Below are 144,179 nucleotides of genomic sequence, written 5' to 3'. Positions count from 1 at the left end.
GTCCCCGCGCCAGCCGCCCGCGCCCGCCATGCGCCCCGCAGCGGCCCGCGCGCCCGGGCCCCGCGTCGTAGCGCGGCGGGCGGAGACCGCAGACTCCCAGCCCGGGCCCGCCGTGTCCTCGAGCCCGATTGGCGCCGCTGCCCGGCGCCAGCGCCCGGTGCCGCCGCCGGCGAGGGGGGTGCGGGCCGCGACCCGCGCGCCCGGGGCCCTGCGGGATGGAGCAGGCCGAGGGCCGGGGACCCTCCGGGCGGTGCAAACTGGGGCCCGGGTGCCCCCGGGGTGGCGCGGCCTGAGGACTGGGGAGCCCTGCAGGGAGGTGCAGGCCAGGACCCCGGGACTCTTCTGGGGTGGTGCTGAGGGGCCCCAGCATGCTTGCTTGGCCTAACGCCATTTTGAGCAGGGCCTGAGGAGTACGGGGAGGGTTCAGTTGGAGGACATGGGCGCAGGAACGAGCGGGGTGTCTGCGGTCGGCCACCTGGCCCCAGAACAGGGAACTGGAGGGTCGGAGGGACAGTTTGTACCCTGGATGGGAGCCAGGTCAGCAGGCGTGTCGAGCTCCGGGAAAAACCACGAGCTGTCCTGAGTTTGAACCTGGCCTCATATGAGTCGTTCAATCAGAACCCTGTAAGCCATGGCCTCATATGAGTCGTCCAATCAGAACCCTGTAAGCCATGGCCTCATATGAGTCGTCCAATCAGAACCCTGTAAGCCATGGCCTCATATGAGTCGTCCAATCAGAACCCTGTAGAACATGCTTCTTGCTTCTGTACCCGCCCTTCCGCTGCCCGACCCTATAAAAACCCTCCACTCCAGCCCGTCGGCGTGCCAGTCTCTTCAGCCTCTGGAGGGACTGTGTCGCCCCGGGTACCCGTGTTCCTGAATAAAGCCTCTTGCTGTTTGCATCTGACTTGTGGTCTCGGTGTGATCTCTGGGCGAGGGTCTCTCCAGAGGGAAGACTACCTTCGGGAGTCTTTCACCCCCCCAAAAAAAACCAGAATTTGTGTTTATTTCAGAACGGAGGACGAAATTTTTGAAATTTTTATTTTTTTTATTTTTTATTTTTTAGGTTTTTCGAGACAGGGTTTCTCTGTGTAGCTTTGCGCCTTTCCTGGAACTCACTTGGTAGCCCAGGCTGGCCTCGAACTCACAGAGATCCGCCTGCCTCTGCCTCCCCAGTGCTGGGATTAAAGGCAAGCGCCACCACCGCCTGGCGAAATTTTTATTTTAACAGCTATGAAAGCGATGAACCCTACGGGGTTTGCAGGGAGAAAATCATTTTTATTTTCACAGAAGTGAAACAGGAATTTTCCAGAGAAACCAAACTCGGGATGTTTTCTGGAAGAGAAAAAATTTGAATTTTTATTTTAATTTTGGCGGAAAAGGAAACTGGGAAAATTTCCTGCAATTGAGATGGAAATTTTTTTCATTTTTATTTTAATTATGATGAAAAGGGTAAAAAAGGAAAAGGGATGGTGACCCAGTGTGCCACAGGGCATGCAGAGGAGACATTTTGAATTTTCATTTTCATTCTGACACACCGACAGAAAAAGAATCATATTGGGTGATTTCCACGCAACAGGGGGCAGAGACGCGGGACCCAGAGCAGTGCTCCATGGGAACTTTTTTCATGCCCTGCTTTGGGGACGGGAACAGGACCGGAGACTTTTATTATTGAAAGAAAAAAAAAAAATTGACGATGCAGAAAAACTGAAAAAAATAAAAATAAAAATCGGGGAAAAAAAAAAAGGAAATCGCAGCACACGTGTGTTTCTGGCCCGGATTCTATTTAAAGAAAACTTTGTACAAAAAAAAAGGAAAATTAATAATTAAACGATATGCTGTATATAATCCCTGGGGTCCAAACGTGGGGAAAAATTTGCATAGAGCATGGGGGAGGGGCAGGGACTGAAAAAAAACACGAAAAAAATTTTTGAAAAAAGAAAAAGATATTCCAAGCAAAGGTACCTAAGAAGCAAGCAAAAACATAAGAAATAATGAAAGAGAAACAATACAAAGAATCAATGAAACAAAGATTTGGTTCTTTGAGAAAACACTATAGAAAATTCCCTAGCCAAACAAACTAAAAGACTGACAGAGAATATCCTAATTAACAAAATCAGAAATGAAATTGGGGACATAACAATAGACACTGAGGAAATTCAAAGAATCATAAGGACACACTTTAAAAACCTGTATTTCACAAAATTGGAAAAATCTAAAAGAAATGGATAATTCTCAATAGGTACCTCTTACCAAAGTCAAATCAAGATCAGATAAACAATTTAAATAGGTCTATAACCCCTAAGGAAGTAGAAGCAGTCCTTAAAATTCTCCCAACCAAAAAGAGCCCAGGTCCAGATGGGGTTTTAGTGCAGTACTCTACCAGACATTCCAAGAAGAGCTGCTGCCAATACTCCTCAAATTATTCCACAAAATAGAAACAGAAAGAACATTTCCCAACTCATTTTATGAGGCCACAGTTACCCTGATACCCAAAACACATAAAGACCCGACAAAGAAAGAGAATTATAAACCAATTTCTGTTTTGACATAGATGCAAAAATACTCAATGAAATACTTGCAAACCAAATCCAAGAACACATCAAAGAGATCATCCATCATGATCAAGTAGGATTCATCCTAAGATTAGGGATGGTTCAACCTATGAAAATCAGTAAATGTAACCCACCATATAAACAAATGAAATAAAAAAAATAATAAAACATGAGATCATTTCATTAGATTTTAAAAAAAAGGCTTTGACAAAATCAAATACCACTTCATGATCAAAGTCTTGGAGAGATAAGGGACATATCAAAAGATAAAATCAATTTACAGAAATCCCATAGCCAACATGAAATAACATGTAGAGAAACTCAAAGCAATTCCACTAAAATCAAGAACAATACAATGTTGTTTACTATTTCCATATCTGTTCAATATTATATTTGAAGTTCTAGCTAGAGCAATAAGACAACTGAAAGATATCAAGGGAGTACAAATTGGAATGGAAGAAGTAAGTCTCTTTATTTGCAGGTGATATGACACTATACATAAGTAACCACAACAATTCCACTGGGAAACTCCTACAGCTGATAAACATTTTCAGCAAAGTACCTGAATACAAAATTAACTCACAAAAGTCAGTAGCCCTCCTATATACAAATGACAAACTGACAGAGGAAGAAATCAGGAAATAACACCTTTTGCATTACCCTCAAATAATGTAAAATATCTTAAGGTAACTAACTAACTAATTGTCATACATCAAATCCTGTGTGACAAAATTTTCAAATCTTTGAGGGAAGAAATTAAGAAAGATATCAGAAAATGGAAAGATCTCCCATGCTCATGGATCAGTAGGATTAACATAGTAAAAATGGCCATCCTACCAAAAGAAATCTACAAATTCAACTCAATCCCCATCAAAGTACCAACACAATTTTTTACAGACCTTGAAAGGAGAATTCTCAACTTCATATGGAAAAACAAAAAACCCTGGATAGCTAAAGCAATTCTGTACAATAAAAGAACTTCTGGAAGTATCACTATCCCTGATTTCAAGTTGTACTCCAGAGCTACAGTAATAAACACCACCTGGTACTGGCATAAAAACAGGCACATTGGTCAATGAAATCAAATTGAAGACCTAGACATTAATCTGCCCACTTATGGACATCTATTTTTTTATAGATCAGACAGAAATACTAAAGGGAAAAAGAAAGCATCTTCAATAAATGGTACTGGTCTAACTGGATATTTGTATGTAGAAGAATGCAAATATATCCATGTTTACCACTCAGCCCAAAACTCAAGTCCAAATGGATCAAAGACCTCTACATATATCCAGGCACACTGAACCTGATATAAGAGAAAGTGGGGAATAGCCGTGAATGCAGAGGCACAGGAGACAACCTTCTGAACAGAACATGAACAGTGCAGGCACTAAGAACAACCATTAATTCATTGTACTTCATGAAACTGGGAAGCTTCTGTGAGTCAAAGGATACTGTTAATCAGACAAAGCGCCAGCCTACAGAATTGGAAAAGATTCTCACCAGCTCCACATCTGATAGAGAACTGATATCAAAATATGTAAATAACTCAAGAAACAAAATATCGCCAGGCGGTGGTGGCGCACGCCTTTAATCCCAGCACTTGGGAGGCAGAGGCAGGCGGATCTCTGTGAGTTCGAGGCCAGCCTGGTCTACAGAGCGAGTTCCAGGAAAGACACAAAGCTACACAGAGAAACCCTGTCTCGAAAAAAACAAAAAAAAAAGAAACTAAATATCAAAAAATAACCAATATTCCAATCAAAAAATGGGGATACAAATCCAAAGAGACAATTCTCTTTAGAGGTATCTCAAATGACTGAAAAACAAATTGAAAAGACCACGTAGACACTGTAACAGGCTATTCAATCTTCTCTCAGAGATCAGGCCTCAATTTCAGTTTCCTGAGACTTGAACAAGCAGTTTCTGGGAGGGCCATGAACAAAAGACATAGTCCTTGCAGTAGCTCCCTTTCTGCACATACTCTGACTGCTCAAGGTTCAGCCAATTGTTTACTGTCTAGGACCCTTCATCAACTTAGAGTTACATGCATGTGTAGATGAACGGTCTTGTTAAATAAGAAACACAGAGCCAATGCAGAGATGAAAGCCCAAGAGGTCAGAGCTAAAAACCTTACCCTTCACTGCCACTGCTGTCTTCCTCAGCAAGAGAGCTACTTCCTGTCTGTTTGGTTTTTTTATAGACTTTCTATTCTGCCTTCTCATTGGTTGTAAACCCAACCACATGACCTCCACATCACTGCCCGTCTGTACAGACCTCCAGGTCTTCTATGGTTGGTACTGAGATTAAAGGCATGTGTCTCCATGCTGGCTGTATCCTTGAACACACAGAGATCCGCCTAGCTCTGCCTCCCAAGAGCTGGGATTAAAGGCGTGCACTACCACTGCCCAGCTTCTGCTGTGGCTTGCTATTAGCTCTGACCCCCAGGCAACTTTATTTATTAACATACAAATAAAATCACATTTCAGTACAAATAAAATATCACCTTATTTCCCCTTTTCTATTTTAATAAAAAGAAAAAAGGAAAAAAGTTATAACTAATATAAGAAAAATTATATACAAAAGTACAATAACTATATACCATATATACAAGTAATAAATACCTAAACAATGTCTAGTCCATTTGTATTTGACAAATTCAGAGAAAATAATTTCATTATCTATCCTATTTTGGTAAGTCCAAAATGTACCTAATTCACTTTCTATCCTAACTAATCTTCAACTATAACTAACTAATCTTCAACTATAACTAACTAATCTTCAATTCCCTCAGAGACCCAAGAAGGAAATAATATTACCTAATAAAAAATAAAAACAGGAAGTGCATGCAAGCAGCTTCCAAAAAAAATGTGAGTTGACAGAAACAGCCAGCTGCCTGGACAGTACCCAAGGTTTCTTCACAGCGTTGAGGCATCATCTTCAGCCTATAGGCTTAGCATATCTGACAGACTCATTTGTGAAGTAGGATGTACACAAGGTCAACAGTTCGACCTCACATTGGGTGAGAGCAGTCCATGTACCAGAAACACCTGAATTCCACTAGTGTCATGTCATGATTCAGGATTTTAAATTGTGGAAATTGTTGACGTTTTTAGAATTCAGCTGTCCATTCTTCTTGGCTGTGTGTGTGTGTGGCTTCATCTCAGCATTCCATTCTTCTCCACATCCCTCTATTAAATGCCAGTCTACTATTGAGAGGTGTGAGCTTAGTTACTCTTCAAGAATAACTGTTTCAGCTGCTGTTCCACTGCACAACAGAAGTCATCAGTCCACTGTGTTCAGCTGCCTTTGAAGAAAAGGGCACTGTTTCTTTTCTGGATTGTGAAGGCCACTTCAGGGATGATGCCATATTGTCCTGGCCTCAGAAGATGCCTTTTGATAAAGCCATAACCACACTTGTTTTGGCAAGAATCAGTAGTTCTTTGCTTCATGTCCTGTCTGTCCTTTGTGTCCTGTTGTCAGAAGTTGATTTGAGGATACTTTGTTGTCCAGTGGCTAACTTTTGCCACAATAAAAGTTAATTCCATATGCAGTTTCTTCAATGTCCATATTTTCTCTGAAGTAGATTGGTACTGCCAGGAGCTGACATGTCTCATAGTCAAAAAAGAAAAATTTTCTGAGTTATTAAAACATTTTAAATGCCATATTCTGTAGATCTCTGAAGGGTTTGAAGATGACCTGTCTATCTAAAATATATCTGCTCAATCTTGAAAACATACCTAATATGACTACACGTTCTATTGTAATGTCTAACTACTAACTTTCATTTCTTTATATCCTAATAGTTGGTAATAATAACATTCAAGAATCAACAATTTGCATTACATTGTTAAATGAACGGTCAATGACAGAACCTGGGCCACTGAGTCAGCCCCCACAGTCAATACATGCTAGGCTAGCCAGTCTTCATGGCAGCTCAAGAACAAAGCCTGGGACTTGTCCAGGCCTGCCCAAAAATGATAACTGTAATCTTCAACCTGTAAATTCAAAGGTTACATAACCTCACCCAACATATGACACAAAGGCATGCACCATCCTGCTTGTGTTTTTGCCCTTTAAAAACTCCTCATTCTGAGAGCTCAGGGTGGTTCTCCTCCACTCCTGGGTCAGAGTGTTGGACACGGACCAAGCCTGGGCTTGTAATCAATAAACCTCTGTGTGTTTTACACTCAGACAGCAGCTCTGTGGTGGTCTTGCCCAAGGACCTCTCGATGCAGGTACAACATTTGGGGGCTCATCCTGGATCCCCCACAACCCCCAGACCCTGACCCAAGGCATTCCTAACTGGCCAGTAAGTTTCTATGTCTTTGTTTGTCCTTGTCTCTGTGTGACTCTGAACTTTCATTTTCTAAGGTGTGCTAGACCTGTGATGTGGTCCAGTAATGGTCAGTGCCTGTGACAGCCAGTGGACGCACTGGGGGGGCTGGGATCATGGGGTTCTGGAAGATGTTCTGGACCCTGGAGACAGGGATGGGGAAGCCCCCAAAGGTCTGTTTAATCGAGGATAGAGAGCCTCAAGTCTGGATGGTTTTCCGCGTGCTTGAGCCTGGAAGGTCACTCCCCCCAAAGCACATCAGGCCATTATTATTCTTGGAGTTTTGTTGGTTGTCTCATTGGGGCAATGGTTTTTTTTGTTTGTTTGTTTTTGTTTGGTTTTGTTTTGTTTTGTTTTCACGTGCCCTTGATCTTGTGTGTAGCATGTTAACTGTTCTCACTGTAGACTTGACTATGACAGACATTATGAGATAGTCCCCTTTTTCTCCCTTAGACCTTTGCCTAGCCCACTGGAAGGATGTGTGAGCCACTGCCCACAATAGAAGGGACTGGGTCCCCCTGACTGAACTGAGATAATCAGGTAGCTCCTGCCAGGTATGGCTTGTGGGCCCTCAAACCCATCAAAGATCTGATAAATATGGCATTTAAATTATTTGATAAAAATCTTACTATAACAAAGAGAGACTCTCAGCTCCTAGGAATGACTTCGAAGTTCTCCAAAGAAGATATGGAACAACAACATGATGACACCACCTGAACTGTTGATAACACTGACCACTGGGCAAGATGCGCCTACTCAACATCTGCTTCCAGGGATGTGGCCCAGAATAGGCAAATTAGACACTGACAAGATAAGATCAGTTTTCTCCAAGATGCTCCTCCACAGGGAAAATTTTCATGTTATGGAGCCTGCAGCCAAGACTGATGCTGTCCTGACACCTGTCCTGCCAATGCTATGAAGACTACAGAAGTCTGGGATGATGGCGGTTTGGGTAATGGATAGTCTCTATCATTTTTAATAGATTTGGAAGTCTGCACTCAGATAAAATTTATCCTTCTCAGATCTTTGAGGGCATTGAAGACTGGACTAACTAAAGCTTTGTCAGCTTAGCAACATCACACAACCAGAGTCTTCCACAAGGTTGCAGCCACCTTATTAATTAATTGATCAGTGCATTAATTAGTTAAAGCTACTAAATCTCTTAGAGAGAGAGAGAGAGAGAGAGAGAGAGAGAGAGAGAGAGAGAGAGAGAGAGAGAGGAACAGGTTCTGAATATAGATTTACAGATGCTCTTCAATAGGCCAAAGACATTTCAGTCCAATCTATACCCAAATCTCTAGATAGCAAAGAATGCACATGATTTTTAACCCAAATTTGTAGCTTTTGCTAGGACTCAAGAATATGAGTCTACTTCTGCTGTTTTATAGATATCCTGTTACCTGCTTTTTCTACAGTATGGATTTCAAGGCAAATTGATAATACTACAATTACTGAGACTATGGGTCTGAAAGTTCCAAATAAATTCATAAATTTTAACTCCTGTTCTTAGATAAGATCTGTCTCAACAGGTTTCCACTTGGCTGACAGACACATCCAAGCATCATTTGCTGATAAGCCCTGAACTTGCTAAAATATGATATGGACTAAACCATTAGATATAAATGCCATTTCTTCAGCTGGTCAATAAGCCAGATGCTTCTATGTTTCCTCCTTGCCTTTGACTAACATTCTGGCTTTCCAGGGCCCTGAAAACAGTGTCTCAATGTCAGCAGGAAGTAAATACATAAGCAAAAACTTCACCCTTGTTTCCCTCTCTGGAATGTTTGATCAAAAGGGAATTTCTTGTCATAGGGAACCTTAACTAAAATACGATAATGCCTGTATGGTACCACTAAACTGATGATGCTAGAATCCCACTATCAGCCCCTGAACAAAACCCATGATACACTTGCAGATGGCAACAAGTGAATAAGGAGAAGCTCACTTTGCCATTGATCATGGGAAAAAATCTTACATCCTGGTCTATAGTACGAATTGCTAGAAGGTCTTATTAATAAAAACAAACCTGGACCTAGGTATTGGGGTGAATACTGGAAGATTAGAGAAACAGAACAAGCCACAGCCAACCTCACCTCACCAGTTCCTCAGCTGATCTTGTTTCCTCAAACTGGAAGCCTCTGTGTCTTCATCTGAATGGATCTCTGCTGAACTGCTGCTCAAGAACCTAACAGGTTAACAGACCTTAGTTTCTGGTCCTCATGCCTTATATACCTTTCTGCTTCTTTCCATCACTTCCTGGGATTAAAGGCTTGTGTCACCATGCCTGGCTGTTTCCAGTGTGGTTTTGAACTCACAGAGATGCAGACAGATTCCTGCCTCTGGAATGCCAGGATTTAAGGTGAGTGTGCCACCATTTTCTGGCCTCTATGTCTAGTGGCTATTCTGTTCTTTGACCCCGGATAAGTTTATTAGGATGCACAATATATTGGGGAACACAATATCACCACACTGGCCCTATTAGTCTCCAAAATAATCTACTACCCTGATGATAAAGTCTTTTACCAAAAAGAAACATCTCCAAGATTGGAGATGATACTCAAGTGGGGAATGACAGGAAAAAGCAGATTTTGTAACAGATATCGGCTCTGTGGTGATCTTGTTTGAGGGTCTTGTGATGCAGGCACAACAAAGTAAGTATTCAAAGTCCTTAACCATCAGGGAAATGCAAATCAAAATGACTTTGTAATTGCATGTTACACCTGTAAGAATGGCTAAGGTCAATAATACAAGTGACAGCTCATGTTGTTGAGGATATGGAGCAAGGGGACCACTCCTTCATTACCAGTGGGAACAAACACCTGTAAGCCTCATTGCACAGGGAATCAATATAGCAGTTTCTTAGAAAATTGGAAATTGACCTACCTCAAGATCCAGATATACTATTCTTGAGCATATACCTAAAGGCTGCTCTTTCCTACCACAAGGACACTTGGTCAACTACATGAATTGCAGCTTTTTTCATAATAGGGAATCACTGAAAAAAAAAACGATGTCCCTCAACAGAAGAATTGATAATGAAACTGTGGAATATTTCCACAATGGAGTATTACTCAACTGTTTAAAAAAAATAACACCATAAAACTTCCATGCAAATGGATGGAACTAGAAAAAAAAAATCACACTGAGTGAGGTAACCCAGACCCAAAAAGATAAATATGGTATGTATCACTTATAAGTGGATATTAGCTGTAAAGGAAAGGATAATTGTACAACAATGCACAGACCCCAGAAAACGTCAGAGAAGGGCTCTAAGCAGGAAACATTGATCTCCCTTAGAAGAGGAAGTAGAATTTTGCAGGTGGACTGGGGGCAGGTGAGGATGTGAGCAGAAGGGATCAGGTATCAGCGAAGGGATGGAAAAAGAGAGTGTACGGAAAGAAGGTTGGAATGGGGGGGCATTTTGGGGACAATGTGAAAACATAGTGCAGAAGAAACTTCCTTGAATCTATGAGAATGATTCTTGTGAGGGCTTTTAGTAATGGAGGATCCAGAGTCTGAACTTAGTAACCAGAGAAGGATTCCAGTAGTGGGACTGGGATACTAACCCAACCACAAAACTTTCCACATAAAATCTGTCCTGCTTACAAGATGTGCTGGGGCAATGGTGGTACAAAACTTATGGGAATGGCCAACCAATGTCTGGTTTAACTTGAGCCCCATACCATAAGAGTGAGCCCATGCCTGACACAGCCTGGATTGCTAGGAACCATAGACTTGATATCCCAGAGGCCTAGGGTAGAACCAAACAGGACTGGCCTAAAATTAAAAAAAAAAATGATTGCTAAGGATTATGCTGTACATGTAGAGTGGTGCCTTTTCCAACAGTCATCAGAGAGGCTTCTATCCATGGAAGATAGGAGTGTGTATGGTGATCTGCTGCCTGATATTATGCAGAGAGAGAGTCCAAACTGGAAGTCTCTGCTGGGTTCCTCCCCTTGGAGCTCAGAGCTCAGAAAACCTTATGGAAAGGTTAGAGGAGTCAAAGAGGATGGAGGACACCAGGAGAACAAGGCCCACTGGATCACTAAGCTTGGTTCATATGGGCTCACAGAGATTGAAGTGGCAAGAAAGGAGCTTGCCTGGGTCTGTACCAGGTCCTTTGTGTCTACATTATGGCTGTTAACTTGGAGTTTTTGTGGGACTCCTAACAGTGGGTATGGTGATTGTTTGTGTTCTAACAGATAAAGCTCGCCTGAAGATCAGAGGGTGGAGCTAGTAATTAGTTAACCATAGAGGTCTGGAAATCTTTATAGACAGGAGACAGGAAATGATATGGCTGGGTGGAGAGAAGAATACAAGGTGAGCAGAGACAGGAACTCAGCCCCTTTTTGATCTGAGGAGTCATGGAGATATGAAATGACTTTGGCTGCTCCTTTACTTCTCTGATCTTTCAGCATTTACCCTGATATCTGACTCCTGGTTTTTATTTTTAAGAGCAATTAGAATTCACACTACAGTGGGAGTAGGTATGGCCCTGAATCTTTTTCCTGTTCTTGAGACTCTTTTTCTTCTATTGAGTTGCCTTGTCCAGCCTTAATATGAGGGCTTTTGCCTTGTCTTACTGCATCTTGTTTTGTCATGTTTGGGTTGTCTCTTGAAGGCCTGCTCTTTTCTGAAGAAAAATGGGGGGGGGGGTGTCTAGGGGAAAGAGCAATTGGAAGGGTGCCTGGAGCTTTCAAGGGAGGGAAAATTGTGGTTAGGATATATTGTATGAGAAAAAAAACAATTTTAATAATAAAAAATGATTAGACAACAAAGCATCAAGGAGTGTAATGACATTGCATATATTTACATGATAGAGCATTTAAAATTTGTTAATATTTTTCACATTAAAATAAAACTAGATATGATAAAATAATGAACATGAATAGCTCAGTTAGTTGAAGACAAAGAGAAAAATCATAGATAATATTTTACAGTCTCCAGAATTATATGTTATTATAAGTTTATAAGAATTTAGATTATAATACATATGAAGCATTAACATATTTGGAAGTGTCAATATTTTTAACAAGCTTTTCTAGAGAATATCAAAAGAGAAAAACTTCACATATTGTACTCAAACTGTGTACTGTTGACCTATGTCCACTCTGTACTTTCTTCATTTTCTTTTTCTTTCTTTTTTTTATTTAAGAAAATTTTTCACTCATTCTGCATATCAATTCCAGATCCCCCTCTCATCCCTCCTCCTGCTCCCCTTCCCCAGACTCCCCCCTCAGCCCACCCTCAGTCCCCTCCTCCAAAAGTGTAAGGGCTCCCATGAGGAGTCAGCAAAGCCTGGTACATTCAGTTGAGGCACAACCAAACCCCTCCCCCCTATATCAAGGCTGAGCAAGGCATTCAACCATAGGTAATGGGCTCCAGAAAGCCAGTTCATACACCAGGGATAGATCCTGATCCCACTGCCAGGGGCCCTCAAACAGACCAAGCTACACAACTATCTCCTGTATGCAGAGGATTTAGTCTGCTCTTTACTTTCTTAATTGGATTATGGCATATTACAGAGACAATTTAATAACAAAATATTAACCCCCTCATTGCAAATAAAAGTAAAATTAATTAAAGTATGTATATAATGAGAATATAAAAAATAAGTTATTTACTAGAAATTGAAGAATGTGTTAGCATTTAACAATTGCCAGAAAAGAAATTATAACAGTAATATATTGATTTAATTAAACAATAAATAATTTATTTGATTTTTTATTGTTTGTTTTTATTTATTTTTTATTTAATTTTTTTTCATTTTACATACCAATCCCAGTTCCCCCTTCCTCTCTTTCTCCTGTTCTGTCCCCTACCTCCCCTCATCCCACTCCCGCATTCATGCCTCAGAGATGGTAATGGCCTCCCTTGGGCAGTCAACAGTCTGGCATACCAAGTTTAGGCAGGGCCTAGCTTTTCTATCTTGCATCAAGACTGAGCAAGGTATCCCACCATAGGGAATGGGCTCCAAAAAGCCAATTCATGGACTTGGAATAAGTCCTGGTCCCACTGCCAGTGGTCCCACAAACAGATCAAGCCACATAACTGTCACTTGCATTCAGAGGGCTTAGTTCAGCCCCACACAGGCTCCCCAGCTGTCAATCCAGAGTCTGTGAGCTCCTACCACCTCAGGTCAGCTGTCTCTGTCATTTTCCCCATCATGATCTTGACCCCCCTCACTTGTTAGCATGATCCTTCCTCCCTCTCTTCAACTGCTCTCTCAGCCCAGTTCTTGTCTGTGAGTCACTGCATCTCCTTCCATCAGTTAGTGGATGTAGACTCTATAATGACAACTAGGGTAGTCACTAATCTGATTACAGTGAAAAACCAGTCCAGGCACCCTCTTCACTGTTGCTAGGAATCTTAGCTTGGGTCATCCTGTGGATTTCTGGGAATTTCCCTAACACCAGGCTTTTCCCTTACTGCATTATGGTTCCCTTTATCAAGATATCTATTTCATTGCTCTCCCTCTCCCTCGTTCCCCCAACTCAGCCATCTCAATCCCTCATGTTATTTTTTCTCATCTCCTCCCTTCTCCCCACCTTCCCAGTTTGCCCAGGAGATCTTAACTATTTTCCCTTCCTGGGGTCCTCTATGTGTGTCCCTCTTAGGGTCCTCCTTTTTATGAAGCTTCTCCTGGGTTGTGGATTGTATCCTGGTTATCCTTTGTTTTGCATCTAATATCCACTTGTGAGTGAGTACATACTGTGTTTGTCTTTCTGGCTCTAGGTTACCTCACTCAGGATGATTTTTTCTAATTCCATCCATTTGCCTACAAATTTTATGATGTCATTGTTGTTTACTGCCGAGTAATACTCCATTGTGTAAATGGACCATATTTTCTTAATCCATTCTTCAGTTGAGGGGCATCTAGATTGCTGCAATGTTCTGGTTATTATGAACAATGCTGCTATGAACATAGTTGAGCAAGTGTGCTTATGGTATATTTGAGCATCCTTTGGGTATTTGCCCAAAAGTGGTGTTGCTGGGTCTTGAGTGGTTGTTTCCCGATTTTCTGAGAGACCATCATACTGATTTCCAGATGGTTGTTCAAGCTTGTACTCCCACCAGCAGTGGAGGAGTGTTCCCCTTGCTCTACATCCTCTCCAACATAAGATGTCATCAATGTTTTTGATGTTAGCCATTCTGACAAGTATAAGATGGTATCTGTGTCATTTTGATTTGTGTTTCCTTGATGGGTAAGGATGTTAAGCAATTTCTTAAATGTCTTTTGGCCATTTGACATTCTTCTGTTGAGAATTCTCTGTTTAGATATGTACCCCATTTTTAATTGGATTATTTGATATTTTGATGTCTAGTTTCTTGAGTTTTTTATTTTGGAGATCAGTCCTTTGTCAGATGTGGGGTTGGTGAAGGTCTTTTCCTTTCTGTAGGCTGCCTTTTTTTTTTGTCTTATTGACCATGTCCTTTGCCTTACAGAAGTTTCTCAATTACAGGAGGTCCCATTTATTAATTGTTGCTCTCAGTTTCTGTGCTATTGGTGTTATATTTAAGAGATGGTCTCCTAATGCATTCGAAGCTACTTCCTACTTTTTTTCTATCAGGTTCAGTGTAACTGGATTTATCTTGAGGTCTTTGATCCATTTGGACTTGAGTTTTGTGCATGACAATAGATATTGCTCTATTTGAATTCTTCTACATGTTGACATCCAGTTATGCCAGCACCATTTAATGAAGAAGCTTTCTTTTTTCTATTGTACAATTTTGGCTTCTTTGTAAAAAATCAGGTATTCATAGGTATGTAGACTAATGTCAGGCTCTTCGATTTGATTCCATGGGTCCATGCATCTGCTTTTATGCCAATATCAAGCTGTTTTTTATTACTGTAGCTCTATATTAGAGCTTGAAGTCAGTGATGGTGATGCCTTTGGAAGTTCTTTTATTGTACAGGATTGTATTGGCTAACCTGGGTTTTTTGTTTTTCCATATGAAGATGAGTATTGTTCTTTCAAGATCTACAAAGAATTCTGTTAGGATTTTGATGGGAATTGCATTGAATCTGTAGATTGCTTTTGGTAGGATTGTCATTTTCACTACGTTGACCCTACTTACCCAAGAGCATGAAAGATCTTTCCATTTTCTGATATCTTCTTCAATTTCTTTCTTTAAAGACTTAAAGTTCTTGTCATATAGGTCTTTCACGTGTTTGGTTAGAGTAACCCCAAGATATTTTATGTTATCTGTTGCTATTGTAAAGAGTGATGTTTCTCTAACTTCTTTCTTAGCCCATTTATCATTTGCATATAGGAGAGTTACTGATGTTTTTGAGTTAATCTTGTATGCTGCCAGATTACTGAAGGTGTTTATCAGCTATAGGAGTTCCCTGGTAGAATTTTGGGTATGCCGTTATGTATACTATCATATCACCTGCAAATAGTGAAAGTTTGACTTCTTCCTTTCCAATTTGTATCCCCTCCTCCCAGGCTGAGCCAAGTGTCCCTGTATAGGCCCCAGGTTACAAACAGCCAACTCATGCAACGAGCACAGGACCCGGTTCCACTGCCTGGATGCCTCCCAAACAGATCAAGCCAATCAACTGTCTCACTTATCCAGAGGGCCTGATCCATGGGGGCTCCTAAGCTATTAGTTCATAGTTCATGTGTTTCCATTCGTTTGGCTATTTATCCCTGTGCTTTTTCCAACCTTGGTCTCAACAATTCTTGCTCATACAAACCTCCCTCTTTCTCACCAACTGGACTCCTGGAGCTCCACCTGAGGCCTGGCCGTGGATCTCTGCATCCAGTTCCATCAGTCATTGGATGAGGTTTCTAGCATGACAATTAGGGTGTTTGGCAATCTATCACCAGAGTAGGTCATTTTGGGCTGTCTCTCGACCATTGCCAGTAGTCTATTGTGGAGGTATCTTTGTGGATTTCTGTGGACCTCTCTAGCACTTTGCTTCTTCCTATTCTCATGTGGTCTTCATTTATCATGGTCTCTTATTCCTTGTTCTCCCTCTCTGAGGTTGATCCAGCTGGGATCTCCCACTCCCCTAAGCTCTTTCCCTCAACTCTTGCCCTTCATTAACCCCACTCATGTCCAAGTTGTTCATGTAGATCTCATCCATTTCTCTGTCATTGAGCAATCCCTGTGTCTTTCTTGGGATCCTGTTTTCTAGGTAGCCTCCCTGGAGTTGTGAGTAGCAGTCTAGTCATCTTTGTTTTACATCTAGTATCCTCCTATGAGTGAATACATACCATGTTTGTCTTTCTGAATCTGGGTTACCTCACTCAGGATGATTTTTCTAGAACCATCCATTTGCCTGCAAACCTCATGATGTCATTGTTTTTCTCTGCTGAGTAGTATTCCATTGTGTATATGTACCACATTTTGTTTATCCATTCTTCTGTTGAAGGGCATCTAGGTTGTTTCCATGTTCTGGCTATTACAAACAATACTGATATGAACTGAGTAAGTGCCCTTGTGGTATGATTGAGCATTCCTTGGGTATATGCCCAAGAGTGGTATAGCTGGATCTTGGGGGAGACTGATTCCCAATTTTCTAAGAAAGCGCCATATTGATTTCCAAAGTGGTTGTACAAGCTTGCATTCCCACCAGCAGTGGAGGAGAGTTGCCCTAGCTCCACATCCTCTCCAGCATAAGGTGTCTTCAGTGCTTTTTATCTTAGCCATTCTGATAAGTGTAAGGTGGTATCTCAGAGTCATTTTGATTTGCATTTCCCTGATAATTAGGGATGTTGAGCAATTCCTTAAATGCTTTTCAGTCATTTGAGTTTCCTCTGTTGAGAATTCTCTGTTTAGTTCTATAGCCCATTTCTTAATTGGACAGTTGGGCATTTTGATGTCTAATTTCTTGAGTTCTTTATATATTCTGGATATCAGTCCTCTGTCAGATGTGGGGTTGGTGAAGACCTTTTCCCATTCTGTAGGCTGTCGCTTTGCCTTGTTGACCGTATCCTTTGCTCTACAAAAGCTTCTCAGTTTCAAGAGGTCCCATTGATTGATTGTTTCTCTCAGTGTCTGTGCTACTGGTGTTATATTTAGGAAGTGATCTCATATGCCAATGCATTCAAGACTACTTCCTACTTTCTCTTCTAGCAGGTTCAGAGTAGCTGGATTTATGTTGAGGTCTTTGATCCACTTGGACTTAAGTTTTGTGCACGGTGACAGATATGGATCTATTTGCAGCCTTCTACACATTGATATCCAATTATGCCAGCACCACTTGTTGAAGATGCTTTCTTTTTTCCATTGTATAGTTTTGGCTTCTTTGTCAAAAATTATATGTTCATAGGTGTGCAAATTAATGCCAGGGTCTTTAATTCGATTCCATTGGTCCACATGTCGTTTTTTATGCCAGTACCAAGCTGTTTTTATTACTGTAGCTCTATAGTAGAGCTTGAGGTCAGGGATTGTGATGCCTCCAGAGGTTGTTTTATTGTAGAGGATTCTTTTGGCTATCCTGGGTTTTTTGCTTTTCCATATGAAGTTGAGCATTATTCTTTCCAGGTCTGTGAAGAATTGTGTTGGTATTTTGATGGGGATTACATTGAATCTGTAGATTGCTTTTGGTAAGATTGCCATTTTTACTATGTTAATCCTGCCTATCCACGAGCATGGGAGATCTTTCCATTTTCTGACATCTTCTTCAATTTCTTTTTCAGGGACTTAAAGTTCTTGTCATATAGGTCCTGCACTTGTTTGGTCAGTGTTAACCCAAGGTATTTTATATCATTTGTGGCTATTATAAAGGGTGATATATCTCTGATTTCCTTTTTAGCCTGATTGTCAATTGTATATAGGAGGACTACTGATTTTTTTGAGTTGATCTTGTATCCTGCTATGTTGCTCAAGGTGTTTACAAGCTGTATCAGTTCCTTGGTTGATTCTTTGGGGTCACTCAAGTATACTATCATGTCATCTGCAAATAGGGAAAGCTTGACTTCTTCCTTTCCAATTAGCATTCCCTTAATCTTCTTATGTTGTCTTATTGCTCTGGCTAGAGCTTCAAGTACTATATTGGGTAAGTATGGGGAGAGCGGACAGCCTTGCCTCATTCCTAATTTTAGTGGAATCGCTTTGAGTTTCTCTCCATTTAATTTGATGTTGGCTGTTGGCTTGCTGTAAATTCCCTTTATTATGTTTAGGTATGTTCCCTGTATTCCTGATCACTCCAAGACCTTTATCATGAAGGGGTGTTGGATTTTGTCAAATGCCTTTTCTGCATCTAGTGAGATGATCATGTGGTTTTTTTCTTTGAGTTTGTTTATATGGTGCATTACATTGACGGACTTTCATATGTTGAACCACCCTTGCATCCCTGGGATGAAGCCTACTTGATCACAGTGGATAACTGTTTTGATGTATTCTTGGAATCTGTTTGCCAGTATTTTATTGAGTATTTTTGCATCAATGTTCATGAGGGAGATCAGTCTTTCTTTGTTGTATTCTTGTTTGGTTTAGGAATCAGGGTAATTGTAGCCTCATAGAAGGAGTTTGGTAATGTTCCTTCTGTTTCTATTGTGTGGAACAATTTAAAGAGTATTGGTATTAACTCTTCTTTGAAGATCTGGTAGAATTCTGCCCGGAAACCATCTGGTCCTGGGCTTTTTTTGGTTGGGAGACTTTTAATGACTGATTCTATTTCCTTAGATGTTATTGGACTATTTAAATAGTTTATCTGGTCTTGATTTAACTTAGGTATGTGATACCTATCCAGAAAAATATCCGTTTCTTTTAGATTTTCCAGTTTTGTGAACTAGAGGTTTTTGAAGTATGACCTGATGATTCTCTGGATTTCCTCATTGTCTGTTGTTATGTCCCCCTTTTCATTTCTGATTTTGTTAATTTGGATGTGCTCTCTCTCTGTCTTTTGGTTAGTTTGGATAAGGGCTTGTCTATCTTGTTGATTTTCTCAAAGAACCAACTCTTTGTTTCATTAATTTTTTGTATTGTAATCTTTGTTTCTATTTTATTGATTTCAGCTCTCAATTTCATAATTTCCTGGCATCTATTCTTCCTGGGAGACTTTGCTTCTTCTTGTTCTAGAGCTTTCAGGTGTGCTGTTAAGTCACTAGTGTTAGATTTCTCCAACTTCTTTATGTGGGCATTTAGTGCTATGAATTTCCCTCTTAGCACTGCTTTCATAGTAAATGAAACACTTTTAAAGGGCATTAGAACACTTGGGGGTTTTACAAAACTTGTGGGTTCTTTAAATTTTGGTATTTTATTACATGATTGTATTTGTCAAAACTTACAAAGCTATAAACTAAGAACAGATTGATTTTACTGTATTTAGCTTGTGCCTTATTTAAAAATAAAAGGAAACAATAACTTTAATGAATAATTATGATGCTTTATGCTTGACTTCTGTAATGAATTCTCATTCCATGTAATCATTTTTGTGGTTTTATACTTTTAAAAATATAAATGTGGAACTAAAGGGATTGCTCAGAGTAAGATGACTTTCTGGTTTTCTGAAGGACCTGAGTTCTGTTTCCAGTCACCATCAAGGGCAGCTCACAAGCCACCTGTAACTCCAGCTTCAAGGACTTTGAAGGTAGCTGCATTCACATGAACATATCCCCAAATAGACATAGATTTATACACATAATTAAAAACAATAAGTCTTTAAAATTAAAAATATCCCCCCATCAAGACATCTCTTTCTTTACTCTCAACCTCTGTCCCATCCCCAACCCACCTCCTGCACTCAATGCTCCCAACCTACTCCCTCAAGTTTCCATCTCTCCAACACCCATTCCCCACTCCCAATTTACCCAGCAGATCTCTTCTTTTTCCCCTTCTCAGGGAAATTTATTCATCCCTCTTTGGGCCTTCCTTGTTATCTAGCCTCAATAGGGCTGTAGATTGTAGATTGGATATCCTATACTTTACTCCTAATATCTACTTATGAGTGAATACATACCATGTTTCTCTTTCTGGACCTGGGTTACCTCACTCAGAATGTTCTTTGTCTAGTTCCATCCATTTGGCCTGCAAATTTTATTTTCCTTATCCATTCTTCAGTTATATAACCATTATATTGATATATAACCATTATATAACCAGTTATATAACCATTATATTGATTTGCAAAATGACTGTACAAGTTTGCATTCCCACCAGTAGTGAAGGAGTGTTCCCCTTACTTCACATCCTCTCCAACATAGGCTGTCATCAGTGTTGTTGATCTTAGCCATTCTGACCAAAGTAAAATGATATTTCAAAGTCATTTTGGTTTGCATTTCCTGATGATTAAGGGTGTTGAGCAATTTCTTAAATGCCTTTCAGCCATTTGAGAGTCTTCTTTTCAGAACTCTGTTTAGACATGTAACCCATTTTTTAATTGGATTATTTGGTATTTTTACATCTTGATCAGGGGGCATTTCAGGGTTAGGAAGGAACCTGGTGCCAGTATAACCCCCATGAATCCACAAAGATGACTCCAGCTAAGACTCCTAGCAATAGTGTAGAGGGTGCCTGAACTTGCCATTTAGTGTAATCTGATTGGTAACTACCCTAATTGTCATCAGAGATACTCAATCCAGTAATTTATGGAAGCAGATTCAGAGATCCCCAGCCAAGCACTGGGCTGAGCTCCAGGAGTCTTGCTGAAGAAAGGGAGGAGGGATTGAATGAGCCACGGGGTCATGACGGGAAAACCACAGAGATAGCTGACCTGAGCTCTTGGGAGATCATGGATTCTGGACCAACAGTTAGGGGTCCTCCATGGGACCAATCTAGACACTCTGCATGTGTGTGACAGTTGTGTAGCTTGGTATGTTTGTAAGGCTCCTAGCAGTGAGATCAGGACCTGTCCCTGGTACTTGGCTAGCTTTTGGTAACCTGTTCCTCATTCTGAATTACCTTGCCCAGCCTTCACATAAGGGGAGGAGCTTGGTCCTGCCTCCACTTAATGTGCCATGCTTTGTTCAAGCCTATGGGCAGCCTGCTCCTCTCTGAAGGGAGACAGGGGAGAAGTGGAAGGGGAGGTGGGGAAATGGGAAGCATGAGGGGGCAGGGAGGAGAGGAGTGATAGGAAACTGTGGTCAGTATGTAAAATAAATGAAAAAAAGTTATTTAAATAAAATAAAAGAATTAAAAACATAAATATTTTTTGGATTTCAGGAGTTAAACTTGACAATTTTAAATCTGTTTTTGAGCTCAGCAAAGTTCCTTGTATATCATATATTCCTTAGGCATCAATTTTCTTCTAACTAAAATTATTTCATTGGAAGATTTTGGAAGGAATTTTATTTCCTTTTCATTCACTAATGACAGTTCAGCTGTGCCCAGAGAGACTAGGTGTGCAGTTTAATTTCCTCGTCATTTATTTTAAACCACAATAGACCATTGTCGTCTAAGTATATTTACATAATAAACAGTCTAGTTTTAATCTCTGGGAACAGTTGAATGGTTTTAATTAATATTGATCCTTTACAACTCTAGTATTATGTAGATTACTGTTTATTTTCCCAACTAATACCTGGAGAATCAAGCTCTCTTTTTTTAACCACCACCAATGACAGCAAAACATAACAGACATAGAAGCTGTCCTAAGTTGCCAGATGCCAATGAAGACTCCCACTTCTACAGATGCCCTAGGAATAACCATAGGGAGTTATAAACTATCCAAAGAAGACCATAATAAGGGAAGTGGCATTCCACAAAAGCTGAGAAACTTGCCTACTCTTTCAGCAGGACAGCTGGCCACAAGGGAATCCATACAGATCTATTCAATTAGAAATGGAAACCTTGATTGTCAGTATTTCCTTTAGGGTTAGAAATAAACCTAAAAAGGATAGTTATTATGTTCCTATAATCTCAACACTTGGAAGGTTAAGAAAGTTAAATCCTGTATTCAAGGAGGGAGAAGGGCCTCAGAGCTAATTTTGTGACAGAAAAACTTCTGAAAGAAAAGCCAAGGAATGCCCTCAAGAGAATTCATTAACTTCTCTTTCACTAGACCATGATTTCAAGGAGAGAGCATTTCTTCTGGGAGATAAGCCCCTCTGAGAATATTCACAGGAGAAAGAAAAGAAAAGGTCATGCGTTCAAAAGACAAAGCAGCGTCTTCCTGACAAGCCACTAGTTTACTCTGGCCCCAGGTGCATTTAGGTGAGCCTCAACTGAAACTTTTGGACATCTCTTCAGATTTCTACTTTCTTCATGCAGCTTGGATCTGTGTTCACAGGCAGCATCATGAATAAAGAAGCCTGAGCATCTGAACCCAGACAGCCTAAAACTTCACAGGAAGTTAGAGACACCACTAAAATCAACCTGTTATGAGGAAGTGGTTTCTTTAAATTCTAAGGAAAAAATCTTCTTGCTGCTTATGATGTCACAAAAAGCTACCTGGTTGTACCTACTGCCACATCTAGAGCATATCTGTAGATGAGATGAAAAACTGTAACAGCCCTGTCACCCAATATTGGATGGACTTGGACATACTTTACTAACAGCAACACAAATGAATTAAGTACTGCTGAAGAAAAGTGCATCCTGTCTCTTCAAGCTGCATCCAAGTGTAGCTGGGGTTGTCAAGCACCTGGGCTTCTCACCAGCTGAGGTAAAGATTTTTTTCTCTTTTATTAAAATGTGTAGCCTTTAGGCAAGGCAAATCAAAAAACAGAGTCAAAGAACCTGAGCTAGTTTGTCAGATTCCCTAGATCTTTGAGCTCTATTGCCCTTCCATGCCTTTTTAAGTGTTAAGGTACTAATTGCCCTAAGAAACCAATGGAGACTAATAAAATATAAATGTATGTATGCCAAGACATGGCTGAATGATCTGTGAAGGATGCTTCACTTTCGCGTCTTTAACTTCATGCTCTGAGTTGGCTATATTAGTGCTGTTCCATGGAGATCACAGGCTCCTGTTGATTTAGACAACTGACTCTGTTGGCTTCACTGTAAGACTGGGTACCATGCACTACTAGGGTGTTTCCAAACAAAGATAGAGCCCTCTTCATCTCTGTCTCTACCTGGTAAAATTACTATGGAATTCCAGGAGAGAAATTGGAACATCAGGGTCAAAGGCTATATTGGGACAGGATTATTGGATTAGAGCACAATATAAAATAGTATTCTTTCGTTGCTTTTAATAATTTCTTACAAGAAAAAAAGTAAGTTTTCTGTTTTAGGATCTTATATGTTATATTTTTTGTGTCTTTATAGCTACACAATAATTTGATTAAAAAAAGATGTTCAAGTAATTTCCAAAGTTTTAACTCTAATGGAAACATGTTCTTAAACACAATACTGCATTATTTTAGAGTTGGCACTCATTTCAGAGAATCATGGGAATGTGGGGACTGAGCAAGAGAGATAACTAATATGGGAAAAAAATGTAATTTCCAATGTCATTACCCACAAACAATATGGACTAAGGAAATGTAGAAACTGAGCTTTAAAAACATGTATATATGAGCAACACTAAATAGACTGAGTATATATCATGCTCTAACATGGACACGAATACATACACAGACCAACACCTATGTAACAAGTTAAAGAATAAGAGGACATGAGTTTGAGAGGGAGTGGGGGGCATGGGAGGAGTTTGAAGGGGAGATGTAGTAGAAGTAAATACAAGACATATATGGAATTCTCAAAAGATATAAATTAAAATAAAATGAGAAATTTGAAAATCAAGAAACAAAGCTGTTCACTAGTATAAAAGATATTATATTATGAAATCATATTTGCCATCCTGAGGGGCTTCTTATGTGACAAAATTAGGGCTTATATTAGCAAAAGTTCACTGAGCCATCTGTTTCTAAGCAGCTAAGGAAACCGCACAAAATGGAAGTCTGGAACTCCACATTGGGAAGTGGCTTCATCTTGGTGGGTATTCTGGATGGTAGTAGCTTTCCTGAACTTCTCTGTGCTGCAATCACAGTCCTGTACTTTTTGGCCCTGACCAGCAATGGACTGCTGCTCCTAGTCATCACCATGGATGTCCGTCTTCATGTGCCCATGTATCTCCTACTTGGACAACTGTCTCTCATGGACCTTCTCCTCACATCAGTTATCACTCCCAAGGCTGTTGTTGATTTTCTACTCAAAGACAATACCATCTCCTTTGGTGGATGTGCCCTTCAGATGTTCCTAGAACTGGTACTGGGCAGTGCAGAGGACCTCCTTCTGGCCTTCATGGCCTATGACAGGTATGTGGCCATTTGTCAACCTCTGAACTACACAATCTTAATGAGTCATAAAGTCTGCTGGCTCATGATAGCCACATCATGGATCCTGGCATCCCTCAGTGCACTAGGATATAGCACCTACACCATGCAGTATTCCTTTTGCAAATCTCGGCAGATCAACCACCTGTTCTGTGAGATCCCTCCCCTGCTAAAGCTGGCTTGTGCAGATACCTCCAGATATGAACTCATGGTTTATGTGATGGGTGTAGCAGTGCTAATTCTTCCTCTTGCTGCCATCCTGGCCTCCTACTCACTAATTCTGTTCACTGTGCTCAATATGCCCTCAAATGAGGGCAGGAAAAAAGCCCTTGTCACCTGCTCTTCCCACCTGACTGTGGTTGGGATGTGGTATGGGGGTGCCTCCTTCATGTATGTCCTGCCCAGTCCCTTCCACAGCCCCAAACAAGATAATATCAGCTCAGTTTTCTACACAATTGTCACTCCAGCTCTGAATCCCCTCATCTACAGTCTGAGGAATAAGGAGGTCACTGGGGCTTTGAAGAGAGTCCTGGGAAAACGACTGTCAACACAAGCCAACCTCTAGGTAGTTCTAAATAGTAACCTTCTAAACAATTTTTCCACAAAGTCAGAATTCTGGTGTGAATTGAATATCCATGGTAAATCCTAGAGTAAACGGTATGTCTCTTGATAGAGAAGTATGGGAGGGGAAGAAAGTATGGAATCCTTTGGAAATGCTCTATGGATCTTCTTTTCAGGAGATATTAGAGAACCTGGTGCTTTGTCAAATATGGACACAAAGATAAGGTTTTTATCAAGGTGAGCCATTTAGATGCTCTAAACTAATTTTACATTGGAAAATTGGAATTGACTTTTAAAGACACTGAATAGCAATTATAATAAGTATCAGAATATGTTTTCAAGTGTGATTCAAACATCAATGGGAGAATATTTTTGAATTTTATACAATTTTGTAGTAAAAAAAAAAATCAGAGTTTGTTGAATGTTCAAATAGCATCAGCCTTCTGGATGATTTGACAGATGCCATCTATGGCTTATAGTATGTGTGTATGTGTGTGTTATATACTTTTTCATTTCTTAATTTATTTTCAGTGATAAGAACTGAACTCAACATTTACACTTCTATCTTATGAGTAAAACAGTCTCACAAGATGAATAAACCAGTGTTTTTCCAGTTTTTCCTAAGATACCTTTAATTATCTCAAAAACTGTCCATGGTCCAGAGTCTTGGTGTGTGTTTGTGATTTAAACCTACACAATGTTTACATGTGTAAAAGCATCACCTGTTTACTATAAATAAGCATGATTTGTGATATTTTGTATCAGTTAAATCCATAATTAGGGTTACCATCTTTCAGAAATAAATGACAACAAACACTGCCATGGATGTAGGGTGAGGGACACTTACACAGTGAGATGGAAATTGTTAATGAATGTAGCCTTTATGGAAATCAATCTAGGTATTTCTCCAAAAGCTAGAAATAGAACTAACATGTGACCCAGTTGTGACACCTGTAGGGAAATAACTAATGGACTCTATATCTTACCATAAAAACTCTTGAAACTTTGTACTCATTGCTATTTTATTAACAATAATTAGAAAATGGAATCACTGTAGATATCCATTAATGGATTAATAAATAATGGAAGTTTGGTAAATATTTACCACAGAATTGTCTTCAACCATGAAGAAAAATTAAATAATTTCATTTAAATGGATGGAATGGTAAAAAGAAATTAAAGCAAGTGACACAGGAGATATTAGACACAGGAAGACAAAGACTATATGTTCTCTCTTATATGTGAATCCTAGCTGTAAATCCTTAGCTCATGTGTTTAAGCTAGAGTATTTGTAGATCTAGGAAACTAGAAAGGGGACAGATGGAGACATACATTAAAGATGGAGGTTGGCAAAACACAGTGATATGAAAGTAGAGAGGTAGAATATTGGAGGGAGGAAGGTTTAAGCAGAGAGGGTGGGAAAATGGGGGCAGGCAGGGTAGATGAAAGGTATATGAAAAAAGCCACATAGAAACCTAATATCTTGTAATTCAATTAAAAACATAATTTATAAAACATTTTGAATGAAAAAATTAGTTGAAATTGGAAGAACGACAGGAAAAAACTGTAACTTATTTTCTTGCTAATTTAATATTCTCTTCTATGGCAGATCGTGCTGCATTTATGAAAACTGGATAATCGATTCATGTTCATTTTTAACTCAAAGGTAGTCTCATAGCTACTTTATAACACTAAATGAAGTTATTTTTGAGTTACTATCATAAAAATTGAAAATATGTCAATGTTTACCAGATGCTGGGGAAAGCTGATGGTGAGCAACAGGAACAGGGAAGTACTAATCATTGATAGGTACAGAGTTATAGTTAGGTAGGAACAATGTGATATTCCGCTGTAAACCGATGATACATAAGAACAATGCAAAGTATTTTTTAAAACACAAAAGACAGGATTTTGAAAGTTTTCAACATAAATCCCTAATACATAATTGAGAGGATAGGTATTTAATCTTATTTTAATCAAATGGATACCTATATGAAACATAACAGAACAACATTAACTCATATAATATTATGCATTTTATGTAGTAGATAAAATAAATAAAATTTTCTTTCTAAAATCAGTAGAAGTCAATGTACTAGAAATAATCAAGTTCCTGTAAAATCTCAGTGATAACTCTGTACATTTAGTGGTTATTCTTTCATTTTTGTAACTGGCACTCATTTTATTGAGTTAATGTGTTCATTGTAGAAGCTTACTTCACTTGTTGACATACAGTGATATGTTTCTCCTTATTGTATATATGGTGGCCTTACAGGGCAATGGTGGAAAGACTCAGGTATGATGACAGAACGTGAGGGTTGGAATTCAGTGCATCTCATCATCTTCTTTAACTTTGGTTGTGAATGTAGCCCTTCTGAACCTGGATCTGAAAGCTATAAATTCCCAGTAAATAAACACCTACTTCAAAGCACTGTTATGAGGACTAAGACAATACACATAAACAATTTCAGTGAGACTACTGGAATATAATGATTCATCATCAATTTTAACAGTTCTAAGACAAAATTGCCCTGGAAATCATAGGTTCCAATCCATATCATGATTGAGATATCACTCAAATATTTTGTAACTGATTATATTATTGCTACTAAATATGTAATGATGTTTTATGTATGTTTGTTTATGTGTTCATATTAATAAAATGTGTCAATAACTTAATTATGTTACTAATATTTGCCTTGGGAAATTTCTCATGCACAGAGCTATATAAATTAATGTTAAAATCAACTGCATATTCTTTTTTTCACTCACTTTATCATCCTCATAGCCTTTGTGACTATCTGAAATAAGATCATTATTTATTTTATATTGGGTAAACTCCAGGACAGTAGGACTCTTGTTTGTTTTACTTACCACTATACTCCTGGTGTCTATCTTATATCAGATACATATAAACATTTATCGATGGAAAAATACACAAGTGCTTCCCCATCAATAGAATGTGCACAGTCAAGAGTCTTTGAATAGGTAGTCTTTCAAATGTAGTCACATAATTAGCTGTAGGAACATTATTTGCCTTTCTTAGTTTGAGTTCTGAGACTGGAAGGATGTTTTCTCCATGTCAATTCCAGCTAAAGATGAACAAGCACCAAAATGATGCCCAGTAAGATCAATAAAAGGTAGCACCAGGCACCAAGTGCTTTTAGAACTTCTTGGGGTTGAAATGTAAGTATAAAGTCCATATTAATTTGTCTCTACTTCATTATCTCTGTAAAGGCAACTGTAAAGATTTAATTCCTGAGCCTAGACTCCTGAGAGAACTCCAACAACACACCTGCCCCGTGCCCTTTGGCTGGGGCAGTGAAACTACAGGGATTGTGGCCAGGGTTTTTTAGCTCAGGCTCATGAGAAGACTCCAGCAACACCTCCACACTAATCAGGAGCCTGCCACTGGGTGGTTGGGGATTATTGTGATCTATTTGTGATGTGGAAGCATGGTCCTGCCTAGTGCCATGACAGGACAAGGAGACCCACATGCAGGCCTGAGGCAGTCTGTCCTAGACTCCAAGGAGAAAGCACTGGCCCAACTATTTGTTACTTGCAGTGTCAAGCAAATAGGCACTACTATGGTGAGCAAATATATGGTATGGTATGGGATATATATAGAGAGACAGAATGTCTCATGTCTTATGGACAGAGGCATATCTGAAGAGGCAAAAGAGATGAGGAATGGCCCAAGATGGGTAACTTCATTACCACCCAGAGACATGGTGATGTCTGGGCCTGGGCTTCTGCTTGCACCCATGTCTGGGTTCATGGTTCTGATGCAGCTTCAGTCTTTGCTGATGTCCATGACTCCTGTTACCAACAAAGGCAGAGAGGATAGGGCTGTAAAGAGTTGACCCCACCCCACCCCACCCCCCGACTGCGAGAGAGGATCCTGCTCTTCACCTAGACAGTACAATAGAGTTGACCCTGTTCATGGGGTGGAGATGGGGGGGTGAACTGGCCCTGAGGGCCTGAAAATTGGAGAGTAGGTCACTCCCCTCTCATATGCCATGTGGTGGCAAGGTCACTCTCCTCTCATATGCCATGTGGCAGCAAGGGGTGAGGGGGACCTGATCCAACCCCTGACCAGCTGCAGCACTCAAGAGAATGAACCCTGTACCTCACCAGGGCAGCTAAGTTGAGTTGACGCTGTAGACAGGGCATGTGTGAGCCAGCTCTGAGGGTGTGAGAGAGACATAGCTGGTACCACCTCCCTCATCTGCAGTGTGGTGGTGGGAGTGAGGGAAAGATGTCCTCCCCCTCGCCCCTACCACCTCCAGCTGATGAGGGAACTAACATCTTTACCAGCTGCAACACTTGGAAAAGCAGGCCATGCACCTCATCTGGGCAACACAGTGGAGCTGATCCTGTTGACAAGGGCACAGGTGAGCCAACCCCAAGAATGTGAACATGGGAGACCTAGCCCCACCCCTCATCTACCTTATAGTGACATGAGACAGAGAGAGATGTTTTCCTCCCTCATCAACACCTAAAGTAGGTGGGAGAGCTGGTCCTGAGGTCAAAAGAGTGTGAGAGCTGCCACTGCCCCCCACCAGACGCAACACTTGGGAAAGCAGGCCCAGCACCTCACTTGGGGAACACAATAGAGCCAACTGTATTGGCAGAGGTATGGACAAACAATCCCTGAAATTGTGAGTGTAAGAAAACTGTACCCACTACTTATATGTCATGCAGCAGTATGGATGAGGGAGAAATGCCCCCCTTATCCCTTTCCCTTTACTGCATGTAACAGATGAGGGAGCTGACCCTCCCCCTTACCAACTGCAACACTCAGGAAAGTGGACCCTGCTCCTCATCTAGGCAACACAGTAGAGCTGGCCATGTTGGCAAAGGTGCAAGTGAGATAGCCCTAAGGGAGTGAGAGTGGGATAGCTGGCCACCCCCACCTTGTTCTGCCATGTGGTGGTGAGTGTAAGGGAAAGATGCCCTCCCCCACTTGACCCTGCTACCTATTATGGACAAAGCATCATGGCATGGTGGTACATACCTATAATCCTAGCACTTGGAAGGGACAGACAGGTGGACCTCTGTGGGTTCCAGGTCAGCCTGGTCTTCATAATGAGTTCCAGACCAGGCAGGAATACAGGCTGGGCAGGGCTACATAATGGAGACTATGGGGTTCCTGCCCCTTGATAGTCCCCTACCAAGGTCCAGGAAGAATCTACAACCAGCTGATATTTAATCTTTGATGATAGGAAATGAATCTACATACACGAAACTCCTTAGTTCATACACTTTATTCTTCTGAGTCAGTTCTCTCTCTACACAGCTTCTATTCTGATCTTATACCTAGCTTCTTTCTTGCCTGATTTCTCTCTACCTTTATCTGCTGTCCCCTCTATGTTCTATCTTCATTCTCTCATCTTAGTTCTACCTCATCTAGGTCCTTCTCATCTCTTTCTTATGCATCTAGTCCTTCCCCATTTGGCTCTTCCTCATCTTCCATCTCATCCTCAAGTTCTCTAGTCTAAATCCTCCTCTCTTCTTATACCTCTCAGTCCTCTCCAAGTCTCTGAGGTATTCAGTTATAAAACCAAGCAATAGCAATCTTCTAGCAGAGCAAGACCACCAGATAAATTCTTACAGAGTCATAAAGGCAGATAAGAGTTTTCCTCAGGCAGTGACCATCAGGCTTTCTTTTACAACCCAAAAGGGGAGTGGTAAAAAAGAAGGTCAACAGAGAAGTAATGATCTGCTAGCATATCAAAAAGGGAAATCTATGTGTTAAATCTACATTCCTAGAAGTGGTTAGGTAAAATCATTAGAAGTCTATAATGTTAGTAAGGCTGTATAAGAAAGGAGGGTCTCAGGTAAAATTGCACAAGAAATAAAGCTACATGTCTGACCTAGGAGACAAGCGTTGTTTCCATAAGGATGTTACCTTAGTTCAGGAGATCATTTGACCTTAAATGCTTGATAGGTATTTTAGATAAATACACTGTTAAGAATTCTTGGAAACACACATAGCAACAAGAAATTCACTGTAGGAACAAGCTAGTATATATACAAAAGCTAAAATATCACCAAGACTTCTTAAGACATGTCTTGACCTTCAGAAATGTCCTTGGCCTTTCCAAGTAGTATCTTTTGTCATAGTAGCTGCATTCCATACATTTTCCTGCAGCTTGCAGCAGCTACACAGTGAGACTCTGTCTCAAAAGCAAAAACCTATAAAACATAAAGCAAAAGTAAAACTTATCCACAACACCACCATCCAGAGTATACACTCTTAATGTCCACATGTACATACCCATTATAAACACAAAATGTCCCACTGATACTTTCTTTGAGAATATCAATAAAACCAGTGGCTACATTAATTCAGTGCTTTCTTGTGTGCATTGTAAGAACTTTACTGTATTATTTTAATGAAGCTTCACTACAATCCCATTGTCTTACATTGTTGTAAGAACTTTACTGCATTATTTTAATGAAGCTTCACTACAATCCTATTATGATCTTATATCAGCATTGTCTCCATATTGCAGATGAGGAAACTGAGGTTGGAAGTAATTAAATAACTAAATTCACACATATTAGACATGCACTATTCTACAAAAAATAGAATCATACTTTAAATGCAATTTCATAACTGAAACTTTTTCTAATGTGAATCATATAGTAAGAAGTCATGTCAATGACTGCATGGTTGTCTGATGTATGGGTGTTAATTTGTCCAGCCCCTCACTTTTTTAAAGGATTTATTTTTATTAATTTCCAAGTGTGTGTGTGTGTGTGCATGTACACATGCATGTGCACACATGAGTATGAATTTGGAGGCCAGAGGCATTGGCTCTCCCAGGAGCTAGAGCTTCAGGTGGTTTTGAGCTTCCCTGCATGGGTCCTTTGCAAGTGTAATATACACTATTTACCTTGGAGCCATCTCTTGAGTCCCTACCACTTACTTTTGAACACTTAAAAGTTTATTTCCTATGCTCTTGTGGAAAAACTCTGCCAAGTCCCAAAGACAGTATTATTCTTTCCCTTTTACAAATGGCTACAAGGAAGCCCACAAAGTTAAATGGCCTACCCAAGATAATACAAACTATTAGTGCTGCATCCTCTGGCATACTGACTACTATACACATACGTACACACACACACACACACACACACACACACACACACACACATACATATAAAATTCCTTACTTGAACAATGAAGAATAGCTGTTCTACTCATGGTTAGGTTTTATTATACTGAAAATATCTAATTTACAATTAGCAAAGACAAAGAAAGCATAGAGCCGAGTCCAGGAACGGTGAGATGACACACTTCTTGTTCTTTTACCACTGAGTCAAATAGATGGCACTTCATCCTCTATGATTGCTGTGGAATAATCCTTCTGTACGCTGTGAAACTGTGTTACTCTCATTGTTAGTAAGAAGCTGATTGACCTACAGCTAGGAAGAATTTTCTGTGCAGAAAGAGTGCTGGGAAGAAGGGTGGAGTCAGAGGAATTGGCAAAAAGAAATGGAGAGGAAACAGGAGGTACAAAATGAAAAAGAGGCAATACCATGTGGCAGAATATAGATTAATATAAATGGGTTAATTTAGGTTGTAAGAGCTAGTTATTAATAGGCCTGAGCTATCAGCTGAGCATTTATAATTAATATTGAGCCTACATATCAGTTATTTGCGAACTAATGGGCAGGATAGAGAAGTCTGCCTACACATGGCATTCCAACATGAGGCTGGAATTTCCACATAAGTCTAACAAAGCAAAAAGGAAAGATTCTAGGCACATAAAAATGGAGCCAGATTCTGCTTCCTAGTCTCGTGTCTTTCATGATGGCTGCAGTATGGAGCCACATCTCCCAACAGCTGTTTGTAGGAAGAGCCAGCCATCAGCTGCTATGCACCAAGATAAGCTATACTAGAGGTGGCTGACACAGCAATTTAAGATTCATCTAATGTGATAAAAAAACAATTCAGATTCTCAAAACAGATAGATCCAGATTGAAAAAAAAATCTAAACAGGTTACAGTGTGTTTAAAATATACATAGTGTTGGGAGAGAAAAGAGAAAGGATAGTGATAGTCAGATTAAAAATTAATTTAAAAATAATGAAGTCCTTAAAAAAGAATAGAGCAATAAAAATATAATAAGACATGTAAAGATGGAAAATATACATAGTCTGTATTCTGTATGTTATTGTGTTGTCTTTAGATTTTCTGATTGCTAATGAAGTTACATCAGCTACTAAGACACATTGGATTATAAAAACTTCTGGACTAAACCAACCTATATATTTTTAAAATGTCTTGACTTCAAAATGGAAGCCAAAATAAATGTTACTTTGGAGAAGTTATGCTTTTATTTCCACAGGAAATGAGAGGCTGTGGATTCATTCCAAGTTGATGTGGAACAGGTTTAATTGATGAAGAACCCTTGAAATCCTGGCTACAGACTAAAAAAAACAGTAGAAGAATTACAAGAAACATAACATATATTTTACCTGTTCAAACATAAGACAAAAATCATCTTTAACTGCTTGTACACTCCACATATTCCATACTTGTAATGTATGTTACCTTTAAAAATTTTTGTATAAGGGCACAAACACCAATGAAAATTGATTGGCCAGATGATCTAGCATTTCAAAATGCCTCTGTTATAGTCTCCTTAAAATTCTGCATCTAAAACAGCTTCAAAGCTGCTGACTGAGATGGTCCAAACTCATAGACTACTCCAGCTGAAACTTCACTATTATCCCAATTTTTCTAAGGTTTCCCAAAAGATAACAACGCTCCCAGACAATAGGAAGTACTCCAGAGAACAATACCCACATTCCCCAAATATTGGTTCTGGATGTTTGTTATCATTTAAGGGGGGTTGGTTACAAGTTGTTACTGGTAATGGTCAGGTAAAAAGCAGAACAAAGGAGATTAGATTCAGGGATTTTGTTCTGAAAAGGAAAAGGGTCAATAGAAATGATAGGATAAAAGGGTAGATTATTAAATCTACTTTTAAACTAAAAGAGCAAATACAAGTCTTAAATATTTCACATTGGTATGGATTTTGGTTATTGATAAAATTTAAAGTTAGTTTTGCTATATTATGTGTATGTTTCTACTCTTCTTTGGGGTGCTGTGCCTATGCAGGTCATTGAACAATGTAATATAAGTTTCTAGTCTTTGAAAGTTATTATTACAAACTATTTAGGATAATAAAGAAATTCAGGTTAGTAGTTAGTCACCAATTACAATCAAATTTGTAGTCATGTTTTCAATGTCAGAGATATATTTTAGATAGACAAGTGGTCTTCAAACACTTCAGAGATCTACAGAATATGGCATTTAAGATGTTTCAATAATATAAGCCTTTTATGACAATAAGACATGTCTGCTTCTGCCAGTACTAATCTACTTCAGAGAAGATGATGGGCATCAAAGAAACTTCATATGGAGTTTGCTTTCTTTTCTTTTCTTTTTTTTGGTTTTTCGATACAGGGTTTCTCTGTGTAGCTTTGTGCCTTTCCTGGATCTCACTCTGTAAACCAGGCTGGCTTTGAACTCACAGAGATCGTCCTGCCTCTGCCTCCTGAGATTAAAGGTGTGTGCCACCACCGCCCAGCCTGGAGTTTGCTTTCTTTGTGGCAAAAGTTAGCCATGGGCAAGAAACTGTCCTTGCCTCAAATGCTGGCAGTATACTGTCCAAACTGGACAGCAGGACACAAAAAAGTGACTGCCAAACTTTGCCAAGACAAGGCAGGATAATCCTTCAAAATTTCCTACTTCTCAGAAATGTCTGTCAAATATACCAGAACTGAAGGCCAAAGTTTGATACTCCAATGTTACAGAAGAACCTAGGGTAACTGTCCAGGTCAGACTTCCCTGTCATCAGGTAATATTTTACCCTTCTGGGATTTTTGATGGAGTAAAAGATTAAATTAAATTAGACTTAAAGTTTTCCTTACTTGTGATAAAAGGTAAATTAAGTATAAAACTTTAGAATCACAAAGATAAGATAGATAATAGAGATAATAGAGTATTTTCTCTAATTGTGCTAAGTACAAATGGATAGGATATTGTAACTATAATTCTTACTTGATAACTGTTTTTGTTGTATATAATTTTACTATGTTAAAGTTAAAATCTTCCTTCTTATTTAGACAAAAATAGGGAAATGCTGTGGAATAATCCATCTGTACACTGTGAAAATGTTTTGCTTTCATTGTTAATAAAAAGCTGATTGGCTGATAGGTTGACAGAATTTTCAGGGCAGAGAAAATGCCGGGAAGAAGAAGGTTTGAGTCAGAGAGGTCAGCATAGAAACATGGAGAGGAAACAGGAGGTGCAAGATGAAAGAGAGGTAATGCCACATGCCAGAATGTAGATTAATATAAATGGGTTAATTTAAGTTGTAAGAGCTAGTTAGTAATAAACTTGAGATATCAGTCAAGCATTTATAATTAATATTGAGTCTCTGTGTCAGTTATTTGGGAGCTGGTGGGTGAAGGGAGAAAAATCTACCTACATTTGATTGATCAGACATCATCTATCTATACTTGAACAGCTTAGGCTAATTTCTGTCAACCCAACAATGTGGTGGGAATCTAGTAGAGTCACTGTCTCAAGAGTAAACAAAATGTAACAGTTTTTTCTCACTGTATCTAGAATAGTAGTTTCATATATTAGTGTTTGTTGAAGTTACTTGGACCTTGAAGAAATCATATAAAGAATAGTGATTGTTTTCTATTATTTATAGAGTTGTTTTTTCTGAAGGGGTTATCCATCCATTGCATAACTTTGGTCAAAAGACTATCCAGGCACACTTTTATTATTGAATACTGCAAGTAGTACACAATAAGGACTAAAGGTTGCAAGAGGGTGATGATTTTCTTCAGATAATATATAGTATAAATAAAAGGGGATTTGACATGAGAAACTTGTTATATCCCAAACACAACCTTTGTGTACAGCCAATGAGTTTGCTTCAGGGTTCCAGTCTCAGAAACTGTTTCTCTCTGTTGACAGAGAGCCTAAAATTAAATTCTGAGGTGACTCTTCTTTGAATGGTTCACACAACACAAAACACCAAACACAACTGCCTGCCAACTGTAAGTATTCCTAACCTCCACTAACTGTAGCTGGAAGTTTTCCTGTGCCCTGCCCAGTTCCTGCAGCCACTCTGAGGCTTATATTAATTATGAACTGTATGGCCATGGTCTATGGCTCAAGCTTCTTGCTAGCTAGCTTTACAACTAAACTCAGCCCATTTCCATTAATCTATATGTTGCCATGTGTTCTGTGGCTTTACCTGTGTGCCATTACATACTGCTCCCTGGTTGGCAGGATGACATCTCCCTCATCTCCTTTCTCCTCCCATATCTCTCTTGTATTTTCCCATCTGGCTCCATCCTGCCCTGCCATAGGCCAATGCAGCTTTATTTATCAACCAATCAGAGCAACACATATTTATAGCATACAGAAAGCCATTTCACAGCAACTAGCATTCTGGCTCCCCATTTCACTGACCTTCCTCAAATTTTGTTCCTTAACAATAACTACCTCCTGAGATGGTTTCTTCAATTGTTCTGTATTATAATACTGATTGCTTCATCACAGGAAGCCCTGCCCCACACTCCATCTCTTTCAGTTATTGATGCCTTTCTTCAGCTCTTCTACATAAGAAAACAACCACAAAGGGGATTTCTATATCTACTTTCTTTCTGCTTGGTGTACTCAATCCCCAAAAACGTCCTGTTCTCGTTCCATAGGCCTGATATTGTCAAAGTTACTGAAGTACTATATAGATTAGCCCTTTCCTTATAGTCTTCCTTTAACCTTTCCGTAACACTGACACTGTTGACCACTCTCTCTTATTTTGAACCAGCCCCTTTCCTTCTCAGTAACAGTTTTTCTCCTCTTTCCCTTCACTCCATTAACTTTTATGAGTCCCTGTATCTTTCTAGATGTAGAAGTTCCCAGGCCACTGATGTTTTACTCCTTTCTTCTCACTCAAGAATCTCTCACTGGATCATTTCCAGCTTAAATGGTTAACATAATGTCTATACATTCTTGACAAGAAAGCCTGAATGTGTGGATAAGTCAAGTTTATCTCATCACATCTCTTGTTTAATGAGAATTTCAAACACATAAATGTACTTTAACTAATCAGCTGCTAATCTTGCTCACTACACATACCAGATCATGGCAATACTCTAAAAGGATGCATAAGATACATCCTTTTAGAGTATTGCCATGATCTGGTATGTGTAGTGAGCAGTGGGACCAGATCTTGTGCTCATTGCATGAGTTGGCTGTTTGAAACCTGGGGCCCATGCAGGATTGTTTGGCTCGGCCTGGGAGGAGGGGACTAGACCTACCTGGACTGAGTCTACCAGGTTGACCTCAGTCTGTGGGGAAGGCGTTGCCCTGGAGGAGATGGGAATGGGGGGGGGGTTGGGGGAAAGGTGAGGGGGACGGGAGGGGGGAGAACAAGGGAATCCGTGGCTGATATGTAGAACTGAATTGTATTGCAAAATAAATTTAAAAAAAAAGATATTGTTTCTGACTTTCACCTCATCTCTGAAACTCAGTCCTTGTGTGCTCCTCTAAACTCACTTCTTTGACCTTGTTGTTACTCATTGCTTGGCCTATATTTTTTTACTGCTTTAGGGGCAATTAGCTGTTCTCTTAGTTTGTGATATTCCTTTGTTTTCTGAGCCCTGAAATATGATATGGACATAGGAGAACTAATGTTCAACATCCCTAGCTATCAGTAAAATGCATATCAAGCTATATTGGTTTCATTTCACCCCAGCAAAAAAGGCTAGCAAGAAAATAAACTTTTCTTACTTATCTTTTATCTTTTAAATTCTTAGAGCATTATGTTTCTAGATGTTCCCTGAGCCTTGGAGATGTTCTGTTTTATGATGAGTACCCACAGTCAGTCTTTAGGAGTTCTTTGATCAGTTAAATATCTCTGCATTGATTGCTTCCTGATGAAAAAAGATTGTTTTATAAGTTATGATCAGCTTAGACCTATGGGTGCAGATATAAGTATGTAGAAGACAACTAGATCACATGACTATTTAGGAAAATATCAATATTAGATCTTACTCTAGGGCATCTGATCCCAACCATCATGATATTTTCACCAGGTTTATGGTACTAGACCTGAATCTCACCCTGTGGTGCAGATCTGAAATCCAGTTGCTTCAGTTGGTTGCTACCATAATAATCATACCATTATTGTACCAATTGGCATATCTTCCCTCATAAGTCAGGTTTGGGGTTTTGCTATTTAATACATTTTTAACATAAAATTGATTTATAGATCAATTTATAGAAGATCAAAAAACAGAAGATAAATATTTATTAAAATTTTAATTATAAGTAACTAAAATGAAAAAAAAGAGTTTTCTGTCCTGCATTTGCTCCAATGTCTTTGTCTTCTGTTCCTTGCTTTTGGAGAAAACATTATATTGTAAATCTTTGGGATGATGACAAAGACTGAGATCTTCTTCAATGTAACCCCTTTCCAGACATATATGAAAAACAGGGGAATCCAACTTCCCAGAAATTCTCTGTTGTGTTGGGTGGAATGTAGTAAAATCAGAATCTTAAACAGGGAATCAATTTCTTTCCTCTTTCTACTGTTGGACATATCTACATAATAAATTTGACATTCCTTACACATGTGCCCAATTTCCTTCTCTTCTCTCCCTTTTCTAAAACCACCTCAATATGAGGGTGTGAAATGTATGCTAGTCTCTTTCTGTCTTTAAAATCTGGCTCCACACATACTGTCTGCTCAATTCTATCTTGTTTATCACCATATATGTTTGATTTCTTTGTGAAAACAGACACTCTTTCATTGCATATCAGGGTGAAACTATCTGCCAAACAGGATTCATATTCTTCATGCATTGTCTGATCAAAATTATTTTTCAAGATAGCATTTATTTTCATTTCTTTATTGGGTTGTTTTTCTTTTTGCTCTTGTTTCTTCATTTTTAAAAGCTTGGTTTCATTGACCAACGTATAGTCCATGTCCACTGTTTCTCCTTCTAATGATGACGAACTGATATTTTCTGTATCTATTGACAAGTTTTATAGTAAGTGGGCTCCAGCACTGGGGAAGACCATCAATGCCTTTTCTCCCTCTGCAGTCTGCATAGCACCTATGTCACTATGAAAGCCAGATAACATGGAAAAAGTTTCTTAGTTGGTTTGAGATTGATTTCTATATGTACTACATCCCAAGTGTGTGGTGTCTTCAGCTCTGGAATATTTCTGTGTCATTATAATAACCAGGATAAAGGCAATAGCCTTTATTGTTTAGGGTTTCCCCAGGGTCTCCTTCACAGTAACTTTGTACATAATATTACTGTTGCATTTAAACATCAACAACAGCTGTGGTTACCTGCACAATAGGTCAAAAGATGAACCCTGCCAGAACTCCAACCTGGATGAAGAGGAGCTCATAAGTCTCTATACCTAAATGTGGTACTATTGGAAGTTCATAGCTGCTGGTGGAAAAAGAATAATTCTTCTGTGGGAGTGTGGCCACTGGCAGGTTGTCCACATTCCTGTAGATGATTCCAGACCTATATACATATTGGTAGCACTAACTGGATTTAGCACACATTTAAACAATCACTTAAGAGAGCACATGAAGTCTAGGATGTTTACTTGGGGTAAGTACGTGGAGAGTTGAAGGGGAAATAGAGGCAGACATGATCACATTTCATTGTATACATATATGAAATTATTAGTAAATTTTAAAAAGGAAAAATAGAAGCCTAAAAATAAAAAGGAAAATAAAACGTGAGATCTGAATTTTCTAGTTCATATATTCAAAATGATATATCTCCTCTCCTTCATTGGTTCCTGATATATCATAAGCATAGTAAGACTTTCAGGAAATGGGGAAGCTCAAGGAATATATACCCCTGCCTAGCCTCATGATCTGTGGGACAGCAGTGAATAGCTACCTTGTCCTCAGGGAGGTTTAACAGTGTCATCCTTCTAGCTGACAGGGCCTCCTCTGACAATTCTACTTCTGGTGACTAAATCTTAATGAATCCTCCTAGGCATGTGCCTGACCTGGCAGTTTTGAACACTTCTCCCATTAAAATGTCTGTGTGGCATTAGTTCCTGTCTGTCCCACAGGCCTTTGCCAAAGGTGGTTAACTGCCTGGTCCTACACTGCCATCTCTAGAACACATCTATAGGTAAAAGGAAAGAGAACATCTCTGACACCTGACATTTGATGGCCTCCTGTTGTATATCACCAACTTATAAAACAAAGCAACTAATCACTGCTGTGGAAAAACATACCTGCCTATCCCACCTGTGTTGGAATATCCTCTAATTTCAAGCAGCCTAAGGGAAACTGGAGTGGTCAGGCAGTTGGGGCCCTCAACACTAGAGGTAAGGAATTTGTCTCTCATTTAAATAAATGTGAAGCCTCCAAGTATGTTGTGACTTAAGTAGGCTGCAAATCAGACCCCAATGTGGTGATATTTTGTATGTGCTGTAACAAATAAAGCTTGCCTGAAGATCAGAGGGCAAAACCAGCCACTATTAGCCATAGAGGCCAAGCAGTGGTGACACATACCTTTAATCCCAGCGTTTGGGAGGAGGAAGCAAGAAAATCAGGAATTCAAGGCCACCCTGGGCTACACAAGATTGATCCAGTCTAAAAGAGAAACAGAGCCAGGCAGTGGTGGCACACACTTTTGATCGCAACACTTGGGATCTCAAGACTTTAATCCCAGTAGTTTAGTCCCAGGTTGATATAGGAAGTGATATGGCTGGGCAGAGAAAAGGAAATATAAGGCAAGAGGAGAAAAGAGCTCATCCCCCTTTCAGGCTGAAGATATGGTAGAGGTAAGAACTAGTGGCTGGCTGCTCGGCTTCTCTGATCTTTCAGCTTTCACTCTGATATTTGACTCTGGACTTTTATTAAGACCAATTGCGATTCATGATATACCCCCAAAGACTTAAACTAGAGTATTAGCATCCCATTGCTTTGGGTTCTATTGCCTTTTCAGTCTCACTATTTTAGTTTTTTTTTAATACCAATAGATATTTAAATACAAATAGACTGATAAAATATCTGTGTTATGGTTTAGAGCTTAGTACCACTTTCCAGTCAGTAATATCAACACCTGTCTTTAGAACTTTTATCAAGTGTAATTTAAAGCCAGAAATTTGGAAATAAAGAATGAAAGCTGTAATCTTTTTGGAGTTATGTTGGTATCATAAGGGGTTTCTTATACTACAACCTGGAGTCCATATTAACAAAATTTCACCAAGCCATCTTTTTCTAGGCAATCAAAGAAACCTAGCAGAATGGAATTCTGGAATGCTACCTTGGGAAGTGGCTTCATCTTGGTGGGGATTCTGGATGGCAGTGGCTCTCCTGAACTGCTCTGTGCTACAATCACAGCCCTGTACACATTGGCTCTGATTAGCAATGGACTGCTGCTCCTGGTAATCACCATGGATGCCCGGCTTCATGTGCCCATGTATTTCCTGCTTGGACAGCTCTCTCTCATGGACCTCCTCTTAACATCAGTCATCACTCCCAAAGCTATAATGGATTATCTGCTCAAAGACAACACTATCTCCTTTGAAGGTTGTGCCCTTCAGATGTTCCTGGAATTGGCAATTGGTGGTGCAGAAGACCTCCTTTTGGCCTTCATGGCCTATGACAGGTATGTAGCTATTTGTCATCCCTTGAACTACACAATCTTAATGAGGCCAATAGTCTGCTGGCTAATGGTTGCCACATCATGGATTCTGGCAGTCAAGATAGCCCTGGTACTTACCATCACCACCATGAATTATTCTTTCTGCAAATCTAGGGAGATCAGACATCTGTTCTGTGAGATCCCTCCTTTGCTGGAGCTGGCCTGTTCAGACACTTCTAGTTATGAGCTTGTGGTTTATTTGGTGGGTGTGCTCATGTTGGTTCTCCCTCTTACTGCCATCTTTTTCTCTTATGCATGGATTTTGTTCACTGTACTCCACATGCCCTCAAATGAGGGCAGGAAGAAAGCCCTTGTTACCTGCTCTTCACACATGACTGTCGTGGGCATGTACTATGGAGCTCTCATAGTTATATATATTCTACCCAGTTCCTACCACAATCCTAAGCAAGATAATATCCTTTCTGTTTTCTACACAATTGTCAGCCCAGCTCTCAACCCCCTCATCTATAGCCTGAGAAATAAGGAAGTGACTGAGGCTTTAAGGAGAGTCCTGGGAAATATTTGTTGTCATCACAACATCAAGAGAGTTCCAATATTACACTTCCAAACTTAAATTCTCCTCATCCTTAGAAGATTTCTACTATGAATGTAATACTCCTAGAAAAAAAACTGGACAGTTAAAACATGTATCTTTTGATTAAGAAGCATGGCAATGCAACAATCTTTTAAATAACCCTTTGGATAGTCTCTTCACAAGGTGAATAGTATAATATTTACACTGTTTAGAGTTTCTCTTCTGTGTCTCTATTATCTAACATAGCTGTTTACATAAAAATTCTAAAGGGAAGTACTCACTGGACCTGAACCCTGAGACATTACATCATATTAGACAAAGAACTACAGAAAGTAATTTCAAGTGGTGGCTCACAGATTATTAGGAGGGGATGATTGAGATTTACAAAAAAAAATTAAATAAAAAAATCAGTGAATCATAATACTGTCAGCAACAGCCTTGTCTAATGTCCACTAGATGTAGGACCATGGCCACTCTCCTTGTTTGTAAACATCAGCTTTATGGGTGCTCTGACATATGTCATTGCTGGGCAGGGAGGAATCTTTGCCTGTCCTTCCTTCCTTCCTTCCTTCCTTCCTTCCTTCCTCCCTCCCTCCCTCCCTCCCTCCCTCCCTCCCTTCCTCCCTCCCTCTTTCTTTCTTTTTTCCTTTCTATCTTTCCTTCCTTTCTTCTTTCTTTTTGTTCTTGTAATGGTGGAAATTAAATAAAAATATATGGCCAGGCGGTGTTGGCGCACGCCTTTAATCCCAGCACTCGGGAGGCAGAGCCAGGCGGATCTCTGTGAGTTCAAGGCCAGCCTGAGCTACAGAGTGAGTTCCAGGAAAGGCGCAAAGCTACACAGAGAAACCCTGTCTCGAAAAACCAAAAAAAAAAAAATAAATAAAAAATAAAAATATATGCTTTATTTTATGTTTAATAAAAACAAAAAGAATAAACTCACACTCTTCCATTTTTTCTAAGCATATCTTTAAATATCTCAGTAACTACTTAAGGTCCATTATGCTTGGAGTGTTTATCTGGTTTAAACATTAAACAATGTGTTCACATCTCATAATATAGTACCTGATATATATGCATAATTTTCATGGGTTTTGTATCAGTTAAAGATAAATTGGTACACACATTGTAGTGCCTTTCTTTAATCCCAGTACTCAGTATGCAAGTTGATTTCTGTGAGTATGAGGACAGACTAAGCAGGGATTCATAATGAGACCTTGTGTCAAAAACATTTAAAACCTGGAAAATAGAATAAATGTCAAAGAACCTTATTTTTTTGTTAATTTAAAAAGGTTGTATGCTCTATAGCCCATTTCTTAATTGGACTGTTGGGCATTTTGATGTCTAATTTCTTGAGTTCCTTATATATTCTGGATATTAGTCCTCTGTCAGATGTGGGGTTGGTGAAGACCTTTTCCCATTCTGTAGGCTGTTGCTTTGCCTTGTTGACCATATCCTTTGCTCTACAAAAGCTTCTCAGTTTCAAGAAGTCCCATTGATTGATTGTTTCTCTCAGTGTCTGAGCTACTGATGTTATATTTAAGAAGTGATCTCATATGCCAATGCATTCAAGACTACTTCCTACTTTCTCTTCTAGCAGGTTCAGAGTAGCTGGATTTATGTTGAGCTCTTTGATCCACTTGGACTTAAGTTTTGTGCACGGTGATAGATATGGATCTATTTGCAGCCTTCTACACGTTGATATCTAATTACGCCAGCACCATTTGTTGAAGATGCTTTCTTTTTTCCATTGTATAGTTTTGGCTTCTTTGTCAAAAATTATATGTTCATAGGTGTGCAAATTAATGTCAGGGTCTTCAATTTGATTCCATTGGTCCACATGTCAGTTTTTATGCCAGTACCAAGCTGTTTTTATTACTGTAGCTCTATAGTAGAGCTTGAAGTCAGGGATCGTGATGCCTCCACAGGTTGTTTTATTATACAGGATTCTTTTGGCTATCCTGGGTTTTTCGTTTTTCCATATGAAGTTGAGTACTATTCTTTCCAGGTCTGTGAAGAATTGTGTTGGTATTTTGATGGGGATTACATTGAATTTGTAGATTGCCTTTGGTAAAATTGCCATTTTTAGAATGAAACAGAGAATTCTCAACAGAGGGAACTCAATTGGCTGAAAGACATTTAAGGAATTGCTCAACATCCCTAATCATCAGGGAAATGCAAATCAAAACAACTCTGAGATATCACCTTATGCCTGTCAGAATGGCTATGATCAAAAACACTGAAGACACCTTATGCTGGAGAGGATGTGGAGCTAGGGGAACTCTCCTCCACTGCTGGTGGGAATGCAAGCTTGTACAACCACTTTGGAAATCAATATGGCGCTTTCTTAAAAAATTGGGAATTAATCTCCTCCAAGATCCAGCTATACCACTCTTGGGCATATACCCAAGGAATGCTCAATCATACCACAAGGGCACTTGCTCAGCTATGTTCATATCAGCATTGTTTGTAATAGCCAGAACCTGGAAACAACCTAGATGCCCTTCAACTGAAGAATGGATAAATAAAATGTGGTACATATACACAATGGAATACTACTCAGCAGAGAAAAACAATGACATCCTGAGGTTTGCAGGCAAATGGATGGATCTAGAAAAAATCATCCTGAGTGAGGTAACCCAGACTCAGAAAGACAAACATGGTATGTACTCACTCACAGGAGGATACTAGATGTGGAACAAGGATGACTGGACTGCTACTCACATCACCAGGGAGGCTACCTAGAAAACAGGACCCCAAGAAAGACAAGGGGATTGCCCAATGACAGAGAAATGGATGAGATCTACATGAACAGCCTGGACATGAGTGGGGATAATGAAGGGTGAGAGTCGAGGGAAAGAGAGCTTGGGGGAGCGGGAGATCCCAGCTGGATCCAGAACAGAGAGGTAGAACAAGGAATAGAAGACCATGGTAAATGAAGACCACATGAGAATAGGAAGAAGCAAAGTGCTAGAGAGGCCCACAGAAATCCACAAAGATGCCCCCACAATAGACTACTGGCAATGGTCGAGAGACAGCCCGAACTGACCTACTCTGGTGATAGGATGGCCAAATACCCTAATTGTCGTGCTAGAAACCCCATCCAATGCCTGAGGGAACTGGATGCAGAGATCCATGGCTAGGCCCCGGGTGGAGCTCTGGGAGACTAATTGGTGAGAAAGAGAATGGTTTATATGAGCAAGAATAGTTGAGACCAAGGTTGGATAAAGCACAGGGACAAATAGCCAAACAAATGGAAACACATGAACTATGAACCAATGGCTGAGGGGCCCCCAACCTGATCAGGCCCTCTGAATAGGTGAGACAGTTGATTGGCTTGATCTGTTTGTGAGGCATCCAGGCAGTGGGACCGGGTCCTGTGCTCAGTGCATGAGTTGGCTGTTTGAAACCTGGGGCTTATGCAGGGACGCTTGGCTCAGCCTGGGAGGAGGGGACTGGACCTGCCTGGACTGAGTCTACCAGGTTGATCTCAATCCTCGGGGGAGTCTTTGCCCTGGAGGAGATGGGAATGGTTTGTGGGTTGGGGGGAAGGTGAGGGGGGTGGGAGGGGGGAGAACAAGGGAATCGTGGCTGATATGTAGAATTAAATTAAATTGTAAAATAAAATAATAAATAATAAAAATTATGTATGCACTAAAGGTCTGGGTATTGTTATTTGTGAAAATTAATTAATTCCTTTTCCTATCTTTTTTTAGTATCTGACATTTTATACGTGTGTACAATGTACCTTTGTCACACAGACCCCACATCAATCCTATGACTCCAACTTTCTCAACACATCAATTTCCCAATTTCACATCCTTTTCCTTTCCCTTAAAAATATAGTGAGTCTAATTAGTGCTGCCTATATAAACATGGGTATAGGATCATGTACAGAGACATGGGCAACCAGCCAATCACCACCTGCCAAAGAAATGTGATTCTCACTTCCTCAGAAGCCATCAACTGCCAGTGACTCCTCAGCTGGAGTTGGAGATAGGAAACCCCTCCCTATATTACAGTGGAATTTCTAACTGCATTAATCTTGTGCAGCTGCACTGAGTTCATGTGTGAAACAGTTGTGCCTTGTACAGAGACCAGGCTTTCACAGCAGTCTTTCAACCTCTATCTTACATTCTTTTCACCCCCTCTTCTGTGATGATATCTTGAAATGGAACATTTGATGCAGAGGTCTCATATTTAGCAGAACATTCACAATTGCTTATTCTCAAGACTTTGAAGAGTCAAAGTCTCTATATTAACTACCTCCCCCTACAATAAGAAGATACTCTGATGAAAGCTAAGATCACACAAACCCATGAGTATAACCATAAATATATAGAAGGCAATTTGACATGACCCTTGGCAAAATAATACCAATAGCTTCTCTCTTAGAACCTATGTTGCCCTAGCCGTGGGTTTGAGCATGCTAACAACATAAGAAATTAACTGTCTCCTGTGGAGTAAGTCTCATATCCAACCAAGAGATAATTGGTTACCCCATAAATGGTCTTCCCACAATTATGTCAGTGGTCAGATCTTGCCTGACATATTTGTAGTGTAACAGGTAGGATCCATAACATAGCAAGACCACTGATGACTTTTCTCTATTAGAAGGCTACATGGTACCTTCAAGCAGCAGGGAGAGAGACTCCTGAATAATTCAAGATTGGTTTATCTGTGTCCTGCAACCAAAGCATGTAGGGTTTTTAGCAAGAGGGTTTACCATCTAGTTATGGTAGACAGTCATGAACAATAACAATCTTCATGTGTGTGTGTGTGTGTGTGTGTGTGTGTGTGTGTGTGTGTGTGTGTGTGTGCGTGTGCGCACATGCCTATTACTCTATGATTACACTTTGATTATCTTAGGCTGTACGCATTCATTCATAAAAATATAATGGTAGTTTTTCATCAATACCACTGCTGAATATGTTTAAATTTTTTTTTTTTTTTTGGTTTTTTCGAGACAGGGTTTCTCTGTGTAGCTTTGCGCCTTTCCTGGAACTCGCTTTGGAGACCAGGCTGGCCTCGAACTCACAGAGATCCGCCTGGCTCTGCCTCCCGAGTGCTGGGATTAAAGGCATGCGCCACCACCGCCCGGCAAATTTTTAATTGATTTCATTTGGCTTTTCTGTGATATTTTCATTATTGTACAAATATATACAGGTGAAGAACTTCAAACAACAGTATATAGCCCTGCTTTGAGGTACTAGTAATTTGAAGGTGGGATGTTCTGTATGGCAAATGTGTTGCTCTGATTGGTCAATAAACACTGATTGGCCATTGGCTAGGCAGGAAGTATAGGCGGGACAAGGAGGAGAATAAAGCTGGGAAGTGGAAGGCTAAGTCAGAGAGACACTGCCAGCCGCCACGATGACAAATAGCATGTGAAGATGCTGGCAAGCCACGAGCCATGTGGCAAGGTATAGATTAATGGAAATGGATTAATTTAAGCTATAAGAACAGTTAGCAAGAAGCCTGCCACGGCCATACAGTTTGTAACCAATATAAGTCTCTGTGTTTACTTGGTTGGGTCTGAGTGGCTGTGGCAGGTGATAGAGATTTGTCCTGACTGTGGGCCAGTCAGGAAAACTCTAGCTACAGGTCTTTAGCAAGAGGGTTTACCATCTAGTTATGGTAGACAGTTATGAACAATGACAATCTTCGTGTGTGTGTGTGTGTGTGTGTGTGTGAGAGAGAGAGAGAGAGAGAGAGAGAGAGAGAGAGAGAGAGAGAGAGAGAGAGAGAGAGAGACTGGTATTTGTATCATGGGACAAAACATAGCCCAGTTATTACCATTGCCAGAAATCTACATGGAAGGAAATGAATGCAGATGATTTAGCAGATATCTTGGGCAGGATCCTAGGGAAGTGAAGGGCTGAACCCATCAGCATGTTTCTTTATATCCACTATCCACATCAGAAAATCCTTCTGAGCACTGTATTAAAATATTGACTCGAGAACTGATGGTCAACATCTTTATCTACCAGAGAAATGCAAATAAAGTCATATTGAGTCTATGTCACTCCAGGAAAAATGTCTACCAACAAGAAAGAAAACAACACATCTATCCACCTTCTGGCTCTGCATGATTTTAGCATATGTTCCCAAACCTCTGAGATTTCCCACTTCGGGCCTGGCAATCACAGACACTTATCAATACTTTAACTATTTATGAATCTCTACATTAGTTGCTTCCTCTAGAAAAAGAAGTTTCTCTTACAGAAGTTGAGGTAGGCCAAGTTGCAGAGGTATAGACACAAAAATTTAGAAATCAGTTTAATAACATGACCATTTACAAATTAACAATAGCAGCTACTATTATCCTTGGGTTTATGACCTCTACAGTCATTGGATATTGACTAAGATTACAGTACTAGGCATAACTCTTGTCCCATGGAAGAGATCTCAAATCCAATCAGAAATAAGATCATTACTCCATGATAGTCATGCCACTATTGTACTAATGGGCACATTTTTGCCTGACAAGTCAGTATCATAGATGCAGTGTTCAGCTCTTGGTAATATCATTGTTTTTTTTTCCTCCCTGAACAGCCTTCAAAGCACTCTGATACTAAAAGCCAGCCAGCAGAGAGGGAGATTCACAGTCAGTTTCAGAAAGATTCCTATATGTACTGTATCAAAGTGTGTATTGTTTTCAGCAGTAGAGTCTTACCATGTCCTTAGAGTAATCAAGTACAGTGTAAAGAGTGCTGTTTTTAGTTCTGCTGGGGCTTTACTGCTAACTCTGTGCCTGTATAGTCATTGTATCAATAAACTCACAGTAACTACAGTTTTCGCTACAAGACTTGACAAGTTCAAGACTGCTAAGATTCCATCAAGTATGTTAAAGGAACTCAGTAGTCTTCATCCCTAACTGATGAGAGTTGAAATTTGGAAAATAGGGAAAATGACAGTATACTTTGTTTTCTTGTCAATTTAGTATTTTTGATAGCTTCTGTGGGAAGAAAATCATTATGCTTTAGGAGTTTTGTCACTGGTAAATTACACATGCTCCTATGGATTTCTCCATGCCATGCACATACTCACAGCAGTAATTGGACTTAGTGGGTTGTTAAATCATGAAGATAAATGAAGTCAGGAGGGTTTTCTCTGAGAAAGGATCGAATGGAATTTGACGGGGGGCAAACTGGTTTAATCATTCTTGATTGTTGTATACATATGTAAAATTATAAAACAATGGATTTTAACAAAAAAATCTAAAAATATAAAATAAAGCAAACATAAAATCTACTTTTGTAGATGAGATTAGTGAGCATGTGGAGACCTAGCAACACAGACTTTGGCAGAAGTAAAATCAGAGCCCTTGATCAACAGCATCTCAGAAAAGCTAGGGAAACTAGAAGTCACCTTAACCTTCAAAGTAGGAAGCCATCCAGATGCTTCAGGAAAGAGCTGAGCTAAAGGCTGAAACTGGCATAGGCCACAGAACTCTCTGAAAAGGGCAAAGCAGTTCTTGTAGATGCTAACTTCCCTACCTTCTCCATCTATCAATGTGGGTCTATAGAGATACAAGCAGATAGCCTGGACACAGCTTCTGGAGGCTGTGATGAAGCTGCTGAACCTGGATACCTTTGTAGAAAGCCTGACTGCTGTCATGGAGTGGTGCCCAGAGACAAGGAGAGGGGCATGCAGACCCCTATATGGAACCATTATGAATTCCTTCTTCTCAAGGCTGACTGACTGCCAGAAAGCCCTGATGAAGATATGGAGATTTCAATTTTATGAACATGCATAAAAGGCATATGTTGTTGCAACTGGGGAGATGGCTCTGTATGGAAACGTCATCCTCAAAAAGAGAACTCTTGACCTCAGACACTCATAGAGACTACTCCAGGCTGAGAATTGCTATGCCTGAACACAACTATCAGGCCTCCCCTTGGCAACACCCAGATCAGAGGTCCAAGAGGTTGGAAGATCTTGAGAGACTCTGCTGACCATGACAGAGATTCTCATTTCCTGGATTTGTGAAATTGAGGAGGGAGGAGTGAGTCATCACTGTCAATATTTAATCTAAAGGTTTTGTACTCTTAAAACATCTACTACTTAAAAAAATTATCAGATTCTCACATTTCCACTTCTGTGCAGATAGATCTATGATTTAAGATAGCACAGTTGGATTATGGGGGAAGATGTATTAGAAGGGCTGCTCAAGGAAAACCAAACACTGCATAACATCATTGTTCCTCAGTAAGAGTGAATCCACATCTTGTTCTGGGTGTATTTTGATAGTTTCATATTCCTAGGAAACAGAACCTGTGGAAATGCTGTCCCTGAAATCTGAATCTTTGTTTTTTTTTTTGTTTGTATATGTTGGCATTAAATTAATATATACAAACATTATAAGAGTAATCAACCAATTTTTGATTGACTCTAGAGTGCACTCCATGAGATGGAATCTAAATGCCTGACACTGCGAAAGTAAGAACCTGAGACTAGATAGTTCCTGGGCCTAGGGGGAAACCTTATTATTGGAGTAAGGAAATAAAGCAATACAATGACTCCCAATGGCATACTGCCTCTCTCAACCCACATCAGAGAAGCTTCTACCAGAAGTAGATGGAAATTAACACAGAGACACAAAACTGGACAATGTGAAGAGAGTAAAAGACATTGGAACACTCAGTTCTAAATGAGAGGTCTTCATTAAACCTTCCCTGGAGGCTCAGGGATCTATGTGGAAGAAAAGGTATAAAGACTGGAAGAGTCAGAGGTGGTGAATGACTCCAAGGAAACAGTGTCTTTCAAACACAGCATGACTAGTGTACAAAGGAACTAACAGAGACTATAGCAGCATGCACAAGATCTGCACAGGTTCAAGCAAAACAGTTTGCCAGCACTGTGAGGGGGAAGTGGGCGTTGGGCCCCACTCCTAATCAAGAAGCTGTTATTCTATTATTTTGTTAAAATAATTTCTGTGCTTTCAACTTGGGTTTCTTCTCCTTCCTCTATGCCTATTGTTCATAGTCTTTTCATGTGTCCCAAGTTTCCTGTATATCTTGTGCCTGGATATTTTTAGATTTAATATATTTTTTTGGTGAGCTTTCCACTTCTCTATTGTCCTCAAGATCTAAAATTCTCTCTTCAATGTCTTGTAATCTGTTAGTAAGGCTTACTTCTGAGACTTTTGTTGAATTCCAGGGTTTTTCATTTCAAGTTTTAATTCATTTTGGGTTTTCTTTAGTGATTCTATTTCCACTTTCATAAGTCAAGCTGTTTTCAACATTTTATTCAACTATTTGAGTTTTCATTGTCTTCATTAAGGCATTTTATTCACTTCCTCTTTAAGGTCTTTGAACATGTTTATAATTGATAGTTTGAAGTCCTGGTCTTGTGCCTCAGCCAAATGGCTTATCATAGGGATTATTGCAATAAGGTTGTTGGCTTCTGGAGAAGGCACATTGTCTTGGTTGTTCATATTTCTGTTTTGTGTTGTAATTTAGGCATTTGGAGCTATGATGTTTGTGATTTTCTTGATGCAGTTACCTGGTCTCATCTTTGGTGTGTTTGTTTTCATTTTTTGGTTGCTTTGCTCCAATCGGACAGGTTGTGGACCAGAAGAATGATGCTAGCTTCTCAGTCTTTGAGTTTCACTGGGTTTTAGGATTCAGACCCCAGCTGTTACCAGGTCTGGAATAATAGTTGGAACTCTGGGTTTCAACTCCAAGCAGGCTCAGATTGGTTCAGAGGTTTGGTTGAGCAATAGGCTAGTAGGAAAGTGAGGGACTCTGAGTCTGAAATTCTCTTAAGCAGGACTTGGAGTACTTCTCCAGGAAATGTGGCAGAGATACCTTGTTTCTGGTTATGGACAGCAGTGAGTCTGAATTGAATGGAGGTGGCCTAGGAGGAAAGGCTAAACAGGCATGTAGTAGCAGATCTAAGAGGACTCTGGAGAGACCAGGACAGCGGAAGGGTAGAGGGCACAGGTAGTCTACCTGGGTCACAGCCAAGTATAGTGTGATGTCCTTCATAGAGAAGTGATTCTTCAGAATAGGCAGGAAGTCACAAAGGAATGAAGATGGGCTTGAAGAAATGGCTGAAGTGGGTAGCAAGGAAGAACTAGGACAGTGGTTCTCTTTCTGAGGGTTGTGACCACCAGAATATACATATTTATGGTGGACTTAGAAACTGAAAGGTCACACAGTAGCAAAATTACAGTTATGAAGTAGCAATAGAAATATGTGCTTTCCGATGGGCATGACCTACAGGATGAGAATAGTTGAAATAGGGGACCCTAGGCCCACACCAAAAGCCTAACTCCCATGTGAATGGGGGTGAGCTGTGATAGAACTTGGATCTTACTGAGTCTTTCAGTGAAAATCCCCTGGCTTGGCATGTCTGCACACCTTACCCATTAAACATGCTATTGGGTCTGAAGTCTTCTTCTAGCCCACATTGTCTTTCATAGAAACTTACAGACATAATAAATAGTGATGATACCTAGCCAAGAACAATAAAACTCTTTGTGGAGCTTCAGTCAAGCAAAAACAGATGTCTCACAGGTTCTGTTAAGAGTTCCATTCTTCATTCCTTCCTGTGCTTCTTGTGTGCACTATTATCAGCTACAGGAGGTAACCAAGGTCATGTGCTAATATCACATCTTCCTTCATTGGCCTCTTAACATCATTTTGTACCTTCCACAACAGATTCAGTTCTGTTTTTCCTACCTACCACGCTGCACAGACATTCACATAGGCATGTGTCTATGTAGTCAGTGACCACAGGACCCAGCTGCTAAGGCAGTGCCTGCCTCAGCTATCAATGCTCTAGATCAGGCTACCCCACCCTCTTACCAAGTTCCTTCCTCAGTCTCCTTTTAGTCACTCATTACACAAGGAAATGTTAAGAAATACTGCTTGAGGATCCATTGCTGTTTATTTTAAACTTTAAGAAAATTAAATCAAGATTTCCATTTGCTGGTTACAAAAATAATACAAATAAGAAAATTACTATCCAAGTTCAATAGGAGAAGTACCCTAAAATAACTAGTGAATTTATTATAAAACTGAGCTTTTCTGATTTTGATTTTTTTCTGCTATAATTATTAGAATTTGTGGATAGTGCATCAGCTCCTTTCCTGATGTTCTGTCCTAACATGGAATTGCCACTTCTCCATTATGATGTTTAAGTCTGTGTTTGTCAATTTTCTCTGTCAATTTTAGGAGTTCCTTTAGTGAGTGCAAGTCTTGCCTTTATGCAATAAATTCTCATCTTCTGGGAGTCTCTCATTTCTTCCCTGAGAGCACATTTAAACAAATATATATATAATTTTATTAAGTTATGTAATTTTTCTTATTTGTTTCTTGTTTCTCTCTCTCTCTCTCTCTCTCTCTCTCTCTCTCTCTCTCTCTCTCTCTCTCTCTCTCTCTCACTTTGGTTTGTCCAGACAGGGTTTCTCTGTGTAGCTCTGGCTGTCCTGGAACTCACTCTAGATCAGTCTGTCCTTGAACTCAAAGAGATCCACCTGCCTCTGCCTCCCTGAGTGCTAAGATCAAAGGCATGTACCACCACTGCCTGGCACATTTTTACCTCTTAAATTGTTATTAGCAGTTGTCATCGTATAAAGGAATAGGTTTCATTATGACATTTTCATACAAGTACATCATTTATTTTGATCATTTTTACAACATCCCATATTATTGTACTTTAGTATTGATTCCATTTCTTGCTTATTTTCTTGATGGCTCCTGCATTCATTCATTGTGAGAGAAACCTGTAGCCTCAGATATGATCCAGATACAGAAAGCTCAGAAAAACAAGCTAGAAAACACACCCAAGAGGATTCATTAATTTACCATTCCCTAGACTAATGTTTCCAGGGGAGACCATTTCAGCTGGTAGGTAATTCTCTCTGAAGACAGCAATAGAAGAGGCAAGAGAGGACGCCACAAGCTTAGAAAGCAAAGTAATGTGCTTCTCAACAAAGCCTCAGTTTACTTTTGTCCTTGGGTGCATTTAGGTGGGGCCCTTCGGACATCTCTTCCAATTTCTACTTTCTTTCATACACCTTTGATCATTGATACAACAGGGAAACAGGAATAAAGAAATCTGAACATCTAGACCCAAGACAAGTTGCATGAATGATGTGGAGCTAGAGGATTTCCTTCTATGCAACCTGTTAAACAGAAACAGTTTCTACTCATTCTCGGGTGTCAGAACTGGAAGACATCTTGATCATAGGACACTAACCAAAGAATGTTAGCTGCCTGGCTGCCTCCATGTCTGTCTCCAGAGAACGTCTGTAGATTAAAGGAAGGATAACAACCCTGACACCTGACATTATAAGAATTCCTCCCATACATACTTAACCAACTTAGCAAAACAAACCAGTTATGTACCACTGAAAAACCACTTCTGCCCTCCTTTCTACTGAATACCCTCCATCTTCATGCAGCTGAAGTGGAGCAGAAGTGGTCAGGCAGCTAGCCCTCTCATCACCTGAGGTAAGGAATTTTTCTCTAATTTAATTAAATGTGTAGCCTGTTAGCATGTTATGGCAATATAAAGAGTCCAAATCAGAACTTAAAGGCTTAAAGTACAGTATCCGATTTGCTCTTGCTTTGAGTTCCATTGTCATTTCAACTGTTCTGTTTTAGGATTGATAAAGGCATGTTCAGACCCCACAAGTACATTCATCTGCTTTGTTGTAAATACACATTACTTTACACTGCAGGAATAGTACAACAGTTTTTGCAAAGATGCCATTGCATAATGCTTTAGTAATAGAAATGTGCTATGTGCTCTACTAGAACATGTATGTGCAGTGATGTACTAGTATATCATTGTGTGCTCCTTACTAGTACTTCTATGAGTGCTGATGTCATCTGTCCATGAGTTCTGCTGTAGTGTTGCACCCTGTGTATTTCTGTAACAATATATCTGTGTATGGCTGTACTCAGACATCTATGTGTTCTTCTTCATGAGATCAAAGTCTAGAGCTGAGTTATTCCTTTCCAGTAGTAATTTCAATACCCATCTTCAGAGGTTTTATTAAGATAAAATTAAAAGTCGGGAATTTGAATATCAACAAGGAAATTTATTTATACATGAGAAAGAGAGCATTTTATTATTGGAGTCTCAAGGTGCTAACATAAAAAATTAGGTCTATATTAATAAAATTTCATTGACTCATCTGCTTCTAGGTAACTAAAGATATCATTCAAAATGGAATTCTGGAACTCCACCTTGGGAAGTGGCTTCATCTTGGTGGGGATTCTGGATGACAGTGGCTCTCCTGAACTGCTCTGTGCTACAATCACAACCCTGTACACATTGGCTTTGACTAGCAATGGACTGCTGCTCCTGGTCATCACCATGGATGCACGGCTCCATGTGCCCATGTACCTTCTACTTGGGCAGCTTTCTCTCATGGACCTCCTCCTGACATCAGTCATCACTCCCAAGGCTATCATGGATTTTCTGCTCAAAGATAACACTATCTCCTTTGGAGGTTGTGCCTTTCAGATGTTTCTAGAACTGGCACTGGGTGGTGCAGAGGACCTCCTTCTGGCCTTTATGGCCTATGACAGGTATGTGGCCATTTGTCATCCTCTGAATTACATGATCTTCATGAGGCCGAGTGTCTGCTGGTTTATGGTAGCCACATCATGGATCTTGGCATCCCTGATGGCCCTAGTATTTACCATCTACACTATGCAGTATCCCTTCTGCAAATCTAGGGAGATCAGACACCTGTTCTGTGAGATCCCTCCATTGCTGAAGCTGGCGTGTGCAGACACATCCACATATGAGCTCATGGTTTATTTGACAGGTGTCTCTGTGTTGATTCTCCCTCTTGCTGTTATCCTGGCCTCTTATGTGCGAATTCTTTTCACTGTACTTTACATGCCCTCACGTGAGGGCAGGAAGAAAGCCCTTGTCACCTGTTCTTCCCACCTGATTGTGGTTGGGATGTGGTATGGGGGTGCTTCCTTCATGTATGTTCTTCCCAGTCAATTCCACAGTCCCAAACAAGACAATGTCCTCTCTGTTTTCTATACTATTGTCACTCCAGCTCTGAATCCCCTCATCTATAGCCTGAGGAATAAGGAAGTCACTGGGGCTTTAAGGAGAATTCTTGGAAAATGGTTGTTGCCAACCTAATCTACTTTCTAGGTAGTTCTTTCTAATAGCCACCTTCTAAACTTCCTCCTCAGTCAGATTTCAGCTATGAATGTAATACTCCTGGATAAATCAAGTCAGTAAAAAGCGTAGCTGTTTATTTTGAAGTACAGGAATTAAACTACTCTGGTTAAATACTGTGTGAATCTTTTCTCCATGAGATATTTTATCAGATAATTACCCAGATACAACCTCAATGCATATTTATGTGAATTATTCCACTTTGGATTCAGGCAATCATCTTAGTGAGTTATGTCAATGTAAAAGGTTTTTTCACCTGTTGGCACACTGGGATGTTCTTCTCCTTATTATATGTTAGCCTTACAGAGTAATAATGGGATACTCAGGTTTGATGTCAGAGTACAAGGTTTGGAATTCAGTGCCTCATATTCGTGTATAGCTTTGAACATATACATAACCTTTTGAACCAAGGTCTTTAAGTTACAACCTCACTGTAATAAAACATCTATTTCATAGCTTTGTTGTGAGGTCTGAGTAAGACAATGCACATACATAATTTCAGTAAGGCCTCTGCAATATGATGATTACATCATCAATTTTAACAGTTTTAAGACAAAATTGCACTGAATATTGTAAGTGGTAGTACATGATATTACATTGGATGTTTTGTAAAATAACTAACTAGATCCTTTGCTGCTATTGAAAATAACCACTCCCCTTGCTGGGTTTTTGTCTGGCTTGAGCTTGTACAAATCTTGTGCATGCTGTCAAAAACCACTGTGAGTTACAATGTGCAACTGTTCTGTTGTTTCTGGAAAGCACTGTTTCTTTGTAATCATCCACCTCCCCTGCCTTCTACAGTTTTTCTACCCACTCTTCTACAATGATGTCTGAAGCCTTGGTGGAAGGGGGTGTGATAGAGATATTTCACTAAGGGCTGACCATTCCACAGTCTCCTATTCTCTGTACCTTTGAAAATTGTGGGTCTTTGTGTTAATTGATATCTACTTCAAAATGAAGCTTCTCTGATGAAGTTAGAGAGATGCATGGTGTATGGATATAAAGATAAGTCAGGTTAATGGTTTAATACTCTCTTCAGTAGAATGATAATAGTAGGTTCTCTCATAGACCCTATGAGCATTCTAACAACAAATTCTTGATCCCAATAACTGTGCCATGTATATGCTGAATTTTGTGGAATGAAACTTAAGTCCAATCCAAAAAGTTCTTGGTTACTTCCATGACATTCATGTCACTATTACACAGGAGGCATGCATCACTAGACAGGTCATTATCATAGCTCACAAGGTCTAAGACAAAGTAAGACTGATAATTTCTTTCTTCCTGTTTTACTATTGTGTCACTAACAAAGCAAGACTAGAGAAGCTTCCAGGTCAATACCAGTTTGATTTCTACATTTTCTATGATCCAAGTATATGGTGTCTTTAATAACCAATTGTTGGCCATAAAGTTCTGGAGAGTAACCAAGAGCAATAGCAATACCAAGCATGATGAGACCTTACTGGCCAATAACTACAATAAAGATTATCCATTCCTAGCATTGGGCTTTTTAATTTGTTAGTCTGTGGTGTTTAATAGGGTGGTACCTAATACTTGGATGCCTTAGGGTTTCTATTGCTGTGAAGAGACACAATGATCATGGCAACTCTCATAAAGGAAAGCACTTAATTGGGGATAGGTCACAGTTCAGAGGTTTAGTCCATTATCATCATGGCAGGAAGCATGGTAGTATGTAGGCAGATATGGTGCTGGAGAAATAACTGAGAATTCCAGATCTGAATCTGAAGACATCAGGAAGAGAGAGTCATACTGGGCCTGGCTTGAGCATCTGAAACCTCAGAGCCCACCCTGTGACACATTTCCTCCAACAAGGCCACACCTCCTAATATGCCACTCCCTATGGACTTATAGGGGCCATTTTCATTCAAACCACCACATTCCACTCCCTGGACTCCATAGGCTTGTAGCCATATAATAATGCAGAAATTCATTCAGTCCAACTTTAAAATTCTTCATAGTCTACCACAGTCTCAACCCTGTTCAAAAGTCCAAAGTCTCTTCTGAGACTCATGCAATCTCCTAACTGTAATCATCTCTAAATAAAAATGAAAAGCAGATCACATACCTCCAACATACAATGACAAAGAATATACATTACTGTCCCAAAAAGGAGAAAAGGGAGCATACTGAGGAAATACCAGGCCAAAGCAAAATGGAAAACCAGCTGGGAAAAAACTCTAAACTCTGTGTCTCCATGCCCAATGTGTAAGCATTCTTCAGATCTCCAACTCTTTTCACCTGTGTTGACTGCAACACACTTTCTCTTAGGCTGATTCTACTCCCTGTTAGCAGCTTTCCTTGGCAGGTATCCTGCAATGCTGTTATCCCCAACATCTTGGGGTATCCAAGGCAATAAAGGATTCACCTTCACAGCTATACACAATGGCCTTTCCAGGCTTCCATGCAGTGACAACCTTGCCACACACCTTGTCTCAGAAGCCTTTCTTGGTTGAGATGGGAGATTCCATAAGCCTTTTATAGCCTTGACTCTAAAGCCAGAACCACATGACTGAAGCTTCCAAATTCTGATTGCTGGGGCTGGAACATGGCCCATTATTCAAATACATTTTTACCAGCCTTCTTTTTTCAATGATTTCCTTCACTGCCTAAGCTTGGCTGTCCTGGAACTCACTGTGTAGACCAGGCTGGGCTTGAACTCAGAGATCTGTCAGCCTCTGCATACTGAGTACTGGGATTAAAAATGTGCCCATTATGCCTAAGTTTTTCTTTAATTCCTTTTCACACATTGGAAGCTTAGTTGGGAGGAGTCTTGCTACAAGGTCACTGCTCCCTTTATTCCACTTAACATCAGGCTTTTCTTTAATCTGTTTACATTTCCTTGTGCTCCTTTTCTCCTCAAACTGTACATTTTACATTTTTCTGTGCTAAGATTGCTTCTTATTAAACATCTGCATAAGACTGGCCACATTTAGCCACTAAATACAGTCAATGATAGGTTGTTTGGAAATGTCCTCTCCAAAGCTGTTAATCCATAACTCTTCAGTTTATCCTCAGGCAGATATTTCAGACAATGGCAGAATGGAAACACATTCTTCATAAGAAAGTTCTCCTCTGAAAACTGTTGAGCCAGGTCACCACAGTTCAGATCACCCTCAGTACTACTGTCTTCCTAATAGTTGCCCACTAAGCCCTACTTAATGCATTCAACTACTTTTCTAATCCAAAGTCCCAAAGTCCACAGTCCTCCAAACGAAAGCATTGTCAGGCCTATCACAGCAATACCCTAGTCCCTGGTACAAACTTCTATCTTAGTTAGGGTTTCTATTGCACTTCAGAGGTTTAGTTCATTATCATAATGACAGGAATCAGGCTGGTGTGCAGGTAGACATGGTGCTGGGGAAATTAACTGTGAGTTCTACATCTCAGTTCAAAGACAACATGAAGAGAGAGTCACACTGGGCCTAGCTTGAACATCTGAAACCTCAAATCCCTCCCCCAGTGACATACTTCCTCCAAGAAGGTCATACCTACTCCATCAAGGCAAAACCTCCTAGTAGTGCCACTCTCTATGATGAGCCTATGGGGGTGTTCACATCATATCCAAGAATCCATGGATAATGACATGGAGACTTATTACTAATTATGGAAGCTATGCCTTAGCTTAGGTTTGTTTCTAACTAGCTCTTATAACTTAAATTAACCCATTTCTATTAATCTACATGCTGTCACATGGCTCATGGCTTTTACTTTTCCTTCTGCATGACCTGCTTCCTCTGCATCTAGCTGATGGCTCTGCCTTTCTTCCTCTTAGAGTCCTCTCTGTCCCCAGAGGTCCCACCTAAACATTTAGCTCTTTATTAAACCAATCACAGTGACACATCTTCATATAGTGTAAAGGAATATTCCACAATATTTCTCCATTTTTGTCTAAATAAAAAAAAAAGGTTTTTAACTCTACCATAATAAAACTATACATAATAATAAGAACAATTATCATATAAGAATTACATTCACAATATCTAGTCCATTTATATTTGGCATATTTGGAGAAAATACTCTATTATCTCTCTTATCTTGATGAATTTAAAGCTTTATACCTAAACCATTTTCTATCACAACTTGTACTACCATCTTAAAATTATCTTTTTAGACCTTGAAACATTTTCTTAGATTAACAATTTAGGCTTTTATGTCTCTCAATCTTGTATATTTTATACCTCTCTTGTGAATTTCTTTTATGAATTTGCTAACAAAGCAAACAATACCTACAATTATCTCATCTTCAACTCTGTCAGAGACCCAAGAAAAATATAATGTTACTAGAGTAAACAAAAAGTGCAGAGCAAGCAACTTTCAAAACTATAGAAATGAGAGAAACAGCTGGCTGTCTGGACAGCCACCCAGTGTTCCTCTGTAATATTCAGGCATCCATCTTTGGCCTATAGACTGAGAATATCTGACAGACTTTACTGTAAAGCCGGAATTTTGAAGGACTGTCCTACCTTGTCTTGGCAATGTCTGGTAGTTGTAGTCAGATGTTTCCATGTCCCAACTGCCCTGTCCCAAATAACTGACTCAGAGGCTGAATATTAATTATAAATTCTCAGCCAATAGCTCAGGCTTGTTACATTAGAATAACTAATATTTCTATTTATGCTTTGCCATATGGTGGTACCTTTATTAGCATTGCATGTTCATCTCCTGCTCACTCTGCATCTGGATGGTGAGTACTGACTCCACCCTTCTCCTTGCCATCATCCTTACTATGGTCACCCTGTCTATACTTCCTGCCTGGCTACTGGCCAACCAGCATTTTATTAAACCAATTTAAGTAATAAATCTTTACGGTGTACAAGAGGATTATTCCATAGCATTTCCTCCTTTTTATCTAATTAAAAAGTAAGGTTTTAACTTCAACATAATAAGATTATATACAACAAAAACAGTTCTCAAGTAAGAATTACAATTATAATATCCAGGGGTCTCCCTTCATCAAACCTGAGTATTCTTTACCCCAAATGAATCCACAGCCTCTCATTTCCTATGGAAATAAAAGCAGAATCTCTTTCCCAAAGTAACCTATCTTTTGACTTAAATTTTGAATTCAAGATATTTTTAAAATATATACACTGGTTTAATCTAACAGCTTTCATAATCAAATGTCTTTAGCAGTTATCACTTGTTCATTGATAGTCAAAAAATTTAAAGACAACACAATAACAGACAGTATCCAGACTCTCTGTGTATTTCCCATCTTTATGTTGTAGTCCATAGGATAAAAGGATAGATGATTAAATCTACTTTTAAAGAGCAACAACTTGTTAAAATGCTTTACATTGCTAAGGATTTTAGTTTATTGATATAAATTTAAAGTTAATCTTGTTACTATGTGTATTTCTACTCTTGTTCAAGGTACTATGTTTATGCAGCTCATTTAAAATTGTAATATATAATTAAGAAATACAGATTAATAGTCATCTAGGATAGTCATGTTAGTTAAGGTTTCTAGGAATACATAGATATATTTCCGATAGGTAATCTTCAAACACTTCAAAGACCTACAGAATATGGCATTTAAAATGTTTTAAAAACTTAGATTTCTGGACAGTAAGACACATCTGCTCCTGGCAGCACTGATTTACTTCAAAAACGATGATGGGCATCAAAGAAACTCCATATGGAGTTTGCTTTCCTTATGGCAAAAGTTAACAATTTGGGCAAGAAACTGTTCTTGTCTGGACTGCTTGACAAAATGTTGTATTGACTGAACATGCAGGACCCATGGAAAAATGACCACTAAATTTTGCCAAAACAAGGGAAGATGGTCCTTCAGGTTTCTGCTTTGAAGAGGAGATTGCCAGACATTCTGCAGGATACAGGGAGAAGCAACTGAGAAACTCTAGACCTATAGGCTGCAGATGGATGTCCCATTATCACAAAGGAACTTTGGGTGAGTGTCCAGGCAGCCAGCTGTCTCTGTCATTCTAGATCTTTGGAAGTTGCTTACAATGCACTTCCTGTTTACTTAAGTAATGTTATATCCTTCTGAGGTCTTTAATGTTGTTGAAGACTAGACAGTTATAATTTTCCTTGGTTATGATAAAAGATAAATTAGATATGAAACTTTAGACTCACAAATATAGGATAGATGATAAAACATTTTCTTTAATTTTGCCAAATACAAATAGACTAGATATTGTAACTATAATTCTTGCTTGGTAAGTGTTCTATTATATGTAATTTTACTATGTTAAAGTTAAAACCTTCCTTTTTGATTAGACAGAAAAGGGGAAATGCTGTGGGATAATGCTCTTGTACACTGGTTTAATAAAATACTGATTGGCCAGTCGTCAGGCAGGAAGTATAGGTGTGGTGAGCAGACTAGAGGAATGCTGGGAAGAGAAAGGGCAGAGTCAGGAGTCATCAGCCAGACACAGAGGAAGCAAGATGACAAGGCAGAACAGAGAAAAGGTACCAAGTGACCTGGCTAAACATAGATAAGAATTATGGGTTAATTTAAGTATAAGAGCTAGTCAATAATAAGCCTGAGCTAATGGCAGAGCAGTTATAAATAATATTAAGCCTCTGAATGATTATTTTACAAGCAGCTGGGAGACCCTGGGGTCAGGCAAGACCAGAGAAAACCCTCTGGCTACATTACGTGGCTTATTAATTTTTTTATTACTCTATTTCTTTCTTTCTTTTTGGTTTTTCGAGACAGGGTTTCTCTGTGCAGCTTTGCGCCTTTCCTGGGACTCACTTGGTAGCCCAGGCTGGCCTTGAACTCACAGAGATCCACCTGGCTCTGACTCCTGAGTGCTGGGATTAAAGGCATGTGCCACCACCACCCGGTTCTATTTCTTTCTTAAGGACTTTCTCTACCTCTTTTCTTTTCTCTCCCAAGCCTACATATATTTTTAAACACCCTGAAGCCCACTGAGAAGTTTTTCCTTTTTGTCTAAATCTATCTTTACTTTATATCTCTATCTTTTGCTGACCACATGAGTCTTTAAACTGCTAAGCCAGGTGTGATGAGGACTTAAGCAGCAGCTTTAGTGGCTGACTCCATTCCCTTCCTTGGCTCTGAGAGCCTAGCTTCATGGTGGAGGTATTGGTGAACCACATTTATCGCCCCAACTCTGGGAAGTTTCTGGAGCCAAGCTGCCACCAAGTAGTACACAACCCACTGCTCATAAACCCCATTTAAGTGTTTGGTAGCTGGGCCTCTTAAAAGAGCCACGTGGATTTGCCACTAACACTGAGATAGGAAATTATCTCTTAAAGGAGTAGCACTTCTGCTTGCTGCCAGCAAACAGATCCCACTGAGAAAAAGCAGTTAACAAGAAGCTGAATTTGACTCTCTTTTTGTATGTTTAGATTCCTTTTTAAAGCTTTCTCAGGTTTTATGTGAAAATTTTGGCCACATATTGAATTGCCATATGTAGTTGGACATTTCTATGTCCCTACTGCCCTGTGCCAAATAACTGACTTGGAGACTGAATATTAATGGTAAATTCTCAGCCAATAGCTCAAGCTTATTTTTACTAGCTAGCTCGTACATTAGAATTAACCAATATTTCTATTTATACTTTGCCACATGGAGGTACCTTTATTAGCATGGCATGTTCATCTCCTGCTCACTCTGCATCTGGCTGGAAACTCCTGACTCCACCTTTCTCCTTGCCATCGTCCTTAGTATGGTCACCCTGCCTATACTTCCTGCCTGGCTACTGGCTAACCAGCATTTTATTAAACCAGTTTGAATGATAAATCTTCACAGTATACAAAATGCTTATTCCATAGCAGGCAATCACTTCCTTTGTGTCCTGTTTGTCGAGTTTGGACAGCATACTGACAGCAGTCCAGACAAGGACAGTTTCTTTGCCCAATGGCTCACTTTGCCGCAAATGAAAGCAAACTCCATAAGGAGGGCTTTGGATTCCCATCATCTTTTCTTTAAGTAAATTGGTGCTGCCAGGAGCAGATATGTCTCACTGTCATGAAAAGCCTTATGTTATTAAAGCCACATTCTGTAGGTCTTTGAAGTGTTTGAAGATCACCTATCTAAAATATATCTCTGTATGACCTTGAAAACATAACTAACATTACTAAAAGTTTGACTTTTATAAATGACTAACTATTAACCTGTATTTTTTTATTATCCTAAATAGCTTTCAAGGACTGAAACTTTACATTATAATGTTAAATGAGCTTCATAGGTACAATACCTTAAATAAGAATAGAAACATATCTACAGTATAACAAAAATAACCTTAAATTTTGTACCAATATACAAAAATCCATACAAATATAAAGTATTTGAGACATGGTTGTTCAAAACTAGACTCAACAACCCAACCTTTTATTCCATCATTTCTATACTATACCCCCTATTGTAAACAAATTTTGTATATTAATACAAATTTGAGATTGATTTTGTTAGAAAATATATATATTTCTAATCTTGTTCAAAACATTGTACCTATACAGTTCATTTAACAATGTAATGAAATTTGCTAGTCTTTGAAAGTCATTATTACCAACTATTTAGAATAATAAAGAAATGCAAGTTAGTAGTTAGTTATTACAATCAAACTTGTAGTCATCTTAGGTATGTTTTCAAGGTCAAACAGATACATTTTAGATAGACAGGTCATCTTCAAACACTTCAGAGAGCTACAGAACACAGCATTTAAGATGTTTTAATAACAGATTTTTTTTCTTTTTTTTATGGCTATGAGACATATCTGCTCCTGGCAGCACCAACCTACTTCAGAGAAGATGATGGACATTAAAGAAACTCCATTTGGAGGTTACTTTCATTGTGGCAAAAGTTAGCCACTGGGCAAGAAAGTGCCCTTGCATAAACTGCTGAAAGTATGCTGTCCAAAATGGACAAGCAGGACACAAAAGAAAGGACTGCCAAACCTTTCCAAGACAAGGTAGGAAGGTTCTTTAGAAAATACTGTTTAACAGATGAGTCTGTCAGATATGCTAAGCTGTAGCAGCTTATGGATGCCCCAACACTACATAGGAACCTCGGGTGACTGTCTAGGCAGCTAGCTTTTACTGTCATAACTCATATTTTTTGGAAGTTGCTTGTTTGCAATTCCTGTTTTACTAGGCAACATTGTTTCCTTCTCGGGTCTCTGAGGGAGTTGGACATTAGATAGTTATAGTTTTCCTTGTTAACAATTTCAGAAAAGAAACTCTTTAAAGAGGTGTAGAATGTAAAAGTTTGAAAGACATCAAAAGATAGTTTTTGGTTGGTAATGCAAATTAGGATAGAAGGTAAATTAGACACAACCCTTTGGATTCACAAAGATAGGATAGATAATGGAATATTTTTTCTGAATTTGCCAAATGCATATGGACTAGATATTGTTAATATATTTATTGCCTATTTAATATTATATATAGTTGTACTTATTGTATATAGTTTTTCTTATATTAGCTATAACTTTTTTATTTTAGACAAAAAGGGGAAATGTGGAGGTATTTTATTTGTGCTCTAATAAATAAAGCTTACTTAGAGATCAGAGTAAAAAGCCAGCCACTACATTAACCATAGAAGTCAGGCAATGGTTACACATGCTATGGTAATTTTTTATCTGTACACCCCAATAAAGTTTATCTGAGGATCAGAGGAAAAAAACAGCCACTATAGTAAACATAGAGATCAAGCAAGGGTAGCATATACCTTTAATGTTATCACTCAGAAGGCTGAGATCTGTCTGGATCTCTGTGAGTTCAAGGCCACACTGGGAACAAAGCCAGGTGTGGTGGTACATACTTTTAATCCCAGCACTAACCATAAAGGTCTGGAGATCTATACAGACAGACAGGAAGTAACAGAGCTGGCAGGAAGAGGAGGTGATGTGGCTGGGCAGAGAGAGGAAATGAGATGGCAGAACAGAAAAACATATATGCATGGGTATACACGAAGTAGTTCTCTTTGGTTAAGGATCTCTGAGTGGTGAGAAAGTGGCTGGCTTCTTTCTGCTTTTCTGATCTCTCAGTTTTAACCCCAATTTCTGGCTTCAGGCTTTTTATTGATAAGACCATTTAGCAATTCATCTTACAACATGCCTTTCATCCTAGCATTTGGGAGGCAGAGATTCATCCAGATCTCTGTGAGTTCAAGGCCACACAGGGAACAGAGCCAAGAGTAGTGGTATACACCTTTATTCCCAGCCCTAGTTAACCATAGAAGTCTGGAGGTCTGTACAGGCAGACAAGAAGTGATAGAACTGGGCAAAAAGAGAAGTGATGTAGCTGGGTGGAGAGAGGAAGTGAGATGGCAGAGCACAGAAAGGATATAAGTGTGGGTATACAGGAAGTAGCTCTCTTTGGCTGAGAATTTCTAGTGGTAAGAATGTGGCTGGCTTCTTTCTGTTTCCCTGATCTCTCAGTTTTTACCCCAATATCTAGCTCCAGGTTTGTTTGTTTTTTTATCAGTAAGACCATTTAGCAATTCATCTTACATTCCCCACTTTTTCCCTTCAGAAAAAGATACCTGAATCTAATCTTTGTTCAGCTTTTTTCATGACCATGACCAATGACAACTTGTAACCAATACCCCTAAATGATGACAAACATCCATAACCCACTCAATGACCAAAAAACACCTACCCCAACTCTTGGTAATGGGGGCATCATGTTCTCTAGACTGCTTCCTGTTGTGTGGGAGCAACAGCATCTTTAGGGGAACACTGAAAAAAATTTGGATAATGGTCAAGTCATTGAAGAGCTAGCTGTATCATTTGTTGTCCAGTCTCTGTATAATCAGAAAGTGCAGGCTTATCTGAAGTCCTGGCTGGAGTAGTCTCTGAGGCTGGACCATCTCTGCTAGCAAATTTGAAGATGTTCTGGATGCAGAATTTTAATGAAGCTGAAACAGAGCCATTCTAAAAGTCTGGATCACATGGGCCATTTGTCTTTATTGGTATATGGCCCATTTTTTTCTGAACACATAAACTTTTAAAGATAGCATATATATCTGAACTAATACATGTATAGAATGTCCAGTATGCACAAGTCAGTTAAAGATTTTTTGTTTTATGTTTGAGCAGGTAAAAGTCATCTGTTAAATTTATGTTTGTTTGGACTGTATAAACAAACAGTAATATAAATCTCTATCCATGCCATATGAAAGGGTGGCATATAATAATAAGTCATGAGGACTCTGTAGCCAACAATATTTATCATGTCTCATCCAGTCTCAGAGCTGTTCCCATGTTGAGGGATCAGCTTATACATTACCTGTCTTACAGTCTTTCTGGCTTTTCCCCTCATGTCTATAGCCAAGATCCTCAGGAGGTACCACCATCAAATCTGATCTCAATTAACCTTGAATTCATAGCTTTTTCTTTCCTGTGGAAACAAAAGCACAACCTATCCCCCAAAGCAACACATTGTCCAACTTCCATTTTGAATACAAGATATCCCTAAAGTATATAGGCTGGTTTAATTTAGCAGTTTCTTCCACAATCCAATGCTTCTCAGCAGCTCTCATTCTCTGTTCATTAGCATCCAAAAAATTTAAAGTCAACAAGACACCATACAGGATCTAGATGCCCTGTGTATTTCCCATCTTTATGTGGCTTTTTAAAATATTATTTTGCTCTCTATTTAAAGACTTTATTATTTTGAAGCTATTTATTTTTATGACTGTCTATACTCTCTTTTCTTTCTTCAGCATCTAAGCACATTTTTTAAACATGTTCTACCTTTTAAGAGGTTTTCTGTGTCTGGACCTGGCTTTACTAAGCATCTGCAATGTTCTCTGACTACCTGAGACAAATCTTAAACTGCCATGTCAGCAACCACATGGCTCAGTTTAGCACATGGTTCTGGTGCCTGGCTCCAGCCTGCATGCAGTAGCCAGTAACTGCACCTCTGTCTGCTGCCAAGCACCAACCTGCCTGAGAGACTACAGGAGTAAGAAGCTACATTGGGCTCCTTGTCCAGAACATTCTCAGGCCCTATATTTGGATATTTGAGCCCCCATGTTAGATGCTATATGTAGATAGAAATTTTTTGGTATTTTTTATTTAAGAATTTTTTTTATTCATTTTACACACCAACCACAGATCCCCCTCTCATCCCTCCTCCTGCTCCTCCCCAGCCTTCCTCCCCCTGACCCACTCCCATCCACCCCTTCAAAAGGGTAAGGCCTCCCATGGGGAGTCAGCAGAGCCTGGTACATTCAGTTGAGGCAGGACCAAGGCCCTTCCTGCTGCATCAAGGCTGAGCAAGGCATCCCACCATAAGTAATGTGCTCCAAAAAGCCAGCTCATGCACCAGGGATAGATGCTGATCCCACTGTCAGGGACCCCTCAAACAGACCAAGATGCATACAGATTTTTGTTTGGACTGTTAGCTCACAAATAAGGACCCAGAGACTTATTAATTATGAAAGCTTGGCCTTAGTGTAGGCTTTCTTATAACTAGTTCTTATAACTAAATTAACCCATTTTTATTAATCTACATTCTTTCACAAGTTTTGTGGCTTTTACCTTGCCTCCTGCATGTCCTGCTTCCTCTGTATCTAGCTGGGAACTCTGTCTTTCTTCCTCTCCAAGTCCTTTCTGTCCCCAGAAGTCCCACCTAACATCTTACTGCTTAGCTGTTGTCCATTCAGCTCTTTATTAAACCAATCACAGTGACATATCTTCATACAGTGTAAAGGAATATTCAGCAACAGATATGATTGTTTGAAAAGCTGGGTAATACTCCATTGTGTAAGTGTATCACATTTTCTTTATCCATTTTTTTGTTTGATGGACATCTACATTGCTTCCAGGTTCTGGTTACTATAAATAAAGCTGCTAGGAACATAGTTGAGCAAGTTTCCTTGTGTGGTGGAGTCTCCTTTGGGTATATGCCCAAGAGGGGTAATGCTCCGTCCTGAGATAGATGGATTCCCAATTTTCTGAGAAACCTCCATATTGATTTCCAAAGTGGCTGTACAAGTTTACACTCCCATCATCAACAGAGGAAAGTTCTCCTTGCTCTACATCCTCTCTAATATGAGCTGACACTTGTGTTTTTTATCTTAGCCATTCTTAGAAGTGTAAGATAGCATCTCAGAGTCATTTTGATTTGCATTTCCCTGATAGATAAGGTTGTTGAATATCTAAAGTATTTCTTGGTCACTTGAGATTCCTCTGTTGAGAATTCTGTTTAGATCTGTACCCCATTTTTCATTGGATTATTTGGTTTATTCAGGTCTAGTTTCTTGACTTCTTTATATATTTTGGAAATCAACCCTCTGTCAGATGTGGAGTTGGTGAAGATCTTACACCATTTGTAGGCTGCTGTTTTGTCCTTTTGATGATGTCCTTTGCATTATAGAAGCTTTTCAATTTATTAGTTATTGACATTATTGCCCACATGATTGATGTTCTATTCAGGAAGTTGTATCCTGTGCCAATGCATTCAAGGTTATTCTCCACATTCTCTTCTATCCAGTTCAGTGTATCTGGTTTTATGTTGAAGTCTTTGATGTTCTTGAACTTGAGTTTTGTGCAGTTATAGATATAGATCTATTTGCATTCTTCTACATTCTGACATCCAGTTATACCAGCACCATTGGTTGAAGATGCTTTTTTCCATTTTTTTTTTTTTTTTTTTTTTTTTGGTTTTTCGAGACAGGGTTTCTCTGTGTAGCTTTGCGCCTTTCCTGGAACTCACTTGGTAGCCCAGGCTGGCCTCGAACTCACAGAGATCCGCCTGGCTCTGCCTCCCGAGTGCTGGGATTAAAGGCGTGCGCCACCACCGCCCGGCGCTTTTTTCCATTTTATATTTCTGGCTTCTTCATCAAAAATCAGGTGTCCATAAGTTGGAGATTTATGCCTGAGTCTTCAATTTGGTTGTACTGATCAACCTGTCTGTTTTTGTTCCAATACCATGTGGTTTTTATTACTATTGCTCTGTAGTACAGCTTGAAATCAGGGATGGTGATACCTCCAGTTCTTTTATTGTATAGGATTGTTTTAGCTATCCTGGTTTTTTGTTTTGTTTTGTTTTTGTTTGGTTTGGTTTGGTTTTCCATATGAAGTTGAGTATTGTTCTTTCAAGTACTATAAAGGATTATGTTGGAATTTTGATTGGGATTGTGTTGAATTTGTAGATTGCTTTTGGTAAAATGGCCATTTTTACTATGTTAAGCCTACCAATCCATGAGCATGGGAGATCTTTCTAGCTTCTGATATCTTCTCCAATTTCTTTCTTTGAAGACTTGAAGTTCTTGCCATAAAGGTCTTTCACTTGGTTGGTTAGAGTTGTATCAAGACATTTTATATTATTTGTGGCTATTGTGAAGGGTGTAATTTCTCTAATTTCTTTCTTAGCCCATTTATCATTTGTATGGAGGAGGGCTACTGATTTTTTTTTGTAGTTTATTTGTATCCAGATACTTTTCTAAAGGTATTTATCAGCTATAGAAGTTCTTTGGTAGAATTTTTGGGGTCACTTATGTATACTACTGTATCATTGACAAATATTGATATTTTGGCTTTTTCCTTTCCAATTTGTATCCTCTTGATCACCTCTAGTTATATTATTGCTCTAGTTAAAACTTCAAGTACTATATTGTACAGATATGGAAAGAATGAACAGCCTTGTCTTGTCTCTGATTTTAGTGGAATTGATTTAAGTTTCTCTCTATTTAATTTGATACTGGCTACTGGCTTGCTATAAATTGCCTTTAATATGTTTAGGTATGTCCCTTGTATCCATGAGCTCTCAAAGAACTTTATCATGAAGGGGTGCTGGATTTTGTCAAAGGCTTTTTTTTTTTTTTCTTTTTTTTTTTTCAAGACAGGGTTTCTCTGTGTAGCTTTGCGCCTTTCCTGGAACTCACTTGGTAGACCAGGCTGGCCTCGAACTCACAGAGATCCACCTGCCTCTGCCTCCCGAGTGCTGGGATTAAAGGCGTGCGCCACCACCGCCCGGCTTTTTTTTTTTTTTTTTCTTTTTTTTTTTTTTTTCTTTTTTTTTTTTTTTTTTTGTCATTTTTTTTTGTCAAAGGCTTTTTAAACATCTAATGAAACAACCATGTCTTCTTTTTTTTTTCAGTTTTTTTACAAGGTGGATTACATTTTTTATACATTGAACCATCGTGGTGTCTCTGGTATGCATCTTACTTGATCATGGTGGGTGATCTTTTTTATGTGTTCTTAGATTATGTTTTTGAGCAATATATTGAGTATTTTTGCATCAATGTTCATGAGGGAAATTGACCTGTAATTTTCTTTCTTTGTTGAGTTTTTTGTGGTTTGGGTATCAGGGTAACTATGGTCTCATAAATTGAATTTGACCATGTTCCTTCTGTTTCTATTTTGTGGAAAAAAATGAGGAGTATTGGTCTTAGCTCTTCTTTGAAAGTTTGGCAGAAGTCTACACTAAAACCACCTGACCCTGGGTTTTTCTTTGCTTGGGAGACTTTTAATGACTGCTTCTATTTCCTTGAGTGTTATAGGTCTATTTAAGTTGTTTATCTGATCTTGATTTAACTTTGGTAAGTTGTATCTATCAAGAAAATTGTACATTTCCTAAAAGGAAATCTTAAATCTAGCAAAAAATTAAAAGAAAAGATTTTTTAATTGTGTGGCTTATACATTTTTGAAATATACATTAATGATTCTTTAGATTTCCTCAGTGTCTGTTTTTATATCCCATTTTCACTTCTGATTTTGTTAATTTGATTATTCTCTGTCATTCTTTTAGTTAGTTTGGATAAGGCTTTGTATATCTTGTTGATTTTCTCAAAGAACCAACTCGTTGTATCATTGATTCTTTGTATTGTTCTCTTTGTTTCCATTTTATTGATTTTAAACCTCTGATTATTTCCTGCCATCTACTCCTCTTGGGTGTGTTTGCTTCTTTTTGTTCTAGAGCTTTCAGGTGTGTAGCTAGAGTTTTCCTGCCTTGCCCAGTCAGGACAAATCTCTGTCACCTGCCAGTCCCACAGCTGCTCAGACCCAAAGAAGTAAACACAGGGACTTATATTGCTTACAAACTGTATGGCTGTGGCAGGCTTCTTGCTAACTGTTCTTATAGCTTAAATTAATCCATTTCCATAAATCTATACCTTGCCACGTGGCTTGTGGCTTACCGGCATCTTCACATGCTGCTTGTTATGGCTGCAGCTGGCAGTCTCCTTCCCTTCCTGTTTCCTCAGTTCTCTCTGTTAGTCCCGCCTATACTTCCTGCCTGGCCACTGGCCAATCAGTGTTTTATTTATTGACCAATCAGAGCAATTTGACATACAGACCATCCCACAGCACAAGTGTGCTGTTAGGTTGCTAGTATGAGATCTCTGCAATTTTTTATGAAGGTACTTAGTGCTATGAACTTTCCTCTTAGCACAGCTTTCATTGTGTCCCATAAGTTTTGGTATGTTGGCATTCATTTTCATTGAATTCTAGGAAGTCTTTAATTTCTTCATTTCTTCCTTGACACAGTGATAATTCAGTAAAGCGTTGTTCAGTTTCCAAGAGTTTGTAGTTTTTCTGTTGTTTTTCTTATTGTTAAGGTCTAGTTTTAATCAATGGTAGTCTGATAGAATGCAGAGGGGTATTTCAATTTTCTTGCATATGTTAAGACTTGCTTTGTGACTGAGTATGTGGTCAGTTTTGGAGAATGTTTGACGAGGTGTTGAGAAGGAGGTGTATTCTTTTGTGTTTGGCATGAAATATTCTATAGATATTTGCTAAGACCACTTGATTCATAATGTCTGTTAGCTCCAGTTTAATTTTTATCTGGATGATCTGTCAGATGGTGAGACTGGGGTACTGAGGTCTCCCACTACCAATGTGTGAGGATCAATGTGTGATTTAATCTTTAGCAGTATTTCCTTTACAAATGTGGGTGTCCTTGCATTTGGGGCATAGGTATAAGAATTTCATTGTTCTCTTAGTAGATTTTTCCTTTGATGAGTATTAAGTGTCCTTTATATCTTTTAATTAATTTTGGTTGGAAGTCTAATTTGTTAGATATTAGAATAGCTTCAACCAGCTTGTTTCTTTAGGTCCATTTGATCAGAAAATCTTTTTCCAACTCTTTACTCTATTGTTATGTCTATATTTTGGGTTGATGTGTGTTTCTTGTATGCCACAGAAGGATGGATCATCTTTTCATACACATTTTGTTAGCTTGTACTTTTTATTGTGGAATTGAGACCGTTGATATTGAGAGATATTAATGAACAATGATTGTTAATTCCTGTTATTTTGTTGGTGATGGTGGAGATAGTTTGTGTGTGTGTGTGTGTGTGTGTGTGTGTGTGTGTGTGTGTGTGTGTGTGTGTATTTTCCTTCTTTGAGTTTTGCTATGTGAAATTATTTATTGCCAGTGTTTTTGTGGGTGTAGTTTCCTGGTAATACCTTTTGTGGGGCTGGATTTGTTGATAGATATTGTTTAAATTTGGCTTTGTCATGAAATAGCTTGTGTTCTCTATCTGTGGTGATTGAAAGTTTTCCTGGATAGAGTAGTCTGGGCTGGCATCCATGGTCATTTAGAGTCTGCAAGACATTTATCCAGGCCCTTCTGGCTTTTAGAGTCTCCACTGAGAAGTCAGGTGTAATTGTAATAGGCCTGTCTTTATATGTTACTTGGCCTTTTTCTTTTGCAGTTTTTTAATATTGTTTCCTTGTTCTGTATATTTAGAGTTTTGTTTATTATGTAGTGTAGGGATTTTTTTCTGTTTCAATTTATTTTGTGTTTTGTAAGCTTATTTTACCATTATAGGCATGTGCTTTAATAGATTAGGAATTTATTTCTATGATTTAAATATATTTTCTGGGCATTTGATCTAGGATTCTTCTTCTATTCCTATTATTCTTAGGATTGGTCTTTTCATGGTATCCCAGATTACCTCTGTGTTTTATGTTAGGAATTTTTTAGATTCAATAGTTTCTTTGAGTGATGAATCTATTTCTTCTATATTATCTTCAATGCCTGAGATTCTCTCTTCTATCTCTTTTATCCTGTTGGTGATACTCACATCTATAGTTCTTGTTCACTTACCTAGATTTTCTCTTTCCAGAATGTTCTCTGTTTGTGTTTTCTTTATTGCTTCTATTTCCATTTTCAGGTCTTGAACAGTTTCCTTCATCTGTTTGTTTGTTTGTTTGTTTTCTTGGATTTCTTGGCATTCTTTAAGAAATCTGCTGATTTCCTCCAATTTTTTGTTTGTCTCTTCCTCAATTACTTTAAGGGATTTTTTTTTTCATTTCCTCCTTAAGGATACTTATCATCTTCATAAAGTTGGTTTTAAGGTCCTTTTCTCATGCTTCAGTTGTGTTGGGATGTTCATGTCTTGCTGTTGTAGAATAGCTAAGCTCTGGTGGTGCAATATTGCCCTTTTTATTGTTGATTGTGTTCTTACATTTGCAAGTAGTCATCTCAATTTGGGATGATTAAGGTCTAGGTGTTGGTTCCCAATTTTGTCTTTTTTGGATGGGTGTTTAGTTCCTTGGTTTCTGTTTCCTCTTTGGTCTTCTGGTCTAAGTGGCCAGGGTTCCTGTAACTAGTGAGTCTTCAGGTCCAGTAACATCCAAAAAACTCTCTGCTGGAGCTTTTGCAGCCTGCAAAACCTCTGGAGTTGTGAGTGCCAATGTTGCCTCTGTGGTTGCAGGTACCTGTGTGGCTTCTGGGGTTCTGGGTACCTGCTTGGCCTCTGGAATTCCTAGAAAAGCATGGTCTTCATTACAGCAGAAGTTTTCTGCCAAGATTGTAAGCTGGGATATGGAGCTCAGAGAAAGGGATGCAGTTAGGAGCTGTTGGACCAGTTTTAAGGAATGTTAGCTGACTGTGGTAAGTGTCTTAACTTTGGTCCCTAGAATCAGGCTGGCCTCAGGTAAATCAGAAATCTTCTGCTGAAGTTGTGTGCTAGAATATGAAGCACAGGGGAGAGGCTGCAGTCTGGGGCTGTTGGGTGCACTTTCAGGAGTGTTAGCAGGTGGTGGGCAATGTCTTACCTCAGGTCCCTAGGATCAATTTAACCTCCAGTAAAAGAGCAAGACATGTGGGCCAGGGTATGGAGCCCAAGGGAAGGAAGAGGCGCTGTTGAGAGATATTGGGCAGGCCTTGAGAATTGTTAGCAGGCAAAGGGTGATGTCTTACTTGGGGCCCTAGATCCAGCCTGGCCTCAGTTAAAACAGAAGTCTTTTTGCCAAAGTTTTTGGCCATAATATGGAGCCTAGGGAAGGGGTCTAACCTTTTATTTCTTATTTCCTTTCTTTAGTTTTTGTTCTGCTGGATTATCGGCTGTTCTAGAGTCACAACTAGCTTATAAAAGCTGCCTTCTTAGTTCTGGTAGCTTTGTCTTCTTCATTATTTATGGATATCTTTTTTTAAAATCTTTTTTTCCCTTTTTTTTATTAAGAGATTTTCTATTCATTTTACAATCTAGCCACAGATTCTCTGTCCTCCCTCCTCTTACCCCCTAGCTTCCCCCCAACCCACCCTCTATTCCCACCTCCTCCAAGGCAAGGTCTCCCATGGGGAGTCAGCAGAGCCTGGTACATTCAGATGAGGTAGGTCCAAGCCCCTCCTCCTTGCACCAAGGCTACGCAAATCTTAAGAACCTTTCAGCAAGTGATGATGAGTATATTCAACTTATATGTAAAGTTGAGGATTTTATGGGGCACTCTGCCTTCTCTGTTAAAACAATGTATACTATTATATCACCTGGACCTCTTTAAATTATCATTTAACAAATAGATATCCAACATTTTGGTTCTCATCTGATGACCTTGTCCAAAATTTCATTTAGAACATAACAATCAGCTATAGACCCCACACTCCTAGCTGCTTCAAATCTCACACCCACCTGCATCTGTACATGAACAGCTCACACTGCTTCCATCATTAAAACTGCATGTCAATGGCTAAACTCCACTAACTCCCCAGGCCTCAGTTTTGCTGGTCTCTCCCAAATTAGTTTGCTTTCAAAGGATAAATGCTGTTTACACATTCTTGACACAAAAGTTCAAATGCGTGCATAAATCGGGCTCAGATGTCTCATGTCTAGTAGGAATTATGATGATAAGCAAACACTTATTTGACTCCTTCCCTGCTAATCTTGTCCAACACCCCATAGATATAAACCAGATCATGTTACTTTTCCACATGGGTGTTTATGAGTAAATCCCGTCCCACTTTCCTAACTCAAACCTCACTGTTTTCATCTCCTTGGTATCTACCACATAGTCCACAACTGTTACTTCATTAAGGCCAACAAGCTGAATATTCTTTTGTTTTACCTTCCTCCACAATATTCCATCTAAATAAATAACACCACCCATGTTATTGAAGAAACTAATGCTTAAGTATCAACTTCAGTTTCCCCTTTGCCTTCCTGCCTCAATAACTCAGTCCTACCAGCTTCATCTGTACAACAGATTCCACGTGCATAATCTTCTCTTGATGTCTCCATTCCCACATTCACTTGTATATCAACCCAGACCATCACAATTCCTTTTTGGATGCTCAGCAACTCCTTCCTATAAGACTTGTCTTTCAGATATTGTCAATATCGAATTATTAAATTATTATTAAAAATTATTAAATTAGTTCTGTGTCACCCCTTCACTCTGAATAACATCTTCCTTCTTAGAGTTGCTTTCATTATGTGCCATAGATTTAGGGTATTTTGTGTATTCAATTTATTTCAATTCTAGAATTTTTAATTTTTTCCTTCTGAATTCCTCAGTGATAGAATAGTGATGAAATCAAAGCCAATTATTGTGGAGGCTGTGTGGGGACACAAGATATTATAAATGGACACTAGGGATGTGGCAAAGATTTGTAGACAGTTTATGTTTACTGTTTGTATGATTTTATTGGTTTGCCAAAATTTGCAGAGCTGTATACTGTAAAACACTGATGTCAATGTAGTAAACTGTGCCTTATTTAAAAGTGAAAAAGGGATTGGTCCTTTTAATGAATGAAAATGAAGCTTTCAAATTCTACTTCTGAAATTTCATCTAGAATGCTAATGAAACCCACCTCTGGATTTGTTGTCTTTGTAAGTTTTATACATTTAAAAATATAAATATTTCTGTGTTTTTGGAATTAAATCTGTCCACTAACTTACTGAATAAGACTCTGAGTTCACCATGATTCCTGTATATTATATCTAGGTATTGCTTTTCTTCTTCCTGAAAGTATTTTATTGGGAGTCTTTAGAAGTCAATTCTTCATGTTTGAGTGTGATTTCATTCATTGATTATAATTCAGCTGTGCACAGATGGTCTAGGTATAGAGTTTTATTTCACTTTAAAACACATCCCATTCTTATCTTATTACCACCATTATTATCCAAGTGTATTTGCATAGTGGATGACTTATGTAAACAGGAGAAATGAGCTATTTTAGTGAATATTGAATTTCTACAACACTAAATCTATATGGATTTCTTTTAATTTCCTGCTTAATATTTTGAAAATTGATCTCTCTTTCTTCAACTATCACTGATGGCAGACAACAGTAACACCAACATATGAGCACACAGACAAGTTGTACTGCATCAACAGAGTTAATTAAAGGAATATCTCATAGCTACAGACTCTACACAGAATAGCCATTATAGAACTAGAAACAACCCAACTGAAAAGAAATAGAAATAAAGGAAATGACTTTCCACAAAAGCTGGGGAAACTCACCTTTTTCCTTGCATCAGAGTCTGGCTACACCAGGATTCTCTGCAGCTCTCTTTAGTTAGAAATTTTAAATTGGGTTTCCAAATAAGAGTAGTGGATTTTTTTTCCCTAGGACCCATGGCTAATCTAATCTTAAGCTCTTGGCCACTTTAGCAGTCTCTGGTATGTCTTCCATGTCATGTAATATGCCTTTAATCCAATTTTTAAAAAGTCCTTGGTTATTCCCACAACATCTGTGCCTCTACTGAACCACGAACACTAGTCAGTAGGGGTAAAATTTCTTGTTAGGAACCAGTTTGATTTCTCCTTGTTCAAAGTTTCTGTATTTTTGACTTATTGGCTCTGTTTGTTTTGGTTTGGGTTTTGATTTGGTTTCGTTTGATTTTGCAGAGTATTTTGGAGAGAGAGAGAGAGAGAGAGAGAGAGAGAGAGAGAGAGAGAGAGAGAGAGAGAACATGCATCATGAAGCTGGGTACATAGAAAGGTGGAAAGGATTTGAAAGGAGTTGCATGGGGAAGAATAAGGTCAAAAACATGTATGAAAAAACTGAATGGGATTTTTTTTTAAAGTAAAATTGATTTCCAATATTTTTTCTAGGATTAAACGAAACTCTGGAAAAAACAAATAGTAAATGCCTATAATCTCAGCATTTTGGAACTTGAGGGAGTTGGATCCTAAGTTCCAGAGAAGAAGAAACCTAGTGTCTTAAACCTCATTAACTGATAGAACACCCCAGGAAAAGCAAGGCAGAAAATACACCCTAGAGGACTCATTAACTTCCCATTTGTGAAACCAAAATTTCCAAGGGAGACTTTTTCAGATGGGAAATGAGTCCTGCTGAAGTTATGTACAGAGAAATAGAAAGAGGGTGATGAGATCAGAAAGGAAAGAAGCTTGTTCCTGGAGAAGGTCTTGGCTTACACCTGACCTCCAGAACATTCAGGTGAGATAGTAGAGAACCTTGGTCATCTCTTCTGATTTCTGTTTGTTCCATGTAGCTTTGGTCTCTTCCCATAGATGGCAGCATGGGTAAGGAAAACTGAGCATCCAGACTCAAGAGCCACCTGGAAACTGACAGGAAGCTAATGGGGCTCACTTCATGCCACAGGCAAAGGGGCAGCAGTTTCTACTATCCCTTCAGATCTGATAATAGCAAAATTATCATTTTACTTTATAGGAAATTACTGAAAACCCATCAGCTGCCTGTCTCTAACCACTGCCATCTCTAGAGCACACTTGCAGATGAGAGGAAGAAATACAATGTCCTTGACACCTGACATTGGACCGACCCCTGACACACTGCAGCAACTTAGCAAAACAAACCCACTCGCTGCTGCTGAATTAAACTGCATCAGATCTTCTCAAGTGCAGTGAAGTGTCTTCAGTATTCAAGCAGCCCAAGGGAAGCTGAAATGTTCAGGCACCTAGGCTTCTTAGAAAGTGAGGGAAAGATGTGTCTCTCTTTTAAGGAAATGTATAGACAGCTTCTGGAAATGTTGAGCTGAAGAATAGAGTTCAAAGCAAATGCCAAGGTCTGAAGCTATGGAATCAAATTTCCTAGGTCCTTGGTCTCCTTTCCCTTTCATCTTTTTTTGTTGTTGTTTTGAATACTAAGAAAGGATAGAAGGCTTTGAGTGTTTGAGGAGGGGAGACAGTGAACAGAATAAATCAGGGACATGTATGAAATTGTTGAAAAAATAAAATTCACTAAGAAAACTGTCATTGAACAGTAAAAAATTGAAAGATAGAATCAACTGGGATCGGTAAAATTCTGTTTTATATTCTAGACCTGGGTACTTCCTCTTTTGTAGGAATGTCAATACAGGACCTTGTGGATATTGCTGACTTTGGATAATAATGAAAACCCCCAAGGAACCCCTAACTCAAAGAGATTTTTTGATTAATATTTTAATACCATTTAACTGTTAACGTACTAACGTCCCACAAAGAAGCCAAGGCAAACTAATGAAATGTGTGTGTGTGTGTGTGTGTGTGTGTGTGTGTGTGTGTGTGTGTGTGTGTGATGCCATGTCATGGCTGAATGATCTGTAGAAACCAACCTTAAAACAGCTGAGAGCTGAGTCATATCTCCATCCATATACACATAATTAAAAAAATCTTAAAAATGAAATGTAAAAAAACCAATAGTGGTATTTCTTTGAAATCAGTTTAGAGTTTCACATTTGAAAGATTTTTATTCAGGAAACTAACTGAAATATTTAAAGTGATTTCTTAAACATTATACTACAATCTCACATGCTAGGATAGTTCTTTGATCATAAGAGAGATCTTTATTTTTCTAGAAATATGTTCCAGGTTTAGTTTCCTGAGTATTACTTTATGAGGTGACTTCCTAATATTTATGCTACCTATTCCACACATAGATGGATTTTCATAGATATTTGAGGAGACAGACAGAGAGCAGGGGGAGGGGAAGAGGGAGAGGGAAGGAGAGGTATAAATCAAGAAGTAAAGCTATTTAGAAAGATCCCAAGTTATTGTGGTCATTCTGGGTAGCACAAGGGGTTATTGATGTGACAATTAACAATTTGAGTTGATATTAGCAAAACCTAACTGAATCATATGTTTTCTAGGAAGCTAAAGAGACCACACAGAATGGAGGTCTGCAACTCCACCTCTGGAAATGGCTTCATCTTGGTGGGGATTCTGGATGACAGTGGCTTTCCTGAACTGCTCTGTGCCACTATCACAGCCCTGTACTTTTTAGCCCTGACCAGCAATGGACTGTTACTCCTGGTTATTACCATGGATGCCCGGCTCCATGTTCCCATGTATCTTCTGCTCTGGCAGCTCTCTCTCATGGACCTCCTCCTTACATCAGTTATCACTCCCAAGGCTGTAATAGATTTTCTCACCAAAGACAACACCATCTCTTTTGGGGGCTGTGCCCTTCAGATGTTTCTGGAACTGACACTGGGTAGTGCAGAGGACCTCCTTTTGGCCTTCATGGCCTATGACAGGTATGTGGCCATTTGTCATCCTCTGAACTATATGATTTTAATGAGTCACAAAGTCTGCTGGCTCATGATAGCCACATCATGGACTCTGGCATCCCTCAGTGCTCTAGGATATAACATCTACACCATGCAATATCCTTTCTGTAAATCCCGGCAGATCAGACACCTGTTCTGTGAGATCCCTCCATTGCTGAAGCTGGCCTGTGCAGACACCTCCAGATATGAGCTCATGGTTTATGTGATGGGTGTGACCTTGCTAATTCCCCCTCTTGCTGCCATCTTGGCTTCCTACTCACTAATTCTGTTCACTGTGCTCCATATGCCCTCAAATGAGGGCAGGAAGAAAGCTCTTGTCACTTGTTCTTCCCATCTGACTGTGGTTGGGATGTGGTACGGGGGTGCCATGGTCATGTATGTCCTGCCCAGTTCCTTCCATAGCCCCAAACAAGATAACATTAGCTCAGTTTTCTATACAATTTTCACTCCAGCTTTAAATCCTCTCATCTACAGCCTGAGGAATAAGGAGGTCACAGGGGCTTTGAGGAGAGTCCTGGGGAAAAGGTTGTTGTCAGTACAGTCTACATTCTAGATGGTTCTAATAGCTGCCTTCTAAACTTTATTCTTCCTAAAAATTAGAAGATTTCTACTATGAATGAAATACTACTGGTAAAATAAAGAGAATAAAAGTATTTTGGGGCTTTTTTTGATAGATAAGTATGGGATACAACATTGTTTTAAAATTCTCTTTGAATATTATGAGGTATTTCATAGAATGAAGTTCAGTTACACTGTTTAATATTACTTTCTATGTCTTTAAAAGTTAGACACCATTTTTCCAATGTAACTGCTTAGTGTAGAGGTTCAAATTGGCCTTACTATCTGCACACAGCCCCTGAACTTTTAAGTCCTTGTTGGGCAAGAACCATGAAAAACAGTTTCAAGTAGATAGGTCACATATTAGTTGGAGAGGATTCTTGAGATTTCCATAAATGTTAAACCACTTAATACTGACCAAAAATAATATTGACAGTCAATAATTTGTTTAAGTCTTGGTGGAAATTTATATCATTTACATTTTTTCTCTCTTCCCAAGTATCAGCATTTATGGATGTTCTAATAGGCATCACAGTTCAGATTCTCTCTCTCTCTCTCTCTCTCTCTCTCTCTCTCTCTCTCTCTCTCTCTCTCTTTCTCTCTCTCCATGTGTACATGTGTTGTCTTTTATTTTTTTCTCTTTCTTTCTTTTAGTGATGGAAATTGAAATAAACTCTTACTATTCTAGCCTGAGAATAATAAAATCAAAGAGCTGGATGAGACAAAACTTTTCCTTTTTTCTAACATGTATTAAAGTGTCTCAACAAACACAAAGAATCCATATGTTTATTCTTGTTCTGTACATAAGCACTTCACAATCTGTACATGTGTCAAAATATCATATGGTACTCTGTGTACATTCCCATGTTTTCATGGTTTTTGTGTTGAGATAAAACACCAAACAGGACTGTCACCATCAAGAGTACAATTGACAACCAATGCTCCCATAGATATTGGGAAAGGAACATGATGACACACTATTGGTGGGATTATAATTTGTCACAGCTGCTTTAGAAATCAACCTGAGGTTTTCTCAAAGAAAACTAGAAATAGATCAATGAAGAATTTGGAGGGAAAAATAAATTAAAATTTGAAAGTTAGGGGAAAGGAACAATGTTGTTTTTCTTCCTAACTTAAATATGCAGTACTATGGGGTTGGTATTACTGTTTGTAGAAATTGATAATATCCTCTCTGTTTTAACAAGAAGGAAATATCATTATAGCCTCTTCATTTATAACACTAAACAAAGTTCTTATTAAGTTGAGCTCATACAAGCTAAAAATAGAACAGTGGTGACAAGAGCTGGGGAGATTTGTAGGTGAGGGAAAGGAACAAGAAAATGTTAATCAATGGGTGCTGAGTCACAGTGGGATAACAGCAAGAGTTTATGCATTACTACTGAACAGAAGGATGATTATAGATACAATAATATTTAGTTCATTCCAAAAGCCAGAAAAAGCATTTGAAAGGTCTCATCATAAAGAATGAGTAAATATTTGAGGAGATAAATGTATTAAATTTGATTTAAATATTATACAATGGATATATGTACAGAAACATAACATGACATATTAAGATATGAATGTGGTTTTGTTTTTTGATGTAACATGTAAAAAAATAAGTTTTTAAAGAAAGTAAATAGAAGTTAGTATATTAGAAGTAATTAAGTATTAATTATGTGTAAAACCTGACACTCATTTAGATAAATTTCCCTCTATTTTTGATGCTGACACTCACTTTGCTATGCTGATGTGTTCGTGTAGAGGTTTCTTCACCTACTGGTATACAGTGATATGCTCTGTGTTGTATGGTGGTAATACAGATGCTGGTGAAAAGTCTATGGCCAGCTGTTAAAACACAGAGGTCAGAATTCAATGCAGTTCACTTTCTTGTGTAACTTTGAACTTGAACTTAGCCTTTTTGAGCAAAAACTTCTGTAACTATAAATTTCCAGTGACAAAAGACCCATTTTACAGAATTGTGGAGATTAAGATAGTAAATATACATTTACTGAGGCATGTGGAATATATGATGACATTGTACATCTACTTGTTATGAGAAAAAATTGCCCTGGGAATTGTGAGTAGTAGTATATGACAGCACATGGGTGTTTTGTAATGTAACTAGCTATTTATCGCTGTCATACAAATGCTGTTTTATGCATGTTTTTATATGTGTTAATTTTAATTAGCAATAGTGAGCTTTCATGTATATTACTATCTTTCCCTGAATAGTCTTGGAATTAAATGAAAATTGTTTTTATGAAAATATTAAGCATTTTACATTAAAATTTTGTGAATGTATTATTGGCAATACTATATCATTTAATTTGAGTAATTTATATTTTTCTTGTTAATATTTTTTACAACGTCAAGATTGAGGATATAGATACTATGGTGATTATAATATTGATTAAAATTTATATTCCAATTTATCACTTGACATTAAAATATATGGTGGGAGTTTTGGTTTTTTTTGTTTGTTTGTTTGTTTTTGGTTTTTCGAGACAGGGTTTCTCTGTGTAGCTTTGCGCCTTTCCTGGAACTCACATGGTAGCCCAGGCTGGCCTCGAACTCACAGAGATCCGCCTGGCTCTGCCTCCCGAGTGCTGGGATTAAATGCGTGCGCCACCACCGCCCGGCGCTGGTGGGAGTTTTTAAGGAGGAAATTTTCACCGGGCAGTGTTGGCGCACGCCTTTAATCCAGCACTTGGGAGGCAGAGCCAGGAGGATCTCTGTGAGTTCAAGGCCAGCCTAGTCTCCAAAGCGAGTTCCAGGAAAGGCACAAAGCTACAAAGAGAAACCCTGTCTTGGAAAAAAAAAAAAAGAGGCAAGGAGGAAATTTTCTTCAGGAATGCAGCCCCTGAGAGGCTACCTATACCCCATAGATTGTTCTAGATCCACGTACATACAGGAAATAAGAGATGGACTCAGAGGATTCAAAGAGTGGATGAACTGGGAGGAAAAGCAATGCAGTGAGTAGAGAAGAGTTTGGAGGGAAGGAACAGGGGACGGATTTTATAAAAGCGCTTTATATGAATGCATGAAATTCTCAAGAAAGAAATTATAAAAAAAACAATAAAAAATGAAAGCTAGGAAAAATCTATATATTTTAAGATTGTCATGTTTTCTTCTAATGGTATTTTAGAAAATAACTTACGTGGTCACTTTAGAAGAAAAATTATGGTTTTTTTAACAAATATTTTCTATTTTCATGAAGCTGATATTGATGATATCCTTTGAAACCCATGCCCCAGGCCAAAAAGTAAAACAGATTCAAAAGGAGCAGTGTCTGTTGCATACACTTCTGCATTAGTAACCTTTTTTTAAATTTTCTTTTTTTAAAATTCATTCTTCTCTCATACAACACACTCTGATCATAGCCTCCTCTCCCTCCACTCCTCCCAGTTTCCCCCACCTCCCATCTTTCTCAAACCCATTGTTCCTTCATTTCCCTTTAGAAAAGTGCAGGTCCCCCAGAGCTATGAACTGAACACAACATAACAAGATGCAATAAAACTAGGCACATACCCTCATCAAAGCAACTGAACAGGAGGAAAAGGGTCCCAACATCAGGGCAAAGAGTCAGAGACACCCAAGCTAAACAACTGCAATGTAAATGCATAAGACCTGGCACAGTCCCATGCAGGCTCCATGACTGCTGCTCCAGTCTTGGTGGGCCCCTATGAGCTCTGCTTTGCTGATTCTGTGGGCCTTGTTTTCCTGGAGTCCTTGACCCCTCTGGCTCCTACATCCTTCCTCCCCCTCTCCTAGGGTATTCTCTGAGCTACAGCTAATGTTTAGCTGTGGGTCTCTGCATCTGCTCCTATCAGCTGCTGGAGGAAGCCTCTCTCAGGGCAATTGGTCTAGGCACTAATAAAGGAGTATGGCAGAATATCATTAGGAGTCATTTCATTGACTTTTCCCCTTCTCTTCCTCTGCCTTTTCTTTTCTTTTTTTCTTTTTGTCCCCAAGTAGTATGGACAGGTTGTAGGTTGAAGATTTTGTGCCTGGGTTGACATCCCATTCAAACTACTAGAAGCTTTGCATGGTTACAGAAGATGATCGGATCAGGCTCTGTATCATCCTTTACTAGGAGTCCTCACTATGTTCAGACTTCTTAGTTCCAGGAAGTTTCTACTGAATAAGGTTTCCACATCTCCAGCCAAATGCCCCCCAGTTCCAGTCATCTCTCCCTATACGCTTTCCCTTCATCCCTCCCTCCTCCACCTGATCCCTCGTGTTCCCTTCTCCACCCTCTCCCAGTCCACCCACAAAATCTATTCTATTCCCCCTTCCCAAGGAGATCCATGCCTGTCCCCTAGATTCCTCCTTGTTACTTAGCCTCTCTGAGTTTATGGACAATAGCATGATTATCTCTTACTTTAAAACTAATATCCACTTATAACTAAATAAATATCATGCTTATCTTTCTGGGTATGGGTTACCTCACTCAGGATGATCTTCTCTAGTTCCATCCATTTGTCTGCAAATTTCATGATATCATTTATTTTTAACATCTGATTAATACTCCATTGTGTAAATGTACCACATTTTATTTAACCATTCTTCTGTAGAGGGACGTCTAGGTTGTTTCCAGTTTCTGGCTATTATGAATAAAGCTGCAATGAACATAGTTGAGCAAGTGTCCTTGTGGTAAGATAGAGCATCCTTTGGGTATATGCCCAGGGGCCATATAGCTATGTTTTGAAGTAGATCAATTCCAACTTTTGAGGAACTGTCACATTGATATCCATAGTGGCTGTACACATTTCCACTCCCACCAGCAATGGAGGAGTGTTCCCCTTGCTCCACATCCTCACCAGCATGAGCTTTCACTTGTGTTATTGATCCTAGCCGTTCTGAAAAGTATATGATGGACTCTCAAAGTAGTTTTGATTTGCATTTCCCCAATGTCTAAGGATGTCAACATTTTTTTAAAATGTTTTTCAAGCATTTGAGATTCCTCTATTGATAATTTTGCCTATATCTGTACCCTATTTGTAACGTGATTATTTAGTTTTTTTGATGTCTAGTTTCTTGAGTTCTTTATATATTTTGGTTATCAGCCTTCTAACAGAGGCAGACTTGGTAAAAAATCTTTTTCTGATTCTGTACTCTGCCACTTTGTCCAACTGATGGTGACTTTTGACTTACAGAAGCTTTTCAGTTTCATGAGGTCCAATTTATTAATTGTCATTCTTAGTGCCTATACTATAAATGTTTTGTTTAGAGAATGATTTTCTGTTTCAATGTGTTCAAGGATATTCCCTACTTTCTCTCCTATCAGCTTCAGTGTATCTACATTTATGCTGAGGTATTTTAATCCACTTGGACTTAAGTTTTGTACAGGGTGATAAATTTAGATTTATTTGCATTCGTCTACATACAGACATCCAGTTATACCAGCACCATGAGTGGAAGATGCTTTCTTTTTCCTATTGTGTATTTCTGGGTTTTTAATTTTTTTCAAAAATCAGTTGTAGTGGTTTGAAAGAAAATGGCCCCCAAAGGGAGCACTATTAGGAGATGTGGCTTTGTTGGAGTAGCTATGGCCTGTTGGAGGAAGTATGTCACTGTGGAATTGAGTTTTGAGGTCTCACATATGCTAAGCTATGCCCAGTGTTTCATAACATTTCTTGTTGCCTGTTAGTAAAGATGTAGGACACTTGGCTACTTCTCCAGCACCATGTCTGCCTGCACACAACCATGTCATAACATAATAATAAAATGTAAGCCACCCCAAGTAAATGTTTTCCTTTATAAGAGTTGCCGTGGGATGGTCTGTATGTTAAATGTGTTGCTCTGCTTGGTTAATAAATAAAACACTGATTGGCCAGTAGCCAGGCAGGAAGTATAGGTGGGACAAGGAGAGAAGAGAATTCTGGGAAGAGGAAGGCTGAGGCAGAGAGATGCTGCCAGCCGCCATGATGAGAAGCAGATGTTAAGATACCAGTAAGCCACAAGCCACGTGGCAACTTATAGATTAATAGAAATGGGTTAATTTAAGATATAAGAACAGTTAGCAAGAAGCCTGCCATGGCCATACAGTTTGTAAATAATATAAGTCTCTGTGTGTTTACTTGGTTGGGTCTGAGCAGCTGCAGGACTGGCAGGTGAGAGAGCTTTGTACTGACTGTGGGCCAGGCAGGACCAGAAAAATTCCAGCTACACTGTGTTCATGATGTCTCTTCATAACAATAGAAATCATAACTAAGACATAAGTTGGTACCAGGAGTGGGGTATTGCTGTGATAGAATGGATCGTGTTTTTGTTTGAAATAATATCGACTTTGAGAGTTTGGGTTAGGAAAGTAGTGGAATGCTTTAACCACTGCTTAATGGACTATAGTAGGAGCATGGAAGACAGCAATGTTAAGTGTGATTTGAACTGTGGAGGCAGGGGGAGCTGGCTCAAGAGGGTTCAGAAGAGAAGAATTTTAATATGTTGCCTAAAGATCATTCTTGTGATATTTTGGTGAAAATTGTGGCTGTTTTTTGCCCTTGTCCAAAGAGTCTACCTGAGGCTAAAGTGAAGAGATTTGGATTAATTCTGTTGGCAGAGGAACTCTCAAAACAGCTTAGTATAGACTCTATTGTGTGGTTATTAGTGGTAACTCTAATGCAGATTTATAATGAAGAAGATCAAGCTGGTCAAGATATAAACAGATTAAGAAATGGGAAAAAGGGAGTGGTGACCTCTAGGCAAGATCCTATACAGCTAAGTTTCCAACTTGTGCAAATAATTAAAGAAAAGCTTGGAACCAGGTATGGTGGAGCACACTTTTAATCCCAGCACTCCAGAGGCAGAGGCTGGTGGGTCTTTCAGTTTGAGGCCAGCCCTGTCTATAGAGCAAGTTCCAGTACAACCAAGCTTAGGCAGTGAAGGTAACCATTGAAAACAGAAAGCTGAGGATGATGTAATTGACAGATCTCTGAGTTCAAGCCAGCCTGGTCTACAGAGCAAATTCCAAGACAGCCAAGATTAAGCAGTGAAGGAAATCATAGAAAACAGAAAGCTGATAAAGACATAATTGGCTGGCCACCGGGCAGGTTCCCTGCTAGCCCCACTGGGAAGGATCCCCTTCTCCAAGACCCCTGGCAGACCCTGCAGTCTCCACCCCCTGCACCCACGCCCATCCGCCTGAGCCCCAAGCCTCTTCCTGAGACTTAGAGGCCGGCCCCCAGCTCTCATCTTGCCCCGGACGTCCCTTTTGGAGCACAGGTGAGTGCCCTTGCTTGCCCCGGACCCCATCCCTGGGCATCAGCCACTCCGGGGAAGACCTGCCCAACTTGGTCCCAGGTTCTGGCCACCGGGCAGGTTCCCTTCTAGCCCCACCGGGAAGGATCCCCTTCTCCAAGACCCCTGGCAGACCCTGCAGTCTCCACGCCCTGCCCCCACGCCCATCCGCCTGAGCCCCAAGCCTCTTCCTGAGACTTAGAGGCCGCCCCCAGCTCCCATCCTGCCAAGGACTTCCCTTCTGGAGAGAGAGAGAGAGAGAGAGAGAGAGAGAGAGAGAGAGAGAGAGAGAGAGGGAGAGAGAGGGAGAGGGAGACGGAGAGAGAGAGGGAGAGAGAGGGAGAGAGAGAGAGGGAGAGAGAGAGGGAGAGAGAGGGAGAGAGTAGCTCCCATCCTGCCCCTGACTTCCAATTTGGACAAGAGAGCTCCCATCTGGACAAGAGAGAGAGACTTCCTGAATCTGTCAGCTCTGTCTGAACCAAGTGTGCAGATAAGGCCAAGAACGAACCACAAGGAGATGGGCAGACGTCAAGGCAGAAACATATACAACAAAATGAATAGCAATACAGCATCACCAGGCCCTAGCCCTCCTCCAACACCTAGACCTGAACATCAGAAATTGGAAGAAGCAGAAGAAAACAGCCTTATGAATGACATCATGAAGAAGCTAGAGGCTTGTGTAGAGGAAAACACAAAAAAATGTGAAGAACGCTGTAAACAACTAGAGGAAAGGGCAAACAAATTGGAAGAAATCAATAAAGTCCTGGAAGAAAACAATAAAGTACTGAGAGAAAATCAAGAAAAATCAATGAAACAAATGAAGGAAACAGTCCAAGACCTGAAAATGGAAATAGAAAAAATGAAGAAGACACAAACAGAGGGAATGCTGGAAATAGAAAATCTGAGTAAACGATTGGGAACTTCAGATGGAAGTATAATCAACAGAATGCAAGAGATGGAAGAGAGGATCTCTAGCATTGAAGATACAGTAGAAGAAATAGATTCATCAGTCAAAGAAAACACTAAAGCCAACAAAGTCATGAACCAAAATGTCCAAGAAATTTGGGACACCATGAAAAGACCAAACCTACGAATAATAGGGGTCAAAGAAGGAGAAGAATACCAACTCAAGGGCACAGAAAATATATTCAACAAGATCATAGAAGAAAACTTTCCCAACTTAAAGAAGGAAATGCCTATGAAGATACAAGAAGCTTATGGAACACCAAACAGACTAGACCCCCCAAAAAAGTCCCCTCACCCCATAATAGTTAAACAACTAAACGTACAGAATAAAGAAAGAATATTAAGAGCAGCAAAGGAAAAAGGCCAAGTGACATATAAAGGCAAACCCATCAGAATAACACCCGATTTCTCAATGGAGACTTTGAAAGCCAGAAGGACCTGGACAGATGTAATGCAGACACTAAGAGACCATGGATGTCAGCCTAGACTAATATACCCAGCAAAACTTTCAATCACCATAGATGGAGTGAACAAGACATTCCATGACAAAGCCAGATTTAAACAATACTTATCCACAAACTCAGCCCTACAGAAAGCACTAGAAGGAAAATTCCAACCTAAGGAAGTCAGATACACCCTCGAAAACACAGGCAACAGATAAAGCCACAGCAGTAAACCCCAACGTATAGAAGTACACACACATCACCACCAAAAATAACAGGATAAAGACATAATTGAATTAGGAGTCCATGTTCCAGCTCAAGCAAGCAGCAGAACTTGGCAGCTTTGGCCATGTGGTTCTAGCTTTAGAGTTAAGCAGCGACTAAGGAAATCCATTGAAGTTGAAGCCTGGATTACCTTGGAGACCCCAAGATGTTGGAGATGGCAGAGTCATGTGATATCTGCCAAGGAAAGCTGCTAACAGGGAGTGGAAACAGCCCAAGAGAAAGGACTGTACTGCAGTCAACAAAGCTGAAAAGAATTGAAGATCTGAAGAGTGTTTTGACATCAGACATGGAGATTCAGAATTTGGAGTTTGCCCAGATGGTTTTAAATCTTGCTTTGGTCCAGTTTTTTCTCACTATGCTTCCATCCCTATGTTTTGGAACACTGACGTATATCCTGTGCCATTATATGTTGGAAGCATGTGGTCTTTTTTTAAATTTTGATTTAATAGGGAATTACAGTTAAGAGATTGCATGAATCTCAGAGGAGATTTTGAACTTTGGACTTTTAAACATTACTGATACTGTGATAGAGCAGGGAGACTTTCAAAGTGGGAATAAATGTATTTTTGCATTATGATATGGCTCCAAACCTTTGGGGTTCAGGGAGTGGGATGCAGTGGTTTGAAAGAAAATAGCAGTCTCTTTCTTTCAGAAAATGAGTCTCATATATATTCAAGCCATGCCCAGTATCTCAGACCACTTTCTCCTGCTTGCAAGTAAAGATGTAGGACACTCAGCTATTTCTCCAGCATCATATCTGTTTGTACACTGCCATTGTCCCATCATGATGATAATGGTCTAAACCTTTGAAAATGTAAACCATTTCTCTGTCATTGGGCGATCCCTGTGTCTTTCTTGGGGTCCTGTTTTCCGGGTAGCCTCCCTGGTGATGTGAGTAGCAGACAATTCATCCTTGTTTCATGTCTAGTATCCTGCTATGAGTGAGTACATACCATGTTTGTCTTTCTGAGTCTGGGTTACCTCACTCAGGATGATTTTTTCTAGATCCATCCATTTGTCTGCAAACCTCATGATGCCATTGTTTTTTACACAGGGATCGCCCAATGACAGAGAAATGGAATGAGATCTACATGAACAGCCTGGACATGAGTGGGGGTAATGAAAGGCGAGGGTCGAGGGAAAGAGAGCTTGGGGGAGCGGGAGATCCCAGCTAGATCAACAACAGAGAGGGAGAACAAGGAATAGGAGACCATGGTAAATGAAGACCACATGAGAACAGGAAGAAGCAAAGTGCTAGAGAGGCCCACAGAAATCCACAAAGATACCCACACAACAGACTGCTGGCAATGGTCGAGAGACAGCCCGAACTGACCTACTCTGGTGATGGGATGGCCAAACACCCTAATTGTTGTGCTAGAAACCTCATCCAACTACTGAGGGATCTGGATGCAGAGATCCATGACTAGGCCCTGGGTGGATCTCTGGGAGTCCAATTAACGAGAATGAGGAGGGTTTATATGAGCGAGAATTGTTGAGACCAAGGTTGGATAAAGCACAGGGACAAATAGCCAAATGAATGGAAACACATGAACTATGAACCAATGGCTGAGGGGTCCACACTGGATCAGGCCCTCCGAATGGGTGAGACAGTTGATTGGCTTGATCTGTTTGGGAGGCATCCAGGCAGTGGGACCAGATCTTGTGCTCATTGCATGAGTTGGCTGTTTGAAACCTGGGGCCTATGCAGGATTGTTTGGCTCGGCCTGGGAGGAGGGGACTAGACCTACCTGGACTGAGTCTACCAGGTTGACCTCAGTCTGTGGGGAAGGCTTTGCCCTGGAGGAGATGGGAATGGGGGGGGGGGGGCGTTGGGGGGAAGGTGAGGGGGACGGGAGGGGGGAGAACAAGGGAATCCGTGACCGATATGTAGAACTGAATTGTATTGCAAAATAAATTAAAATAAATTAAAAAAAAAAAAAAAAAAAGAAAATGTAAACCACCCCAATTAATTGTTTTTCCTTTATGAGTTGCTGTGGTCATGGTATCCCTTCACAGCAACAGAAACCCTAACTAAGAAACAGGTGTGTTGATTTGTGTCTGGGTCTTCTATTCAATTCTATTGATCAACATGTCTGTTTTATGACAATACCTTGTGGTTTTTGTTACTATAGTTCTGTATTACAGCTTGAAATCAGGGATGGTGATACCTCCAGGAGTTCTTTTATTGTTCAAGATTGTTTTAGTTATCTTGGGTTTTTTTTTTGTTTTTTTATATTAAATTGAGTTTTGTCCTTTCAAGTCTGTAAAGAATTGTGTTGGGATTTTGATTGGGATGACATTGAATCTGTAGACTGCCTTTGGTAGGATAGCCATTTTTATTACCTACCCATGAGCATTGGAAGTCTTTATATCTTCTAATATCTTCTTCAATTTCTTTTTTTCAAAGACTTGAAATTTTATTCTTATAAGTCTTTTACTTTCTTGGGTAGGGTTATCCAAGGACATTTTATGTTATTTGTGGCTATTACGAAAGGTATCATTTCCCTGATTTATTTCTAAGTTCATTTGTCATTTATACGTAGGGGAGATACTTGTTTTAGTTAATCTCCTATTGAGCCACTTAGCTGAAGGTGTTTATCAGCTATTGGAGTTCCTTGCTAGTATTTTTGGAGTCATTTATGCATACTATCATATCACCTGCAAATGATGATACTTTGACTTCTTCCTTTCCAATTTTTATGCCCTTGATCTCCTTCAGTTGTCTTATTACTCTAGCTAGAACTTGAAGTACTTTATTGAATATATATATATTGAGAGTAGACAGCCTTGTCTTGTTCCTGATTTTAGTGGAATTGCTTTGAGTTTCTCTCCATTTAATTTGATGTTGGCTACAGGCTTGCTGTATATTGCTTTAATTATATTTAGGTATGTTCCTTGTATCCCTGTGCTACTATTCCACCACTTGGCATTTCTTGCCAGAACAGTCATTATTATAGACTATGAGAGTCATACTTGGGTAAGACTGATAATTATGCTTCTCTCCCAGTAGCTCGCATAGCACCTGCTAGCAGCATAAATGATTGGCAGTGGGGAGGAAACTTCCAGGTCAGTACCAGCTTGATTTTGCCATATTCTATGATTCAAGCATTTGGTTTCTTTGGCAATAGAGTCTTATTGTAAAGTTCTGGACTCCAGGATCCAGACAGTAAAACAGAGCATTGGCTATAGCCTGTAATCTACATGTGTGTATGAGTCCTCATTGACCATCTATTCCAAGATAAGTAACCCATTTCTGGGATTGAACTTTTTATTAGTTAGCCTGTGGTGTATAGAAGTGGGTTTGTTGCCCTATTATAGAGTAATTACATTTTAATTCTTTTTATGTAAGCTTCTTAAAAGTATGTCCATATGATTTTTCTGAATTTCATTGGTATCTATCATAATGTCTCCCTTTTCATTCCTAATTTTGATATTCTTTCTTTTTCTTTTGGTTAACTTGGCTAAGGGACTACCAATCTTGTTTACCATTTCAAAGAACAAAATTTTGTTTCATGGATTCTTTTTACTCATTTTGTTCATTATGTAGTTAATTTCTACCTGTTTAATATTTTGGTATCTAGTTCGTTCACATTTTTTCCAAGTTTTTCCAAGGCCTTAACATTTATCATTATAGGTCCCATTTTCTATTTTTCACTTTAAGATACTTGAAGATAAGGTGAATTTCCTTTAGGCAGCAAGAAGATAGATTTTGTTACTTAATCCATTCAACTAAACTGTGTCATTTGATTAGTGAGTTGAGACCATTAATATTTAAGGTTTTTATTGAAAGGTGCACGTTGATTCCTGTCTCTTGTTCACTCTTTGTGTTCTTAGTCTTGTTTTGTGTTTCAGTTATTGCAGCTTAATTTTTTTCTTCTTTCTGTAGTTTCTGGTGACCTTCTGGTATGGTCAGGAATGGGGCCTATTTAGCTACTCAGGGAAGAGAGATCCTGGAGTAACTAAGGGGACTGTAGGATAGAGTAGATGACTCAGGGATGTAGGATCTAGGTGAACTATAGGGTGAGATGAGTGAAAACTATGAAGCAAGACAAGGAAAAAAGGTCCTAGAGGACAACAGAAATTCTTTGCTTTTAATTTGTCCGCATTCATTGGTAACAGTTCAACTTTGCACAAAGTGTCTAGCTGTGCAGTTTCATTTTGTCATTTTAAAACACACCCATTCCTTGTCCTACTGTTCCATTGACAGATCATTGTCATCTAAGTGTATTTATAAGATAATAGCCTATTGTTTGGGTCTAAGAACATTTAAAAGACTTTAATTAATTTGGAATTTCTACAAATTCCAATGCTGTTGTATTTCCTCTTTAATACCTAGAAATTTGCCGGGCAGTGGTGGCGCACGCCTTTAATCCCAGCACTTGGGAGACAGAGCCAGGCGGATCTCTGTGAGTTCAAGGCCAGCCTGGGCTACCAAGTGAGTTCCAGGAGAGGCGCAAGGCTACACAGAGAAACCCTGTCTCGAAAAACAAACAAAAAAAAAACCTAGAAATTTGAGCTACTTTTCTCAACGTTCATTGCTAGCACCAAGACATGAACCAATAGAGAAGCTGTACTGGGTTACCAAAGTAGATGAGTGGAAGATCTCACACTTGCAGACTCCACACAGAGCAGCTGTGTAGAACTGGAAATAGCCTAGCAAAAGAGGACATTTCATGAAAGCTGGGCAACTGACCTCTCTAGGACTGGAATAAAACAAACTTCTGCACGTAGGTAGAGTTAGATATTTTAAAACAGATTGTCAATATTTACTTTAGAATTAGATAGAAATCAAGAAAAGTTGGGTATTTGTGCATTGATAATCTCAGAACTTGGGAGGCAAAGGGAAGTAGATCCTGCATTCATAGAAGAAAGAAACTTGGAACTGTAGAGTTTATTAAGTGACAGAAAAGCTCAAGGAAAGCAAGTCAAGAACTCACCCAAGAGAATTCATTAATTTACCATTTCCCATATCAACATTTCCAGGGGAGGCCATTTCAGCTGGGAATTAAGTCCCTCTGAAGCTATGCAGAGAAAAAAGAAGAAAGTAGGTCCTGGAATCTAAAGACAAAGCACCTTTACAAAACCTTGGGTTACTCTTGGCTCCAGGAGCATAAAGGTGATACATAACAGGACTCTGAAAATTTCTTCAAATGCCTATTTCTTTCATTCATCATTGATCTTAGCACCTAGCAGCAGGAATAAAGAAAATGGAGTTACTAGGTCCAAGAATGTCTGAAACCTGATAGTAAGCTGGAAGAACATCTCCATGCATCCTTTAGAATGGAAGCCATTTCCACCAATTCTTATCAGGAAAGGCATCTTCTTCCATACGATGCCACCCAAAGACTGTTGCCTGGCTCTCCTCACTGCCATTTCCAGTCCACATCTGTAGATGAGAGGATAGGCTAGAACAGCCCTGACACCTGACATGGATGGACTGTTGACATTTTTCACCAACTTAGCAGAGCAAATCAGCTAAGTACTGCTGAAGTTAAACCACATCTTTACTTCCTGTTTGGATTGGAATTTTCTCAGTCTTTAAGGGAATCTACAGGTGGTCAAGTACTTAGGCTTTTTCCTGCCAAAGGTAACAAATTTATCTATCTTTTAATTAAAATTACAATGTCATATTCCCTAGTTTTTTGGCCTCTGTTTCCCTTTCAAACTTCCTATTTTAGATTTTTCTTTTAAATGTTAAAAAGGAATCAATTATGAAGGATTAAAGTCTGTGTTAGAGTCTAGATCTGGGTACATTCTTCCTAATAGTAATCTCAATACCTGTCTCCAGAGCCTGTACATGCTACAGCTTTTGATGATAAATATCAGAAAGTTTATGAATGTTCTAAAAGGACCACATGAACTGATACTTATTCTACATTCTCATACCATTTGTCTCTTAAGGTACTAATGTCCCCTAGTGAAGCCAATGGAAACTAATGAGATGTCAATATATATTTACATACACACACACACACACACACACACACACACATGATGTGGCTACATGGTTTATAGAAGGATGCTTTACTTTCACTCTTCACTTATGAGTTGGTTTCATTTGTCCTTAAATGATACAGAGCAGTGGCACCTGTCAATCTTACACCCCTGTCCTTGTTAGTTCCTCCATGGGTTTGGGAACCATGCACCAATGTCAGCATTCAAGAAAGGCTGGCTTTCTTCCCTATGCCTGAACCACTTCTGTCTAGTGCATAAGCTTCCTACTTACAGAAGGGAAAGTAAGCATCACGGTCAAAGACAATATTGGTTTGCAATTATTGGGACTGAGTACAACAAAATCTATTTGCTCTTCAGTTACTTTTCATCATTTCTCCAAAGCAAGCTGACTCATTTTTCTGTGAAAGAACTCATGTGTTGCAATTCTGTATTTTTTCATTCACTCATTGAATCATTATCTGGTAAAACAAACAATTATGTTTGTATTAATAATAAAGGTTTAACTCTAAAAGCAACACTTTCTCACCACTATAGCCTACTTTTTGACACTTAATAGTTCTCTCAAGACTGATGCAGAAGGTGGGGCTGAACAAGAGAAATAACTAAGGTAAACAATTTGTCTCCCTTTAATGAGATTTGCTACAAACATATTGATTTGCAAAATGTAGAAAAGGAGCTGGAAAGTTTAAGGCATGCTTGAAATCACAGAACCTAGGAGGTCCAGGCAAGAGCACCATCAAATGAGATGACTCTTGGACTCATAGAAATATCCCATCTCAAAACATAAACAGAACCAAGAAATGTGGGGAAAATGGAGGAAGTAATTTATTGAAATCACATCTCTGAACTAGTTGAGAAATGCATATTTAAACACATCTATGAAAACTAATTGGAATATTTAAGCCATTAGCCAAATGAAATACTAAAGGGCATATAGGTCAGAATATTTCTTTAACCCTAACATGAAAGATAACTTCTTTTCTAGGAAAGTCATTTTTTCAAGTTTAATGTCCTGATCAGTATTTCACAAAGAGATAATATAATGTTTAGTGATTGCTATGTAGCTCTTCCATGCATACACAAAAATTTTATCAAGATACAACTAAGAAATAGAAATTTGGAGACAAAGCAGCATAGCTATTTAGTAATGGAAAAAATATTATCTTACAATAGTTATGATACATACCTTCAGAGGCCTCTGATTTTACAAAACTAGGTCTATAATAGCAAACACTAAACTGAGTCAATTTCTTCCAGACAACTAAAGAGACCACACAGAATGGAGACTTGGAACTCCACCTTGGGAAGCGGATTCATCTTGGTGGGAATTCTCGATGGCAGTGGCTCTCCTGAACTGCTCTGTGCTACAATCGCTGCTCTGTACATGTTGGCACTGATCAGCAATGGGCTGCTGATCCTGGTCATCACAATGGATGTGTACCTCCATGTTCCCATGTACCTCTTGCTTGGGCAGCTCTCTCTCATGGACCTTCTCCTCACATCAGTTATCAGTCCCAAGGCTGTCATGGATTTTCTGCTCAGAGACAACACCATCACCTTTGGTGGTTGTGCCCTTCAGATGTTCCTGGAACTGGCACTTGGTAGTGCAGAAGACCTCCTTCTGGCCTTCATGGCCTATGACAGGTATGTGGCCATTTGTCATCCATTGAACTACACGATCTTCATGAGGCCAAGCATTTGCTGGCTTATGGTAGCCATATCCTGGATTCCAGCTTCCCTAAGTGCCTTAGGATATACTATCTACACCATGCAGTATCCCTTCTGTAAATCCCGAAAGATCAGACACCTGTTCTGTGAGATCCCCCCATTACTGAAGTTGGCCTGTGCAGATACTTCCAGATATGAACTCATGGTTTATTTGATGGGAGTGACCTTGCTAATTCCCCCTCTTGCTGCCATCCTGGCCTCCTACTCACTAATTCTTTTTACTGTGCTCAATATGCCCTCAAATGAAGGCAGGAAAAAAGCCCTTGTCACCTGCTCTTCCCACCTGACTGTGGTTGGAATGTACTATGGACCTCTCACAGTCATGTACATCCTGCCCAGTTCCTACCACAGTTCCAAACAAGAGAATATTCTCTCATTTCTGTACACAATTGTCACCCCAGCTCTGAATCCTCTAATCTACAGTCTAAGGAATAAGGAGGTCAGTGGGGCTTTGAAGAGGGTCCTGGGAAAACGGTTGTTGCCAACACACCCTACCTTCTAGGTATCTTTAATAGTTGTCATTTATACTCAAATTCTCTCAAAGTCAGAAACTTCCTATTTGAAATATTTATCACAAAACCAGGAGAATAAACGTGTGTATTTTGATAGAGAAGTATGGAACCCAAACTACCTTTGTAAATGCATTTTAGTCTTATCTTCATGAGGTATTTCATAAGATTCATTCGGATCTAAAATCACTCTTCTTTTAAAAATTATTTCTATTTTCCAATTAAGTGCTTTTTTAAAAAACAAGGATCTAGGATATTACCTAGATATGAGCTTTAAATCATATTGGGCCAACAACCAGAGAAAATGGTTTCAAGTGGGAAGCTCACACACAAATGTGAGGATTTTTGAGTATTACACAATTGTTCTCATTCAAAATATCTTCTTATAATTGAATTATTTAAACTCAAATATAACTTTAATGTTCATTATACTACTGAATGTGTTTAAGACACCCAAACTTGCTGAAATGTTATGCCTACAGTGACAGCTTTGTCCAGTGTTTAGATGCTATAAATTTGCATCACGTTTGCCCTTCTGTCTTTCCATGTATCAACCTTTCTAGATGGCCTAATGTATGCTAGCTCATTAGATCGTGTGCATTTATACCTTTTCCTATCATTAATTATAAAGGTGGTAGGTGTGGAAAATATTTATACTTCTATCCTGTGAATAATAAAAGATAGCAACAGAATAACATCATGCTTTCCCATTTTTCCATGAACACATCTCAGTCATTGCTAAGAGTCCCAATATTTGGTGCATGATACCTGACTAAAACATAATATGATATTTATATGTGTCAAAATATCTATGGCACTTCATGTTTATGCATATTTTTATGCTTTTGTATCAATTCAAAATAAAGTTTAGAAAGTAGGAGAAAGGACAATATAACCGTTTTCTTGCTAATTTTAATTTGTTGTGCTAAAAAGCTGGGTATTGCTGTTTGTGGAAATTGACTAGTTTTTTCCTGAAATTTTTTATACCTGAATAACATAGCACTGTAATTGCCTTCTTTATAACACTAAAACATGTTAGTTTTAAGCTGATCTCATAGAAAATGGCAATATAATAACTTTCACTGGATTATGAGAGGATCAGGGAACTATGGATCAGTGAGTGCTGAGTAAATGTTGGAGATCATCAAGAGGTTCTGGAGTGCCACTGCTATTAAAAAAAACTGTAATGTTTAGTGTATTCTAAAATACAGAAGAAGGAATTTTGGAAGTGTTTACCACAAATGGTAAATATTTGTGAGGAAAACACACTAATATTTTTTAAATACTATGCAATAGGTACATGACTGAAAATGTAATATGGCACATCAATAATATATCTAACTTTTATACTTTGAAAATATTTTATGCATTCTTTGAAATTTTCATATATTTTGATCATATTCACTCCCTTCCCCAAGTTCTCCTAGATTTATCCCACATCCTTACCTATGCAAAATTGTGTCCTATTTAAAAAAAAAGCCATGGTGTCCAATATGTGCTGCTCATATACCCTTGGTTTTGCGGTCAAACACTGGAGTACAGTCAACCTACTAGGGGCCACTCATTTGAAGAAACCTGACTATTCATTTCTCTGAAGCTGTGAATTGCCAATAGAATCTCAGAGAGGGGTGGGAATTCATGCCCACTTGCCTCCTCCATGCTAGTATTTTGTGTGGCTTGAGCTTGCACAAGTTTGTGCAAACTGTCACAATTGTTGTGAGTTCATATGTGCAACTTCCCTATTGTGTCCAGGAAACACTGTTTCCTTATGGTCATCCACCACCTCTGGCTCTTACAATTCTCCCCACCTTTCCTGATGATCCCTGAGTCTTGGCAGCAAAGGGTATAATCCAGATGTTCCCTGCACTCTGCAGTCCCTTATTTTCTGCACCTTGGCTAGTTTATGTGTCTCTGTGTTAATTGCCACCTAAGCAAAAAGACTTCTCTGACAAAGGCTGAATAATGTAATAATCTATAGGTATAGCAATAAGTCATCAGAAAAGTACATATTGGATAAAAGACAGAATTTTCAACAAATGGTCCTGGTCAAGCTGGTTACCTGCATATAAAAGAATGAAACCCATCTTAATATTTCACCCTGTCTAAAATTCAACCTCAAATGGATCTAGAAGAAAGTCAGGCATATATTTGAACATACAGGCACAGGAATTTTTATGTTTTTTTAATTTAGTAGTTAATATAACTAAAAATAAGTTATTTTGAAAATTAATAAAAGTCCTTGTACTAGAAGTAAGCAGGTTTCCTATACAATATTACATTAATATAAGCTCTCATTTACATGGATTTCCTATCACTTTCTATATGGACACTCATTTTTCTGAGTTGATGTGTTCTTGTAGAGGATTCTTGCTCCATTGCTGACAGTGATGATTTCCTCCACTACATATGGTGGTAATACAGCTCAATGGTGAAGACTTTGGGTTAGTTGTCTAGAATTCAATGTGTCTTCCATTTTTATGTAACTTTGAACATGATATGTAGGCTTTTTGAAAAAAATAATATAAGCTATTCATTATAGTAAGCTAAGCTACATTCCCAGAACTAAAAAGAACTATTTTATAAAACTGTTATAATGATTAATTAATATAGCAAACATAAAAACAAGACAATGAAGCACCTGGAATAAATGATTGTATCATAAATCTTAGCTGTTACATGATTAAATTGCCCTGAAAGTTGTGTTTGGAAGTAAATTACATCATGTGAACATTTTGTTGTGTAACTATTATATCACTATTAAACATTTAATGTCTTATGCGTGTGTTTGCTTGTGTTTATGATAATTAGTGAAGTTTAAATCTTTTGGATAGATGACTGATCCTTTCCTTAGGTGAATTATTATGAATGAAGGTATATAAATCAAGGCTAATATCAGTTAAATATTCTTTATATAAATTCATTTAATTAATTAATTTGTTTTACATCCTGACCACAGTTTCCACTCCCTCCTCTCATCCCATTCCCTCAACTCCCCTCCCCTCCCCTCCTCAATCTACTCCTCCTCTATTTCAGTTCAGAAAGGGGCAGCCCTCCCATGGGTATCAACAAAGTGTGGTAGATCAAGTTGGGGTTAAGACTAATTTAGTCTGGGCAAAGCAATCCAATATGAGGAACAGGTCCCAAGAGCCAGCCAAAGCTTTAGAAACAGCCCTGCTCCCATTGTCAGGAGTCCCACAAGTAGACCAAGCTACACAACTGTCACATATATGTAGAGGGCCTAGGTCAATCCCATGCAGGCTCCCCGGTTGTTGGGTCAGACTCTGTGAGTTCCTTTGAGCCAAGTTAATAGTTTCTGTGGCTTTTCTTGTGATGACCTTGACCCCTGTGGCTCCTACAATCCTTCTTCCCTCTCTTCAACAGGATTCCTTGAGCTTGGCCTAATGTTTGGCTGTGAGTCTCTGCATCTGTTTCCATCAGTTACTGGATAAAACCTCTCTGATGACAATTGGGGTAGTCACCAATCTGATCACAGGAGGTGGCCAATTTGGGCCATATCCTAGGAGTCTTAGCTGTGTTCATCCTTGTAGATTTGTGGGAGTTTCCCTTGCATCAGGTTTCTACCGGACCCTGAAAAGCCTCTCCCCCTTTCCAGTCATCTCTTTCAATACTCTCCTCCTCAACCCATAGCCCAGTCCAATCCCTAAAGCTCCCATACTCACCCACCCCCAGTCCACCTAGGAGATCTCTTCTATTTCCCTTTCTCAGGAAGATCCATGCATTTCCCTTGGGCCCTCCTTGTTACCTAGCCTCTCTGGGTCTGTTGATTTTAGCATGGTTATCATTTACCTTACAGTTAATATCCATTCAGGAGTGAGTATATACCATGTTTTTCTTTCTGGGTATGGGTTACCTCATTTAGGATGATACTTTTTTCTAGTTCCATCCATTTGCCTTCAAATTTCCCGATGTCATTGTTTTTAACAGCTGAGTAATACTCCATTGCGTAAAGATACCATATTTTCTTTATTCATTCTTCAGTGGCTGAGCATCTAGATTGTTTCCAGGTTCTAACTATTACAAATAAAGATGCTATGAACATATTTAAGCAAGTGTCCTTCTGGTATGATTGGGCATCCTTCTCTATATGCCCAAGAGTGGTATTCCTGGGTCTAGAGATAGATTTATTCCCAATTTTTCTATGAAACTGCCATATTGATTTCCAAAGTGGCTGTACAAGTTTGCACTCCCACCAGCGATGGAGGAGTGTTCCCCTTGCTCCACATCTTCTCCAGCATAAGCTGTCATTAGTGTTTTTGATTTTAGCCATTCTGACAGGTGTAAGATGGCATCTCAGAGTTATTTTGATTTACATTCCCTGATGGTTAAAGATGTTGAACATTTCTTTAAGTGCTTTTCAGCCACTTGAGATTCCACTGTTGAGAATCTCTGTTTAGATCTATACTCCATTTTTAACTGGATTATTTGTTTGATTTTTTTTATGTCTAGTTTCTTGAGTTCTTCATATATTTTGAAAATCATCCTTCTGTCAGATGTGGGGTTGGTGACAATCTTTTCCCATTATGTAGGCTATCCTAATGACAGTGTCTTTTGACTTACAGAAGCTTTTCAGTTTTGTGAGCTCCCATTTACTAATTGTCTGTCTTCGTGTCTATGTTACTGGTGTTTATTCTTGAAGTTGTCTCTTGTGCCAATGCATTCAAGGCTATTCCCCACTTTCTCTTTTATGAGGTTCAGTGTATCTTGATTTATGTTGAGGTCTTTGATGCGCCTGGACTTGAGTTTTGTGCAAAGTGATAGATATGGATCTATTTGCATTCTTCAGCATGCTGACATCCAGTTATGCCAGCACCATTGTTGAAGATGCTTTCTTTTTTCCATTGTATAATTTTGGCTTCTTTGCCAAAAATCAAGTGTCCACAGGTGTGTAGATTTATATCTGGGTCTTTGATTCAATTTCATTGATCCTCTGATGCCAATATCATGCTGTTTTCATTACTATAGGTCTTTATTAGAACTTGAGTTCAGGCATGGTGATACCTCTGGCAGTTCTTTTATTGTACATGACTGTTTTAGCTATCCTGAGCTTTTTGTTTTTCTGTGTAAAGTTGAGTATTGTTCTTTCAAGGTCTGTAAAGAATTATGTTGAATTTTGATGAGGATTACAATGAATCTGTAGATTGCTTTTAGTAAGATGGCCATTTTTACCATTAATTCTACCAATCCATGAGCATGGGAGATCTCACATTCTGATATCTTCTCCAGTTTCTTTCTTCAAAGACTTGAAGTTCTTGACATGGAGGTCTTTCACGTGCTTGGTTAGAGTTACCCCAAGATATTTTATATTGTTTGTGGCTATTGTAAAGGGTGTTATTTCCCTGATTTCTTTCTCAGCCCATTTATCTTTTGTATATAAGTGGGATAGTGATTTTTTTTAAGTTAATCTTGTATCCAACCTCTTTGCTAAAGGTGTTTATCAGATGTAGAGGTTCACTAGTAGAATTTTGGAGGTCCCATATGTATACTGTCATATCATCTACAAATAGCAATAATTGACTTCTTCTTTTATAATTTGTATCCCCTTGATTTCCTTTTATTGCTAGAACTTCAAGTACTATATTAAATAGGTATGGAGAGAGAGAACAGCCTTGTCTTCTTCTTGATTTTGGTGGAATTGCTTTGAGTTTCTCTCCATTTAATGTGTTGTTAGCTATAGAATTGCTGTGTATTATTTTTATTATATTTAGGTATGTTTTTTGTATCCCTGATATCTCCAAGACTTATCATGAAGGAGTATTGGATTTTGTTAAAGGCTTTTTCAGCATCTAATGAGAAGATATTGTGGGTTTTTTCTTTCAATTTGTTGTATGGTGGATTACATTGACATATTTTTGTATGTTGAACCATCCCTGAATCTCTGGGATGAAGCCTACTTGATCGTGAATGATTTTTTTATGTGTTTTTGGATTCAGTTTGCAAGTATTTTATTAAGTATTTTTGCATTAATGTTCATGAGGGAAATTGGCTTGTAATTCTCTTTTTTTGTTGAGTCTTTCTGCAGCTTGGGTGTTAGGGTAACTGTGGCCTCATAAAAAGAATTTAGCAATGCTCCTTCTGTGGAATAATCTTTGAAGTACTGGCATTAGCTCTTCTTTGAAAGTCTAGTAGAGTTCTATGCTGAAACCACCTGCCCTTGGGATTTTTTTGGTTGGGACACTTTTAATGACTTCTTCTATTTCTTTAAGGGTTATACGTCTGTTTAAATTGTTTATCTGTTCTTGGTTTAATTTTGGTATGTGGTACCTATTAAAGAATGTGTCCATTTCTTTTAGATTTTTCCAATTTTGTGGAGTACAGGTTTTTGAAGTATGATCTAATGATTCTCTGGATTTCCTCAGTGTCTGTTGTTATATCACTTTTTCATTTCTGATTTTGTTAGTTGGGATATTCTTTCTGCTGTTTACTTAATTTGAATAAGGCTTTGTCTATCTTGTTGATTTTCTCAAAAAACCAACTCTTTGTTTCATTGATTCTTTGTATTGTTCTCTTTGTTTCTGTTTTATTGATTCAGCCCCCAGTTTGATTATTTCCTGCCATCTACTCCTCTTTGTGTGTTTGCTTCTTTTTGCTCTAGAGATTTCAGGTGTGCTATTAAGTTTCAAGAATGAGATTTCTCCAAATTCTTTATGAAGGTAGTCAGTACTATGAACTTACCTCTTACCACTGCTTTCATAGTGTCCCATAAGTTTGGATATGTTGTGCATTCATTTTTTTTTAATTCTAGGGAGTCTTTAATTTATTTTTTTCTTGATCCAGTGGTAATTAAATTGAGACTTGCTTAGTTTCCATGAGTTTATAGGCTTTTTGTAGTTTGTGTAATTATTGAACTCCAACTTTTATCTAAGGTGATCTGTTAAGATATAGAGAGTTATTCCAACTTTTTTTAATCTGTTAAGACTTACTTTGTGACTAAGTATGTGTTCAATTTGGGAGACATTCCCTGAGGTGCTGAGAATGAATATTCTTTGGTGTATGGGTGAGATGTTCTATAGCTATTTGTTAGGTCTGTTTGAGTCATAACATCTCTTAGTTCTGTTATTTCTCTGTTTAATGTCTTTCTGAATAACCAATCCATTGGTGAGGATAGGGTGTTCAATTCTCCCACTATTAATGTGTGGTGTTTGATGTTTTATTTAAGTTTTAGTAATGTTTCTTTTACAAATGTGAGTGCCCTTATATTTAGGACATAGATGTTCCAAATTGAGACATCATCTTGGCGGATTTGTCCTGTGATGAATATTGAGTGTCTTTCTTCATTTCTTTTGATTGATTTTGGTTAGAAGTCGGTTTTGTTACATATTAGGATAGCTACACCAGCTTGCTTCTTTGGTCTGTTTGATTGGAAACTCTTTCCAAAACTTTACTATGAGGTAAATTCTGTCTTTGATGTTAAAGTGTTTTTCTTGTATGCAGCAGAAAGATGGATCTTATATTCCTATCCATTCTGTTAACCTGTGTCTTTTTTTTTTTTGGTGAATTGAATCCACTATTATTGAGAGATATTAATGACCAGTGATTGTTAATTCCTGGGTTTTTCTTGTTGCTGCTGCTGTTGTTGTTGTTGTTGCTGCTGCTGCTGCTGGTAGTGTGTGTGTGTGTGTGTGTGTGTGTGTGTGTGTGTGTGTGTGTTTCCCTTCTTTGGGCTTTGCTGGTGTGGAATTATCTATTGCCTGTGTTTTCATGGGCATCGCTATTCCTTGGGTTGGAGTTTTCCTTCTAGTACCTTCTGTAGGGCTGAATTTGTGGATAGATACTGATTAGATTTGACTTTGTCATGAAATATCTTGTTTTCTCCATCAATGGTGATTGAAAATTATGCTGGATATAGTAGTCTGGGATAGCATCCATGGTCTCTTAGAATCTGTAAGAAATCTGTCCAGGATTTTCAGACTTTTTTAGAGTTTCCATTGAGAATTTGGGTGTAATTCTGATAGGTCTGTATTTATATGTCACTTAGACTTTTTCCTTTGTAGCTCTGAATATTGTTTCTTTATTGTGTATATTTAGTGTTTTGATTATTATATGGCAATGGGAATTTTTTTTGGTCCAGTCTATTAGATGTTCTGTAAACTTCTTGTACCTTTATAAGTACATCTTTAAGTTGGGAAATTTTTTTTTTTTTTTTTAATTTATTTTAATTTATTTTGCAATACAATTCAGTTCTACATATCGGTCATGGATTTCCTTGTTCTCCCCCCTCCCGTCCCCCTCACCTTCCCCCCAACGCCCCCCCCCATTCCCATCTCCTCCAGGGCAAAGCCTTCCCCACAGACTGAGGTCAACCTGGTAGACTCAGTCCAGGTAGGTCTAGTCCCCTCCTCCCAGGCCAAGCCAAACAATCCTGCATAGGCCCCAGGTTTCAAACAGCCAACTCATGCAATGAGCACAAGATCTGGCAGGATACTAGACATGAAACAAGGATGAATTGTCTGCTACTCACATCACCAGGGAGGCTACCCGGAAAACAGGACCCCAAGAAAGACACAGGGATCGCCCAATGACAGAGAAATGGAATGAGATCTACATGAACAGCCTGGACATGAGTGAGGGTAATGAAAGGCGAGGGTCGAGGGAAAGAGAGCTTGGGGGAGCGGGAGATCCCAGCTGGAACAACAACAGAGAGGGAGAACAAGGAATAGGAGACCATGGTAAATGAAGACCACATGAGAACAGGAAGAAGCAAAGTGCTAGAGAGGCCCACAGAAATCCACAAAAATACCCACACAACAGACTGCCGGCAATGGTCGAGAGACAGCCCGAACTGACCTACTCTGGTGATGGGATGGCCAAACACCCTAATTGTTGTGCTAGAAACCTCATCCAACTACTGAGGGATCTGGATGCAGAGATCCATGACTAGGCCCTGGGTGGATCTCTGGGAGTCCAATCAACGAGAATGAGGAGGGTTTATATGAGCGAGAATTGTTGAGACCAAGGTTGGATAAAGCACAGGGACAAATAGCCAAATGAATGGAAACACATGAACTATGAACCAATGGCTGAGGGGTCCACACTGGATCAGGTCCTCCGAATGGGTGAGACAGTTGATTGGCTTGATCTGTTTGGGAGGCATCCAGGCAGTGGGACCAGATCTTGTGCTCATTGCATAAGTTGGGAAATTTTTATTCTAGGCTTTTGTTGAATATATTTTCTGGACCTTTGAACAGGAATTCTTCTCCTTCTATTCCTATTATTCTTAAGTTTGGTCTTGTCATAATGTCCCAGATTTCCTGGATGTTCTGTATTAAGAATATTTTAGATTTAACTTTTTTTAACCAGTGATTCTGTTTTTCTGTATCACATCTTCCATGTCTAAGATTCTCTCTTCCATCTTCTATTCTTTTGGTGATGCTTGCATCTGTAGTTCCTGTTCACTTACTCAGGTTTTACATTTCCAGAATTCCTTCAGTTTGTGTTTTCTTTATTGATTCTGTTTCCACTTTCAGGTCTTGAACAATTTTATTTATTTATATGTATTAATTTGCTCCAGTTTTTTTGGGGGGGATTGTCTTTTCCTCTATTTCTTTAAGGGATTTTTTCATTTCCTCTTTAAGGACCTCTATAATCTTTATAAAGTTATTTTAAGGTCATTTTCTTGTGCTTCAATTGTGTTGGATTGTTCAGCTCTTGCTGTTGTAGGACAGCTGGGCTCTGATGGTGACACATTGCCCTTTCTGATATTGATTGTGTTCTTACACTGGTGTTTAGGCATTTGAATTTGGGATGATTATAAGCCTGGGGGTTTAATCCTGTTTGTCTTTGTTAGATGAGTGTTCTGTTCCTTGGATTCTATTTCCTCTCTGGTCTTCTGGCCTAAGTGGCCAAAGGTTCTGGTGACTGGTGAGTCTTCAGGTAAAGTAGGGTGTCTCCTTTGGGTTTTTGTGATCTTGGGTCTCATTGTCTGGTCTGGCCTCCAGTAAAACCTAAGTCTTCCTCTGGGTTACTGAGACTAGCCTGGCCTCTGATAGAGCTGCTGGAGATGTTCTTCCAACTGGTGTGAATTGTATGGGGGCCTATGAAGTCTTCTGGAGTTCTGAGGAAGGGCTGCTTTTCCACAGATGAGGGTGATTGTGGCTGCTGTGGCCTGTGCCTCAGTGGCAGACATCTGTTGGGATTGGGAGTAGGGGCACAGCAGCAGCAGAGATGAGCTGGGATGGTCTTGGCTTGGGAAAGAGTCATGGGGGCCAGAATCCAGGAAGGGGTACAGTTCTGCTGTGTCACCATCAGAGCCCAGCTGTCCTACAACAGCAGAACAGGTCACTCACCCATTTTGAATTGTGTGGCCTGGGCATGCTCGGTGGAAGTTTTCTGGGGTTGTGGGGAGGGCCCAGAAGCAGGGGTAGGGACTTGCTGGGGCTGTACAGGCTTGGGGAAGGGTCACCAGGGGCAGAATCCAGGAAGGGTTCAGTTCCTCTGTCAGGTAGGTCTTTCATCTGTTTTTGGTTGGTGTGGCCTGTGCCTCAGTGGAGGAAGTCTGCTGGGATTGGGGATTGGGGCCCAACTGCTAAATACTCTTAACATTAAGGGACAAATTGTTTACCTAAACACAATAAGCATGCATTAAATTTTAAATTAAAATTAAATTAAAAACTTTTAAAAACTGTCCCACATACCCCTCCTTACTCTTTTTAAAATTCATGACCTCTTTTTTCATTAATTATTGTTACATATATACAGATACATACATACATACATACACACACAAACATTATATATATACATATATATATATATGTATATATATATATTCCTAAATACACACAACCCACTCAGTAGCTCTGTAAATATCCCTATAGTGAAAGATGATTTGAAATTAATGAGGAAGAAATGAGTAACCCCAACATTGGAAGAAATAGCTGACTATTTTGAATATACAGCTGTACTAACTGACTAACTGTACTAACTCACAAGTACAAATCCCCTAAAATCAACTCCATATATGTTTCAATGTCTGATTAAATTAAATCCTCCTTTATCCTTCACTCTGGTACCCATTCCTTTTGTCCCTGAGCCTTGCTTTGCAGTCTATAGAACACCATGATTGTTTCACTAATGGAATGTGAGCATGTGATTTGTGCTGCTCTTAAGATAGTAAATACAGTGGTGAAGAACTGTCAGAGTGCCACTGCTTCAATGCCGAGGCAGCTATTCTTGAAGTCTCCAAAGATCAGACTTCTATAAGTTTGGATCCACATTCCTACCAATTCCATCTCTCACCTGGGATTTCTATATGCAAAAAAATAGCTTACCTTTCAAACTACTAAAATTAAAGATTTATTGGTTTCAGTAGTGGAGATGGGTTCAGAAACAATGACACTGAGGTCAGAGACAGTCTTCCAGGTTGGTACATATTTTTTTTTTTTTTTGCCACACCTCTGGTTCTGCATGCCATGCATGACTGCTTCGCTGCTGTCACAGAAGAGCTGATCCATGATTGGAGATTGAGGATCCATGATCCTCAAAGCTTTAGATATTTATTATCTAGGCCTTAACAGAAAATGTTTGCTCATTGCTATATCAGAGCGAGTATGTTGTGTGGAGATAAAACAAATTTAACTTGAGGATAATTCGTGTTACATTTGTTTATGCTGCATTTGTTTAACTATATAAAGATGTGTTGTATTTGCATTAATTAAATAAAATTAACCTGGGCTCAGGCAGGGTTACCAACTAGTTGACAGGAAGTAGTTTACAGTGTGTTTTTTAGTTGGGGCTATGTGGAAGGAGGGAGGCTTATGGGGAAGCCAGAAAAGAGAGAAATTTAGCCAGTTGCTACTCTCTCTGAGTTCCCAGGTTTTCACCCTAGCCCTTGAATCTTGGATGGTATTAGAATGATAGAGATTTAGTTAAAACTGTCTTTAGCAGCAGCAACAGAGCCATTGTCTGAGGGAACAGAATATCCCCAGGCTATGGCCTAAGTAGGCAGCTCCTTGTAGTTTAAAGCACAGCCACTATGACAAAGATAAAACAAAGTAATGCAATGAATGTTTTTATTGCATTAGCTGACAATCTAAGAGGGATTCGGATGTGAACAGATAAGTATACATGTCAAAGTTATTCTGTTACCCACAAAACATGCTTTTATTGTGTTAAGAAACATGTAGGATTTATTTTAAAGAGTAATTCCAATGGTCAACAGCAGCGTTTTTCACTGTTTTAGGAACTTATTTCAATAAGCAATTCAGGAACCATTACATTCATGTTGTATAAACTGTAGTCTACAGGATAAAGTTCAAACATCTACAGAGGTATGAGAGTCTCCTAGAATCTACATTATCTTCATTTTCTTGTCTATTCCCATAATGTCTTTGAATTCTTTTTACATAAGGACTCATTTTTCTACGCTGAATTAAAGTACTTTTCAATATAGACCTTTCTGATTTATATTTCACTAGTTTCCAAATTATTTACATACTCTTACAATCTACGATTTGGGCTAGGTTGATACAGCTCAATGGCATGGCTCTTGCCTAATACAAACAAGGCCCAAGGTTTGACCCTAACCATTGCAAACAAAACCATTATTTCACATTTTAACCACTTAAATGTGTTCTCTTTTACATTTCTAAAATTGTCCATGATCAAAATACAACCCCACAAACCAGGAAGATGTTCAGTGTAATGTCAAAAGCATCCATAAATATACCTGGGATACGAAAACATATTTCAAAGAAATGTGGTGACTCCCAAACAGATCAAGCCAATCAACTGTCTCACCCATTCAGAGGGCCTGATCCAGTTGGTGACCCCTCAGCCATTGGTTCATAGTTCATGTGTTTCCATTTGTTTAGCTATTTGTCTGTGCTTTATCCAACCTTGGTCTCAACAATTCTCACTCATATAAACCCTCCTCATTCTCACTAATTGGACTCCCAGAGATCCACCTGGGGCCTAGCCATGGATCTCTGCATCCAGATCCCTCAGTAGTTGGATGGGGTTTCTAGCACGACAGTTAGGGTGTTTGGCCATCCCATCATCAGAGTAGGTCAGTTCGGGCTGTATCTCGATCATTGCCAGCAGTCTGTTGTGGGGGTATCTTTGTGGATTTCTGTGGGCCTCTCTAGCACTTTGCTTCTTCCTATTCTCATGTGGTCTTCATTTACCATGGTCTCCTATTCCTTGTTCTCCCTCTCTGTTGTTGATCCAGCTGGGATCTCCCGCTCCCCCAAGCTCTCTTTCCCTCGACCCTCGCTCTTCATTACCCCCATTCATGTCCAGGCTGTTCATGTAGATCTCTTCCATTTCTCTGTCATTGGACGATCCCCGTGTCTTTCTTGGGGTCCTGTTTTCCAGGTAGCCTCCCTGGTGATGTGAGTAGCAGTCCATTCATCCTTGTTCCACATCTAGTATCCTCCTATGAGTGAGTACATACCATGTTTGTCTTTCTGAGTCTGGGTTACCTCACTCAGGATGATTTTTTCTAGATCCATCCATTTGTCTGCAAACCTCACGGGTCCTGTGCTCATTGCATGAGTTGGCTGTTTGAAGCCTGGGGCCTATGCAGGGTCACTTGGCTCAGCCTGGGAGGAGGGGACTGGACCTACCTGGACTGAGTCTACCAGGTTGATCTCAGTCCGTGGGGGAGGCTTTGCCCTGGAGGAGGTGGGAATAGGGGGGTGGAGTGGGGGGAAGGTGAGGGGAGCCGGAGGGGGGAGAACAAGGGAATCCGTGGCTGATATGTAGAACTGAATTGTATTGCAAAATAAAAATAAAAATTTTTTAAAAAAAAGAAATGTGGTGAAACATTGGAAAAATAAAGGAAACATTTCCATTTGCTAACATGTGGCTTCCCATTTGATTTGTTTTATTTGTTTCTTTATATGGCTCATGATTTGCTTTCTGATACATTGTGATGTGATTACTTATGGTAATTTCATTTCCAGATAGGGTGTACTTTAAAAACAATTACTGTAAACACTATATGTTTCCCCTTCTTATTCCCCCTCCCTTCCTTCCTTTCTTTTTGTCTTATTCTTTTTTATCTTATCTTTAAAATATTAAAACTCTTATTTTTTAAAGTTTTAGGCATAGTTTTCAGAGTATTTATTGTTTGTTTGTTTTCTATTTTTGAGTTATAATTTCATTACAACATTTATTTCTTCCCCTTTCCTCTTCCAAACTCTCCCATATACCCCTCCCCTCTCTTCTTCAAATTCATGACATTTTTTCACTAATTGTTATTGCATGCATATATCTATATGTATATACACATATATTGTTAGTATATACATTTATATTGCTAAATAGAACCGGTTCTGTTCATTTGTTACTCCTTAAAAATGCATATAAGTACAGGCTTTCTAAAAATAATTTAATACATACATAAACAAAAGATGTGTAGGGTTTAAAAAAATTCTCAGACAAAACATTGGAACCTATGCTCAACACTGCTCAAATGGTCAAGAACACGAGACTAGATAAGTCATGGACCTAGTGGAAAACCAAATACTACTGTTCTGTTAAAAGAATATTGCAATAAAATGACTCCTAATGATATTCTGCTATACTCATAGATAAGTGTCTTGCTCAGCCATCATCTGAGAAACTTCCTCTTGCAAAGGATGGGAACAAATACAGAGACCCACAATAGGACAAAGTGTAGAGATCTTGGAACACTCAGTACTAAATGGGATGTTTTCATCAAATCCTTTCCCTTAGTGCTCAGGGAACTCTGTAGAAGAGGGGGCAAAAAGATTTTAAGAGCCACGGAAATGGAAGATATCAAGGAAACAAGGCCTCCTAGACACAACAGGACTGGCACACACAGGAACTCACAGACTGTGGCAACATGCATATGGCCTGCACAGGTCTAAGCCAGATGGGGCCCCAGTCCTGAGAGGAGGAGCAGACAGATACAAGCCCCATCTCTACCTAGAAGCTGTCTCCAGTTGATAACCACTCCGAAAGGAAAAAAATCAGTTTTCTCCAACAGCGTCTCACTGGGTAAACAAATCACACTTATTGGAAGATTCCATGCTCAGCAGTAGATGGCCAACACAAAACAAACTCAGTTGTATTTTGGGAGGTTTATTTGTCTCACCCTTTTTTCTTATTCTTATCTAGTTCTTCCCTTCTTCCCCCCACTTTCCCTTTTATTTCAATTTTGCTGTTTAATTTTCCCCCATGTTTCCCAAGATGCCTTGCTTTGTTTTTGTAACTGTTCTGATATTTTTAATTGAAAATTAATTATATATTGAAGACAATTGAACTTTTTAAGAAGAGATACAGGAAAAAGGAATTTAAAATGGATGAATAGCATACAATCTAAGATGATTTCCAGGAAAATCATCGCTATATTTATCTACTCTACTGTACTATGGTGATCATAATAATTCACTTTCTTAAAAAATACAGTAAAATGACTTAATATTTTGGCAATTCTGCTCTTTAACTGTATAAAATCTGTCATGGTTTGAGCTCAATTAACAAGGCTGTGGTCTAAATGTTGATGTTTATTAGCTAGAAACATCATAAGGTCCAACTTATCAGGTTATGGTAATCATCATTTCAAGAGATCAGCAAACTGAGGTACAAAAATATTTAATTCCTAGTTGGAAGATACACACAAGATAAAGAGAATCAGATTGCAAAATCAGGGACTCTGGCTTCCTCTTTATCAATATTCTAAATTATCCTATTATGATAATAAGTAAGATTAAACAAACTTTATATGGCAAACACAGTTTAATTATTTTTTACATTTAAATTCAGTAAAATGTGTGTGCATTACAAAACAGAAAATATATAGTTGATTTTTTATTAATTACTTTTTTGTTTTTAATGAACTTCATCAAATTAAATTTAGTTATTCTGTGACATTCAGCTTGAGAGATTAACTGGTCTTGGTAAAAATAAAAGAAATTTCTAAGCACTGTCATCAACAATTGCAACGTTTTCATGAGCCAAAATACCTTGGAGTTTCTAACCATATGAATTAAAGTTCTCATCTTTACTTTAAATCTCCTCATACAAACTATGTAAAAAAAAACCTGATGTCTACTCAAGGTATAGAATAAGTGACATTTTCTAATTGTTTTCTTGTGGTCACAGACAAAAACATACACCCACTTTAGGAATACAGCCTCCTTGTGACTGTTTTGATGTTTCTAAATACATCTGTATCTATAAGGATACATTTTTTCAAAATAATGCAGACAATGTATACAACAGATTTCTCTTGATATTATTGTACTCTTTTAACACTAGATATTTTCTATTCTAACTTCATTCATTTTTTTCTGATTATAATTTCATGAAAAGCAAAGCTCCACTTCTTGACACCCTCTACTATGTCAACATTGGTGTTTTCCCCTTTGCCACCAAGGTGAGCATTGTCTCAACTTAGGAAAGCAAATGTAATCACACACACACACACACACACACACACACACACACACACACACACACACACATCATTTTCCCCACCAACTTCATTCTTCCAAAGAAGTACAAACTATCTTCATTGCATCGTTCTCTCTACTAATAATGAAAATAATAAGTGGTGCTAAGGGCTACTAGAGATTTCTCAGGTCAAAAATGAATGTTATGTCTCAGTGCTGTGTGAGTTTGAACTGGAAAGTGAATCCTGACCATGTCTTCTTGGTAATGTGTTGGAATGGTTCCACCTATAGAGTGAGTCTAAGATCTCTCTTTTCAAAGATTTTATTTTCTAAGTCCCTTTGTGATATGGGGCTTTTAACACAGTGGTGTGTGCCAGGTGAGTTCAGCTCAAGGTTTATACTCATAATAGTTGCATAGAAGAAAATGAAACTTTAGCATGTGTATCCTTCCAGTCAGGCCATAACATTAGAAGGGACTTGATATACAATTGTTTGGAGAAGAAATATTGAAAGTCAAGTCATGGTCCCTTCCTAGAGGGTGGGGTTTGCTGGCAGGATGTATCTGCCCAGGACCCTTATTAAAGCCCCAGTGACCTCTTTATTCCTCAGACTGTAGATGAGGGGGTTCAGAGCTGGGGTGACTATTGTATAGAACACAGAGATTATATTGTCTTGTCTAGGGCTGTGAAAGGAATTGGGCAGGACATACATGAATGTGGCAGCCCCATAGAACATTCCAACCACAGTCAGATGAGAAGAGCAGGTGACAAGAGCTTTCTTCCTGCCCTCATTTGAGGGCATATGGAGCACAGTAAAAAGAATTAGTGTGTAGGAAGCCAGGATGGCAGCAAGAGGGGGAATAAGGAAGGTCACACCCATCACATAAACCATGAGTTCATACATGGAGATGTCTGCACAGGCCAGCTTCAGCAGTGGAGGGATCTCACAGAGCAAGTGTCTGATCTTCCGGGATTTGCAAAAGGGATAATGCATGGTGTAGGTAGTATATCCTAAAGCCATCAAGGATGCAAGGATCCATGATGTGGCCACCATGAGCCAGCAGATGCTTGGCCTCATGAAGATCATATAGTTCAGAGGATGACAAATGGCTACATACCTGTCATAGGCCATGAAGGCCAAAAGAAGGTCCTCTGCACCACCCAAGGTCAGTGCCAGGAACATCTGAAGGGCACAGCTCTCAAAGGTAATGGTGTTATCCCTGAGCATAAAATCTATGACAGCCTTGGGAGTAACAACTGAAGTGAAGAGGAGATCCATGAGGGACAGCTGCCCGAGCAGGAAGTACATGGGCACATGAAGACGGGAATCCATGGTGATGACCAGAAGCAGCAGTCCATTGCTGGTCAAAGCCAACATGTAAAAGGCTGTGAATATGGCACAGAGCAGTTCAGGAGAGCCACTGTCATCCAGAATCCCCACCAAGATGAAGTCACTTCTCAAGGTGGAATTCCAGGGCTCCATTATATGTGATCTTTTTAGTTGCCTAGAAACAGATAGGTTTAGTGGAAACCTTGCTAAGGGAGTTCAAACCACTTTAGAATTGTTGCAGGTCATTGTGTAATGGTCAGTAGGAATGTATTTTCCCTTCACTAGCTAAGTTAGTTGTCTGATTTCGGAATAACAGAATGTTATTATTCAATTTAGGCATTCCTATAGTATCAATAACATGGATAAAAAGAATTTTGAGAATTGAAAATTACAGGTAGTTTATTTTTAATGTATCAATACAATACTTTTAGACAAATATCTCTGTGAATAGAATTAGGCATGTATATCTTCATATGCACAAATACACAGACATTGATTTAAATCGTGTTTCTGGTCAAAGTATACTTGTGATTATAGTTCATATTTTTTAAGTTTGATCATAAAGCATCTTTGAAATTTTATTCCATTGTCCTGAGTTCTTAGACCATTAGCTTTCATTCTTCAAATGCTTCTACTAATTGAGTATACTATTCGTTTGGGGCAGGGGGTAGAGGTGGGATAGAATTCTTAAGTGATAGAAATCAAAGGTGATTTTATCTTAAAGATAAAATGGTAAGATCATGACAGAAGATATTTGCTGATTAGAAGTCAATGATACAATTAAAAATACAATTTAGAAAGGAGGGAATGGAAAAACAGAAACAGATTATAATTAATAGGAAATGGGAGATTTTGTGTTTATGCTATTTGATAAATGGAGTGAGTTACCAAAAAGATATTGTTGGAAAGACTCCAAGTTCTAACATTACCTAGGATTCAGTGCATCAATCTGAGCATTACAAAAGGTTTCCTGTCCTCAGAAGTCTTAGTACAAAGCAGGAAAACCCTGCCAAACTCTGAATTCATATGACATTTCTGCTTGAAGTTGAGAAAGAAATGACATAAGGGGTGTGTGTGTGTGTGTGTGTGTGTGTGTGTGTGTGTGTGTGTGTGTGTGTGTCTAATTTTTACTAATGTCCATTTTCCTTAGTTGTATAGTAGGAAAGAGTCCAGAAGACAAAAGGAAGATTCATCACCACACGTGTCGTGTACTCTTCTTTCCCTTTTCTATGGCATTACTCCTGTACTCTCAGTTTTTCTTGATGTTTATGTCAGATCAAGTCTTCTAAATGATACAGTCCTAGAAACCTGACATTGTGAGGCAATGTGATCCACTTCCTTTCATTCAAAGTAAAATGAACTTCAACTCATCAGACACTGTACTTGATTCTAGGGTACTACCCAGGTCTTACCTCAGAAACACTGTCTGGAAGAGTGTCTTTGCCTATTAAAAGAAGAAAGGGGGGGACATTGAGAATGATTGTTGCTTTTCCAAGAAGACCTGAATTAGGTCCCAGTACCACATCCAACAGCTCCAGACCTCCTGTAACTCCAGCTCCAGGAGGTCCATCACCTTCTTCTGACCTCCAGGGAAACATGTACACATGCACAGTAGACACAGACACATGCACATGATAAAAAGAAACTATTTAAAATATAAAAAATATCATTAGGCATCATTACATTGACTTTTTGTCAGTCATGTTTGGTTCTATCCTAGGTCTCTGGGCTATCAAGCCTTTGAGTCCAGGTCCTCCAGGGTATGGGCTCACTTTTGTGGTATGGGTCCCAGGCTGGGCTAGTCATTGGATGGCCACTCCCACAATTTTTGCACCATCTTTGCACCAATACACCTTGTAGGCAGGATAGATCGTAGGCCGAAGGTTATGGAAGTCTCGCCTGGTTATAGGAGATGGCCAGTTCAAGCTACATACCCTGTATTATTAGGACTCTTCTAGATTGGTGCCCAACCCAATTGTCAGCAGAAAGGCTTCATCCATCAACTGATGGAAACAGAAGCAGAGAGCCATAGCCAGCATAACCAAACATTAGGTAAAGCTCAGAAAATCCTGCAGAGACAAGTAGGAAGGATTTTAGGAGCCAGGGGGATCAAGGACACCACAAGAAAACCCATAGAATCAACTAACCAGGGCTCAAAGGGGCTCACAGAGACTCAACTGACAACCAGGAAGTCTGCATGGGACTGACCGAAGCCCTCTGCATATATGTTATAGTTATGTGTTTTGGTCTTCTTATGACTCCTAACAGTGGAAGCATGGGCTGTCTCTGACTCTTTTCCTGGCCTTTGGGACACTATTCCCCATACTGGATTGCCTTGTCCTGCCTTAGTACAAGGGAAGATGCTTAGTCTTACTGCAACTTGATATGCCATGTTTTGTTGATATTCAAGGAATGTCTGCTCTTTTCTTAGTAGAAAAAGAGGAAGAATGGATGAGAGTGCAGAAAGGGTTGGGGGAAACATGGAGGAAAGGAGGGAGGGGAAACTATGGTCAAGATGTAATATATACATATATATTAAAACATACATAAATAATTATATATATAATAAACAAAATGGCACAATCAAGGCCAATTCTGAACAGTGTTTCTGTTACATGTGAGATTTCAGATGCCATTTTTTGAGACAGCATCTCACTATGTAGCCTTGGCCTAGAACTGGCTTTGTTAACCAGACTGGCCTATAATTTCCAGAGAAATACCTTTTTATATATTCAATAGAAGATGTATGAATAGAGAAATAAAGTAAGGAAGATAATTACCTGAAACATTCCTTATGTTTTCTGTTCTAGTCTCTAGATAAAGTTTCAAAAAGGAGAAACAAAAACTAGGATGGTATTAAGTAGTCACCAGTACTCGAAATCCTATCTACCTGCTACTTCCTATCCATCAAGGCTCAGCTTCTCTTCTTTTTGGTTCACTGTCCCTTCCCTCTGCTCTCTAGAAACAAAGGGCAGGACATGCACACTATGCCAGCAAGAGGGAGAGCCCTTTCCTGTAGATCACTTTAGTAATATGGGGACCTCACAGCAAGAGCTTCAGCATGGATAAACATAGCTTAGATAAATAGCTTAGAAACAACAGATAGAAACAACCACCATCCTCCACGGAAATGGTCAAAGGAAATTAAGCAGATGAAGCTACAATTTTGGGAACACTTTTGTTCACATGCCTTTCTCTGTGTCAATGCTCAGTGTTGTCAAATTTTTAAATTGATTTCAATTAGCTTTTCTGTGTTATTTTTAGTGTCAAGTAGGCATATAGGGTACTTTAAAATGTCATTAGGTGGCTCTGTTTGGGGGTCTTATTCATTCAGAGTCCACATCAGACTCTAGGAGTTCAGGAAAATTCAGCTGAACCAAAGGAAATTAATGAGAGTTTTATCAGGAACCCAGCCTGAGGAATTCTCACAACTCGGTGTGGCCAGAGTGGAAGAATGACTTCAAGTGTCCACAGATGTAAGGACAATTGTGCTCTGAAGCCAGAGGAACTAGAGAGTCTATGACAGAGAAATATGCATTTGATGCTATTTCTCAAGGCTTTTGACCCCCATATATTGCCTGAATCAGAGACAGGAACCTTACCTCCAACACCAGCAGGCAAAAATTCCAAACAATACCAAGTGCTGTGGGGTTCTTTTCAGAGCTGAAGAGGTTCACAATGCTAAGGAGAATAGATGTGTTTCTTGCAGCAGCTGTCATTAGTTTCATAAATCATATGACCCTGTAGTCACTGCCACTGCTGGTCTTTCCTTTCTGTGAAGAACATGGGCACAAGTTGAGATTTAGCAGAGAATCCTGGGGAAGGGAGGTGATGAGTCCCTTAGCATGGTTCTCACCTCCAAATTAGAAGAATTTTCTGAACCCTGCAATAAGATATTGACTCGGGAGAACTAACATTTAATATCCATAGCTATCAGTGACATGTAAGTCAAGACTACATTGAGATTCCATCTGGCTAACATCAAGTCATCATTTATTATAGAACTGGCTGTCATCAAGAAAACAATAATCAGATCTGGTAATTTTCATCTATAAACTGACTTTTATATCTCTTTTTCTGCAAGAGTCCATGATATAAGATAAGCACAGAAGGAATTTGGAGAAAGAGGGATGGGCAGGGCTGTTCAGAGAAAACCAACCACTGCCTAGCCTCGTTGTCCCTGGAGCAACAGTGAATATTATACTTGTCCTGGGGAGATTTGACTGTCTTCATCCCAAGTGGCATGACCTTCCCTGAAAATGCTGCCCATGGAAAGTAGATTTAATGAATCCTCCCAGGCATATCCCCTAGCCTAGAATTTCTGCATACTTCGCCCTTTAAATTATCTTTAGGCTCTGAAAACTTGTTCTGCCCCACTTGGCTTTGCCCAGGATTCCCTGACTAAATATACTATACTAGAAAGTCGTAAGCATCAAGAGACCACTGAATAGCCTCTGCCTTGTAACAAAGTTGTCTTACACCCCTGTGAGGGCTCCATTCTCTACTTCTATCCTGTGTTTCTTGTGTGGGGGCTATTATCAACTGCAGGGAGGTAGCTAGACAGTCAGCTGATGCCAGGTCTTCCTTCATTGATCTCTAAGTAGCATCAACACTGGTTTATTGAAACTTCTCTGATAGTTTCCACTCTATTACGTCTCATTTCTCCCCTCTCATGCATGTACTTATGTGAGTGTGTGCCTGTGTAGCCTGTAGCCTGCAGCCACAGCTCCATTGCTCAGAGTTGCCAGGTAACACAGGACACCAGCCTCAGCTCTCACCGCTCTAGGTCAGGACATTCTTCTCTCTCACCCAGTTCTTTCCTCATCCTCATCCTCTTTTCTCAGTCTTTAGTCACTTGTTTCTCAAAAAAAAAAAAAAAAAAAAAAAAAAAAAAAAAAACCACTGGGAAACAGCTCCTGGGGACTCTATGACTTTTTATTTTTAACTTTATGAAAATTAAATGCAGACATTCACTTGTTGATAACAAACATGACTGCATAAGTTCAGTAGAAGAAATATAAAGTCTGATGGCTTTATCATTATAAAACTGACATAGTCTTTCTGGTGAATTTTCTTTCTACTGTGATTATTAGATTCTGTCAATACCATGTCAGCTCCATGCCTGATACTTCTCCTTAGAACACCATCCACATTGCTATGCTCAAGAACAGCAGTCACTTAGCTCCATCAGTTTTAGGGCCATTGTTTAGTGAGTATATTTCTTTCCTTCGTGAAATTTCCTGTTGTATAATTATGGGATTTAATTTTTTCATACAGTATATTTTGTTCATATTCTTCCTCGTCCTTCAACTCCTCCCATATCCTCAGACCCTCCTCACCTCCCTACCTATCCAGTTTCATGTTCTCTCTCCATCTATCTCTGTCTCTCTCTTATACACACACACACACACACACACACACACACACACACACACACACACACACACACCAGCAACAACAACCCAAAACTTAAAGCAACAATCCAAAAAACAAAATAAAGAGCACATTACTCCTAAGCATGGGCCCTCCCCTGAAGTATTATTGATATTGATATACCCAGTGTCACTTCATGAAAGAAAACTGATTTATTTTGTTTGTCCAGCACGTATCAATTGCAAACAGCTTCTGGGTTAGGGGTGGGAATTTGGGTTAGGGGGGATTTTGTACCCACTTTCCCATCTCTAAGAATTTTTTCTACCTTGAACCTGTGCAGATCTTGTACATGCTGCCAGTCTCTGGGAGTTCATATGTGCATCAGCCCTGTTGTGTTCTTTGGAGTCTCCTATCACTGCTGACTCTCCCAACTTTTCTACCTCCTCTTTTTATAGAGAAATTATATTGCTATACTTCTCAGAGCCACTCATGTTCCCCCTTTTGTGAATAATTTACACCATTGGTCTCATCTGACAACATTGTCCCATATTTCATTAGAACATTATTCAGCTGAAGACCCCTCTCCTTTTCCCTCTTTGAGTCCCCCAACTACCTGAATCTGTATTTCAACAACATGCATTGGTTTCCTTTACGACAACTGTCTATCAATGGCTTATCTCTTCTAGGGTTTTGGATCTAAATTTCACTGATTTCCCCCAAATTTTGCTCCTTTAAAATAATTTCCTCCTGAAACTGTTTCCTCTATTGCTCTTAACTATAATCATTAAAATATGAATGTGTCCTAATTGCTCTAGCCTCAAAACTCCTACAGTCTCATCCCTTTCTGTTATTGGCACAGCTTTTTCAATCCCTCTGTATAGTAACAGAAATAACATGATGATTAGGAAGGGGGACTTTATAGGATTGAGTAAAAGCCTGATATAAGGAAACTCCCATGAGTCTACAAGGATGACCCCAGCTAAGACTCCTGGGAGCAGTGGATGCATAGCAGGAACTGACTACCCACTGTGATCAGACTGGTGACTATCTGGGTTGTCAGTAGAGAGTGTTCATCCAGTCAATGATGGAGGCAGGTTCAGAGACACATGGCCAAACTTTGGAACTACCTCATAGAGTCCTGCTGAGGAGAAGGAGGAAGAACTGGAGGAGCCAAGGGGGTTAGGAACATTGCAGGAAAACACACAGATACAGCTTTCCTGGCTCATGGGAACTCACAGAGTCTGAACCAACAACCAGAGAGCCTGCATGGTGTAGCATGAATCTTAGAAAGTCTTATTAATAAAATCAAACCCGAGGCCAGTTATTGGGGTGAATACTGGAAGATCAGAGAGACAGAACAAGCCACAGTTATCTCACCTTACCAGTTCCTCAGCTGGTCCTGTTTCCTCAGACTGGAAACCTCTGAGTCCTCATCCAGAATGAATCTCAGCTGAACTGCTGCTAGAAGCCTGAATGCTTAACCAGCCAAATGCTTAACCAGGCAAATGCTTCTAGTTTCTGGTCCTCACGCCTTAAACCTTTCTGCTTTCTACCACCACTCCCTGGGATTAAAGGCTGCTTTCTGGGATTAAAGGCGTGAGTCACCATGCCTGGCTGTTTCCAATGTGGCCTTGAACTCACAGAGATCCAGAGGGATTTCTGTCTCTGGAATGCTAGGATTAAAGGCGTATGCTAACATTTTCTAGCCTAAGTATCTTGTGACTTTTCTGTTCTCTGACCCCAAATAAGTTTATTAAGGTATACAATATTTTGGGGAACACAATACCACCACATTTCCTCTCTTTTTGTCTAAAATTAAAAAAGGCTTATAACTAATACATGAAAAACTATCCAATAAGTATATACAATATATGCAGCCAAAAATTACATTAATGATGTCTAGTCCATTAACATTTGACAGGTTCAGATAAAAACTCCATTATATATGTTAACAATGTCCAGTCCAGTAACATCTGATAAACTCAGACCAAAATTTTTTCATTACTTATCTTATTTAAAACAAGTAGCTCCTTTTTAAAAGTAGATTCCATAATCTCCCTTTTTATCTTATCATAACCATATTCTCTCTTTTCTTCATAATAGATTCAGTAGTCTACCTTTTGTCATTTTTATATCTTCCCCTTTTTCTTCAGTGTAGATTCAGTGATCTACCTATTTATCCTATTATTTCTTTATCATTTTTCTCAGAGTAGATTCGATGATCTATCTTATATCTTATTCTCTTTTCCTTTTTGCTTTCTAGGGGTGAAGATATCTTTAGGGAATCTTGAAAAGAAAATTTTTGGGTTAATTGTCAAGTCCTGTATCATTTGTCCAGTCTTTACATAAAAGGAAAGTTCAGGGCTTGTCATAAGTCCTTGCTCGAGTAGTCTGTCAGGCTGGATCATCTCAGCTAGTCATCTCGAAATTGTCCTGACCAGTTTGTAGTCCAAAGTAGATTAATCAGTTTAATGGCTTTATCATAGTCCATGTGGAATCATCTTTGTGGGGTCCCATCATCCTTTTGAAGATTTCAGAAGTTGCTGTTAGTGTGGTCATGGTTCCCTGCAAACTTTTTTTTGTGCCTCCTCTGTGGTTTGGAGCAATCACAGTCTGATAAATGTCTGTCTCTCGGAACCATGAATATTCTTCCCTAAAACAGAAAATCTTCACAGCAATTTCTCCCCACCATTTGTCTTGCCAAACTTTTCCAAACTGACCTTTGCTGATGCTTTCTTATAACACAATGGTCCTGGCAATTTTTCTCTGAACAAGCAATAGTAAACCCTTCGTCCCAGGTAGCAGCATCACCGCAGTCACCAACACTGACCTAGGTCCTCAGCATATATGAGTCAGTTGTGTAGCTTGGTCTATTTGTGGGACTCCTGGTAATGGGAGTAGGGGCTGTCCCTGGTGCTTTGACTGGTTCTTGGGAACCTATTCCTTATGCTGGAATACCTTGCCTGAACTGAATACAGGGAGAGATGTTTGGTCTTATGGAAGCTTGATAGGCCACGCTTTGCTGATGCACAGGGGAGGCCTGCTCCTTTCTGAATGAATATAGAAGAAGGCTGTATTGGGGGAGGAGATAGAGAAGAGGGAGGGGAGAGGGAGGGGAGGTTGTGGTCAAGATGTAAAATAAATAAATAAATAAATATGAGTTTATATCTACTTTCTTCTCCACTGATTATCTAGTTGCGTGAACTCAATCCCAAGGAAGTCCTACTTCCCATTTTCTTCTTACTAATTTTGTCCTTTTGACAATCTCATAATACACATATAGTACATTCTTAGTACCATCACTTACAACCCTCTTTTATGTGACTCCTGTCCTTATTATCCCCCCAAAATTCCCTCCACACATTCATAGCTTTTTGTTTTGTTTGTGACTCACTGAGTTTAACCAGGGATCTACAGGTTTGCTACTATTCATGAGAGCATGGTAAGCTCATCAGTGGGTGCACAACTGAAGACATTGTCTACTCCTCTCCCAGAATTCATCAGTACCTCACTTCAGCAAGAATGGATTTGTCCACATGGACTCCTCCCTGATCTATGACTGACTGTTGACTGGCCAAGTATTGTCCAGGTTCATTGTTGGCAGTAGCTGCTGCTGTGAGTTCATGATTGCATTGCCTCTATCCTGCACAGCAGTTGGCATACCACAGTCCTCCCTCTCTTCCTACTATTAACATTCTTCCTGCCTTCTCTTCTATCCTGTTCCCTGAGACAGACAGGGAGGGGTATGATAGTTCTATTGAGGGCTAAGTACTCTCACTTATTTTCAATGTCTTGACCAGCCATGTGTCTCTCTATATTCAGCATCTTTCCTTGCAGAGAGGAGTTTCTCTGATTAAGACTGAGAGCAGTATTTGTCTATGGGCATAAATGTAAGCATCTCAAAGGCAGATTAGAGCTGTGACAACTTATCCAAACAACAATAGTTTCTTCTTAGAGTCTAACATTCCCCAGCTATGGATTATTTTATATTTTTAAAGTTATTTTATGTGTATGAGTGTTTTGTCTGTAAGTGCATGTGTGTGTGTGTGTGTGTGTGTGCACACGTGTGCATGCATGAGCGTGTACACATGTGCACACTATGTTCATACCTAGTGCCTGTGGAGGTCAGAAGAGGATGTAAGGTTCCCTGGGACTGAGGCTACAGATGGCTATAAGATATCACATGGGTGCTGGGAATTGAAACTTGGTCCTCCTCAAGAGAAGCAGCACTTAACCCTAAGCCAACTCTCCAGCCCCTCAGCTATGAATTTTTAACTGGGTTTGCAGTATTAAACATAGATCCCACCTTGTAGAACAGGTCCCAAAACCAATTAGAGGGCCCTTGGTTACCCCCATAACAGTCATGCTACTATTGCAGCAGTGGGGACTTCTTGCCTAGCAGATTGATAGAATAGTTTATAGGGTTCTCAATTAGGTAAGACCATTGATGTCTTTCCTCCCCCTGGAAACCTGCATTGTACTTGTGTCACTATATAAGTTGGCCAATAATATGTAAGCTTCTAGCTCAATTAAAGATTACATTTTCTGTGTCTTGTACCCAAGGGGTATGTTATCTCTAGTAGTAGGGTCTTGTCAACTAGCTCTGGTGAGCAGGTAAGAGTAATGGCAAAAGTCTGTATTGTTTTGGGAACCTCTGAGACCAAACTGACTAACAATTTTTTAAGGAGACACTCCATACTTGGCACTGAGATTTTGGGTTAATATCCCTTAGAAATTAGTTCAGGATTATTTAGCTAGGAAAGCCATCACCCCACTAGCTCTTAATCTTTTGTTGGCCTACAGAATTGGAAGTTACCATATGGCTTTCTATTGTACCCTTAATCTTGGTTAACCCTCCCTCTGTGCCCCCTTACTTTCCCTATCTTCCTATCCTCATCACAGTTTAATAGCTCCCAATAGTATTTGCTCTCTGTTTTCATATCATCTTTGTTCTGCTATTCCCTCTTCCTTAAGGCATCCTCCACCCCAGCGACTGTGTCCTGTTTTCCTGGCTTCTACAGAAATCCCAAGTTAAATGTAAAAATCTAACAATATTTTCTTTAAAGAGTCCATTCTGCATCTTTCACCTTTGATCTTCCAGCAACATTGAAATATAGTTGACCTCCCCCCCCCCTCTCTCTCTCTCTCTCTGCCTTTCTTGTCCCTACTGTTGGTTTGTCCTCTCCTACACTTCGCTCTCTACTTTTTGATTTCCTGCCTATTTCTGGGTGTGGAAATTTCCCAGGGAACTGATAAAGATCTTGCTTTCTTCTCAATGGAGAATCTTTCCTGAGTGATTTCTAGAGTAGTAGGCCAATGATACAAAAGCCTGAGCATATGCATAAATCAAGGTTGAGTATCTCACTAGTTCTCATGACAAACGAGAATTTAAAAAATAATCAAAACCGTATTTTTATTTATTTTCTGCTAATGTTGTCTAGAACCCATACCACCCTCTGTAAATACAGGCCAGGCCATGCTACTTTTCTACACAGATTCTTAAAATCTTATTTCTGTACACTTTTCACTTACCAAATCCTGCCCTTTGTACTTAATCTAACCCAGCTGCATTCTGCTCGTTGCTACCTACTGCATAGTACGCAACTGTTCTTGATTTAGGACTAGTTAGCTGTCCACATAACCTGTAATATTCTCTCTTTTTCCTTTGCTTTATTCCATCTAAATCAATAACATCATCACAAGTGAAGAAATTAACACATACATATAAATAATGTTTTCTCCTTTGCCTTACTGTCTCAACAAGTAAGTCCTATTAGCTTCATCTATGTAATGGATTCTAAACATAATAATCTTATGATCTCCCCTCTTTATACCCAATTCTGTTCATGTTATTCAGTCCAAGTTATCACAAGCCCATATTCAGCAACACCTTACTGAAGGATCCTCTTCTTTCTCCTCTACTCCTGCTATGGTCAATTTTCTCTCCAGTACACAGAATGACCTCTCTAAATACAAGTTTGTTTATTTCACTGCTCTAAATGAAGGCATGTATCTTTCTGCCCATCTTGCACCATGCTTCTGAAACTCTGCACCCTCCCATACTCAAAATAGCCTCATCTTATTGTTCTTCTTACTGTCTCCTACATAGACCATAATCTTTCCTACTTAAGGAAAAAAATCTGTCAATATCTACAGTACAATTTTATAACAACACAAAACATATGTGGGTGTTTGGATGTAAAGTCACCAAAGAAATAGACTAATAAGCCAAGTTCCTAGTTGGAAAGAAGTGACATTTTTATTTAAAGATGCTAATTTTTTTGAGAAATAACCTATAGAGTCAAAGTAGCCACCTTCAGAACTCGCATGCATTTTAAGAATGGATTTTGACATTCTAGAAAGCTGGAAGAATGAATGATTAAGAAAATTGTGAAATATACATCACAGCTGAAGCTATAGTAATTAAGATATGATGAAATAAATTCAGTGATTAACAACAGTGGTGGGACTAGCATGTACTATGAAAGAATTTCAAGTTAATGAGGAAGAAATGAACAACCATGGCATTAGATGAAATGGGTAAATATTTACAACAAAAGTTACCATACTAATGCAAAGGAATAAATTTCCCTAAAACAAATTTTAGATATTGCTAGTATCAGATGATTAAAACCAGATTATGTGTCATCCTTCATCTGTTTTCCCTTTCTTCCTATTTCCCAGCATCCCTTTGCATGTTGGTGGAGTCACATTGTGTTTCAATAGATGGGATGTGAGCATCACAAATTTATACAAAACTCAGTCTTGAAAAACCATCGCATCTTCACTGCTTGGATGCTGAAAAGGATATTCTTGAAATTCTCCAAGAGCTGATCATGTGTCATTTTCACACCTCATGTCTTCCACTCCATGTCTCATCTGGGATCTATGTATGCAAAGAATAGCTTACCTATCAAGCCACTGAAATGAAATATTTATTGGTTTGAGTTGTAGAGATGAGGTAAGCAACTATGGTGGCAAGTTCATATCAAATCTCTCTATTTAAATAAAGTTTGGGGGTATTTTTAGATTTGTTTGTTTTATTTTATGTGTTTGAGTGTTTGCTGACATGTATGCAAGTGCACCACAGGCATGCTGGCAGAGGTCAGAACTGGAACTGAGGTATGGGTGGTTGCAAGCTACCATGTGGGTCCCAGGAATGAAATCAGAGTTCTCTGCAAAAGCAGCAAGTGCTCTAAAGTGCTGAGCCATCTCTCTACTTTTATTGTAACACATTGGATTTTATACAATATGGCCTAGAAAGCTTAAAATGTTTATTATCTAGCTTTTAACAGAAGAATCTGCTTTTACCTATATCCCAGCAAGTATTATTAATTTCAGTAAAAGAAAGCTAAAACTAAAAATGTAGAATTTTTATTATATTAGTTTACAATCTAAGGAAATTTTATTTATAAGAAAACAATTATATACTTAAATTATGTCAGAAGCCTTTTTAATCTAAACTAATGTCAATTCTTAATTATTTGATTGCTTTTAGTTAGGATGTAGTAATTGTACACCTTTATAGCTGAAAATGAGATGGAATACATTTAAAATATGTAATCACCCCAATTCTGAAACTCAATATACTGTAGTTATTTGACACATCAAACATTATTTTATTTATTATTTAAGAAATTTATACAGTTTATTTTTAGTATATTCTTTCCCAACCCCCAACTCCATACCCACCAATCTTCATGTTCATTTCTTTCTTCATGATAAGAGTATTGAAAATCTTCTCTTCTGGTATTTCAGATTTCATAGCGCAATATTACTGGCCGTATTCAACAGCTGGGTAACATAATATTAACATGTATTTCTCCTAAGTATGATACTATTCAATAATATTTTATTCTTAGAATATTTCATACATTTGTACAATGTATATTGGGTCATATTCCCCCACCACTAATTCCTTCCAACTTCCCATAACATCTCCCATCCAAAATATCCCAACTGCATATCCTCTTTTTGTATATTATTAATAACTCTTGAGTACAATTAATGCTGCCTACATGTTCTTGGTTATGCAGCCATGGACTAGAGAATGAGCACCCTACTTGCAGTAATAATTACATTGGATTTGTTTCAAACACAAATTTCAAGGGTCAACTGTATCACCTTGTCCCGTTTTAAGGAATATGGTTTTTAATAAGAATCTGAGAAAACATTACAATCACATTTCATATCCCATGATATTTCCAGTATACAAAGTTTAAAATGTCACAGAGCATCTCCTAGACCTCCTTTTCTTAACTTACCTTGGTTTTCTATGTCTGCTCCCACAAAACTGCCAGTCTTTAGCTTTGTTTCATCAGCTGGGCACGTTGCTTAGTACCGAATTCAAGTACCTTTTCAGTTGAGGCCTTTCACTTATGTATTCCAGTATTTTCCTAACTACATATTCACAAAAACCAACCATTCCGACTGTGTGAAGCTCAATGGCAGAGCCCCAACACAACATTCTGAGTTTGACTACCAGCCCTGTAAATAAAGACCAATTCTTCCACATTGATTTTATCACCAAATGTGTTCTCTCTCCAAACACAGAAATTGTTACATTGAATCTTTCAGAGATGTCAGAAAATCCAAGTAATAACAAAGGTAGAGGAATGGCATAAAATTGGCAAGTTTACAAGAACTGTTTCCCTCTACTTAACTATTTATCATGAAGATTATATTTTCTTTCTAAGAAGTAGCAATAAAATAAATTTTATTATGATTCTTCTATTCATGCATTCATTAGTCAACATGTATTAGGCCTCAGTATAAATATTATATATCATTTATTCAAGCTACTCAAAAAATTATGGAATCAGGCTTTCAGTGTTCACCTTTTTAAAAAAATCAGCAACCTGAGATACACAAATTTAAAACTAGTGTCCAAAGGTGCCAGATGACAAGGAGGACAGCATTCAGTCATAGTCTCGGCACCTCCATCCATCAATACTCAAAATATTGCATCATAAGAATGAATAAGGTAGGTCTAGTCCCCTCCTCCCAGGCCGAGCCAAACAATCCTGCATAGGCCCCAGGTTTCAAACAGCCAACTCATGCAATGAGCACAAGATCTGGTCCCACTGCCTGGATGCCTCCCAAACAGATCAAGCCAATCAACTGTCTCATCCATTCAGAGGGCCTGATCCAGTGGGGACCCCTCAGCCATTGGTTCATAGTTCATGTGTTTCCATTCATTTGGCTATTTGTCCCTGTGCTTTATCCAACCTTGGTCTCAACAATACCTGGACTGAGTCTACCAGGTTGACCTCAGTCTGTGGGGAAGGCTTTGCCCTGGAGGAGATGGGAATGGGGGGGGGGGGGTTGGGGGGAAGGTGAGGGGGACGGGAGGGGGGAGAACAAGGGAATCCGTGGCTGATATGTAGAACTGAATTGTATTGCAAAATAAATTAATAATAAAAAAAAAAAGAATGAATAAGGTTCACTGAATTTTAAATGATAAAACTCACTTGTTATACCTACATTTAAATTCAATATGATATGTGTAGGTGATATAAAAATAAAAGGTGTAATAAAAATAAAAATATAAATTGATCGGCTTTTTGGTGACTTAGGAATTTGCTTTAGTTCTTAAATCATTATCTAATTTTATAGATTAAGCAACTCAGGATTACTTCAGTACAGATAATTTCTGAGTGCTAAGTACTATTATCAACAATATGGCATCTGCATATCCCAAGGTACTTTGGATTCTGCACTCACAGAATTAAAGTTCTCAAATTTTCTTACATCTCCTCATACCTATGAATGACATAATAAAATGAAACATGGATACTTTCAATTATGCCTTATTGTTTATTTTTTCACCTGTAATTTTATGCCTCATTTAAAAATGACTCAGTTAAATATTTCAACGAGAAATGTTATGCTCCATATTTAACCCTTTTTTACCATGTTAATTTAAGTTTCATGCTTGTAACATTATTGTGAGTGTCTCTCAGATTGGGCATGTAACTGTAATCATACGCCTATTATACTCTTTACAAATTATTTTCTTCTAAAGAAATCCAAAATATCTTCTGTACATCTTTATCACTATTAATAATTAAGAATACAGATCAAAGTGAGTAGTGTGCTTAGAGGCTACTGGGAAATGCTCACACCAAAGCTAATGCTTATCTCACTGTTGCATGAGGTTGAAATGGAAAATAAATTTGTAACTATACCTATTTGGTATTTATCTGGGTGCTTCCCAAGCACCTATTAAAGCCTCCATATATACTAGGTACACAGTAAAAAGTAAAGGAAAACTTTAAAAGTGTATTATCATCTCAGACACATGTAATGTTAAAGAATGGCTGAATATGACAATTGGGTTGGAGAAGAAATGGTGAAAGGCAAGCTGCAAATCTTCCTTAGAGAGTGGGGTGTGCTGGCAGGATGTATCTGCCCAGGACCCTTCTCAAAGCCCCAGTGACCTCTTTATTCCTCAGGCTGTAGATGAGGGGGTTCAGAGCTGGGGTGACTATTGTATAAAACACAGAGATAATATTGTCTTGATTGGTGTTGTGCAGTGAACTGGGTAGGACATACATGAAGGTGGCAGCTCCATAAAACATCCCGACCACTGTCAAGTGGGAAAGGCATGTGACAAGGGCTTTCTTTTTCCCTTCATTTGAGGGCATGTGTAGCACAGTGAACAGAATTAGTGTGTAGGAGGTAACAATGGCAGAAAGGGGGAGCAAGAGGAATGTCACCCCTGTCACATAAACCATGAGCTCATATTGGGAGGTATCAACACAGGACAGTTTCAGCAAAGGCAGAATCTCACAGAGAAGGTGTCTAATTTCCTGAGACATGCAGAAAGGGAAGTGCATAGTGTACACAGTATGACCTACTGCAGTCAGAGATGCCAGGAGCCACGATGTGGCCACTATGAGCGAGCAGATCCTAGGACTCATGAAGATCATGTAGTTCAAAGGATGACAAATTGCCACATATCTATCATAGGCCATGAAGGCCAAAAGGAGGTCCTCTGCACTGCCCAGCATCAATGCTAGAGCCATCTGAAGGGCACAGCCTCCAAAGGATATGGTGTTGTCTCTCAAAAGAAAATCCATGACAGCCTTGGGAGTGACAACGGATGTGAAGAGGAGGTCAATGAGAGAGAGCTGTCTAAGTAGAAGATACATGGGCACATGGAGCCGGGCATCCACTGTGATGACCAGGAGCAGCAGTCCATTGCTGGTCAGTGCCAACGTATACAGGGCTGTGACTATGGCACAGAGTAGTTCAGGAGAGCCACTGCCATCCAGAATTCCAACCAAAATGAAGCCACTTCCCAAGGTGGAGTTCCAGAGCTCCATTTTAAGTAGTCTCTTTAGTTGCCTAGAAATAGATGGATTCTCAGTGGAAGCCATTCTAAGGTAGTTAAACCCACATTTGAATTATTGTAGGTCACTGTGGAGTGACCAACAGGAATACCATTTATTGTATTTTCTGATTTCTGAATTATAATCAACCATCAGATAAATGGGCAACAGGCATATCAGTAATTGTTGGTCATAGAGAATTTCCTTTGTATAAGGCATATTAAGGAATAAGACAGATTAAACCATCTCTGAATTTGAAAGGTTGTGGAGGACATGGGTAGATGGAAGGGATGTAAATACAGTACTCGAATGTGGAATTCTTTAAAAATTAAATTAAAAAAGGAAAAACACATCTCTCTTCATATTAAACAAAGACACTGGAAGTTGTCTTGAAATCCATCTGTGCCAAAGTTTAGAAACTTTCAAAGAAGAGAAACAAAGCAGGATTAGGTAAGAGAGCAGTAGCCAGAATCCTGGATCCTACCACCTGCTGCCTCCCTCTGCATCTAGACTCATGCTGTCCCTCCTATTCTCTTCATTGTCCCGCTGACCCCCTAAAGAGAAAGACTAGATGGCTCACACTTGGCCAGCTGAAGAAAAGTCAAGTCTAGGAAAATGATGATCGTAATGGGAACCTCACATTAAGAGCTGTCAACAGAAGCTCAGACAGATGGAGGAGCATCACTAAACTTTATAAAAACAGAGGAAACTGAGGAGAGAAGACTGACAATTCAGAAGCATGTTTACACAAACATTTCTCCATGTCACTACTCAGTATGTTTAAATTTCAAAATTTATTTCTGTTGACTTTCCTGTGTTATTTTTAAAGGCAAGCAGTCATGTAGAGGGGGAAGCTCCAACTGATATTATTTTGTTTTTAGGTACTATTAATTTAAGCATCTTCATTAGACTCTAGGAGTCCAAGAAATCCAGATGTACCAAACGTAAATACTGAGACTCATTATCTGGGGCTTAGAACTCTATTAGCTTGGGTCTGACCAGCATCTCACAAAGTCTGATACTGTCCCCACCTGTACAAGGTGTGCATACAAGGTGTCTAGGGAACAGACAGGAATGAGTCAGAAATCAGAGAATCTCATAACTGACAGGCCACTGAGGTCTTGAGTCTGTAACTGGATACTCAAAGCCTCCACACACATTTGCCTAAATCAGAGATAAAACTTTTACCTACCTCCAAAATCAAAAGGCACAGATTCCAGACCACACTAAGTGACTTAGGATTCTTTGGAGGATGAAGCTGTTTAAAATGCTGAGGACAAAAGAAGGTGGTTCTTCTGAAGGGTGGGATGAAGATTTGTGGCTATCACTAAGATCAAAGGGCAAAGGCTTCTCTAGCTGCTGGCATTGAAAGTCCTTCCCTGGAAGGAGACTGGTGCAATTGATCATCTGAGAATTCAGCATGAGATCCTCAGGAAGCAAGAATATTAATCTTCCGTTATGTCTCCCATCCAACCTCTATATGGGGGAGTCCTGCAGTTCTGGATGAATTTTTGAGTCTATGGGTTTTTGGTTTTCATGTCTCCTCTCCTACCAGGGTTCCATGATCTAAGACAAGCACAGTAGTAATTAGGGGAAAGAAGTGTGGGCAGGGCTGCTCAAAGAAGACCAATGCTGTCTAATCGCACTGTCTCAAGGGCAGCAATGAAGCTCCAGCTTTGTCCTGAGGGAGGTTTGACAGTGTCATCCTCCCAGGCGACATATTCCACGAAAATGCTACTGGAAATTGGGTTTTAATGAATTCTCCTAGGCATGTTCCCTGGCCTGCCACTCGCTACGCTTAGCCCATTGCTTTGGCTCTTGGTGTGAAAACCTATTCTGTCCCACATGGTCTTGATCAGGAGCTCCCTATGGAAGAGCTGGTGTTGGAAACTGGCCCAAACAAGGAACCTGGTGGAGCCTTTGTCAAGTTACAAGGGGTTTCTCACGGCCTGCATGAAGGTTCCACACTCCGCTTCTCTTCTGTACCTCATGAGTGGATAGTTGCCAGCTGCGTGGAGGTAGACACATACACCTACTAACACTAGGTCTTCGTTCAATGACACTAAATTATTTGACTTGTCTATATTGTTTAAATCCTCTTCTCCATTTCTGTGCTCTCATGCATGTTCTTTCTTATACTCATTTTTTTCTTTTGGTTTCTTTTAATCAATTAGCCTACCTGTAAATTTTTAGGAACTTCCTCTGGAACGTTCATATTTTTTGTTCCAACTTTAAGAAAAAATAATTAAGTCTATTCATTTAATATAATAAAGAGAGCAATACAAATAATCATTATACAAAAGCAATAGAAAAAACAAGTTAACTTGATTTTTATCACTATAAAAGCAACATACTCAAAAGGAAGCATATTAATTAAACTCCAATTTACAGTAATGAAATACCTGATAACAGTACTTATAAGGGTAGAATTTGGGCGTGGAATATGGTTCAGTATCTGAGCACTTAGCTCAATGACTGGTCACTTGCCTAACAGGTACAAGACCCTAGATCCAACCCCCAGTGCCACAAGGACTAAGAATAATATAAGTTTATTTTAGTTTTCAGTGAATAATTTCTTAGACTCTCTGATGGGAGATTCTAGACAGTTACTGTAGCAGGGGTTAGGGATCAAATGTTATTCTAATCACTGGCATGATGGAAAGAAAAGGAAGCATAAAAAGCAGACATAGCAATTTTATATCTAACAAAATGATCACAAAACAAAGTTAATCAGAAGAGAGAGAGAGGATACTAAACACTCATTTCAAAAATATCTGTGAAAAGGATATTACAATTCTAAATATTTATTCACCAAACACAAGAGCACTTAAGTTCATAAAAGAAATACTTCTGCACCTAATATCATATATTGACCCTCACAGAGTGATAGTGGGTTACTTCAAACCCAACTCTCACAAGAAGACAGGCCATCCAAACAAAACTAAACAGAGAGATGCTGAAGTTACATAACATCATAAATCAAAAGGACCTAACAGACATCTATAAGACGATTCACCCAAACACTAAACAATACATTTTCTTCTCAACAGCCCAAGGAACTTTTGCTGCATACTAGGGCACAAAGACAACTTAAAAAGGTATAGGAAAATTTAAATAACACCCTGTGTTCTATAAGATTTAAGCCGAATATCAACACCAATTGATATGGCAAAAAATACACAAACTCATGGAAATTAAACAACTCAAAACTGAAGAAATATTAGGTCAAGACAGAAATCAAGAGGGTCTAAAAACTTTTATGAATTGAATGAAAATGAAAATACAGTATATGCAAGCTTATGGAACACAATAGAGGAAAGTTCATAGCAAAAGTGATTTTTAATTCAGCATTTTTGTAATTATATACAAGGAAATTTACTATTCATTTCAAATCACTTCTCAATCCAAATACTATTCCATACCTTGTATTGCTTATAGCTATTTTCTTAACTTTATTTTTAATTTCTGAAATTATAACTAAATTTTTTTTCTCCTTTCCTATCTGCTAACTTGCCCATTTCCATTAAGAAAAATTCTACTAACCATTATTACTGAAAAGCAACTTTCAACTTCAGAAATTGTTATGGTCAGAATTATAAACAGTGTTAGAAACACCACATTACATTATATTTATATCTGAAATTTATAAATGTAACTGGGATATAAAATGTGCCTTAGACTAAATTTGACAAGTGAATGAAAGAACAAAGGACATTACTGCTAATCTAGAAACACGTTTACATTTGTGCTGATTGGTTGTTGTAACTGACTTTTTATTGTTTGATTTGGTTGCATGCCTACTTACTCCATCCCTATTTTCCAATCTCCTTTTCTTTTAATTACGCTTAATGTTTTCCTTAGGTCTAACAATATCCTCTGCTCTAGAAGAGCAGCTTATTGATACAGTTGGAGAACAACTACACACAAACCAAATTTAAAAGTAGAGAAATGGATGAATGTGGGAAAAGTTAGAAAGCAAAACTCTTTTATTTTGTATTCCTAATGGTAAGCAGCATCAAATTCCCACAACGGGCACCCCCAAACTATTTTGCAGTTATTCTCCTGAGAGCCCCTTTGACATCCTTGTTTCTCAGACTGTAAATGATGGGGTTCAGCATGGGGGTCACTGCTGAATAGAACACTGAAATCATTTTATCCTTTTCATTCATTGTCTTGGAGTTTGGTCTCATGTATGCGAATATTGCTGAGCCATAGAAGAGGACAACAACAATGAGGTGGGAACCACAGGTGGAGAAGACCTTGAGCCTCCCCTCCCCAGACTGCATCTGGATCACAGTGGAGATGATGTTCCAGTAGGAGATGAGGATGAGGGAGACAGGTGCTAGAAGGATGATCACACCCATTGCAAAGATGGCCATTTCTGTGCTGTAAGTGTCTGTTGAAGCCAGCTTCAGGAGGGCAGGAGGTTCACAGAAAAAGTGGTTAATGACATTGTTTCCTCGGTAAGGGAGACGCAGTGTGAATGTGGTATCTACCAGGGACACAAATGCACCGCTGGCCCAGGACCCTGCAGCCAGCTGGACACATAACCAGTGTGTCATGATGGTGGAGTAGTGCAGAGGCTTACAGACAGCCACATATCGGTCATAGGACATCACTGCCAGAAGTGCACACTCTGTACACCCAACCAGAAGTAACACAACTATCTGAGTTGAGCATCCAGCAAAAGAAATAGTCTTTCTCTTCACCAGGAAGTGGATGAGCACTTGGGGAACTGTGGTGGTAGAAAAACAGAGATCAGCAAAGGACAGATTTCTAAGGAAAAAGTACATGGGAGTGTGGAGTCTGAGGTCTGTGTGGATGAGGACGATGATGAGCAGATTTCCCAGCACAGTGAGCAGGTAGATGAGGAGAAAGAGGAAGAAGAGCAAGGCTTGGGTCTGTGGGTCCTGTGAGAGGCCCAGGAAGATGAATTCTGTTACAGATGTTCTGTTGTCCTCACCCATGAATGGTTATTGGTCTCTCTAGATGAACATCAAGGAAAGAAATACACATACATCGGTTATGTCAGAATACCTACATAACTGGGTATTTTATTAATTCAAAATTGGATATTGAGTTCTGTAAAACTATTTCCATGTTCTGAAAGACTGAATTTTCTTTTGGACTGTGTGGTCTGACAACAGAGAGCCAAAGGCTATTTTTGGTCTTCCCTTGCATCTTTAGTGGCATCAATAAGAAAAATAGCATTCTGAGTGTGTTACATCACCAACCCACCTCTGTTCCTCTTAATGAGGTGAGAGGCCTGTGGTACTGCTCAGAGTAAACTGAACTTTTATGAAGGTCTGAGAGCAAGCATGTTGCAATGACCTTAACTAGTTGTGATGGACACTTTTAACTGTATGGTAATATTTATGAAGCCATTCTGTTTCATTTGCAAAATGATTCTATGGAATCACTCTTTAGAGTAAGGAATAAAGAGAAAGTTATGATAAAAGAGTTAATAATCTGTGATCCTGTCTATCACTCAAATTCATTTATCTCCAATGTAAAGAAGTTCTGTGGGTTATCAATAAAAATAGCTGTGTCTTTGGCTGTTACACTTAGCATCCTTCTCCAATTCCCCAAAGTCTGTCTTTTGCACAATTTTATATCTCTTTGCAAATAGTCCTTTTGTACTAATGACACCAGTTTTTATCCGTTGGTATCACCTAGTGGTCATCATTGGTAACAATTTCATGTCATTCTCTTTTAAAACACTTTAAGCATGTAAAAAAAGTTACTATCTTTCCTATATCACATAATATAAAAATAACTCAGTGATAGTCTCACGCTAGTAACTCTGAGCACTTCTGACTCTCTGCATCCTGAAAGCTTTCTTCTTCCTTCTTCAAACATTGCCTGAGGAGAAAGTTAACATCTTGTGAGGCCCCTCTGACTATGGCTCATATCACCTCCTTGTACAAACACAGGCATCTTTTTCTTCAGGGTGTACAGCTATCCTGTCAGACAGAATAATCAACAAACAAAAAATAACATTCAAGCATACCTTTAGTTTTATTTCCAATGTTTTAGTGTTGCAAGGAGAATTATTAAGAGGGAAGACATTAAGAAATGAGACGAATATCACTTGCAGATAATTTCAATGTGGGTCTTTAAAATATCCAAGCCAATTCTAGACTTATATGATAGAGTAGGGGTTTGTTGGAGGCATCAGTGTGGGAAAGAAGTAAAAATGAAGAAAATACTAAACACGTGTATGAAATTCCCAGAAAAAATATTTTTGAAAACTCTACTATTTTAAACTTTATTATTATATATCTGAAAGAGAAATTACCATTATCATACAAGTCTTAAACTAGACATTAACATTTGCCCAAAGATAGAAATGAAAATATAATGAATATGATAATCTTTTGTGCATGCATTATGGCTTCCAGTTATGTATTTTTATGGGATTTTTGTGTGTTTCTGCATCTATATGTGTGTTTGTGCTTTTGATTTGTTTTTTCCCTTCTGTTTGTTTTGTCCTATTCTAATTTGTCTGTTGTTTTATATTATTTTATTTTATTATTATTTCTTAGATGCCTGTTTGTTTCCAAAATGAGACAGAAATGTTGAGGATTCATATGGGGGGGAGGGGGCACGGGTGAAAGAGATTTGTCCTAACCGTGGGCCAGGAAGAACCAGGAAAACTCTAGCGACAACAAAGCCTCAAAGTTCCAAAAGAACTGAAAACTTTGACCCAAACATCTTAAGTATATACAGTCACAAAACACAATGAAATAACAAAATGAAGAAATGACTGGGACAGATGACATAAAATAACTTTTTATAATGTGCAACGAAGAACTAATGATGAAATAGGTGGTAAATACTATGGGAGAAATACAAATATCAACTGACAATTTGTAGTAGATTAGAATCTCAGTACAATTTAGCACGGTCAAATTAAAATTAGTTACCTCAGTTCTTCACCTGATGGGTGATATGTTTGAATATATGATATTTTAGTCAGGTATATATAATTACTGATATTGCAAACTACTATGATCAGCATAAATATTATTTGTGTACATAGAAAATACATTAAAATGAACACATTGCTCTATAGTTCCCTCTTTAACACGTGTGCTTCAGTAAGTAGTGATCATGTATTTCTGAGAGTGGTGGGGTTACAACTGACAATTCTCTTTTCAAGTTTGTATGATTTTATTATCTGAGTACTCAACAACAAAAGAAATCTTTGTATTTGTAATCAGACAATAAATAGTATCTTTCACTGGATCCTTTAGAATCTAGCTCTTGGATACTTCATCACTGCCCCACTTTCCAGCCTCCCCTCTACATTCTGAAACTTTGAAAAAATCCAGTACAAAGTTGATGTTGGGTAGAGAATTAATTTTGAACTCTCCATGTCTTCTCATCTACTATTCAGAAGTTACTCAGTCTACATTTTTTGTAGATAATGAAAATGAGCTTCAAATTAAAGACATGAATTTTCTAGAGCTTCAATGTCTAGATTGTAATCAAGTTCTCCAGATGCAAGCCTTGTGCTATCATTCACATACTCATCCCCTCTTCCTAAAAACCTGGTAATGTCATACAAGGGTTGATGATTGAACAGTGCAAAATGAAATCAAGCCTACTTTCATTATGCTCCCAGGCATGTCCTGTGGCTGCTAGGCTTCATGCACTCAAGGAGAACTAGGAATGCAGCCAAACATTAAATCCAAAATGTTACTTAAAATGTTTAAAAAATTGGTTGGTAATTTTCTGTAACTCACCTGTGTGGTTCCCTATAATAAATTTGTAGGTGACAGCATGGTGTTGCACAGTCAGAAGGCGGGCACGCCTACAGGCATTACCACACACACTAACAGCCTGTCTTGAAGAATTTACATTGTTTTCTTCTTGATATGATTCATACTAATTCTACTCAAACATTGTTAAACAGAAAAGAAGTGACAATAGCACATGTTACAATAGGCAAATGGTTGGGCAAGCTGAGTGGGCACTAACAAAAGGTGTTCTGTTTAGCTAGAAAAAGAGGGAAATCCTGTCATAATCTGTTTTAGAGATGAGCTTCAATGATCTATTATACCAAGTGAAATAGACCAGTCACAAAAGAAAAACACTGTGATTCTCTCATATGTGCTACCTAAAATGGTCAGACTCACAAAACACAGTGGCAATAGAGAGGAAGAATAGTGTAATTTTGTCCAATTTGTAGAATTTTAGATTTATAAAGCATTCTAGAGATATCAGTCATATAGTCTAAGTATAAATTAAACACTGTCAAATTCTATAATTGATGGGGTGAAGAGGATAAATGTTGTTGTTGTTATTGTTGTTGTTGTTGTTGTTGTTGTTGTTGTTGTTGTTTTCAACCACAATGTCAGAAAGTATTTTTTGCCTGAGAGAAAGGGAAAAGCTGTGCAGGCTTCATGATCCTACTGTTCCTGTATTTTTATCTATGTTTTCATTATTGAATTCATCAAGAATGCATTCAGCACTCTCCACTGTTGCTTTTTATGATACACATCATCTAGTCCTGAAACATATTCATCTCATTTACCCCCTAAGTATTCTGTAATTGTGATCATTTTTTTTAAATCAAAGCAAAACTCTTAACTCTTCCCATAGCCTCTTGATTTTTTATGGTATTTGGTATATTTAAGTGAAAATGTTTCTTAAAACCTCTCATGTTTCAGTTGTTGGACATCCTATATTAGTGTCTATGTTTTTGTAATCTAACACATCTTCACCATTATTATCTAATATGTCTTGAAAATTTGATTAATGTTTTTATGTCACCTTGCTACCATCATGATTGGGCAGGAAAATTGGAATAAAATGCTAATGGTACTGCTACAGAAATTGAATGGTTATCTTGGATTATAGAATATTTGAGATATAATTGAAAACACTGAGCTTGTGGTATACTGCTTGATAGTGATCATATTACTTAAAATTCACATAGTAATCATTCCACTTTTCCCTTCAAGTAAGAAGGCTAAGCATCCAGATTCTAGCACAGGGTAAATTATCTCTGGGGCTAACATGACAAATAATAGCTCTCAAGAACAAACTCCCTATATAAAGGAAGATTAACACTGTTGGTCATCCTCACCTACACCTTTCCTCAACTTTATTTCATCTCCTAATTGTTCCTCAGTTCACGAGTGTCATGACTTTAGACAATAGTAACAGCATAAATATTTACCTCTTCCTCACTCTCTGGCCGAGAGAAAAATACTCTCTGAGTCTTTAAAACTGTGATTCACAGTCTTTAAGGTAGTTGTTCTAGTCCCATTGGCCTTTTTGCTTCACAGTCAGCTTTATTATAACAGCTTTCTAAAGTTTTCTACTCAATACACAGGCATGTTTGTTATTATTTTATAGAATCCATAAAAATGTGTACATAGTTCTCAAATGCAATTTTAAAACTATCCAATATATGTTTCCATGAACTTAGAGTAGGTTGCTGCCTATACATTCTTTAAACATACATTTATTTCTATCAATTGTAGTTCAACATTGTCTGACACATAGTACTGGTTAAATAAAAGCTAGCTTAACGAAATAATAAAGAGTCTCATGCTGGCACATTTATAATAGCACTCAATGAAAAAAATTGTTTTTGAGAAGAGGTGAAGATGTGTACTAACTCATTTCCCACATGTTTTTCCAGTGTAGGAGAATAAGGTTGCATACTTGACATGCCTGATTCAAATTTCAAAAAGCAGAAGAAAATGAAGAAGGAACACCAAATTGGAGGCAATGAGAGAGCAAGAGCCAGAGAAGAATATGGGAACTCAGATTTAAAAGCAAGACGAGCAGAGGATAAAGCCTCTTCGTATGGAAAGGGCATCAAGAATGGGACTCCTTGGAAGAAGTAATTCCCCCTCAGCGTCTTCCCTACCCTCACCTGGAACACTGGTCATTGAGAACGCAGGACAGGAGACCAGTGATGGAAGGAGAGTGACAAATGGAGGTGTGGTTTCTGCAGCCTCTTTCCTTATCCTAACAAGTAACCTCCATTGCTGTCTCCCAAATGTGGTGAGGCTGGGACATCAACTGGGTTGCAAGTCTTACTCTGTCCTGTTGCAAAGAGTACTGTTTGTGAAGAGATTCAACCACATATTCAACTACCAGCCCAGAGGAGGTTCCTCCAGTAAGTCTTCAAAACGGAGGTCCTAAGAGCTGTTATTGCCAGATCATTCCCTGGAGCATTTGGGCTGTTAACTTTTTAAAAATCATTCTATAAGATGAGATCTCAGGAGAATTAAAAAATAATCATCTGTGACTGAGTGACTTTAATCTCTTCTGATGTCAAATGGAATCGCCCTGTGATCACCTGGGATCACCAAGTCTTTGAACTCTAAAGTAGAGCATTCAGTATTGGTTGCAACATAAAATGCAGCTAAGAGAATTGCATTCATGCCTTAGTATCTGCAGTGAATTTCTTCCAGTATGTCCTTAGATATCAAAATTCTAGAATACTCTCTTGTATAATTAACTAATATTTTCTCATAATTTATGTAAACACTCCCTTTCACTTTTTCTCTAATTATTACTTATAATATGTAAAATAATCTTCAAATTTTCCATATGGGTATATTCAAAAATCAATTTTGATGTATGATTGGCGAATCTGTGGATGCAGAATACGAAGGTAGGAGCGACAGATGGTGAACTGTTCAATTTCTGGATGATTCTCCCAAATTAAGAGCTTTCAGAGGAGTCTAACTATTTTCTTTATTTTTGCCAAAAATGTCCCAATCTCTTTATTGTCACATGGGAAAATCATGCCACAGGTACATGGTACAGAAGAAGATGTCCTCACTTTTAGATGGAGGCTTCACTAGATCCCCTGAAACAGATTAGAATGAAAACCTGGTGAACCACAGGCTGGACAATGTTTGGGTTCATACATGTTGAAAACTAGCAAAACCTGGTTTTATGCCCAAAAGTATTTGAAAAGTAGCCCTCTAGATTATAAGATGAATGACAACATCCTTGATCAAATTAAGAAATACAGGAGAATAGACAAATTGATTAGTTCTAAATTAAATGTATATATAATAAACAACTATAAATTCCAAGGCAAGATCAAGAGAGAGGTCCCGTAGAAAACAAAAAGCACAGAAATAAACCAGGGATTTGGAAAATGAGCTGACCGTAGGGAAAAGGAAAAGATCAAGAAGCATTTTTCCCACACACAGTGATTTGTTTCACATAAAGGCAACATCAAAAAATTCTGGGGGCAATCACTACTTGATTGTGATATTCAAAATATTATCTTAATTTTTCATTCTAACTTTTACTTCTCTGGTAGTACCATCATTACCTTGTTGTCCATTGTGTAAGTCAGAGATCTCCTGATTTTCTTAA

At 38.9% G+C, this 144,179-nt stretch overlaps 8 protein-coding genes across 8 annotated transcripts; 5 read left to right on the top strand and 3 right to left on the bottom strand.

The window, feature by feature from the left end:
* The first annotated feature begins 23,679 nt into the window (after positions 1–23,679).
* Positions 23,680–24,627, top strand: LOC128094558 (olfactory receptor 2AG1-like). The gene has a single exon (XM_052712986.1). The coding sequence runs from the start codon at positions 23,680–23,682 to the stop codon at positions 24,625–24,627; it is 948 nt and encodes a 315-aa protein (XP_052568946.1).
* Positions 24,628–40,961: 16,334 nt separating this feature from the next.
* LOC128123865 (olfactory receptor 2AG1-like) lies at positions 40,962–41,936 on the top strand. The gene has a single exon (XM_052760149.1). The coding sequence runs from the start codon at positions 40,962–40,964 to the stop codon at positions 41,934–41,936; it is 975 nt and encodes a 324-aa protein (XP_052616109.1).
* Positions 41,937–55,079: 13,143 nt separating this feature from the next.
* LOC128094682 (olfactory receptor 2AG1-like) lies at positions 55,080–56,018 on the top strand. The gene has a single exon (XM_052713163.1). It carries the CDS (start codon positions 55,080–55,082, stop codon positions 56,016–56,018), a length of 939 nt encoding a protein of 312 aa, XP_052569123.1.
* A 24,308-nt stretch (positions 56,019–80,326) lies between these two features.
* Positions 80,327–81,277, top strand: LOC128094519 (olfactory receptor 2AG1-like). Its single transcript, XM_052712932.1, has one exon. It carries the CDS (start codon positions 80,327–80,329, stop codon positions 81,275–81,277), a length of 951 nt encoding a protein of 316 aa, XP_052568892.1.
* A 16,172-nt stretch (positions 81,278–97,449) lies between these two features.
* Positions 97,450–98,400, top strand: LOC128094696 (olfactory receptor 2AG1-like). Its single transcript, XM_052713182.1, has one exon. It carries the CDS (start codon positions 97,450–97,452, stop codon positions 98,398–98,400), a length of 951 nt encoding a protein of 316 aa, XP_052569142.1.
* A 16,917-nt stretch (positions 98,401–115,317) lies between these two features.
* On the bottom strand, positions 115,318–116,268 carry LOC128094751 (olfactory receptor 2AG1-like). The gene has a single exon (XM_052713266.1). The coding sequence runs from the start codon at positions 116,266–116,268 to the stop codon at positions 115,318–115,320; it is 951 nt and encodes a 316-aa protein (XP_052569226.1).
* A 15,596-nt stretch (positions 116,269–131,864) lies between these two features.
* On the bottom strand, positions 131,865–132,815 carry LOC128094946 (olfactory receptor 2AG2-like). The gene has a single exon (XM_052713570.1). The coding sequence runs from the start codon at positions 132,813–132,815 to the stop codon at positions 131,865–131,867; it is 951 nt and encodes a 316-aa protein (XP_052569530.1).
* Positions 132,816–136,864: 4,049 nt separating this feature from the next.
* Positions 136,865–137,788, bottom strand: LOC128095025 (olfactory receptor 2D3-like). The gene has a single exon (XM_052713684.1). The coding sequence runs from the start codon at positions 137,786–137,788 to the stop codon at positions 136,865–136,867; it is 924 nt and encodes a 307-aa protein (XP_052569644.1).
* Positions 137,789–144,179: the final 6,391 nt, after the last annotated feature.

Source organism: Peromyscus californicus, unplaced genomic scaffold, assembly GCF_007827085.1.
Source record: "Peromyscus californicus insignis strain IS unplaced genomic scaffold, ASM782708v3 Scaffold_4__1_contigs__length_199733344, whole genome shotgun sequence".
NCBI lineage: Eukaryota > Metazoa > Chordata > Mammalia > Rodentia > Cricetidae > Peromyscus > Peromyscus californicus.
The sequence above is the reverse complement of the archived record's forward strand: the minus strand, read 5'-3'. Positions and strand labels throughout refer to the sequence as shown.

Excerpts from the sequence above, each read along its gene's own strand:
- LOC128094558 (XM_052712986.1), top strand. The coding sequence starts at position 23,680 with ATGGAAGTCTGGAACTCCACATTGGGAAGTGGCTTCATCTTGGTGGGT.
- LOC128123865 (XM_052760149.1), top strand. The coding sequence starts at position 40,962 with ATGGAATTCTGGAATGCTACCTTGGGAAGTGGCTTCATCTTGGTGGGG.
- LOC128094682 (XM_052713163.1), top strand. The coding sequence starts at position 55,080 with ATGGAATTCTGGAACTCCACCTTGGGAAGTGGCTTCATCTTGGTGGGG.
- LOC128094519 (XM_052712932.1), top strand. The coding sequence starts at position 80,327 with ATGGAGGTCTGCAACTCCACCTCTGGAAATGGCTTCATCTTGGTGGGG.
- LOC128094696 (XM_052713182.1), top strand. The coding sequence starts at position 97,450 with ATGGAGACTTGGAACTCCACCTTGGGAAGCGGATTCATCTTGGTGGGA.
- LOC128094751 (XM_052713266.1), bottom strand. The coding sequence starts at position 116,268 with ATGGAGCCCTGGAATTCCACCTTGAGAAGTGACTTCATCTTGGTGGGG.
- LOC128094946 (XM_052713570.1), bottom strand. The coding sequence starts at position 132,815 with ATGGAGCTCTGGAACTCCACCTTGGGAAGTGGCTTCATTTTGGTTGGA.
- LOC128095025 (XM_052713684.1), bottom strand. The coding sequence starts at position 137,788 with ATGGGTGAGGACAACAGAACATCTGTAACAGAATTCATCTTCCTGGGC.